Source organism: Prionailurus bengalensis, chromosome A3 (assembly GCF_016509475.1).
Source record: "Prionailurus bengalensis isolate Pbe53 chromosome A3, Fcat_Pben_1.1_paternal_pri, whole genome shotgun sequence".
In the NCBI taxonomy this organism is placed as follows: Eukaryota; Metazoa; Chordata; class Mammalia; order Carnivora; family Felidae; genus Prionailurus; species Prionailurus bengalensis.
Window position 1 is genome coordinate 23,948,308 of NC_057354.1, and position 108,312 is coordinate 24,056,619.

The 108,312-nt window shown below is 46.2% G+C and overlaps 5 protein-coding genes and 1 long non-coding RNA gene across 6 annotated transcripts; 4 read left to right on the forward strand and 2 right to left on the reverse strand.

Moving 5' to 3' along the window:
* Positions 1-1,239: 1,239 nt before the first annotated feature.
* On the forward strand, positions 1,240-7,986 carry FAM83C (family with sequence similarity 83 member C). The gene is made up of 4 exons (XM_043604672.1): positions 1,240-1,985; positions 4,202-4,369; positions 4,582-4,706; positions 5,213-7,986. The coding sequence occupies exons 1-4, from the start codon at positions 1,473-1,475 to the stop codon at positions 6,651-6,653; spliced, it is 2,247 nt and encodes a 748-aa protein (XP_043460607.1). The 5' UTR covers positions 1,240-1,472; the 3' UTR covers positions 6,654-7,986.
* Positions 7,987-8,844: 858 nt separating this feature from the next.
* EIF6 (eukaryotic translation initiation factor 6) lies at positions 8,845-15,272 on the forward strand. The gene is made up of 7 exons (XM_043604674.1): positions 8,845-8,977; positions 9,207-9,325; positions 9,443-9,528; positions 11,084-11,259; positions 11,799-11,975; positions 12,174-12,355; positions 15,001-15,272. The coding sequence occupies exons 2-7, from the start codon at positions 9,219-9,221 to the stop codon at positions 15,008-15,010; spliced, it is 738 nt and encodes a 245-aa protein (XP_043460609.1). The 5' UTR covers positions 8,845-8,977; positions 9,207-9,218; the 3' UTR covers positions 15,011-15,272.
* Positions 15,273-15,537: 265 nt separating this feature from the next.
* Positions 15,538-17,047, forward strand: MMP24OS (MMP24 opposite strand). The gene is made up of 2 exons (XM_043604675.1): positions 15,538-15,984; positions 16,069-17,047. Exon 2 carries the CDS (start codon positions 16,072-16,074, stop codon positions 16,237-16,239), a length of 168 nt encoding a protein of 55 aa, XP_043460610.1. The 5' UTR covers positions 15,538-15,984; positions 16,069-16,071; the 3' UTR covers positions 16,240-17,047.
* MMP24 (matrix metallopeptidase 24) lies at positions 16,978-61,876 on the reverse strand. The gene is made up of 9 exons (XM_043604673.1): positions 61,676-61,876; positions 43,504-43,652; positions 39,359-39,475; positions 37,536-37,840; positions 28,194-28,355; positions 26,195-26,409; positions 23,583-23,721; positions 21,854-22,120; positions 16,978-19,637 (listed from the first exon to the last, which is right to left on the reverse strand). Exons 1-9 carry the CDS (start codon positions 61,874-61,876, stop codon positions 19,300-19,302), a joined length of 1,893 nt encoding a protein of 630 aa, XP_043460608.1. The 3' UTR covers positions 16,978-19,299.
* Positions 21,565-42,907, forward strand: LOC122497528. Its single transcript, XR_006301136.1, has 3 exons — positions 21,565-21,689; positions 31,804-31,916; positions 42,666-42,907. It is a non-coding gene; the product is annotated as an uncharacterized LOC122497528 (long non-coding RNA).
* Positions 61,877-90,952: 29,076 nt separating the features above from the next.
* On the reverse strand, positions 90,953-94,984 carry PROCR (protein C receptor). Its single transcript, XM_043604677.1, has 4 exons — positions 94,693-94,984; positions 92,296-92,547; positions 91,564-91,842; positions 90,953-91,315 (listed from the first exon to the last, which is right to left on the reverse strand). The coding sequence occupies exons 1-4, from the start codon at positions 94,769-94,771 to the stop codon at positions 91,200-91,202; spliced, it is 726 nt and encodes a 241-aa protein (XP_043460612.1). The 5' UTR covers positions 94,772-94,984; the 3' UTR covers positions 90,953-91,199.
* Between the last annotated feature and the right edge of the window lie 13,328 nt (positions 94,985-108,312).

Here is a 108,312-nt window from a genome sequence, read left to right on the forward strand (position 1 = left end):
TAGAAGGACCTGTGTCTGGTCTGAACATGATCACAGACCAGATAAAGCAAGTGAAATCAGTATTATACTGGGTTGTGAGACATGATGTTAGGTCTCCTGTTGTCCAGGCCATCCTCATTGGACCTCATCCCACCTTAGAAGGGTAGCACCGTGAGTTGGCACTGTGCACTGTTGTGACCACTTCTGCCTGGCCTGCCTCCCTAACTAACTGCCATCTACTGTCCCCTCTTCTCCAGAGCAAAGCCTCTTACTCATGCTACTGAGGACTCTGGGACTGTGGCCCTTGTTAGGGGCAGAGAACAGAAACTTGCCAGCTCTGTTTGCCTCCTGACCTTGCAGTGTGCCCCCATTCCTCTAAAACAACCTTTCTTATGAGCCATTTAATACGCAGCCCCTGAGGTGGGGAGGAAGAATGTGGTGTGGCCCATGCCAGGCCAAGCCATGTGGAACAGCATTTCTCAGGGGTGGGCCTGGGTCCACCGTCCCAGGTGCACCGGGGTACTTGTAAAAAAGCAGGCTTCAGAGGTTTACTCAGATTTTCTGGATTTGGATCTCAGATGGGTGAATCCTGGGGATCTGCATTTTAACACTCCCCAGCTGTTCCTGGGGACTAGGGTAAAAGCCACTGCTGGAAATCCTTGGAGGATGGACTCAGAGCCAGGGTGGGGGGTGGGCAGTGGACTGTGAGTGTCACACTTAGGGAGGTAGAGAGTGGCAGAGCCATCATGGGAGCAGATGGGCCCAGATGGGGGACAGATAGGTGCTGATGTCCTTGACAGCTCTGTGTGACGCCCTCTTCAGTTCTTATTTAGGGCCTGTATGCAAGGTGTGCCAAGGCTTGTGATATCCACCGTGGTATGTTTAGGGTTATGGCTTGTCTCTGAATTAACATTTGGGTCAGTTCACATGGGTTTGATCGAAACGTATGGTCTGCATATGACATGTTAGCCTATCTACTTGTGTGTTCACGTCTTTATCTTGGTATCTTGAGTCATTTATCCACCCTGGTGTGTGTGTGTGCGCACGAGTGTATGTGTGTGTGTTGTGCATGTGTGTGTCTGAACAGGACTGGGCCCCTCTGGACCATAATCCAACCTCTATGGGGGCTCTGGAAGGTCAGGGTTTGGAGGAAACTTGCTGGGAGCCTGGTGGGGCTGGGGCAGGTGAAGGTGGGGTGGTGCCAGGGTGGGGGTGGGCAGGAGTGCGTGCTAAGGGCCTGGCACTGCCATTTCCCTGAGCGGGCGAGTCTCAACAGCAGGCAGACAGGTGAGGCTGACCCGACAGGTTCCAGAGGCCAGGGGCAATGGGGCGGAGCATGGCTCTGATTTAGGGTGGCAACGTGTTGGGGGCCCTGGCACATACGGGGCAGGCAGGCAGGAGGTGGTTCTATTGGTATCTTCTTCCTGCTGCAGCCGGCCCAGAGTGCAGGCCATGGAGCCTACTGGAGGGTGAGGGCAGCCAGGTGGGCAGGAATGTTCGGAGGCCTAGGGCCTGGGGACTTGGGGGCCCAGGGCATGGCGGGACCCCTGCGGGGCCGGGTGGAGGAGCTGAAGCGGCCGTGGTGGCGGGAGGCTTCACCGCTGGTGCTCCAGCACAGTGAGGCTGCCCGGCTGGCGGCCGACGCCCTCCTGGAGCGGGGCGAGGCCGCCTACCTGCGGGTCATCTCCGAGGAGCGGGAGCTGCCCTTCCTGAGTGCTCTGGACGTGGACTACATGACCAGCCATGTGCATGGGGGCCCTGAGCTCAGCGAGGCCCAGGGACTGGAGGCCTCAGGGCCTGACCGCCTCAGCTTGCTCTCTGAAATCACCTCAGGCACTTACTTCCCCATGGCCTCTGACATAGACCCCCCGGACCTGGACTTGGGCTGGCCTGAGGTTCCGCAGGCCACAGGCTTCAGCCCCACCCAGGCTGTGGTCCACTTCCAGCGGGACAAGGCCAAGAACATCAAGGACCTTCTGCGTTTTCTCATCAGCCAGGCCCGCACGGTAAGGGCCTTATATCTTCAGACATTCATTCCACAGATGTGTAAACTGAGACCCAGGGAGGGAAAGGGACCAACCCAAGGCCATATAAAGCAGCTTAGGGGCAGTACTGGGACTAGAACCTCTGGCCTCTATCAGATCACCAGCTCCTAGAGGGTGGGCATGTGTTTTATTTACCTTGGTAATCCCTTGACACTCAAGAGCATTACTCACCAGACACCCTAAAAATGCAGGCAAAATTGGGCATATTGCTAGGAGGGATCCTCTCTGCATCTTTCTTGGGAGAGAGTCCATGGCCTTCATCAGATTCTTGGAGAGTTTATGCTCCCAAACTAAGAAGTCCAACCTTGATGAACATTTGAATCACCCCCTTGACTTATGGAGGAGGAAACTGAGGCCAGAGAGGGGCTGGCACTTGCTCAGGAAGGTCCAGTCAGTTGGTGAAATAGAGCTCAGGGGGAGAGAAAGGGGCCCTGACTCAGGCCCTGGACCCAGGCTTGGCCCTGCCTCCTGGTGCACATCCCCAGGTGCACCTCACCCCTCATATACTGCATCTCCAGCTGGGCCTGAAACGGGGAAGAAGGCACTGGTTCCTGGGCCTCAGCATGGCATTTGAGGGCCAGGATGATAGTTCTGCACCAAAAGGGAAGAGGGGTGGGGGCTTCTGGGCTCAGAGATGGGGAGCTGGGGCTCAGGAGAAAGAAGAGGGGGAGGAGAGCAAGTCCCATGGTCAGTATCTGGGAAGGCTCCAGCCACAGACTAACATAGCTTCATTCCTGAGCCCTGACCTCCGACTCAGGAGGCAGGGGAATGGATCAGATGACCCCACGAAGGATTTGAGGTGGGTTAGACTCAGTGTCTTTGTCTGGGGGAGCAGCCTGCTGCAGAGATCAGGAGCCAGCAAGCTGGAATCTCCCAGGTGCCTCCAGAGCCTCCTTGGCAAACCTGCCTGTGCCCGAGGCAGGGGAGGGCCGGGCCTGATTAGCACTGGGAATGGGGTTATTAGTGAGGTGGCTGCTGTTGTCACCCCTGCCCCTTTGATCTTTCTTACCTGACCTTGTTCCCCCCACCCTCAGCCAGGCCTGTGCCGTGGACTAGGGCACCCTCCAGCACTTGCCTCCTCATCCTCATCTAGACTCTCCACCTCTGGGCCAGGAGCCAGGCTTCCACTCTGGGCTGTCACTGACTCTCAGAGTGACCTTGGGAAGGGCTTCCTTTTCCTGTGAGCCAATGTCCTTGTTTGTTAAGCAGGCAGCAGGAAAGGAACATTTATTGAGCTTCTGTTGTGTGTTGAGTATTTTCACATTGAATTCCTCATAACTATGAGATGTAGCTATCATTATCTTCATTTAAGAGACGAGGAAATTGAGGCTCGCAGAGGTGAAGAAACTTGCCCAAGGCTGTATCACTAGGAAGCAGCAGAGCGCAGATTTGAACCCGGTTCTGTCCGGCTCCAGAGCTGCAGTGCTTTGCACCTCTTGCCTCAGCCTGGATGACAAAGGTGGTTCTCACAGCAGATATATGCAAAGGGAAGAAGGGGCTTGATGGTGTGAGGGGGTTTTCAGGGCTTCTGTGAGGCAGTCCATTAGATGAGGAGACCACAAGCCCCAGTCCCTCAACTGAGCAGAAAACTTGGTCTCACTTGGCGTGGGTGGAAGTGAGGGAGTCTGTGGGTATAAGATACCACACTAGACCTCTGTAGCTTTGTAGGGAAACTGAGGCAGGTCTGGCCAATGGCTCAAAGCCCCCAATAACTGGCCTGCAGCTCTAATTCTTTCTAAAAAATTTTTTTTTCAACGTTTATTTATTTTTGGGACAGAGAGAGACAGAGCATGAACAGGGGAGGGGCAGAGAGAGAGGGAGACACAGAATCGGAAACTGGGGTCTAGTATCTGCTCCTGACTCCTTCCCTACTCTTTGCCTAGGTCCCCTCACAGACATCTTTGAGAAGCCCATGACAGATAAACCCTCTGTCCCCAGAAATATGCACACCGAAGCTTTCAAACATATTTTGGGCATTCAAGACAGTGGAACGCCCGCTGAGTCTAAGTTAAGAACCTCTGAGCTAGGTTGTTGCTAAAAGCCCTTCCAGTCCAGATGTTCTCAAAGGCTCTGGCCTCCTGCTTTTAAGCCCAGTTCTCTTTTCCTGGGACCTCAGCCCCCACCCCTGGGCTGGGCAATATCCCAGGCAGGGCTGAAATTCTCCCTATGTCCTCCAGGTGGTAGCTGTCGTGATGGATATATTCACGGACATGGAGCTTCTGTGTGACCTCATGGAGGCCTCGAGCCGGCGTGGTGTCCCTGTCTACCTGCTTTTGGCTCAGGAGCACCTAAGGCACTTCCTGGAGATGTGCTACAAGATGGACCTCAACGGGGGGCACCTGCCGGTCAGTGAGGGACAGGGGCGGTAACCAGGGGGTGGGGTGGGGAGTCAGGGAGGGCAGAAGGGTCAGTAAGCATGTGGGGGGGGGAGGTCAATGGGAGTGAGCGATCTGACTTTCCTTAGCTGCTTAAGGTTAGAGACTGCAAGGGATTTAGACGTGGCTTGAGCCCCATTCTCTCAAGGTCACCACCCAACCTACCTCCCTCCTTGGCCCAGAACATGCGTGTGCGGAGCACATGTGGGGACACATACTGCAGCAAGGCCGGCCGCCGCTTCACAGGGCAGGCCCTGGAGAAGTTTGTTATCATCGACTGTGAGCAGGTGGTGGCAGGCAGCTACAGGTGAGCACAGGGAACAGGGGAGAGAGGGGCGGGGGGCTGTGCCACCGGCTGGTGAGGGCACCTGGGATCTGGCAGCTTGAATTTACCATCATCCACCCAACCTTGCAACATGGACTTGACGGCTACCAAGTGCCAGGCACTGTGCAGGCCTCAGGGCATAGTGGGGGGGAAAGACAACCCCCCACTGGGCCCTGGAGGAGCTCACTCTGTGGAAGGATTACTTTAATGCCTTTGGCATATTGCACCTCAGAACTGGAGGGACTCCAGGGACTCTCGTCCCCAGTCCATTTTACAGATGGGGAAGTTGAGACCCTGAGATGGGAAACCATGTGCCCAAGTCCTCTAAGCTGAGTTAGGACTAGCACAGACTCTGAAGTCAGAGCTCTGTCGCCTCACGTGGGTCCTAATGGTGGTGGAGTTGTCTTGGTATGTTCACCTGGTTATGACTCCCCCCCCAGCCCCAGGCTCCTGCACTTTGCCTTCTGACCTTGACCCTCTGTTCCCAGCTTCACCTGGCTTTGCAGCCAGGCCCACACTAGCATGGTGCTGCAGCTGAGGGGCCGCATCGTGGAAGACTTTGACCGGGAGTTCCGCTGTCTGTATGCCGAGTCTCGGCCTGTGGAGGGCTTTTGCGGTGGTGAGGGTCCCGTATCTCCCAGGGCACTGTGTCCTCCCACAGTGGCCCTGGGCTTCCGGCCCAGTGTGTTGAGCCCTGCATCCTCCTCACCCTCCAGCACCAGCCTTAGCAGCATCAAACGCTCACCTCTAATGGACCACTCCTCTTACCTCAGTCCACCAGGAGGCGGTGGCTGCGGTGACACGGGTATGGGGTCCTCATCCCTGGGCCCTGCCTGCCGCGGGGCCAGTGGCCAGCCCTCTCTGAAGCGCCAGCTGTCTGACCCTAACCATGGCTCCCTGCCAGGGCCCTACAGGTCCAATCTAGGCAAGTTGGGGGTGTCCCCATGGTCCCAGTCCTCCCCTGCCCTCAACCACAATGGTGCCAGCCCCTTGACCCTGGCAGTGGGGTCACCTATGCTTGCCCGCCAACGCCCCCTCCTCCCCTTCCCCCAGGGTGTTTCAGCCCTATCCCGGCTCCCAGAGAATGGGCTCCTGAGAAGCCAGGAGTCTAGTCCCCAACGAAGTCGCTGGGTACCTAGCACAGCCCTGGAGACAGTGGAGGAGAAGAAGCTGTCTCTGAATCAGAGCCATGGCCAGTTGGATCTCCTTGTCCCCTTCCCCAGAGCCAGAGAAGCTGGAGGCCCTGATTCTGGGGTTGACCCCAGCTTGGGCTCCTTCTGGCCTGGAGAGCAGGCTCCAGAGGACAGGCGGTTGTCCTCAAACCAGAGATATAACCAGCTGGATCTCCTGCCTCAGACCCAGGGTGCTGGGGGTACCCCTGAGTCAGGTTCCCCCAGACCTGGCAATCAAATTCCAGAGGACAAGAGGCTGTCCTCAAACCACAGCCACAGCCAATTGGACCTCCTGGTACAGTACCCCAAGGCTGGGGGCTCCAGAGTGCCCCCTGAAGCCAACTCCTCAGCCAGGGCTGACAAGCAAAGTCTTGATGAGCGACGACAGACCCTGGGCCACAGCCAGCTGGACCTCATCACAAAGTTTGGCCCATTCCGGGGTGAGGGGCCTGGGCCCAGTGGTCTCCCCAGACCAAGCCCTGCTCGAAAGGCTGGAGTGGGCTCTGGGGATGAGAATAGGCTGACCCTGGGCCACAGCAAGCTGGACCTCATTACCAAGTATCATCAATTGCAGGGCACCAGGCAAGGACCTGACCCTGGCCTCCCTGGGGGCCCCACAGGTGGCCATCACAATGGCAGTAGCAATGGCCTGTCAGGGGATGAGAAGCGGTTGACCTTGGGCCACAGCAAACTGGACCTCATCACTAAGTACAACAAGTCCAAGTTCAAACTTCTCCGAAGCCGCTTTGAGTCCTAGTCCTGCTCCCAGCAAGGACATGTCCTTCCTCCATCTACTTGGATTCTAGATTTACTCAGGTTCCAGACTCTGGGGTTCTCCAGCAGGGCTGCATGGGGAGCAGAGGGTGTCTAGAAGCTCAAGTTAGACACTCACTGAATTCAGAATTCTTGTTTACACACACACGCACACACACACACACACACACACACACACGAAAATAGAAACCACAGTACCTGCCATTTGCCACTGTGCTGGGTGCCTTACACAGGTTAATTCTCATCCTTCATCCTCACAACATTCTACAAGATAGACCTCTAGCAGGTATACATTTCTAGGATCATAGGTACTATCTTCCCTATTTTATAAATGTGGAAGCTGAGGCCCAGAGAGTTTGATGACTTGCTTGGAATCAGATCCAAGTGGAATCAGTGGCAGAGCTGGGGCCCAAACCCGTGTCCCTAATGCTTAAGATTGTGTTTTTGCACAGACATGACACACCATTATCAACAGTTCACATGTCCCCATGCACACAAAACACACACATCACAGAGATGCTCCAAATGCCTGTACAACACACACAACACCCTGACAGGGTTCATACCCACAAACTGAATACCCATAGACACTCAGTAAGTAAACGAAGGTCCATGTGATAAACCCAAACACTCAGAATTCTAGTTACAGGTACTCAATAAATGTAATATGGCTAAATGAGTAGCAAAACAAAATATATGCATTCAGTGCACACTGTAGACCCCTCAGGATCCACAGACAATAAATATGCACATAACCACATACACACACCATACACACACACATAGGTATGCACACAGCAACCAGTATCTTCTTTGACCCAAGCTGTGTACCTACCACAGGGCTGACAAGTGAATCAGACTCAGGCCCTGGGAGATAAGGATAAATACATAAACCAATGGCAGGCAAGACAGAGCTGTATCTAACTCAAGGAATCAGTGGCAGGGGGTGGTGACAGTGGAGTGGTGAGGAAAGTTTCAAAGGAGGCAGACTTTGAGTCAGCCCTTGAAGGATGGGGAGGATTGGACAGATGGAGGAGAAAAGGAATTCCTGGTAGAGGGAAGCAGGTGAAGAGAGGCCAAGGACAGGACAGGATGAGTGTGTCTGAGATGAACTGGGGAGGATATAGAGGGTGTGGATACTCAGACTCTCTCTCACACACACACACACACTCACACACACACACACACACACACACACACACACACACACACAGAAGCATAGGCTCTGATAGTTTTTTCATCTTTTCCTGAGCTCACCACCTGCCTGGGACAGTTTACACAATACAAATCAATAAAGGCAGACATGCTATGACCCAGCAGCAGCCTGGTGTGTCCTGAGAAAGGTGGAGTTGTGGAACTTCACGTTGAGGGCTGGGGAAGAGCCAATTGACCATTCAGGCCAATTGTGGAGGGCTCCCTGAGGGAGACGGATGTTTGCAGAAGGGCTGAGGGGAGGACAGGGCTCCAAGCCCCCTCTACCCTCATTGTGCCATTCTGAGAGGCTTTGGGGCTTGTGTAGACTCTACAAAATGTAGATCAAGTTCATCTCATCCATGAGAGCAGGTCCCTTGAGTGCTACCATCTATCTCGAGGACATAGTGGGTCCTGAGTGAGTGACCAAGGACATGCATAGTGGAAGCCAGTCAGCATCCACACCACTGCCCATCTGGACCCTCCCTAAGACCCGGTTTCATCCATCCTTCCCTCTCTCCAATACCTTCTTCAGACTGGTTTCTTCTACTTCTTGGCCACGTCTCCTTCTCCGACCTTTGTCCTGGTCTCATTTCTCCCTACTGGACGCCTCCGTGGGTGACTCATCCACCCCAGGCTTCAGCCCCAAATCTCAGCCCTTCACTCTTCCCTGGGCTCCAGATTTGGCCTGGACGTCTGTCCCAAATCTAACACTCGGCATGTCACTTTCCCCATACCTACTCTTTCTCCTTAGGCTTTACTTCAGTAAATACTTCCATCATCAACTCGTCTCCTTCGAGACATCGCTGGCTCCTCCTCTCTTATGCCTCGCATCCAACCAGCCACAGGTCTCGGTCAATGGTACCTCCTAAAAAGCGCCTGAATAAATGAATGAAGGAATGATTGGATGAGAGCATGCGTGGGGCGGGGCCACGTGGGGTCCAGACCGGAACACTTGCAACCATAGACTCCTCCCAGAGGGTGGAGCTACGGTGGCGGCCTGCGTAAGCGGGGGCACTCAGCTCTCCCGGAAGTCTCCCTGGGCTGAGGCGGAAACGGAAACCTACCTAGGGCCGAGTGGAAGCTGTTGAAGCGTGCGGGGGTTGCTGGCGTTTGGTGAGCGGGTGTGGAGGGACGCCGGAAGGGACAGTTCTGGGCTCCCCGCGTCTTGAGTGGTAGTCGGAGGATTCCGGGCTAGACAGGCTAGAGGGGTCCAGTGGGCGGGACCTGAGATTTGAGGGGCCAAGAGGGGCGCGGTCGCGGCGGGCCCTGAAGGGCTGAGGCCGGGAGACCCGGACCCACGGCCGGGAGAGGATTCGTTGGCCCTGAACTCCCGGTCCCGCAGCCCTTAGGCCTCATGGCGGTCCGAGCGTCTTTCGAGAACAACTGTGAGATCGGCTGCTTTGCCAAACTCACCAACACCTACTGCCTGGTGGCCATCGGAGGGTCGGAGAACTTCTACAGGTGCGGCAGGAGCTCCGGTGTCTGCTGGCAGTGGGGTGGCTGGATGGCTGAGAGGGTGCTGGGAGTCGGGGACTCAGACCCCTCAGCTCCTTAACCACTGAATCCACATCCCTACAGTGTGTTCGAGGGCGAGCTCGCCGATACCATCCCCGTGGTGCACGCGTCCATCGCTGGCTGCCGCATCATCGGGCGCATGTGTGTGGGTAAGCCAGACGCTGAGCGAGGGAGTGGATCCTCCCAGAGCCTTTAATTGTAGCCTTGGAGGGGACTTCTAGTGACCCTTGGATTTTCCGGCTTTCATCCATTATCTCCAGAAACTAGAGAATCTCTCTGGCCTGTGCCGGACCCTGTTTTTAAGTGCTTTCAGATCAGGGACTATCACTGGCAAAAGCTTCTGGATCATAGGAAAACAAATAACTTTAAGTGCTTTCACTCTTAAACTTGATTTCAATCCTTCTTCACGAAGACCCTGGCAGGCAGGCCTTATTGGCCTAATCTGACTAATGATGAAGCCAAGATTCAAGGAACCCAAGTGACTCACCAAGTACCACACCTTCCCTCCACACCTGGGAGGGAAGATGGAAATGTCCTCTCTCCCTTGCCACTGGCTCTGGGCAAGTTGCTTCCTCTTTCTGAGGATCCAGTTCTGCCTCTACAAAATGACAAGCTAAGATTCTGGGTCATCTTGTTCATTATCCATTTAAGTCTTAAATTGGCTTTACCATTGGCATCCCTATCCCACTCCCCTACTTCTCAGCACTGTTGAGTCTGGCCATTGGTCCTTTATTTGAGCTGGATCTGTCTCCCTTTACTGTCACCCCTTATTTCTAGTTCTGTTCATTGGGGTCATATGGGAGTTTTTTTGTTTGTTTGTTTGTTTGTTTTTTAAATCATAAGCCTGATGACCTTAGCCTCTGAGTATTTTCTTATTCAGGCCAAACACTCTTTGGCCCTAACTATGACCTTTGGACTTGTCGCTTGGTGTTTTTTTTTTTTTTTTTTTTTTAAATATATAATGGGTGTAACTCAGAGTTTAGAAGTTCAAGAGTTGTGTTCTTGTGGAGGCAGGCAGAGGTTTAGTTATTGTTGTCACAATATAATTGTAGTTTGTTCATTCGTATTGTGTTTTGTGTAAATATACCACATTATATTCATCCATTTTGTTGACAGTGGGCATTAGGGTAGTTTTCAGTTCTAATATGAATAGGGTTGCTATGTCTTTTAGTGAACACATGTACATGTTTCTGTTGGATGTGTAATACCTAGGAGAGGACTGGTTGGGCACAGGGTATGCGGATATTCTATATAGTAGGTGATGCCAGATAATAATCTGAAGTGGTTGACCAATTTACACTCCTATTGGTTGTTCCATGTATCTTTGCCAGCATTTGGTATTGGCATTCTTTTAAACATTTTAGCTATTCTGATAGGTGTGTAGTGTTACCTCAGTTTTCAAGTAGCAAAATATATAGCTAACGCCAAGAGCTCCTCTTGTTAGTCCTGGTCTCCCCTGGTTGATGATGGCAAAATGGGCAGGGTGTGTTGGAACAAATTCCTGGGCTATCTCTGGCCTGCCCAATGGGACTCCTGGTCCCCTGGGTGTTGTATGGATCAATGGGTGAGCGGGCTGGGGTCTGGGCCTAAAGCTTTCCTGGGGAAACTGACTGGGCTGGATTGTATCTAAAACCCCCAAAGCTTAGCAGGCTACTTGTGTATTTGTGGTCCATTCTTGCCCCACCCCCTAATTTGGATCTCTAGGGAACAGACATGGTCTCCTGGTGCCCAACAACACCACTGACCAGGAGCTACAGCACATTCGCAACTGCCTCCCAGACTCAGTGCAGATCCGGCGGGTGGAGGAGCGGCTCTCAGCCCTGGGCAATGTCACCACTTGCAACGACTACGTGGCCTTGGTCCACCCAGACCTGGACAGGGTAAGGTAGCCCAATTTCGCCCAAGAGTCACAGGACCCGCCTAGTCAGTGGTTAGTCATTGTTCTTGCCTGTCAGGCAGGACTTAGGGGTTTCTCTTTATACTTGGGCTCTCAGATTTCAGGCACTCATTGGAATAGTGATAATAGTGATACTAGAGGTGTGACCAGTGCCAGAAAGAAGCTGAGGAGGGTATTAATTCTCCAAAATCAGGGTGACTGCTCCGTCCCATCCTGCAACCAGGACCAGGAGAGATGATTGACAATTGAACTCTTGAGTGTGGGTTAGAGGGAAGAGGGTGATGTGGAGACCAGCCCCTGCCTCCTCAGGGCATGCACAGTTATTAGGGACTCCATAGCTGGTCTAGACTCTGCTCCAACCTGTATTTCCTGCTTTTTCTGCATGAAGCTTCCATATGCAGCTAGGTAGCAGAGGGATGAGGGGCTTAGGGAGCCAAGCCCTGGGTGGTTCTGGGTGTGGAGGGCCCCTGGTTCCTTGACCTGGAAGTTCTGGGCCCTGAGTACAGTGCCTTTGGCTAACAGGAAACAGAAGAAATCTTGGCTGATGTGCTCAAGGTGGAAGTCTTCAGACAGACAGTGGCTGACCAGGTGCTAGTAGGAAGCTACTGTGTCTTCAGCAATCAGGGAGGACTGGTACATCCCAAGACTTCAATTGAAGACCAAGATGAGCTGTCTTCTCTTCTTCAGGTCCCCCTTGTGGTAAGCATTCCTTTCTCTGATCTCTGTCTCCTCCTGAGGCAAATCCTTTGCCTAGCATTAAGGATCTGAGTTATTATCTGTCACAGTTTGCGATTGGGGATGCAGGTCAAGGAGCGGGGTTTGGGGATAGTCCTCGCCAGGGAGTAGCAGGACTGTGGCTTTTGGTGCCATGATCCACACTGAGCTCTCCCTTGGCAGGCAGGCACTGTGAACCGAGGCAGCGAGGTAATTGCCGCTGGGATGGTGGTGAATGACTGGTGTGCCTTCTGTGGCCTGGACACAACCAGCACAGAGCTGTCAGTGGTGGAGAGTGTCTTCAAGCTGAACGAAGCCCAGCCTAGCACCATTGCGACCAGCATGCGGGATTCCCTCATTGACAGGTATCTGGGTCTCTCTTCTGCCTTTGGAGGGTAGAGGAGGGAGATGCCACCTAGGATGGGTCCACACTGCATTCATACTGGTAGGTCCTTGTGTGTGAGGGCACACCTGTGCATTGCTGAGCAGTCACAAGGTACAGCCAGTGAGCATTGCCCGAGTATCTGCTCATCCCCATCTTTGAAGACTCAGCTCAGTGTCCCCTCTCTGGGCAAAGCTTCCCTCTGGTCTGTCTTATTTTCTCACTGACCACATTGTTTTGTAGTTTGTGTGTGCTTGTGTGTCGGTGTCCCCAGCCAGCAGCCCAGAGCCTGAGACCAAAAAGAGCTGTTTGCAGAGGGAAGGAGGGGAAGTTGCTCTTAGAAACTAAGGAGACCCTAAAGGACTTGTTGGGGGTGGGGATTGCATCAAAATCACAATCGTCTGGATTTTTGTGGGTTTAAGAAAAAAGTGGGATCTTGGGCCTAACCCTGGAGGTTCTGGGGTATGAGGCTCTGGAATCTCTTTTTCCTTTGGAGGAGCAGCAGGTGCTGATATTCACCTTTTCCCATTGAGGATTCTTCTCAAGGCATGCCACACCCAAGTATCCCAGCAATCTTTATGAGGATAGAAACCCCATATGCCCATAGTAGAGCAAGTACCCAGTGACAGACCCCCTACTGTACAACAGGCAAAATTACCCTTCATTCTCCCTTCTTCATTCATTTGTTCATCTGATGTTCACTGAGCCCTGTCGATAGGGCTCCATGTAGGATAGGCAGGCAACTTAGCCCTGTGTCCTGCCTCTAGGAGCTCACAGTGTAGCCGAGAAGTTGTAGAGGCCACACATAACTCTTCACTGCCTTCAAAGAAGAGATAAAAGGTGCCTTAGGTGGCTCAGGAAGCTCCAGTGAAACACTCTGGTATCCCGGAAGGTTTTGTGGGGGGCAAATCATTTAGTCTGGGCCCAGGGGAATGAGTAGACATTTGAATATGCAGAGATGGAGTAGGAAAGCACTTCAGACAGACCCAGAGGTGGGAAAGTATGGAGAGTGTGAAAGGGCAAGGTAATATTGTCAGAGTGTCAAAGACCCTCAATTCCCATGTCAAGAAGTTTTGACTGTAGGCCTGTAATTTTGACCTTTAGTCTATGTTGGGATGCTTGTTAATATAGATTCCTGGCATCACGCCCCAGTTACCAATTCACTCTGGAGTGAGACCCAACCATGTTTGGTTTATTTTAATAAGTTTCTCTGGGTAATTCTGATGGGGAATCAGAATTGAGAGAGTAGTTGAAAGGGTCTGAATAGGAAAGTGGTACAGTAGTTCTGTCATTTGTTCAGTAACTTTTTTTTGAACGTGCCAGAAAATCGTGATTTGGTGAATAAGATATACCCACCCTGCCCTTGTGGAACATAGAATCTTACAAAGAAGGCAGTACATACACAATCATTTAATTAAAGGACAAAACAACAACAACAACACCTTTTAGCCTAAGAACAGAAAGAAATTTTTGCAATCTGGTAATTGGTACCTACCAAGAAAACTATAGCAAATGTTGTATTTAATGGTAAAACTTCAGAAATTGCTCTTAAAGTCAGGCAGAATTGCCCACAGTGACCAGTACTGGTCAGTATTTTGGTGGTTCTTGCTTATGCAGTTAGGCAAGGAACAGAAATGGATACTGGAAAGGAAGAGCCAAAACTCATTATCCTTCTTTGGTTTTGAACCTGTTGAGTTTGAGGTGCCCATGAGAGCTGATAATGAAGGTGTCAGGTAGTTGATTAGAAGTATGTACTTTAGGGGCGCCTGGGTGGCTCAGTTGGTTAAGTGTCCGACTTCAACTCAGGTCACGATCTCGCGGTCTGTGAGTTCGAGCCCCACGTCGGGCTCTGGGCTGATGGCTCAGAGCCTGGAGCCTGCTTCCGATTCTATGTCTCCCTCTCTGTCTGTCCCTCCCCCATTCATGCTCTGTCTCAAAAATAAATAAATGTTACAAAAAAATTTTTTTTTTAAAAGTATGCACTTTAGTTTTATAATTGTACATGTATTTTATATCTCCTGTAATTTTTCTTTTGTTAAATGTTTATTTTTGAGAGAGAGTGAGAGACAGAACATGAGCAGGGGAGGGGCAGAGAGAGGGGGACACACAGATTCCGAAGCAGTCTCCAGGCTCTGAGCTGTCAGCCCAGAGCCCTATGCGGGGCACGAACTCACAAACCATGAGATCATGACCTGAGCTGAAGTCAGACACTTAACTGACTGAGCCACCGAGGCGCCCCTGTATACGTACTTATTACCTCCAGGAAGAATGTTCTGGCCTCATCCCTGCCACTGAGGGATTTGTGGTCTGGGCACATCCCTTCTCTTGTGAATCCCCTTACTCCCTTCTCTGATGTTTGCTGGACTTGAGTTCTGAGGCTCTGGTTTGTGATTGATAACAGTGAACAAATTGAGTTGAGTGGGGAAGGAGTTACTATTAGTTTTTAAGCATTGAGAGTTCTGACTGGATTGTGACTCAAGGAAGCAGTATAATCTGGAAAGGGCTGTGAATGTGGCTCTTCAGGGCTGAGCTGGAACAAAGGGGTGAGGGTGGAGGCAAGCATCTTAAGAATAAAGGGTGGGGTATGCTCTGAGAAGCACCTACTGACAGTGTTCCTTCTCTCTCTAGCCTCACCTGAGTTACCTTCCATTGCTGTTCTGCGGGTTCCTGCCTCTGGACTTTGGCTCCCTCTGCCCCACCCAGCCAGGCAGCCAGTTGGCAGAGAACTGACTGGGAGTGAGTGGCTGAATGCCCAGCTCTTCACCTGTGCCCATCTCCTGAATCTACAGTTACTTCAAACATCTGCCATGTTGTGCTGTCTGTCAGGCCTTAACGGCTCCTGACTGACCACTCTCTTTCCTGTACCACCCCCATTAAAAGGCAGCCTGGCTATTCTTGAATGTGTTGTTTGGGGGCCTCCACCTGCAACCCTCCTTCCCTAGCATTGTTCTGGGGGAAAGTGGGTAGGACACACACACACACACACAGACCCTCCCCCCCCCCCCCCCCCCCCCCCCCCAGTCTCACAATTTCCCACCCTCTTCCCAGGATCATCAGGATGGGGGTTGATGATTGTCCCAGGGCAAGGGGAGGAAGCACTCTCTACTGTAGTTCTAGCCTTTTCCATGCGACTTCAGCCTCCTACTTCTGGGGTTTAAGAGATGAGAATGTTCCAGCTCTCCTCTAGGCCCGAATGAGGACCCGTAAGGGGTCTGGAGCACCTGGCTTCAGGGCAGTCTTGTCTTCTTTGACCAAGGTGGATGGAGATTGCTGGCCTGGCTGCCAGGTGCCATGGAGATTCTCAGAAAACTGGCAGGCGCCCTCCCTTAGCTACAGTGCCTGTGGAGCCAGGAAGCGTCTGGATGAGTCCTTTGTGGCTTGCTGGGGCAGCTCCTTCAGTCTCCTGCTGTGTGCGGGGCGGGGCCCCGCGATGTTGGAGCAGCATTGGCCAGTTACTGGTGGGTGGGGTCGGTTCCGCAACCCCGCAGCAGCGGCTAGGGGGCGGGGTCTGCGTGCGGTGAGGTCACGACGCCGGCTCCTCCCAGCGCAAGTACGCAGGTCAGCGGAGTGCAGTCGCCGGCTCTGGGACCTTGGAGACCCGTGGCTCTCGCGGTGAGAGAGGAGGGTCGGGCCGGGGCGTGGCGGGACGACCGGGTCGCGTGCAGCTGACCCGCATCTAACGGCTTCTCTTTGCAGACGATGGGTGCTCGGCTGAGCGGCGGCCAGGGCGCCCCAGAGCCCGTGCAGGCCCAGCCCCAGCCCCAACCCGGGGCGCCTGAGGCCCCTGAGCGGCCCCAGCCTGAACCCAGTCCCTGGGGGCCACTGGACGATGTGCGCTTCCTCATCACCTGCACCTCCTGGTACTGACTCGACACCCTCCGCAGTTACTGCCAGCTGCCAACTGTTGTTGTGCTGTTATGTTCCTCTCTTGTCGTCCTTTTCCAACCCCGGCGCCCAGGACAGGCTCGGAGAGTCGAGGAGATAGATCACGGAGGACTGGAAGGAGGTCTCGGCAGGGCCTCTTCGGCAGCCTCGCCATGGGGCACCGGCTCGCCTCTAGTTCCTTCCGAATTTGTTCGCTTCTTAGCCTGCACCCAAACCAGCTTAAACCTTCGTGCTCACCCCCACCCTACAGCTTCTCCAGCCGTCTGGGTTCTGGGGCAGCCCTTCCTGGCCCTGGCTTCCAGAACCAGGCCAGGACTCCTGGTAAGCCCCCAAGACTGCTGACCTCACCTCCTCTCGTCTGTTCCTTATTGCTAAGAACCGGGCCGTTGCTTTTGTCCCTGGTTATGGCACCATGTGCCTTGGCTTCGGAGAAGACCTTGCCACAGTGACCCTCCCTGTACTTCTCCTAGGGGGGGCTTGCTTTGCCATCCTGGATCCCAGTGAGGCATTATCAGGTTGTGTGCCAGGAACCCCAGTAACACTGGGCCTCTGGGGCTAGCCTTTTTGACAGAGGGGACATTTGATTGCTGGGCTGGTAGATGAGATGCATGGGACAGTTCCCAGACACCCCAAAGCACCCTGTTCCCCCTCTCCCAGAAGTTTCTTAAGGCCACTCCCAGAACCTGATCCTTGTTCCTATATCCCAAGAAAACAACACACTCTGTATTTTTGTTTTATTTAGAAATGATTTAAAAAACATTATACAAAGGCTGATCAGTTTAAAATGTGACCGACACTGAAATGCTGTGATATTCCCCGGGCCGAGGGGAAGCTGGGCTCTGGGGTCCCCAGTGCAGTGCCCCGTTGTCTGTCTGCCCTGTCCTGGGGTGATGGGCAAACAGATGACCACAAGACAGGAGAATCCGAGATTGGAAGCCTCCAGGCTGAGCCCTCTCTGGGCCTGGCCCTGCATCCCTCACATCTGCAGCCTGAGCTGCCTGCCTCCATCTCCTGCTCTTTCTCAGCTGGCCTTGGTAGTACCAGGAGCCAATGGGGAGCCTGGGGAGCCTAGAGCTTTCAAAAAGAGAGAGCACCAACCTGAGGAGTGGAGAGGGACCGGGAAGGGGAGAAGGGAGGCCAGGAAAAGATGGATAAAAGAGACACTTCTGATCTCATCTTGGACCCTAGAGGGGTCCATAGGTGGGGACCCAAGGCCCAGCCAGCCCACCCGATGGCCTGGGCAAGAAACAATCTCTCTGTGCTTCATTTGAGGGCACGGTGAGAGTTACCCTAGGCTTCCCAGGGCCTACACGAGTTTCATGTGAGTGGACAGGTATGAGCTAATAAAGTGCTTTGCAAAGTATAAAACACTATACAAACCTATGAATCACTAATATCTCTGCAGTTTTTCCCCACCCACCCCAGGGAGCCCGCCCTTGGTCAAAATGAGAAAAGACAGAAGGATGATGCCCGGGAACATAGTGGACCCACATAGGTGCCTCTGGGACAAGAGAGATTTTGCTCAAGACAGCTCCCAGGGCAATAGTAGTCCCTGTCTGCTACAGGTTAAGCCAACCCAAAGCCCAGAGGCCACAGGGTAGGGGCGAGGCCCATGCAGGCCCAGAGGGCCAGAGTGGCATCGGAGACTCTGCCAGCACCCTGAAGATGTACCACCTTTTGGCTTTGGCAGAGAGCCAGTGGGCATCACTGAACCCATTAGTCTTGCCTAGGGCTCTTCAGTGACAAACAGGGCTGCCTCCACTGGGTTGGAGTGAGGCAAGCTGAGCCCTAGGAATTCCAGAGACTGTGAAGGATGGGCCCCTAGGATTGGGACTGCAATGCAGGCAGATGGGCCCAGTGAGCAGGGTTAGCAAGGGCCAAGCTTGTATAAACACTGCTTCCAAGCTGAGAGATTGAGTTGGCCTCAGGGTAACTGGGGGTGTGGGCTCTGAACACTTGAGAAGGCTGCCCTGGGCCCATTACCCCCAAAGCCATGAGAATGTTGGCCTGGAGCCATTTCTGCCTCACCTAGCTAGTCAGGCTGAGCCCCAGGCCATAAGCAACAGGGCTGGGGACTGGGGGAATGGGGAGAGGGACAGAGAAGTGGAGGATAGTCAGAACTCAGATCAGCCTCCAGAGATGGGATCAGCTCCTGCCCCAGACCTTTAGCCTCATGAGCAGGTCCAGCTCCTGGGGTGTCTAGGCGCTAGAGTGGCCTTAGCAGCACCTTGGTCCTTGTCTCCTGGGGAAGGGCCGGCCACGCTGGCCTCATCACCAAGATAGTCACCTCTAATTCACCTAACGCCTCAAACAGCCTTTGCAGAATGGGACTTTTAAAACAGTAGTAACAGGACATTTAAATATTCACGACGTGACAGCTGGGTCCTTGTCAGACCCCGCTGGGCCACAGCACTGCCTGCAACATGTGACCCTAAATCCTAGATCTCAAAGGAGACCCTGATGTGGAGCAGGTTTCCTGAGGGATCTGCTGTATGCCAGCAGCGGAAACCCGGGCTTGTTGCCCACCATGTTGGCAGCAGGGGTCTTGTAGCCTTGGAGGACAGTGGGGTGGGGGCAGGGGGACATCTGACCAGCAGGTGTTGGCAAAGGGGGACCAGGATTGGTGGCATCTCCCAGAGGGGGCTGAGAGTGCTAGTGCTGGCTTCCACAGAAGGTGCTGGGTCCAGCCAGGAACAGAGCTGTGGTGCCTCATTGATAACCACAGGATGCAGTGACCACAGGGCCTCCTCCTGGCCTGGTCCCTGCCTCCTGATGGGGCCTGGCCTATACCCTTGCGTAGGGAGCAGTTCACCCAGGACAGAAGGCTGGCAACTGGCTGCCAGACACCCACCCTGGGGCACAGCCACCATCACTCCCTGCCTCATGCTCAGCCTAGGCCAATGTACCTACCACTTCAGCTGCACGACCCCTGGCCTAGGGCCCTTCTGGCCCCGGTGGGCAGTGGCCAGAGCTGCCCCTGAGACCCTGATGAGGAAGGGCCTGGCTGGCCAGACCGAGTGGACAGAGAGGGCTCTGGGCTGCTCACACCCACTCCTGGACTGGCCGCTTATAGTAGGTGACAGGCTGAGGGCCTGCCTTGTTCTTGAACTGGAAGATGGTGTAGACCAGCACCAGGATGCAGAGGGACAAGATGCAGGGGATGACCACAGCCACGGCATTCACAGAGCCTGGTACGTCATTGATGGTCACCATGATGTCCACATCGTCCTGGGGCAGCCGCCGCTCCTTCCGCCGTTCCACCTCCTTCTGGTTGCAGCCCATCCAGTCACGTAGGATGTTGCGTGGATAACCTGGCTCCACACTCAGTTTCTGGTTGTCAAACTTCCAGTAGTCCCGGCCCTTGTAGAAGTAGGTGTAATCTGCAGAAACATGGTCCAGCATCACTACTCCCAGGTACTGCCCTGCACCTGCTCTGGGCCAGAGTGAGAGGGCATAGGGTGCTGTGGCAGTGTGGAAGAAGGACGCCTCTCCCACCCTGGCGTCCCAGAGGAGCTTTGAAGGAGGGGTGGGCATATGAAGTGGTGGGAGCAGCGTGTTGGGTCGCTTGCAGGTGGGGGGAGGGCAGTGTGTAGCACACTCTGCCAACAGTGTGACAGGGTCTCGGAGTGTGACCTGCATGGTTGCAAAGAGGTGCGCCCGGGACCTGGAGCAGCCTGGCCTGTCATCTCACAGGTGCCAGGAAGCCACTGAGGGGCTTTAGGTAGAATTGATAAGTTCAATTTGTGCCTCCCTACCCTATAACCCTCCCCTCCACCCCGCCCGTGTTGGTGAGATCAAGTTCCCAACTATGGCTTGGACAGCACTGCCTTCATAGCTCTAGAGCCTCAGTCTAGCTTCTGCTTGAGGCAAGGGAGGCAGGGAGCCAGGTTTCTCCTTTGGTTGACAGCAGACACCACCTTTTCACAGTTGTGGCTTTTCTTTGGCTTGCATCACAACACAGATGCAGGATCTCTGGGACACTGCTGGGGAAGAGGCTAGAAAGAAAGGAGGTGGAGACTGGGGCACCTGGGTGGCTCAGTCAGTGAAACATCTGACTCTTGGTTTCGGCTCAGGTCATCATCTCACAATTCATGAGTTTGAGCCCCTCATCGGGCTCTGTGCTGATAGCCTGGATCTTGCTTGGGATTCTCTCTCTCTCCCTCTCTCTTTGCCCCTCCCCTACTCACACTGTCTCTATATCTCTCAAAATAAATAAACTTGAAGAAGAAGAAGGAGGAGGAAGAGGAGGAGGGGGAGGAGAAGGAGAAGGAGAAAGGAGGTGGAGGGGCTGGGCAGCCACACCAGGCTCCCAGCAACAGCCTTCATGGCTCAGACAGTGTACAGACAGCAAAGCAACTCAGACTCTCCTATTGGTTGGCTCCCCACTCTGGGACTTTCATTGGCCAAAGTCCTTGATGTCACTTGTCTCTGAGGCTCCCAGAAAGCAAGACCATGTGTGTAAAGCATCAGGTACACAGGAGAGCCATCAGTAGCAGCTCTTCCCCCGGGACTTTTGGCTTTCTTACCAGTGACATCTCCTTAGAGAGCCCTTCCTGACGAACCCTCTCTAACGGGCCCTCCCCAGCACCCCCCACCCCCACCCCCACCATAGCTCTTCGGCTGCATTTCTTTCCCTTAGAACATTTGCTGCCACCTTAGTTGTTTTCTGCCTCTAGAATGGGAGCCAGGGATGCAATGCAAGTCTTATTCTCTGCTCCTTCCCCAGCTCTCCCACAAAACTTGGCTCTCAGTAATCATTGTGGAGGGAATGGATGACACCTGTCATTCTACAAAAACTAAAACACACCAACAAGATGATGATGATGATGATAGCAGCTAAGTCTCACATGGCATGGATCATGTGCTAGGCATTGGTCTAAGTGCTCTACTTAATTTACCTTATTCTTACAAATCCCAATGAGGTAGGTACCATTATTATCCCCATCTGATAGATGAAGACATAGAAAACTTAAATGGTTTGCTCAAACTCATAGTAAGTGGTGGAGGCGGGATGTGAAGTCAGCCAGCCTCCAGAGTCTGTATTTTTGACCAGATCACGGGAAATGTATTTAACACACATTCATGGATTCCTGCACCTGGCAACACCCAGCCCCTCTTCTTGAGAAGCTTCTAGTCTGCTGGGAAGCTCCCAGCCTGGCCTCCAGGAGGAGCTTAGAAAATGTCTCATAAATAAAAAAGGCTTCTCTTTCCATCTTCCTGCCCTCAAGCCTTGTTTAAAAAAAAAAAAAAAAAACACCTTTGAAAGCACCTGTATCCATCATTGCTTTTCAGATTTGATAACTCGAGGAAGCCCTAGAGTACATCTGAGGTCCACTATTTGAGAAATGCTGTCTGAAAGAGTGAAGTCAGTCTATGAAAACATCTCTCAAATGTGAGTCATCTCTGCAGTTGAGAGCCTGGCTTGGTAGCTGGTAAGAGAATTAATTTACTGTGTGAACATGGGTAGATGTGAGGCAGTTGTCCTTACCATTAGACACCGTTTCTCAAACTTGGATACCCTGAGAGTATGCCCATGGGCCCTGTTGGGACCTACATAAAATCGGGCTACTCCCCACCCAGCCAGGCCCTTACGTACATCCTTCCTTGCTGATGAAGGCCCCCTGGGGAGCCTGTGGGATGCCCTTCCACACAGTGATGGGCTTGGGGTAGCCAGGGTCCGTGGCCCGCCGCTCCTCGCTGTAGCGCCAGTACCGTTCGCCTTTGAAAAAGTAGGTCTTGCCCACGGGTTCCCAGCGCAGAGCTGTGTCAATGCCTTCTCGGGGCAGACAGCTCCCCAGCTCCCCCAGGCTGTGGGGGTACCCAGGCTCCACCGTCACCTCCTTAAATACCCAGTACTTGTCACCTGTAGCCAAGAGAAACCCAGGATCAGCCTTTCCCAGTCACTCAATGCCAGAGGTTGTGGCTGGTGCCACTTGTCCATCTTTTGCTAGGACTGAAGTCATTCACAGAGCCACAGTGTCGGGGGAAACAGTGCAAGGCCTGATTGACAGCCTTTCTGGGAGACTGAGGCTCCTTGGCCCTGGCAGAGCATGGGGGCAAGAAGCCAGAAGCCAGTCACTGCAGATCTTGGGCAACCAGCCCCATGCTTCCCAGCCTCCGTGCCGCACCCTCTGTTCGTTCATGTGAATTGCTCCTTAACTCTCTCTCAGGCTTCCTCAGCCACTCCTGTGGCTTTGCATGCCTTAGTACTCCCCACCTTCCACCAGTGACACCCAACTCTGAGGGCTCACAGCCACTCCCACTGGACCTGAGCCCCAGACCTAGGAGCCCTGACCCAGTGTACACCAGCCTCTGGGCATTTCCAGGTCTGCTTTCTGGAATTCGTCACTACCTCCACAGTGTGCTCCCTCCCTCCTCACCTTTCTGCCCCCCGGTTCCCCAGCAAGAAACCTGGCATCACTTTTGACCCTCTCTTTCCTTCTCCCCTCCATGTTCAGCCTCTTAGGAAGCCTTCTGCATCTTTTAGCTGTCCATCTCTGGCCTCACTGGTCCTCCCTGGTGTGGGCCTTGTTGACTCGCTCCCTCCCCTCCAGCAACCGACTCCGAAATAGCCTCCCTACCTCTGCTCTATTGGATTGCTGCCTGCCCTCTGGCTCTCTGCTGCTCACAAACACCCAGTGGACACCAGTGTTTCTCTAATGGGTCAAGACTGCATTCTGGCCTGGCAACCAAGGCTCCTTAGGACTCTCCCTCACTCTCCCTTCTAGGCCACTGTTCACCGCTCTCCAAGGTGGGCCTCCATGGCTGTCCAGTGGGTCTTCTAAGCTTTTCCAACGTACATGCATATCCCCACACTACTTTATTACCCATGCTGTCCCTTCCTCTTGGACTGCCTTCCTCACTTCTCACTAATTATCTGTATCTTACCCTTCTGAGGCTGGGCCCATCTCAAGATAATTGAAGCGAAGCAACCCAGCCCTGGGTGGGCATGCCATACATGCTAGCTCCCCTGGCTCCTTCCCTGACCTCTCCAGCCAGTGTGACCTCCTCCCAACCAACTCTTACAGAACTGATGGGATGGCCTTCCATGGAGCACTGTACCTGGACGTGGGTGAGCCTTGTCGTCCCACAAACCTGGGAACATACAGACCCTCAACAATTACTTCATGACTTGATTCCCCTGGACTGTGCTTGGCCTGCCTGCAGGGATTAGTCCTGTCAGAAGTCAGTGTCTCTGTTAGGGCTAGAGGGGCTCTTGGAGGGCATCTGCTTCTCACCCCGCCGCTTCCAGTGTACAGATGGGGAAAGGGGGTCCCAGAAAGGGCAGGGAACTGTCACAGTTCTCTTAGCACAGGCTATATTACCTTTGAAGAAGACAAATCTTCCATCAGCTCTTTCATAGGCTGCATCTATGCGGGCAGGCAGGCCCTTCCAGAACTGCTCAATCTGCATGGGGTAGCCCTCTTGTACCCGGTTATTGCGCAGGCGCCAGAACCAGCGATCCTGGGGGGTAAGGGGAGGAGAAAGAAGCATAGCAGGCCCTGCCTTAACTTAGGATCTCAGCCTTGGGGCTCAAGCCCAAATAACCCCAAAGCTTCCCCTGGGCCCAGCCTTGCAACCCTCCGTGATGTCTGTCTATCACATCTAGCTTCCAATGCCCTGAGGAAGACAGGATGCCCACTAACTCTCTTCATATAAGCCTCCTGAAGGTTCTTGCTGTCCAAGGGGCTATGAGACAGACAGCAGACTGGCCTGGTGCAGGGATGAGGTGGGGAGGAGCTGGAAGGGATGGTGCCAGGGGCCTGTAGTGGCCACATGAGGGCAGCAGAGAGTCACTGACATCAGTGGGCCACTCACAAGGCTGGCCACTGAACCTGAGCAGAATGCCCTCCTCACCCTCTGGCTCCATCCAGCAGGGCGAGAACCCTGGGAAGCAAGCTGTGGGAATCCCTCGAGACCTGGGCGTGAATTTACTTCACTTAGCACTGCATGACCGTGGGCACAGTACTGCAAGCACCTCACCTACAAATGGGGGTAATGTTGGGGATCAGAGGAGAGGTAATAGGTAAAGTACCTAGAACAGCACAGGGCACATGGTTGATGTTAAATAAATGGCAGCTCAGTAGGTCAAGAATCTGATGAAAGCCCTCTTCTTCAAACTAGTGTCTTGTGCCAGTACAGCCCTTGGCTGGTAGGCAATCTGTGCAAGGCCTGTAACCTACCAGGACCCTCAGTGTAAATGGGGATGATAAAAGGGGCACCTGGATGGCTCAGTCATTTGAGCATCCGACTCTTGATTTGACTTAGGTCATGATCCCAGGGTCATGGAACCGAGTCCCACATGGGGCTCCATGCTGAGCACAGAGCCTGCTTGGGATTCTCACTCTCCCTCTGCCCCTTTCCCCTGCTCATGTGCTCTCTCTCTCAAATTAAAAAACTAAAATAAAATAAATGGAGATGATAAAACCCAGACTTGCCTAGGAACCGTTGAGTGGGGGGATCAGAATGAATGTGATTTGTAAAAGATGGTACAAAAACTAGAAACGTTTTTTTCAAGGTGTTTTACAAAGCACTTTCATGTTGTTTTTAAAACTTTAGTTTGACTTGCGCAAGTCTATGAAGTAGATTTGATATATACAGAGTCTTTTTTTTTTTTTTTTGAAAGTGAGAGACAGAGACAGACCACGAACAGGGGAGGGACAGAGAGAGAGGGATACACAGAATCCGAAGCAGGCTCCAGGCTCTGTGCTATAAGCCTGATGCTGGGCTCGAACCCACGAGCCACAAGACCACGACCTGAGCCAAAGTTGGATGCTTAACCAACTGAGCCACCCAGGCGTCCCAAGATATACAGAATCTTAAGTAAGGCCAGTGACTTTCCTAGAGCCACTCTGTGAGAGGCAGGATCAGTGCTGACCCGTGTCACCTGATTCTTGCTCAGTCCTCAAACTTGCTGGGAGAGCTCCCTGAGGGGAATGGAGCAGCCCCGCACAGCCACCCAGTGTGATGGAGACACCCTGACCAGACCCCTTTCCGTGGAGGGCTTGTTGCCCTGGCGGCCCGCAATGTGGTCAGCAGGCTGTTTTCAACTGCTGGCCTCTCTGGGGATGGCCTTGGCTTCAGCAAGCTCCCCCAAGGTCATGCCCCTTCTCATCCAATGACTGAATGAAGCAGGAGGTACAAAGTGCCAGCTATTTGGGGCCCTGTGTGGGATGACTCTGATGGGCCATGCTAGCTATAGAACTCCCTGTAGGGGTAGGTGACTCTGCAATGGTCCTAGTTGCTGCTTATATTCTCCTTCTGCCCAGTCTTACTTCCTTCCCTCCTACCCACAGATGTTGATCCCAAAGGTACTTTTTAATCAAAATCCTGCATTCTCAACACTGTCTCAGAGTCCACTTCCCTGGTAACCCAACCTGTAGCATACCAACCAAACGTGCTGCCACCCAGTCAGCCCGTGGCCAATGTGATAGGACCAGGACAAGTGACAAGATGTAGCCTGGCCAGCTTTCTATCAGGCATCCCTCAGTCCCAGCTTCTCAGTCCTGGCAGGATCTGGAGACAGACTCTGCCATTGCCATGTCAGCCCCTACTCCAAGCTGCTATCTTCATGGCCATGCACTCATTTAGTCTTCATACACCCTTCATTAAGGGAATGACCCCACTTTCAGATGGAGACACTGAGGTCCAGAGAAGGGAGACGACTTGCTCAAAGTCGCTGACCAGCAGGTCTCCAGAACTTTCCCCCAGCATTAACCCCTGGGAAGGTATAAGATCACCAGTCTACCCACCTCCTCTTAGAAACAAGTCAATTCGCCCGGCAGCACCAGAAAGGGACCCCAAGTCCTGGCCACTGGGCCAACTCCTGTCCAGGCCCAAAGCGGGCCTAATCCCAGAGCAGTAGCCTTCTCCTGCTCCACAGAGGGGGAGCAAGTGGGAGAGGACCATCTGGGTGTCACCAGTTGACTGGCCCTACCTTAAACACAAACATCTCGCCTCGGAAGAGTGCCACTGTGTTGAAGTTGCCATCACAGATGTTGGGTTTGGCGCCCGGTGTGGACGGCCGGTCCCCGAGGGGCGGCCGAGGTGGCCTGGGCTGGCGCTCATGTTTCCTCTCACTTGGTGAGTGGATCCTGCGGACGGGGAGCGTGGGGAGGGGTCTGGTGGGCTCCAGGGGCTCAGCTGGGGGTCCTGCAGAGAGGGGCTGTATCTTAGACAGGGTCAGCCATTCCCTGCCTCCCGCTGTCATTGCTTCATCATCATCCTGGCAGCTGAGGTCTGTCACCCTCCAGCCTCCTGTTCCCTCTCCCACTTTTTACTTCCCAATCTTTGAGAAAACAGATGAAAATAGTCATTAAATGGGAACTCTCATCTTTCCACCCCCGAATCTGATATCTTCTCTTCTTCTCTCCTGTTATAAGAGAGAACATGTCCTTTCTTGGGCTCAGTGTCCCATACCATCATTCTCTGCTCCCTCTACACATGCCAGCCTCACTTTCTCCCCTTCGTTCCTTATCCCACTCCAGGACAGCCTCTGCCCTGTCACCTACTGAAGCTGCTCTGTCAAGATCTCCAATGACCTTCATGTTGCCAAACCCCAGGGTTACCGACTCAAACTTTGATGTGCATATCAAGATCCAGGGATCTTAATAAAATGGGGATTATGACTCAGAGGGTCTGGGCGGGGGGTCGGGGGGGCGGCTTGCAATTCTGCATTTCTTCAGGCTATTAGGTGATGCCAGTGTTCCTGGTCTGAGGCCCACACTTTGAGTAGGAAGATCATAGGAGCACTTTTCCAGGCCCCTGTTCTGTCTTGGTTTTCCTTCTACTTTATGGGCTGTTCCTTCTCCACTTCCTTTGCTGGCAGCCTTTCCTCACCCACCCTACCCTAAAGGTTGGAGTGCTCCTGGGTGTTCTCTCTACTTTTGTCCCTATGTCAATTTTCTCCCTTGGGTTGCATATTAGGGTCACTGGGAGAGCTTTTAAAACTCATGATGCTCAGAAGACACCCCAGACCAAAGAGAAGCCAATCTCTGACAATGAGAGCATTTTTAAAATGGAAATTCCAAGGTAATTCCAATGAGCCCCCTAGTCACAGATCACTACCTTAAGTGATCTTGATTCCCTGTAGAGAGGGGAGTGGGGAGGTGCCCAGGTTCATGGCTTTAAAGACCCTCTATGTTGGAGCTGTCCAATAGGATGTTCTGTGATGACAGAAATGTTCTATATTAGCACTGTCCAATACAGTAGCCTCCAGCCATTTGTGGCTACTGAGCACTTGAAATGCGTGACTAGTTGTTAGTGTGACAGAGGAACTGAAATTTTAATTTTATTTAATTCTAATTAATATAAATTCAAATTTCAATAGTCACATGTGGCCAGTGGCTATAGATTGGACACCTAAGATTCCAAATCAATATCCCAGCCCAGCTCTCTGAGCAACAGACTGGTAAATCCTATTGCCCCACAATTAGAAAATCCAGAAATCTTGGTGTTGTCCTTGACCCTCACCCCCATGTTGGATCTATCAGCAAATCCTGTCCATTCTACTTTCAAAACACCTTGGTCCCTACCTCCCCTGTCCAGTCCTCCACTGCCTCACTTATGGAGATCCCGCCCATCCTCCAGGGTTCTGGTTGGGGCCATCTGCTCTCTGAGGTCATCAAGGCCTCCAGAAGGGGCCCTCCTCCTGTGCTTCATAGCCCAGGGGCTGAGGCGGCCTGGGCTATGCTGACATACATTTGCTCAAGCAAACTGGTCTTCCCATCTCAACTGACTTGACCAAAACAAGACCTTTGCATTACCAGTGTGAACAGAGAACTGGGAGGGAGGCATGGTAGCAGGCCTTTTATATCTTATCAAAATATCAGCATAGCCTCTCCTTTTTTCTTGCTTAAGAAAACAACCCACTCAGGCAGCTAGTCACAGCCCAGCCCTTAAGAAGGAGCAGCAGCCCCCTCTCCCCTGCCACACACCGTAGATCTTCTGGATGCCCTGGAGATCATCCTGAGGCAGTTTGAAGTTGTGTGTCTCCATGTACTGGTAGAAGGGCGCCATGATGGCGCTGGGGTCGTTGGAGTGCTCCAGTCCTAGCGCATGGCCCAGCTCGTGCACAGCCACCAGGAAGAGGTCATTCCCTGTGGAGAGGGGAGTGGGGAGGTGCCCAGGGCACCCACTTAGGTATCAGTCAACCCATTGCTTCAGCCAACACTGAGCATAGGCTTTGTGCCAGACCCTGTGCTGGAGAAATCATACACAGTCCTGCCTTTCAGAACTCTCGGTATAGTGGGGGATTTGGAGAGAGAAACAAAATAAGTGAGATTAATGTTCCAGGTGCTTTAATAGAAGTCTGTAAGGGTGGAGTGAGGATTCTGAGAAGGGAGGAGTGATTTAAACTTGAAGGAAGATGTGCAGGGAAAGCTTCATAATGGTGAAGTTTACCTCAAGTCTTGAAAGATAAGAAGTTAGGAGAATGGATTCAGAGGGTAGGAGAGGGAGGGGTGGGGGTGGCATTCCTGACAGAGGGAACGCTAAAAACAAGATCCAGGGACAAGCAGGCTCATTCCACTTGGCTCTGGAACAAAGCAGGAGGGGAGGGCAGAGAGAGATGAGGTCAGCCAGGCTGGCAAGTGGGGTTCTGTGATGCCACGCAAAGGAATTTGGATTGGCTTCTTGGCCAGTGGGGGGTTTAGGGCAGGAGTGGGGGTGGTGACATGATGAGTCACTCTGGCTGCTCCGCGCTGAGGAGGGCTGAGAGGGGAAGGAGACCAGAAGCAGGGCTTCCGTGCGCTTTTGGGAAGAAGGTAGAAGGGTCTGGGTGAGAGATGAAAAGGGCAAAGCCAGGGCAGGGAGTACGATGAGCAGAGGGGAGGTCTGGGGGTGGCAGGCTGGCAGTCAGTGTCAGGAGGTCCAGGGGCAGGCAGGGCCCTGATCGTGAGGCGGCTCTCAGTCCAGCAAGACCTTAGTTCTGAAAGAACTGAACCTCGGCCAAGATCAAGGCAGGGGCTCAAATGCGAGCGAAAACAACAAAGTCCAGGTGCCGAAAGTGGGACACGGGATCCCGAGCGCGAAGCTGAGGCAGCAACATGGCACAGTGGTCATGAGCGTGGGCCCCTGAGCCAGATAGACCTCCTTCGTTTCCAGCTTTGTGAACTTGGCCAGAAGGTCTACCTTCTAATCTTCAATATCTTCATTTGTAAAACGGGGAGATCGTACCCCCTTCATAGGGTTATGTGAGGATTGGATGAGGTAATATGTGTGAAGGGTGTGGCACTGCACAGGAGCTGTTGTTACCAGACATCAGATGGAAGCTTGGTGCCTGGAACAAGCCCATCGACCAGAAAGGAAGCATAAGGCCAGTGGGGTTCCAGCTACCAGATTTTCTTAAGCCAACTCCTCTGAGCCTCTGGATTGGGCCTGGGACAGAGCAAGGCCTGACTTTGGGGGGATTAAGTAACCCCAGCTTTGGGAAAGAAACACAAGAGACAGGGAGTTGGGCAGGCTGTCATACTGATAGTCCTGACCTGTCTGTCCATTTGAAAACTCTTGCTTGCCTTGACCTTTGGCATTTGAGCTCTGCCTCTCATTGCCCTGCCCTAAGGCATGCTACAGCTCATTCCTGTCGGTTCCGAGTGCAGGGGAGGCTACCAGGGACCCAGGAGGTGGTCAGGAGTCCTAGTGCCTACTTTGGCTCTGGTGTCACTGGCAAAGTTGCCCAGCCCAGCCCAACTGAGGGACCCATGAGAATCAGATGGGACTGAGGATTGTCTCTGGCCATTTTGGCTACGGTCTCGGAAGAGAGAAGAGCCTTATGGGGCAGACCCCGACGCAAGCATGCCTGCCGCTCTGCTGACACCACCCGTGTCTTCAGCAAAATGGGGATGGGCAAGATCAGTGCAAGGTTGGCCAAGAGCCTGGGGCTGGCCTTCTGCTGGGGAAGGGCAAGCTGGCAGGAGGAGGCCAGGCCGCCCCCAGTTCCTTCCTCGGGTCCTGGTTCCTCTGGCACCGGGGAAGGGTGAGCTCATCTCTCAGCTCTATCCCAAACAAAGGCGGCTGCTAGAGCCAGCGGAAGGCAGCTCCGCTTCCTGGGGGCTGGTCCTGCCTAGCTCTGCCTCCTGGCCTATTCTTCCACCTTCACAAGCTGTTCGGGCCTCTCGTCTGCTGACCAGGCTCTTCCTCAGGGGGCATCCACAGGGATCTCCACTGGGAACCAGGCAGCAGCGCTCTGAGTACTTGGCAAGACTCTAAACCTTTGTCCTCAGCCTGTGTCTGTTACTCTGTAGCCTCTGTGCCTGGATCCCTGCAGAGAATAGTAGTAAGCCCTTGAAGGAAAAGGGACTGTGGGTTTATTCCAGGGACCAAAAAGCCGAAAAGAACTGGGGGAACTGGCATCCTGTTGCACAGAAGCCCAAGAGACCTGCTAAGTGGGGGCTGCTCTGGGGAGATGGAAGGACAGGGAAGGGCAGAAGAACTCCCTGGAGCTAGAGAGGGCAGAATGCTAGGAAGGCAGAAGGATGGAGGATATCCCAGTGCTTAATAGGCAGGTGGCTGTTAGGGTCTTCACTCTCCAAGAGGGTGAGAAACAAGGAAGCGGAGTAGTCAGAAGTGCGGTCTGAGGGAGCCAGAAGGACATGAATCCCAGCTCTGCCATGTTGCAGCAGTGTGACATTTTAAATCTCTTCTTCTGTAAAATGCAGGGAATAACGGTACCTGCATTCTAAGAATGAGGGTGAAATTAATGGGGCAAGGTAGGCAAAGTGCTCACATCTGCCTCCTGGCACAGAACTACAGATCACTATTAATTAGCAGGGTCACATTGAGGTATGTGAGGGGACCAGCATCCCCAATAGGGAGTGTTCCTGTGGGCTGGGAGCTCAAGTCCCAGCAGGGGTCTCCTAGCAGGTACCCAAAACTCTTACTCAACTATCTCTGCTTCGTTTCCTTCCCGTGGAACCTCCATACTTGATCAGTCCCATCTCATCAAGCCCTCCAGCCCCCCAAAGGCTATAACATTTCCTTTTGCCTCCATTCTTTTGCCAGTGCTGTCCCCTCTACCCAGAATAGCCTTACTCCTTCAAAGTTCAGCTCAGTGCCACATTTTCCAGAAAGACTTCCTTGATTTCCCCCACTGGCAGTGAGTGATTCCTCCTCTACCCTCCCAGCAGTTTATCTGAACCATCTTTATGGCACTGATCACTTTCCACCATACGTTACAGCCACCAGCACACTCTCTCTTCCGCTCCAGGGGTGTGAGCTCCTCGAGGGCAAGCTTTGTGCAGCCAGGATGGAACAGTGCCAAACATTCAGTATTTTTCCAGGTGTGGTTCTTGGACCACCTGCAGCATAACCACCTGGGGCGATTACTAAAAATTCAGAGTCCTGGGTACATACCTGTCTCTGCCACTTACTATGTGAGTTTTTATAACCACACGGAACTTTACATTCCTCATCTGTTAAAGGGATATTATGATCCCTGCCTGGTCTAGCTCCCAGGGTCAGGAGAGAGTCACAGACGTGATTGCAGAAGAACTCTACTCTGTGAAGGGCTGGTCTCAATGACGCTTCCTGTCTTGTCACCTTTCTCAGGGCTGGGCTTCCTTCTCATCAGAGCTTAGTGAACTCAGACATCACTGTTGGACTCCTTGAAAAGAGATGAGGACAGAAGGTGCCTGGAAGCAGCCCCTGAAGCCAGCTGGAAGGTATGGTGGGCCAGACTGCCTTTCACACAGACTCCAATGACGTGGAGAATCAGGATCACCCTTACACCCTTATAATGCAGTGGTTCTCTAGGAGAGCCTTTTAAACACATAGGTGGAGGAGCTTCTGATTCAGGAGTTTTGGGTTAGGACTTAGGCAACATTTTTTGTTTTTTAAATTAAGTTCCCTCAAGTGAATTTTATAGTGATTGGCTCAGGCTGACACACCTGAACCAAGCACTCACCCTCAGCATCACTAACAGTGGGGCAGCCTATATCATACGTGCTTTCTAACATGATGCAGAAGGGAGGACCCAACCACTCCAGAAGCTCTTGCCAAAATGTGAATTTAGTCAGGTCTATAGGACTAATTACCAATATTCAGGATATATGAGGAAGGGAGACGTGTTAAAAGTGAATCTGAATTTCATCAAGCCAAATGAGTGTACTGTGGACAAGTGACAGTTTTTTCAACAAATATTGGCGGGGTTGGGGGTGGGGAAGCGAGCTGACTATTGTAAGTGAAAACAGCGTAAGAAACATGTCACCCATGCAGGATGTGTGGATATTGTCTGGATCTTGATGCAAGCAAACAGCTGGAAGGGACATTTTTGAGGCGATTTTGGGAAATGAATACAAACAGGAATTGGATTTTAAGAAATTATTGTTAATTTTGTTGGGTTTGATAATGGTTTTGTGGTTGTGTTAAAAATAATCTATTTGGGGTGCCTGGGTGACTCAGTTGGCTGAGTGTCTAACTCTTGATTTTGGCTTAGGTCATGATCCCAGGGTTGTGGGATCAATCCCTGTGTCAGGCTCCTCGCTGAACATGGAGCCTGCTTAAGATTCTCTCTCTCTCTCTCTCTCTCTCTCTCTCTCTTTCTGCCCCTCTCCCCTGCTTGTGCTCTCTGTCTCTCTAAAATATATAAAAAGAATTTTTTGAAAGAAAATAATCTATGAGAAGATTTGAAGGAGTACATGCACCCTGATGTTTATAGCAGCACTATCAATAATAGCCAAACTATGGAAAGAGCCTAAGTATCCACCCACTGAAGAATGGATAAAGAAGATGTAGTGTGTATATATGTGTGTGTGTGTACATATATGTATGTATATATGTATATATGTATATATGTATATATATGTACGTATATACATATATGTGTGTATGTATGTGTATATATGTGTGTGTATATGTATGTATATATGTGTGTATGTGTATGTGTGTGTGTATACACACACACACACACACACACACACATGCAGTGGAATATTACTCAGCCATCAAAGAGAATGAAAGCTTGCCATTTGCAACAATGTGGATGGAGCTAGAGTATATTATGCTAAGCGAAATAAGTCAGTAAGAGAAAGACAAATACCATGTTTTCACTCATAGGTATAATTTAGGAAACAAAACAGATGAACATATGGGAAGGGGAAGAGAGAGAGAGAGAAGCAAACCATAAGAGACTCTTAATGATAGAGAACAGACTAAGGGTTGATGGAGGGAGATGGGCTAGATAGGTGATGGGCATTATGGAGGGCACTTGTGATGAGCACTGGGTGTTGTGTGTAAGTGATGAATCACTAAATTCTACTTCTGAAACCAATATTACACTGTATGTTAACTAACTAGAATTTAGATAAAAATTTGGAAGAAAAAAAATAATCTGTTAGGGCTATGTCCTAAAGTATTTACAGATGAAATGATATTGTGCCAAGGATTTTCTTTAAAATACATCAGCCAAGGGGCGCCTGGGTGGCGCAGTCGGTTAAGCGTCCGGCTTCAGCCAGGTCACGATCTCGCCGTCCGTGAGTTCGAGCCCCGCGTCAGGCTCTGGGCTGATGGCTCAGAGCCTGGAGCCTGTTTCCGATTCTGTGACTCCCTCTCTCTCTGCCCCTCCCCCGTTCATGCTCTGTCTCTCTCTGTCCCAAAAATAAATAAACGTTGAAAAAAAAAAAATTTAAAAAAATACATCAGCCAAAAAATACAAGTGGCAGGGGGAGAGTAGATGAAATAGCAGTGACATCATGTTGGTAATTGCTGAAGCAAGGGGATGGGTGCCTGGGGGTTCATATTATCATTTTCTCTTCTTTTGTGAGTTTGAAGTTTTCCATAATGGAAATTTAGAAGAGAGAAGAGAGCCAGTAAACACAAAGTTCCCAGGAGGTTCCATCCACTCCCTCAGTGAATTTATGTGAAAATTAAACGAGATGATATACAGGTGCTCCATAAATCTTGGTTCCTTTCATCTCCTTCCAGAAACCGTCCTAGGGCAACCTGCTGCATCAGGGGTCTATTGCCATAGTTAGGAACTACATCTGAACAGTTCATGCTCAGTTTTCCAGAGCATAGAAAAGTCCCAACTCTTGTCCAAAGAAGACATTGGCCGTCTTGGACTCTCTATCAGAATTGGCAGATGTTCATTGGGATGGGATAGGACTGGGAGGATGCTGGGATTGTGCCTATCCACAGGTCCCAGCTTCTTCCCACGTGCACTCCCAGAAGTTCTTGGGACTTTGAGACTGGGCCCAAGGTCTCCAACAGCAAGGAGTGCTTTCGGGCAGAACAAACCTCAGAGCTGGGAAGAGGAGGGCCGGGTTGTTAAGAGTATCTTCTCAGTGCCTCCTCTGGCCAAGATTCCTTTAAGAATTCATTTGTCTCTATCAGGGCTATAACTAAAATCTTGCCAGCTAACAGTGCCTGCCTGGCACGTAACAGGGCTCAAAAATGTTAGTTTCTTTTCCTCGCACTTTATCAGTTAGCACAGCCAGCCATTCGTTGACACTGATTCAAGAATAAGCATGGGAGAAAGAAGAGGTGTTCAGAAAGCCAGGAAACACATTCAGGACATAAGGAAAGGGATACCAGGGCAGAGGAAATGGAGCTGGATAGGAAAGAGGACCAACATTTGAAGAGGGCAAGGGACAAAGAGAAATGCGACAGTTTCATATCTCTGCAGAGGCTGAGCCTTGGCCAAAACACTTCCTGAACCATCCTTTCACAGATGAGCCAAGGGCTGCCGATCCTTGATTCATGCATGCAATGATATGAAATGTTCTCAAGGAGGCTGTCCTCATCCAAAGACACCAGACTCAGCCTCTGAGGAGACAGGCCTGTACAAGTGTGCTCTCAGCCTGAAGCATAGCCTAAGTAAAAGAATGCCCTGTGTTTCCCAAACTTGCCTATGCTTAAGAATCAGAGTGTCCAGGGGTAGGCCTTGGGTATCTATATATATGACAAGAAACCCGGGTGATTCTTATGATCAGGCAAGTTAAGGAAACTCTGAGGATAAAGACAGTGTTTCTCAAGGGGGATGGAACACGTATATCAGAAGTGCCTGGAGAATTTATTACACCAAGTGCAGATTCCCAAGCCTGACCCCAGAATCAGAGAATCAGAATAGCAAGAGGTTAAGGGCCTAGAACCTGGCCCCTAACCTGGAATGTGCTTTTTTAAACATATATTTTTTTTAATTTTTAAAAATGTTTATTCATTTTTGAGAGAGAGAGAGAGAGCAAGCAGGGGAGGAGCAGAGAGAGAGAGGGACACAGAATCTGAAGCAGGCTCCAGGCTCTGAGCTCTCAGCACAGAGCCTGATGTGGAGCTTGAACTCACAAACCGTGAGATCATGACCTGAGCAGAAGTCGGACACTTAACCAACTGAGCCACCCAGGAGCCCCTAAAAAGATTTCTGGGTGATTCTGGTGTGCCCTGCAATTTGAGAACCATGAAAGTTTAGCTTGGTAGCTGAGAGTATGTGCTTCAGGGGTGTCTGGCTAGTTCAGTCAGTAGAGCATGCAACTCTTGATCTCAGGATTGGGAGTCTGAGCCCCACGTTGGGTGCATAGGTTACTCAAAAAAAAAAAAAAAAAAAAAAAAAAGAGTGTGTGTTCCGGAGTCATAATACCCAGGTTCAACGCCTTACTTTCACCAACTATGGGACTGTAGATAGACTACTTAATGTTTCTACATACCTCAGTTTACCTATCTATAAAATGGAGGTCATAATAATAAATACATACTACATAGTATGTGGAAAGCACTTGACATGGATCTTAGAATATCAACATGCTAATCATTATCTGTTCTCCCTAAAAGCCAGAATCCTCTATCCCTTTCTCCTCCGCACTCATCTCCGCATTTTCTTGGTATTTTTGCTACAAGCTTCAGTACAGTCTGCTTTGTGACAGGGTTACTTATATACACACTGTCTCCCCCCCCCCCCCCCCCCCCCCCCCACTTAGCTGTGGACTACTAGAAGGCAGAGAGCATGTCTTTTTTAAAATGTTTGGAGCCACCCCACCCCCCACCCCCCAGGCCACCAGGCTGTGTATCATGTTACACTAGGGTTGGAAGGGAGCTTAGAGATCACCTAGTCCAGTCCCTCATTTTTAGCTAGCTAGCTAGCTAGCTAGCTATTTTTAAAGAGAGATGTTATTTTTTTTTAATGTTTATTAATTCTTAGGGGGAGAGAAATAGAGAGCCAGTGGAGGAAAGGGCAGAGAGAGAGGGAGACAGAGAATCCCAAGCAGGTTCGGCTCAGTGAGTGCAGAGCCTGGTGTGGGGCTTGAACCCACGAACCGCGAGATCATGACCTGAGCCAAAATCAAGAGTTGGATGCTTAACCGACTGAGCCACCCAGGCACCCTCAGTCCCTCATTTTTTATATGAGGAGATTGAGGGTGAATCATTTGCCCGGAGTCACACAGCCAGGTTGTTGAGCAGTGGTTTGAGCCCTAACTACCCACTTCCAGCTTTGCCATTCCAGCCCGAAGCCTTTCATCTTAAAAATGGACATAATGAGGGGCATATGGGTGGCTCAGTTGGTTGAGCGTCTGACTTTGGCTCAAGTCATGATCTCACGGTTTGTGGGTTCAAGCCCTGCATTGGGCTCTCTGCTGTCATTACTGACCCTGCTTCAGATTCTCTGTCCCCCTCTTCCTGTCCCTCCCCCACTTGTACTCTCTCTCTCAAAAATAAATAAACATTAAAAAAAATTTTTTTAACGTAAAAATGGGCATAATGATGTATACTTGCCTGCTTACTAAGCAAGTGCTTTAGGAGTAAACACTGATGGAGAATGCTTTTGCAACCTGAAGAGTATTGTTACTATTACTGTACAATACTGACTCTGGTTCCATATAATATTCATTGAGTCACCGTGGTGAGGAGCAAGTTAACCAAGGATGTTAGAGTAACTATGGGGCCTGTTATTCACCCATGAGGTTGATATAAGGGAAAGAGAGTAATGGTATCTCTTAAGATGGCCTTTGAAGCCACTATCAGGCCAGAGCCTACCACTTTCACACCCCACTTTCAGCTTTAATGGCTTTTTTACCTTTTTCTCAAGCCTCTGATCCATTACTTTATCTTCTTATTCATGGCCTAACCCCTCCCTCTTGACTCAGCCCCCTTAGACCATTTACTAAGTGATCTGACTCAACTCCGGGGCCCTGGTCCTGAAGGACCAGAGACCTCAGTTCCCACCCTCCTAGGTTCTTAGTTCTTGGACATGAAGTTACAGGGCAGGAAGCTTATCTATGGCATCCCAAGTTCTTCCTCAGGACTTCTTTCCCTGAAAATCCAGGACTGACCCCCTGTCCCCCTCATGGCCTTACCATCATGGTTGGCATTTCCTAGTGTCCACGGCTCATCTGAATCAAAGTGAGTGTCTCCTCCAATCCCTGGGCCAGGAAAGTAGGCATGGGCCAGGAATCCCCCTTCTCCATCAAATGGGGAGCTGTCGCCATGGAAACCAGAAGCAAAGAAGATCATGATGTCTGCCTCCTTCCGGTCACTTTTGATCTCATGATATGGCACCTCTTCAAAGGTCAGCGGGGTCACCTTCTGCCACACATCAAAAGCCTGGCGAATTGCTTTCCGTGTGTCTAGCTCCCCCACCTTTGGGGTGTAGTTGTGAATGCTGGTAAGAGAAGAAAGGATCATTAGGGAGAAACTGTCAGAGTCAGAGGCTTGCAGAGCTAGAAGGGACAGCAGAGACCACAGGGACCAGTAATCTTCACATTTTGAACCCTAGAATTCTGCTGAGGTATCCCAAGGGTTGAAGAAGAGGCTAGGTGGGCAAGGCTCTGGGTCCCCACCCCTGCCTCAGTCAGAGCAGCTTTGCTGTGATCAATGTTTTGTATCTGCACTCTCACAAAGTTTGTGTTGAAAACAGAATTCCACTTGAGCTTGCAGAAAAAAAAAATTAAGTTCGTGGATAGCATTTTCTAAGTTTTAAGTTTTTCTCCCAATACACAAAGCATATGTATAGAACATTTAAAAAGGTATAGAAATACTGAAGCAGTGGAGGGTTTAAGTAAAACATCCCTTTTAAAAATGTTTGGCACCAACTACTTGTCTACTGCTTGTCTACCTAGGAAATTGGTATAGAGTGGTATCTGATTTCGTCAGTTATAGATTTAGCTATTGAAGGTTACAGCAGCCATATTGAATGGTTCTCCATAGCAGAACGTCATTACTCCTGGGTGCTCTGCCTCCTGAACACCTGGGCAAGGATTATTCACCCATTCTATAGGTAAGAAAACTGAGGCCAGAGAGGTTGAGTAATAGAAGTTAAGGTTAGAAGCCAGTTCTTTCTCTTGATTCATTTTACCACTTCAGGAGATCTTAAGATCTATCCAGTTTCTAACCCAGATTCTTCTTGGGTTTCCTTCTTTTGTCAGAATTCTAGAAAAAGCCTGTTCTGGTTTCTATAGCTCATCAGCAGGAGAGCCCTTCATTCTTCAGCTTTTAGGATCTCTGTCTTAGATCCTACCCCTGAACCCAAGGCATCCACTGAGATGGAATCAGAGCCTTGAGAGGTGCCAGCCAGAGCCCAGCTGAGCCTGCCCTATGCCTGGCCTTTCCTGCAGCCCTACTCTGAATTCTGCTGTCTGAGTCTGCTGTGATGGGCTCCGCCATCCCTGTCCTTGGTCACTGGTCTGACTTGGAGGCTGATCCTCTTCAGCCCTTGGTTTCCCCAGACACTTCAGGAGTGAGTCTGCTAACAACTGGAGCTCTGCTGGGAAGTTTGGGTGAAGTCTGTCAGGCTAAGTGGAGAAGGGATCCAGATAAAAGGAAGTGGGTGGGGTTTGGCAAGTAGTGATAGGGAGAGTGAGTTCAGCCATGGCTCTTTATCACAGCTGAGAGTTGCTGAACAATCCCTATCCCACTTTCTCAAACTGTAGGACTCTAAACAGGACACAGCTAATGAGCCCCCAAAGGACCAAATAAACCTGAAGTTCGAGATACGGCATCCTCTGGAAGCCACAAGGGGGACAAAGTGATAGCCTTTCAGCACCTGGTCCTGATGCCCGCATACTTGGCTCTCACCCTGATCACAGACCCACCTACACCGTGAGCCTCTGAAACTCAGGCCAGGACAAAACTGAGTGTGGGTGGAGCCAAAGCCATGGAAGAGGAGAGGTAGTGAAAGCACCTGTAGGTGATGTGTTTTTGTCTCCACTTCTGTCCAGTCAGGGCATAGCGCTTGTTCCTCCGCCTACGGCTTAAGTGGGGGTGATCAGGGACACCACAGCGGGGTTTCTTCATCCACCTGGGCAGAGAGAGGACACACACACACACACACACACACACACACACACACGTGTTGTGGTCACTGGACACTCTAGGAAGGCATTGCAGTCTAAATAGCAGTGTGCATCCTGATGCTAGACTCTGGGGCCCTGGCTCTGAGGGGTTCCCCCACAGGAACACAATAGACTGATTACTTAATTCATTCATTTACAATTGATTATGCCAACACAGGGCTGAATTAGAGCCTGGGAGTCAGAGACACAGGCTTGATGGTTCTAGCTCCACCACTAATTGTAGGAGCCCAAGCAAACGATCATTGTGAACTTCAGTTTCCTCCTCTGCCACACGAGAATCACAGCTCTCACTGTCCTTAGGTTATAGAAAGCCTCAAAGGAGGGGGTATATGTGGAAATACTCTGTAAATGGAATTAGATCACATCACTCCCTGGTTTAAAACCCTTCAATGATTTCCCCCAAACACCTAGAATAAGATCCAAACTCCTCACATTGGTCCACAGGGACGCACACAATCAAGCTCCTGTCTACGCGTCAGACGACATCTTCACCCTCCTTCCCCCTCATAGACTCTGCTCCAGCCACAATGGCCTTCTTGCTGTGTCTTGCACATGCTAAGATTATTCCCACTTCAGGGCCTTTGTTCCCTCTGCTTTGCGATGCTCTTCTTCTTCACATGGTTTGCTTTTCATTAAGGTCTCTGCTCAAACGTTCCCCTTTAGAGAGGACTTCCCTGCCCACCCTATCTGAAATAGCTTCCTCCTCCCATCCTGCCGCTATCTGCTTATCCTGCTTCATTTTTCTTCATAGCATTAGTCATTGCCTGAAATGATATAATATATTCACTTTTTTGTTTAGTCTTTGTCTCTCTTAGCAGATTCTAAGTTCCATGAGGATAGGAACCTTGCCTGTACAGTGGCTGACACAGAAGATGTTCAATAATGATTTGTTGAATGAATGAATGAATGAATGAATGAATGAATCAGAACTACCCAAAAGTAGAATGGCATAGCTTGTAAGACAGCAAATTCCTTTTTGCTATAGATGTTCAAAATGTGTAGGATTGTAGGACTGTAAGACTTAGAATTCTGTGCAGCATTTAGTGTGCTGTATTGTGATTTTAAATCTATTAGTCCATTACCTTTAATAAATGGCAAATTCTCTGAGGACTGGAATGTTATTATATTCATCATTGCGTCCCCAGAAGCTAGTCCAGTGCCTGGAACTAAGTAAATCCTGATAACTGTTTGTTGTCAGGTTAAGTTACATTTCGGGATTAGTGAGTCTGGGACATCGTTAAAAAAAAAAAAAAAAAAAAAAAGGCCAGGGTAGGATATTTTAAAAGATCATGGCTGATTGGAGCCCAGGTCATCCTTGCATTTTATTTCCCTGTGCTGGCCCAATGACCAACTCTAGCTTGAGATTGCTGGAGGGGAAAACAGTCTACCTCAGGTACGGTTGTTGAAAGCAGTTGTCATTGGCAATATAGAGACTATTTTAACCAAATAGTTTTTTAAAAGCCCCCTGAGGGACTTAACCAGGTCTTACTCATCTTTGCATGCTTCATATTGCCTAGACTGCCTGTACTCAGAAATGAATAATAAAAGACATAATAATAATAATATCATGTATTTGTATAAACATTTCTAATTGTTACAGTGTCTGTGTTCTTTTAAAGAAATGTTTTGATTCTTGAAACAACTCTGTGAGGTAGCCAGAAACTATTTATCCTCAATTTTGCAGATGAGGGAAAAGACACACAGATAAATCAAGTAACTTGCAAAATATAGCTTTGAGGCAGGACTGGAACTTAGTTGAATGAATAAGTGAACTAGTAATGAATGCAATTTAACAAACAAAAGCAAACAAACAAAAGCCTGTGCTTAGCACAGGTTTGGGTTACAGGATATGTTGAATGAAGGAATGAATGAGTGGTGAACAATGTGTAACATTTCCCAAGGTAGGCACTCAAAAATTAGTACTTTAAAACGCTAATCTCGCTTTCTTTCACTGACAGTCCTTGGGAAGAATGGGGAGCTACCTCTGCTACAGCAAGGCTGAGCTAGACCTGGAAGGGCCCCCAGGGAGGAAAGGGGCCCAGAGAAAGGCAGTGACTGCCCAAGGTCACAGAGCTGGAAGGGAAACTAAGGTCTCTAAACTCTACCCCCAAACAGCCTCCCCACTCAGGTCTGGGATTAAGCATGAGCGCATTCTCCCTTCTCGTGCCTCCCAAACAGCGTTCCCCCCGTCTTCCTACAAAAAAGTGGGGGCAGAAATGCAAGTGGGAAATGCCATCCTCCTCCCTCAGATCATTCCGTCCACCTGCCACTCTCTGAACCCTGTCCAACAGGCCTGGGGCTTTCTGGAACAGAGTAAAACCCAAGGCCAGGTGGTGCCTCAGCAGAGACATCAGTGCTCCTGCCCCAGGACGCACTGCCATGAAGCCTGCACAAAGCCCTCAAAATAACCTCCACTTTGAAAGGCGGCCGGGCTGTCTTCAACCAAGTCACTCACGAGGCCACACGAGGCCACAGGGCCAAGGCTTCCACTGTCCTCACGATACCATAGCAGCGGTCAAACATATTGTCTCAGAAGTTCACAATCTTGCAGTCAGAGAATCCGAGGAATAGAAAATGTTCCTACAGAATTATAGGATCATAAAACCCCAGACTCACCAAATGTTAACAGCTTAGAATAATGGGATCTAGAATCTGAGAGTCGTAATCCAACACCCCCCTTTGTAACTGAACAAGCTGGGACCCAGAGAGATGAATCTCTCAAGGAGTGAGTGACTCACCCTCCGGGGGCGGGGGGAGGATTGATCCTGGATCCACAATCAGCTGGATTCTCTGTTCCCCACCCACCACCTCCCCACACCCCCTCATGGGGCCCTGCTCCCTGCATCCACCTCTGCTCAGGACCCCACTGCTCACCGCCTCCTTGGGAAACTCCCCCGGGCTCTCTGCCATGCCCTCACTGCAGCAATGGGCAATGGCTTTCCTTCAGCTGCTTTAATGACTTTTATGGCTATTTCCTAAACAAATGTGAGGATACATAACTCTCTCTGATCTTCAAACAAACAAAAATTCACCCACCTCCAGCTACCTTCTATTTGTCCTTCACTGATAGGCTTCTAGAAAGTCTTGCCTACACTTGCCATCTCTACTCATCATCTCCCCTTCCACCCCCTGCAGTCTGACCCTGCAAGGGCTTCCTGGCTGCTAAACTCGGCTGACACTTTTGGATCTCCTAAGTGATCACTCTGCAGCAGCCGGCCCGCTCACCATCCCCGCTTCTCTACCGTGACACATAGCCCCTGGCTTCCTCCACTGCTCTGGCCGCTCCTCTTCAGCTTGCATCATGAGGATTCCATTCTCGGCACCCGTCCCTTCCTCTTCTTCGTGCTCCCCCTGAGTAAATGTGACCGTCCCCATGGTCTGGCTCATTTTGTTATTACTTCCTAAGTATCTCCCTGAAAACAAGTGTTTCCTCCTGAGTTCCAGACTGGTGCAGCTAGATGATTGTACTTTTCACGATGCGGTGAGCCTCTGGAGGGGAGAGATCGTAGGATCCTGTCCAGTGCCTGGCACACGTAGGCATTTAGCAAATATTTGATAAATGGAAAAAGTGGAACAAGAGCTACCAGCTCCTGATCATTCAAGAGCTCTTTGTATCAGCTGAGATGTGTACATCTCAGGGAATGCCAGAGGGGTGATTCATAAAGCCAAAAGTTACTAGAGTCAGAGGAGGTTTAAGACCATCTCCAACCAAACCTCTTATTGTGCTCAAAAGGAAACTGAGGTCCAGCAGGGATAAGACACTTGTTCAAGATCACACAGCAAATTTCGGGCAGAGTACCTCCCCAGCTCACATAGGAAGGGGCACCTTGGGGTATTCCCTCCCAGGATGATCCTGCAGGAGTGAAAGATAGGAAGGTAGGATGGGCATGGTACATACGTGGGGCCATGACAAATGTGAACTCAAATGTATGTCTGGAAAGTTCGAAGGCATAATGCCCTACGCGAATCTTACTCGATTGTTGTCTGATCCAACACACCGGTGACTGGGATCCCATAAAACTGCTGCATAGTGGAGACTGCTGACTGTAAGACCTTCCCTGAGTGCAGCGCGGGTGCCCGTGAGTCATAGGGAAGCAGATAGCCATATGACTTTAACCAGTTCTGAAAGACACATGAAAGAGAAGGATGCATTATGCTGGAGAAGGCTCTGTTCCACCTAGGTGGAGATTTGCCCTTGAAACTAGGGATCATTTTACCGAAGGGACCTATGGACTCATGCTCCGAATGCTTCCCCCTTCATTCCTTCCTGCACACACTGGCAAATAATCTCCAGAAAACCCAGCTCTTGTTGGCTTTCTCCCTTGCTGTAAAGCTTTCATTGGATCTCTACTGGCTACAGAATAAAGATCAAATTTGCATTCAAGGCTTTCCAGGACCCTGCCTCTTTACTCATTTATACAGTGGCTTCCACTGATATGTGACTAGACATGCAAGAACACAAGAATGGTTCCTTCTCTGAAGCAGAGTGACCTGGTAAAATGGGCCACCCAGAAACCATCGTGTCTAAAGTCAGAGTCTGCTGAGGAATCATGCTGTAGAATATTTACTGGCATGAGATTATATACAGTCTATTGCTAACTCCTCCAAAAGAGCAAGCCATTATAAGTATATATAAACAATGCATTACTTAATTTAAATATAAGTACATAAATGTATGCATAGAAAAAAGCATAGAAGGGCACACATGGAAATAAAAAAAATAATAGTATGGTCATGTAAAAGAATTTCTTGTTTTTAGAAAATATACACTGAGGTGTTTTGGCTTATATAATGGTGCACAATGCCTGCAACTTTTTCTTAAACATATTCAGAAAAGAGAGAGAGATGGAGAGGGAGAGGAGAGAGGTGAGAGAGAAGAAACAAATGTAGTAAAATGTTAGGAACTGGGGAATACAGGTGAGGAGTGTTCAGGAATTCTTTGTCCCATTCTTGAAAACTTTTCTGAAAGTCTGAACTGATGTCAAAATATTTTTTTAATAAAAAAATAATTAACCATGAATAGCCTTTGTTATAGTATCATGGGGGAGAATTTCTGTTTTCTAAGTTTTACGCATGGAGTCATTTAAAAAAGGGAGGAAAATTTTCAAAGGGCAAGATCATCTGAAAGTAGTTTGGATGAAAAAGCTCACACAGACAATGGCTCTGAAGGACAGCAAAGTAGAGATGATTATTCCCACTGACAAGCATGAGGGAAGCCTGAAGAAACCAGAGCATGAGGAAATATATGTGGCATCAATTGGAAAATGAAGAAAACCTCCATGGGTCTACTGAACCCACAAGCATTTACAGAAACACTCCTACATGCTGGTCTCTGAGCCAGATAGAAGCTGTGGCCCATCCTCAGAGGATTATCCCGAACACCAAGTGATTTAATGAAGGAGAAAGAACTTAGTAAGCGATATTATTCCCTTTGTAATTTTTGCTTGTTTCTATATGAACAAGTCTTATTGTGGATGTGTCTGTTATTACAAGTCAAAGGAAACCATTTTGGGAAGCAAGTAGACCAGAAACTATAAATAAGTTATTATTTATTTCATCTAAGGTGACTAACATCTTTACTGCCTTGTGATAAAATGCATTTGACTGATTAAAAATAAAACACAACACTAAAGCCTTAACATCTACAACAGCGCGACAACTTAATGTCTTTCATATTGAAATCTAGAACATGTTTTTTGCTCCAAATTATGGCAAAGGATATCAGTACTTCTTGCACTTTTCCAAACACTGAATCTCTTTTATGCTTTTGTGCGTTTTCCCCCTGTCCCTGGGATACTCCTCAGGCAAAAATCTTTTCATTGCTTTAAGGTTCAGCTCATAAGTGACCACTTCTAGAAGACTTCCATCACTCTCCAAACTAAGCTATTTTCTTCCTCTTTTGTGCTCCCTAAGTCCCCTATTATAGATAGTATAGATCTTACAATGTTGGGCTCTAATCATGACTTCACATGCCAGACTCTGAGTGCCTCAAGGGAAGGGTCTGTGTTCTACCCATCTCTCTATATCCAGTGCCCAGAAGTGTGTGACACACAGTAGCTGCTCATTATGTCTGTTCAATAAACACTGCTGGGCACTTCCTACACCTTAGGCACCTTGCAAGGCTCTGGGGATATAAAGATGCATTAGTTGCTCACAGACCAGCCAGTAAATCCACCATGAAAACGTAGCTCTAAAAGTCAGGTATGTACAGGTCTTTATGGGAGAACAAAGGGGAGGTGCCTTCTCCACATGGGGTGGGCATAGGGAGAGAGGGGAACTCAGGGAAGGCTTCCGGGTGGAGAGGGATCTGAGAAGTGTTGAGGGATAAAAAGCATGTGCAATGGCAGGAGGTGTCAGGAGCACGGCACATCCTGATTTGTGTTTCAAATGACGGGAATTGGGGGGAGGGGAGCGTGGTGATGAGAGGGCTGGAAAGTAGAGACATGGAGGGAAGCGGTATGCAATGATCTGTTTATAAAGTGGGCAAATTACAGAGAATCACTTGTGAGTTGACTGTGGCCTAGGATCAGCCAAAAAGCTCAAATACATCATCTAGAAATGGACATGACAGGGCAGCTAAGTTACCCATTGATCATCCAGGTCTCAGCTTCTACTCCCAGATTAAATTATGTCATCAAAGCATTACATTCCTGCACCACATCCTCCCGGCCAGAATGTCATGTTATGTTCCTTGTCTTTATGAAAACCCCAATTAAGTATTATTGGGCTAAGCATCCAACTCTCTTGGCTCGGGTCATGATCTCGTGGTTGGTTCCTGAGATCGAGCCCCAAGTCAGGTTCTGCCATGGCTGCACAGAGCCTGCTTGGGATTCTCTCTCTCTCTCTCTCTCTCTCTCTCAAAATAAATAAACTTAAAAAGACATGAATTATTGGGTTGAATAAATAGGGCATATAGTGGGAAAGAGGCACCTAGTTCTGAGATTGAACAGGTAAATTGAACATCAATTTCCTTGTTTGTAAAATGTAAACAATAATTCCTCCTCCACAGGATTGTTATTAAGGTAAAATGAATAAATGCACTTGACACATAATCATGCAAAGGTGTTTGCTATTGCTGGGGATGGTGTCTCTATTATCTTTTGTAAAATTGAAGTAGAAAACTTGGTCTTTGACTCCTTTGCCTTTTGAAATCTAGTCACTACACCCTCCCACATTCTCCCTGGGCCGAGAGCCAGTCCTGATGGTCCTATGGAGGGCAGTGTGTCTGTCATGGTCCAGTCTGCTTGCTGTTAGGTGGCCTATGGATATGACCATCTCTCACACAGCACCAGGAGCACCACGAGTACCACAGGCGGAGGACTGACAGCTGACATGAACTGTGTACTCTTCACCCTCACTTGGCTTTCTTAGGCGCAAACACAGCTCTTCCTGTCAAGCTTTAGCTTTAGGAAAATGTTTTCCCTATGGAGATTCTTTTTTTTTTTTTAATTTTTAATGTTTATTTTGAGAGAGACAGAGTATGAGTAGGGGAGGGACAGAGAGAGAGGGAGACACAGAATCTGAAACAGGCTCCAGGCTCTCAGCTGTCAAACAGAGCCCATCGCAGGGCTTGAACTCAGGAATGGCGAGATCATGACCTAGGCTGAAGTCAGACCCTTAACCGACTGAGCCACCCAGGAGCCCCTTCCCTATGGAGATTCTGTATGCTTTCTGGTTTCAGAAAGTGGACACTGTGTCACCCAGTGGTTTTCCCTCTTGGCCTTTTCCCCAAAGAATCTTTCAACCAAAAGTATGGCTTAAATATGGAACATGGCTATGCTTGGAAGTAACTTACTTTCTTAATCTTTTTCACCACAAGTTTTATTTCGTCCTTAAAAGTCTTACTTAAAAACCTTGTTTCAACCTGTATGCTGTCTCAAACCCTTTCAGAAAGAGGTGTGGTACAAATCTAAAATAAATCAAATTCCTTCTTATCTGTGGAGTCTATTCTCTAGAAATCCAACTAAAATGAATTATGGCATTTGGGAAATGCGTGGGAATTTTTGGACAGATACTGCTGAGAAACCAAGCAGCCAACTGAGGATTTTTTTGAGCACCCACCTCTGAACTAGCACAGGAATTAAGAATCTTCTTCCCTCCTGCTCTCATTACTGTTTATGGCCAGAGATAAGGAACAGGAAACTTTTGGCATAAACCTACTCTTAAGCCTTTGAACACTTTGGGGAATTGAAAGTAGTTCCTCTTCGGTAAAGGGCAACCTGGTTTACCCAGCTCCTTTTCTGGGATACACAAGCAAGGAGTGGCTCAGAGCCAAACAGGATGCGCTATGAAGGTCACAGAGTTTAGCTCTGCAGCATCAGGAGATGGGATCTAAGGACTCTGGTCCCAGGCAAATGTCCGGGTCAGGACCAAACACTAGAATGGACCAGCCTTCTCTAAGTTCTGCTTCCCTCCCAGGTTCACTGGGAACAATCCTCAGAGCTCAGGGGCAGACCACTAAGAAGGGAAATGGGAGAGGGAGGGGCTGGTCATTGACAGCTCTAAGCCAGGGAACAGAGCATTGAGACTGGACCTGCATGTACATGGGAAAGAGGCTAAGAGGCCAGGGACCAGACAATTCAAACTTCTGCCACTGAACCCAGTCTTTGCAATGAACTCACTTGCTCTGTGACCCAGGAAGTCCTCTGGCTTCTCTGGGCAGAAGCCCCTGAGGTTGATGCAAGTCTTCTATACTCCAGTCATACCAGTTCCAAAACATTCTCTGCCCTTGCATACTCGCAAGCTGTTCCTGCTGCCTACAAAACCCATTCTCTTTATGCACGTTAGCAAACCCATCCTTCAAAGTCTAGCTGAAATGTTACTTCCATTGGTAAACCTTCCTTAGCTCTTTGCAGAACTAGTGGGTACTATCCTTACTCCTGCACTGTTTCACTTCTCTGCCACTCTAAATGCAGCTACCACAGTGCACCCTACCTGTTGGTTGATATGTTTTCCCCACTAGATTGAGTTCCTGAGGAGCAGAGACTGTCATGTTTATTCCTGTATTTGCTACAGTACTTAGAACAGTGCCTGGCACAACAGATCATCACTGGATGAATGAATGAACCAACAAACGAACAAACAGTGGGTCCAGGAGGCATTGCCTGGGTACCAAGGAAGGGATTTCATTCTGGGAAGGCTTAATGAGTAATACACATGAAAACACCAAGCACAATTCTTGGTGTCTGTTAGAGGCTGAGAAAAACATTTGCTGAAATTCAGTCTATTGTGGTTTGACTTCTTTGCTTGATGAGGCAATAGGGCTCCATTGTCCTATCTGAAAAAAAAAAAAGATAAAATCCACAAAAGGAAAAAAGCCCCATTCTGTTTTAAATACAATGACCTACCTTCCTTCTTTTGACACCTAGATCCATTAGCCAATCACCAGCTGTGTCAGAAGTCTGACCTTTATAGCTCAGTTAACCAACTCTAAGATGTCTATCACCCTTTAAGTGCTGAAAGAGGTGTAAACCCAGAGGAAAGTGAGAAAAATCTCAGAGTGCGAGCAGGGACCAAAATAGCTGGGCTGAACCAAAGATGTAGAGATGGCAGACAATATGTGTGATTGGTTTGCCGGCCAGAAGGCGGGATTTTGGTTCCTGAGAAGCCAAAGTTGAGATATTCAGTAGTGGCAGGCAAAGGAGAGAGCAGAAAATAACAAGGAGAAAAAATGTGGCCCGAAGAGGGAAGAGAGCGGCAGACAGCAGAGGCGGTGGTGACATTAGAAGAGGCATTGGAGGCAGCAAGCAGCAGATCAGCTGGCAGTGCTGCTGTTCAGTCTTGGAAAACAGATAGCAGTGGGGGAGGAGAGAGAGATGGATCTGTTAAGCAGCATGGCCTTCTGGGGGTATTCAGGAGCATCGCACCTGTTCGGGTGTGAGGCCAACCCAGACCAGTCTCCAGGTCTGGAGAAGGAATGGGAGAATGATTAGAATCAGATGTCGGATCAGGACTGCAGTGGGCTAGAAGGTATTATGAGAAAGGCCAGAGGGGGAAGTCCACAAAGAAGGACCAGGAAAGGTGTCAGCTTTGGAAGCATGGGCTAGAATGAGGAAGAAAGAATAAAAGACTCTGATCAAAGAGTTTGGGCGGCTGAGGTCATAATTTAGGGTGATGATGTAACAGGAACAAGGCATGACCTCCACACTTACAGAAGGTCCAAGTCCAGTTCTGGACATTGTATATGCAGAGGGACAGTGACAAAGGAACACGACTAAGGGAGAGGGCTGGGAGAATGAAGGAAGCACTCATATGAACCATGTCCTGTTTGGGAAGATGAGGATATTTAGGTTGGAGAATGGGGAGCTGCAGGGGACATGCCAGTCTTCCTAAAGCCAACAGCTATGGAAGGAGAATTATTCTGGCTAACACAGAGGGCAAAACTAAGACTAGCACAGGAGATTATAGGACGTAGAACTTGACTCATTTTAGGAAAGAACTTTTAAACAGAGATGTTCTGATTATAGCAACAACAATAATGCTGTTATAAGAACACCAACTATGTACCTGGCATTGCGCTAGGCATTCTAGAATGCAATGGCCCCATGAGATAGGAAGCCCCCCTCTCCCCACCCCTACCTCCAATCTGCAGAGGAGGAAACAGGTTCAGAGAAGTTAAGTAATCATTCAGAATCACGGAGCTAATAAGTGGCGGGATTCAGACGCAGATATGTTTGAAACTGAGCATTCCGTATTGTCAGACAACCAGAGAGGCATTCCTTTCCCCTCCCAGGATGGCCTACACCACACTCCTAAAAAGTGATGCCCTATCTCACATCATAGTGAACTCCATACCCTTCTGCCGTGACCCCTATGCCGTGGGGTACACCACCGTGTACCCAGTTATCCAACAGAAGCCTCATATGACCCATGACTCCACCCTCTCCTTCACAGCCCATGTCCATCTTCTACCAAAGAACTACTGGTTCTACTTCCTAAACATCAGATGTATTTGTTTGTTTCTTTGTTCATTCGTTCATTCATTCATTCATTCATTCACTCAGTATTTGAGGACCTATTTTACTATGTACCAGGCACTGTGTACTAGGCTCTGGGATGTGACAGCAAACAAAAACACCCTTGTTCCTTTCTAGTTACAGTCTAGTGGAAGAACCATCTGGCAATAAGTGCTATGAAAAATAAAGCAGGTGGAGGAGCTAAGAGGGATGGGACAACTGTTTTATAAAGGATGAAGGGAAGGTGGCCCTGTAGAAGTGACATTTAGGCGGGAGACCTGAAGGAGGTGAGGGAGTTCCAGGAAGAGGGCATGGAAAGTGCCATTCCCCGCAAGGCTTCAAGGACTTTCCATCAAGAGCTTTCAAGGGCAGGGAAACCAGAGATCTTTGTCAAAGGGGACAAAGTTTCAGATACGCAAGATTAATAAATCCTAGAGATCTGTACAGCATAGTGCCTATAGTTAACAATACTGTACTGTATACTTTAAACATTTGCTAAGAGGGCAGATCTTGTGTTCTTAGCACAAAATAATAATAATAAATAATGAGGGCAGGAGGAAATCTCTGGAGGGGATGGGTTTGTTTATGGCATAGATTGTGGTGATGGTTTCACAGGTATGTATTTATCTCCAAACTCATAAGCTGCGTATATTAAATATGTACGGCTTTGGGGTGTCGATTATACCTCAGTAAAGCAGTTTTAAAAAACAAAGAGCTTTTATGACTTGGCGCCTGACTACCTCTGCAACCTCTTTTACCATTCCCCACCTAGCACTCTGTGTTCCAGTGTGTTCCGATCCTTCTCTGGAAGGATCATTCTCTGGAAATGTTGTTTCTTCTATCTGGATCATGCTCCTCTCTCTGGGGAGGCCTTCCATGACCTCTGAACTTATCACATTTCTTATCACACAGTGTTGTAACCACATGTTGTGACTTGTCTCCTTTTCTTGATTATGTAGTGCCTGAGGGCAGGGCCCATAGTCGGTCTTCTCCACTGCTGTTCCCTGACACCTAGCTCAAGGCCTGGTTTGGAGACATCTTTATTGAATGAAAATGAGTGGAAGTGTTCAGGGAGAGGGAAAGTCATCTGGTCAGAACTTGCTGTAGAACAGGGTTCCACAAACTCGGCACTGTTGATAATTTGGGCCAGACAATTCTTTGTTGGGGGGGGGGGGGGCATCCTGTGCTCTGTAGGATGATTAGCAGAATCCCCAGTTCCTTCAAATAGAATACTAGTAGCACCACCTCCTCGGCTGTGACAAACAAAAGATGTCTCCAGACATTTCTGAAAGTCTCCCTGAGGGGGGCAAAATTGCCCCAGATTGAGAACCACTATTATAAAGATTCCCATAGGGGCACCTGGGTGGCTCAGTCGGTTAAGTGGCCAACTTCAGCTCAAGTCATGATCTCACTGCTTTGTGAGTTCGAGCCCTGCATCGGGCTCTGTGCTGACCGCTCAGAGCCTGGAGCCTGCTTCAGATTCTGTGTCTCCCTCTCTATGCCCCTCCCCCACTCATTCTTTCTCTCTCTCTCTCAAAAACAAATAAAAACATTTTTAAAAAGTGCATATTCCCAAACCTGAACCTAGACCCTACTAAATCAGACTATGTGTGGCTGGAAGCTGGGAATCTGAATTTTTGAAAAATGAGCACTTAGGGTGGTTCGGTTGCCTGCTAAAGTTTAGAACCACTGCAGTAACGACCTATCACTGTCAGGAGTGATGACCCTGTGCCATGAAAGAATGGGTATGCCGTGTGCACTATCACCTCTAGTGTAATAAGGCAGGAAGTATGTCACCCATTTAGAAAAGCCTTCTATTAAAATTAGCTCAATAGCCAGCTGCTGCTCTCTGTGCCTCAGTGCTGCCATCATCTCTGGGTCCTTCACCTGCCAATCTCGTTGGCTAACCTTAACTTCAGGGTTCATCAGCACCCCAGCATTGAGATTCCATTGTGTTGTTGTAGATTGGCATCAAGAGTGGTCTAAGATCAGGTGTCTGGGTGGCTCAGTCAGTTAAGCGTCTGACTTTGGCTCAGGTCATGATCAATTTCATGGTTTGTGGATTTGGGCCCTGCATTGGGCTCTCTTCTCTCAGCACAGAACCGGCTTAGGATCCTCTGTCTCCCTCTCTCTCTGCCCCTCCCGCACATATTCTCTCTCTCTCTCTGTCCTTGGGCAAATGACCTAACTTCCTTAAGGTTGATTTTCTTCATTTGTTAAACAGAGGATAATGAAAGAAGGGTTGTGAGGAGGATTCAGTGAGATGATACACTGGCAGATAAAATAATGGCCCTGCAAAGATGGCTACATCCTAATCCCTGGACCTCATGACTATGTGACCTCACATGGCATGGCAAAGAAGTCTTTACAGATGTAATGAAGTTAAGGATCTTCAGGTGGGGAGATTATCCTAGGTTATTTAAGTGGGCTCAATGTAATCACAGGGTTCCTTGTAAGAGGGAGGCAGGAGGGTCAGAGTCAGAGAAGGAGAGGTGACAACAGAAGCAGGTGTCAGAGTGGTGCCATGCTGGAAGTGGCTGCAAGCCAAGGAACGTGAGCAGTCTCTAGAGGCTGGAAAAGGCCAGGTAGGAATTCTCCCTAGAGCCTCCAGAAGGAAGCCAGCCCTACAGAAACCTTGCTTTTAGTCCTGGTAAGTCCTGTTTCAGACTTGTGACCTCCAGAACTCTAAGATGAGAAGTCTTTGTTGTCAACCACTAAGTTTGGTGGTAATTTGTTCCCGCCGCAATAGGAAACTAATACATGCCTGCGAAGCATTTAGCAGATTCTGGCAGATAGTAAGCATCCTCACAATGGTGTTGTCTGTGTTCTTGTTCCCACACTCTCTTGCAAGAGATTGGCTACCATCTTTGGTCACTACTGACAGCCCAAATCATGGGGTGGTGATGCCTCAGAGATGAGCCCTACCATCGCGTCAGTTCCCCCCAGCTCCTGTCTCACCAGAGCCCTGCTTCCTCCTTCACCCACACTGCTGAGCTCCCAGCCCTGCTGCGGAGCCCACCTCAGTTGTAACTGATTTTTCAAATTTTCAAAATTGAAGGTTTAACCATTCAGGTATCTAGAAAATGCACTGGTCAACATACTCTGAAACCATCTGATTTAATATGCTTGTTTTGCAGAAGAGAAAAATAAAATCTGAAGGGAGAAATGACTTCAAAATCACAGAGCAAGTTGATAGAGGAAATGGAGCCTAGAGTCCCTGCCTCCTAGGGAGGGTTCTCTCTGTCATGCTACACCCTCCACGCTAACTCTGGTTTGCCTCCAAGCACTCTTTTTTTTTTTCACTTACAGCCAGTCTAAAAAGGGCCATCAGGATCGCCCACAATGCCCAGCTTAGCTTCTTGACAAACACCTTAATGGCGTGCGTTGCCTCTTGGCTGCCACCAGCTCTTGAGTGGGTGGTAAGTGCAGTAGCGGGAACTCCCTGGCGCTCCGCTCCGTGTCCTTGGCCCATTCCCAGGAGGCCACCACAAGCCAGACAATCACCATACCCAGGGAGATGACACATTTGGGGTTTTGGGTCAGCACTGGGATATCCAAGTTTTCCAGTTCTGGAGAGGCCTCCTCCCCAGGCCAGGACAGGGACCATACTCTTATTCACTCTCTGAGAAGGGAGGAGGCTTCATCATCCTCACCCTTTCCAGAGCCTTCCTGCCACCCTGCCACAGTTTTCTGTCCCCTGGGGCTTGATGTACTGATGAGTTAAGAAAATGGAAGAGGGAAGATAAAGAGCGTGGTCAGGCCTCAGTTTTTCAGCTGTAACAGGTAGATGACTGAAGTAGATTGCCGCTAAGTCATTATATAAAGTATGAAATACATAATAATTTTAGCTTGACTGGATTGAGTGGGGAGCCTGTCTTCTGGCTCCTTGCTGCCAGTTTTAAATCCAAGCTCCTTAGCATGGCGCCCAATATGCTTCACAATCTGACCCAATGCACCTTTCTACCCTTTTCTTCTGTCAGGCATGTCCTACCCTTTTACTCCCCACCCCAAGGATACCTACTGTAATTACTGACCTACTTGTGTTGACTGCATACATCCTGCAGTTTCCTCTCTCTGTGCCTTCCCTCTGCCCTCTGTAGAATGCCTTTCCCACACAGCCTGTCCATGATGAGCTATTAAATATCCACCAAACTGCAACTTGAATGCCACTTCACCGGGGAGGGCTATCCAAGGGTGAGTGGACTTCTTCTGGCTCTCCCAATGGCATTCTATGTACCACTCACTCACAGCATCTTTCACATTACATTATAAATACTGTTTTATGTTCCTGTCACCACCACCCCCCCCATTCACCCCAGAATTCTGCAGCTTACACCCTGGTGGGGGAGTCAGACAAGGAAGACTAGATGTTTCACTGACTGGAATGAAGGAAAGGGAGAAGGCGCTGTGAATGTGTTTGACAGGAGATACAGACTGTGATGTCAGGGATGGCTCTTCCCCGAGTATCTGGCATCTCTGTGGAGATCTGTGTTTGGGTAGAAGAAGACTGGGTGAAGGTGGAAGAATGAGCATCCCCAGAGAAAGAATATTTTACTGAATTCCTGAGATGGGAAGGAGCCTGCACATTAGAGAAAGAGAAAGAAGGCCAGGGTGGCCAGAGTTTGGTAAGAAGATGGTCTAGATAGAAGGAAGCTAGAGAGGTGGGAAGGACTCAGTCGTGCAGGTCCTCAGAGGCCTTATTAAGCAGCCTGGTGGGTGCTGGATACAAGGGGGTTCATAATACTGTTCATTCTACTTTCATATGTATTTGAGATTTTCCATAATAAGAATCAAAAGGAAAAAGGGATAGTAGAGTACTAATAGTACTTTAAAACCCTTCACCCTAAAAGCCATTTGAAGCAAGGTGAGTGTGGGAGGAGCATGCTCAAATTTTTTGTTTAAAATTTTTTTTATTATTGAATATTTCCAGCACTCAGAGAGGGATAAAAATAATAAAAACAACCATGGATAATCGCCACCCAGCTTTGTTAAATCTTAGCTTTGGCCATATTTGCTTCGGATAGAACTGACCCCTGTGTAGATTTATTTTTAAAAGGTCGTTCTGGCTGCCATTTGAAGAAGGATTAGAGGCAGGCAAGAGAGGCTGAGCAGGTGGGAAATTTCTGAAGTCCAGACGAGGTATAACAGAAGTTCAGACATGAAGGAGGCAGTGGAGGTGGGGAGCAGTGGACACACGGAGGATCTACTTGGGAGGAAGAATCACTGGGACTTGGGAATTGATTCTGTTGAGGCAGATGAGGCAAGAAAGAGTTGACAGATGACCCCCATCTTTGTGGCCCAGCACTTTTGGGGCACAGAGAACAGTGTGCCCATGAGTGTGTGTGGTATAGAATTGAGTTTTAAAATTATTATGGCTAACAAAAGTTGTTAATCGACCTTGTTTTTCTCTACCTACTTGGTTATAACAACATGTATGATCTTTGAGAGAAAATGTTGCCTTTTATATATATGGCTTTGCCATTCTCCTATATGTCATTAAAGCCTAGTTCAAAGTTGCCTTTCAAAACAAATGCATGAGATAATGATGAAAGAAAACTAGCAAAGGATGTGAATGGAATCAATCTCAAGGTCCAGAGAAACCAAAGCTTTTGTTCCAAAATCCCTTAGCCAGGGAGGGCTGGAGCTGGGATTCGCAACTTTTATCCACACACGATTCCCTAAAACGGGTACACAGATCTGAGTTATGTTAGGAAAAAGCTAAAGGCATCTGGGCTAGAGCCAGCTCCCAGCTGGCTCAGGAACAGGCCCCAGTCCCTCCACCTCTCAACCCGGCTCTGAGCAGGTCTCTTCTCTGCTCACAGACCTTTAATGACTCCCCTCAGCCTTTGGACAAAAGCCAGTTTCACAATCTGCTTTCAGCCTCCCTCTGTCCAGCCTCTTCTCATACACTCTTACTGGAAATAGTGAGTAACTCGATGCCTCAGGCACATCTAGTTATCTGCTGTTTCCCAAACATGCCAAGTGCTTTTGTGGAGCCTTAGTTCCTGGTTTTCCTTCTGTCTGGACTGCCCCCTCACTGTTGTCTGTCCTCCTCCTCCCTCAAAGGTTCATCTTTAATACCAACCTCTTTCTAAAACATTCTCTCTGCGAGCCTCATCTCCTTCCCACTTTGTGGTCCCCAGCCCTTATTTATTCCTCTGACATGTATTCATTTATTCTTCAAAAAAAGGTACTGACTTTTGTGTACCAAGCATTATTGAGAAGCTGGTGGGGGGTGGGGCACAGACAATAATATCAATTTAAAAATACTTAGAATGTGCCAAGAATTATTCTAGACACTGGCTGCAATCTATTAAGAACAGGTTCCTCTCATTTTGAGTCAAACTATACCATATTATAAGGCTAGGCATGTCCTAAGATCAATCAACTTACTTTCCTTTGCTCCAAAACGTCTTTCAAGGATTGGAGTGGGACAAGCCTGAAAGTGGAAAAGATTGGCTTAAAGGCTATTGTGGTAATCTAGAACAAGAACTCAGACCAAGGACAGAAAATCAGGCTTCTAGTCCTAGCCTTACTGTTTATTAGCTACATGTGGGTCCCTCGACAAGATGTGTACAGGTCACACCATTTCTCTTAGTTTCCCTCTGCTCATCTGTAAACTGAGGACAAGATTTTCCCTAACTTCCATGGTGTTGTTGCCAGGATCAAGTGGGACCACACACATGACAGCATCTGGAAAGTGCAAAGCACCTTTCAGATAAGAGACTGTTAAAGTAATAGGAAAAGCCACAGTAATAATAAGAAAATGAATAAAAAATTCGGCAGACTAGATTCAGATTAGGTAAAAGGAAGAACTTCCTAACAGTGAGATTTTTTTTTTTTACAGATAAAAATGAAGATAAACTGGGAGGCTGTGATCATATTGGAAGAAATTTTTGGTTTGGGAATGTGTTAGTGCTTCTTAATAGGCCTGCCCCACCACTAGCCTCATCCAGGGCTCTGACATTCATTGACTATATGTGTAAACCAAAGAATGCTTTCCATCCACCTAGAGTGGATCCCTCAAAACTGGTCTAGAGGGCAGAAGTCCACTATGCCTTAGATCCAGGCATCACACTTTGTTACCTGTGTGGACCATGCTGATCAGCTTGTCTCTTTCTGTCTGCACTGACCTTCCTCAGAATCAAACTGGAAAGTAGGAGGGCCCAAACATTATTTGTAGGGTATTCTACTCAGCTAATAATAAGAGAAAGAGATGCTTTAAACAAACCAAACACAGGAAGGCAATTAGAGAATCAGAGGGATCCCCTGATGTGCAAAATACAAAAGAAAAACTCAAGAATGCAAAGGAGGAAACAGACTGAATGAGGTGGGGTTTTTTTTTTTTCATTTTGTCTTTTGGTAATGAAAGATCAGAGATATGAAATCAAAAGTCAAAGGTAGTGAAAATGCTTTCAACTAAGAAGTCAGGAGACCAGGTCAATTTCTGAGTTCTGAATCATCTACTATCAGAGTCTGTGTCCTTGGGCAACTCAGAGCAATTCGATAAGTGTCCATGAAGTACTAGTATGTGCTTATTTGGTGATGTCTAAGGTCACAGCCACCTTTCCATGCCTCTCTATTGTATGTCACTACCATTAGATGACAGCCTACTGAGCAGGTTATGAAAGAACCCAAGGGTGAAATTGTGGGACCACCTGCCAAAACGAATAACCTCTATTTCCAATGAAGGAAGGACAGGTGGGCAAGGAGTCCTGTCCCTAAGAAGCATTTTAGAAGGGACCTTGAGACCTACCTGTCCATAAGCATCTATTTCAGATCCATGTAGCTCTTTTGGCACAAGGGATAGAGTAGAATCACTGACTGAGTAATTGAGTAATTAATGATGACCATTGGGCGGTGTATTCAATCTAAAAACATAAAGCATTTTTAGGCCCTGCCTAAGAACTGCAACTTTTCCTCCCAAGTAACGTTTAAATATTTTAAAAAATTTTAAATGGGTGTTGCCCTGAAAAGAGAGAACTAAATAACTAGAGAAGTCAGAGAGTTTCCTGAAGAGGCAGGGCTTGCTGAAACTTTATTTATTTATTTATTTATTTATTTATTTATTTATTTATTTTTGAGAGAGTGCGTGCAAGTAGGGGAGGGGCAGAGAGACGGAGACAGAATCTGAAGCGGGCTCCAGGCTCTTAGCTGTCAGCACAGAGCCTGATGCGGGGCTTGAACTCATGAGCCACGAGATCATGACCTGAGCCAAAGTTGGATACTTAACCAACTGAGCCACTCAGGCATTTTGTTTTGTTTTGTTTTGTTTTTCTGGGGGGGGGGGGCTGAAACTTTAAGGAGAGGTCACGGATGAGTGGAGATACAGATGCAAACAGCATGTGCAGATGTGCAGAGAAACACAGGTAGTCTGTCTTAGGATAAAATAGAGACAAGCTTGTCTGGAGTAAGAATGTATACTGATGAGCAGTGGGAAAGGCAGCTTTCTAGTGAGGAGGTAGTGTGGGGTCAGACTCCAGAGGCTTTAAAAAAACAGAAAGAGGAGTTAAACATTATATGCTGGGTGAAAAGCAACTGTATTTCTGTAAGGTTTCAATCATGTGACCTACTAGTGTTCAACGAAGGAATAATTAGGTACAAATTGTTGCGAGAAGCAGTGGATGTAATTCCTCTATCTTTTAGAAACTTCTGGACAATATATTAGACATTGAAAATGGAATCATCATGGAATTAAGGGTAGTGGGTGTTTGTTTGTTTTTAATCAGGGCCTGAGAAGTCACTTAAAGATAGGAAACAATAGATAGAAATAAAGGGTCACTTCTTGGAATGAAAGGAAATTAAGAGTTCAGGGGGCCCCAGGAGACCATGCTGGGACTTGTCTGTTTTAAATTTTTTATAAGTGATCCAGAAGTAGAGCAAAGTGAAAATTTTAAGACTGCGGATCATCTTAAACCCTTTCAGGCAGGGAAATGCTCTGCCAAAGGAGAGAGAGCTGAAGGAAGGTACCGAGTGGGATGCAAAATGGCAGATAAACGTCAATGTGAGGAAATGTAAGGTAATGCACTCTGATAAAAATAATCCACGTACAGGGTGTTGGGTTCCAGGCTATCACTTCTGACCCAGGAAAGGGATCAGGGAACTACTGCAGATTGTTTCCTAAAGGCATTGTCCTAACGTGTCCAGGTCAGGAAGGCTGGCAAACGGATAGGCAGAAGCAGGAATGGACCTGAAAACCAAAGAAGAAATCATCCTTCCTTTGTGCAAGACTAAAGAGTCCCACATTTGGGACAGTGGTCAGGTTCACATCTATTGAAAACTAGGGCCCAAGGATATCTAAAAAAAGGCAACTACAATGACCCAGAGGATGAATGTGGCTGTTCTATGGATGGCTGGTCATAAGGGGGAAGCTTAAGCATGAAAAGACAAAGGCTAAGAGAGGTGGAATAATAAAAGCCTATAAAGCTGATAAGGATAAGGTGTGAGTACACATAACCTTTCCTCCAAATCCTGACATATTTAAGAAAATAGTCTCCTCTTAATGCTTGAAATATCACAGGAATAAAAGAGTTTCAGAGTTGAGATCATCTAGCCCTATCTCTTTATATTAGAGATGGCAAAATTCAAGCCTAGAGAGGGCAAGGAAACAGCCCAAGGTAAGAAGCCACCAGGGGCCAAGGTTAGATTAAAGCCCAGGCCTCCTAAATCCCAGGCCAGGGTCTTCCCACCTCAACCTTTGCATTCAGGAAGACGAAGGGAATCCTACTTTTTTAGAGGGCATAAACAAATTTACGAAATGCATTACTTTGAGATGTAATAAAGCTGAAAACACAAACAGGCTAGGGAAAGTTTCCACTAAAAGTCAACCAGCAATGACAAGATCTTTGAAACACAACTACCAACTGTGGCAAAAGAGACTTTTTACACACCCTAATTTTGGAATCATGTACCCCTTTGACAGTATGAAGAAATCTAGGGATTCTCTCCCAGAACAATACATTTGCATGCAGAAACACAATATTGCACAAAATTTCAGGCCCCCTGAGTCCTATGCCTAATTAAGAATCCCTGTTCCAGCACATTCTTCTGAACAGACTTCTTGCTTCAACAAACACACTCCATATCTCAGGCTAAATGAGGCAATCACTCTAATTTTCCTCAGCAAAGAACTACTGTCTTAAATTATTACTTATCACTTATTAGAACTGCAGACCTCCAGGTTGGAAGATACCAGAGAATTTACCTAATCCAACTGCTCCCCACCTCCTCTGTGATATAGAATAGTGTCATGGTTAAATATGTAGGGACTAGAGTCAGCCTGCCTAGGTTAGAATTCCAACACCATCACTAGATAGCTGTGTGACCTTGGGCAAGTTACTGAAGCTCCCTGAGTTAGTATCCTCATCTGTAAAACGGCGGGGGGTGGGGTGGGGGGTGTAATAATTACAACTATCTTATAGAGTAGTTATGAGGATATAAATCATAGCTCCAGGCCTGGCCCCTAGTGAGTGCTCAGTAAATGCTAGTTGGCATTATTATTATTATGCATGTATCCATCCAATCTCCTCATGGAGCTTTTGCTTGCACATGTCAGTGACGAGCGGCTCGCCGCCTCCTAAGCTGGTTGAGCAGCTCTGATTGTTACAAACTTCTTCTAATATTGAGCTGAAATTTATCTTCTTGCAGCCCCTACCCCCACCCCTGTTGACCCTAATTCTGCCCTGTGGGGCCACGCAGAGCAAGTCTATCCTTCCTCCACGTGACAGCCCTTCAGATACGAAGACAGTGATCGAGTCTTTCCCCCGCCCTCCCGTCCCCCCCCCCCCATCCTCTCTTCTCCAGCTTGAACATCCTTGGTTTCTTCTCCCAGCCCACAACATACTGGCTGCGCTTACTATTTACTCCGAGGCGTTGTACGGTTTCCCTCACACATAGTCATGCAGGCCACACACCCCACCGCCACCACAACAATCCCGACCCTCCCGCTCCGCCCCCGCCCGCTGCCCCTGTCCGCGGTGCTGAAGCTCCTCCCGGCCCCGCGGCCCTTCCCGGCCCCTGCCCTGGGTCCCCCCTACCCCACTCCCGGCCCAGCCCCGGGCGCGGACCCCCGCGCGCCACCTCCGCGCCCCCAGCGACAAGAGTCGCCCAACCCTGGCCCGGCCCCGGCGCCGCCCCCCGCCCTGCCCGGAGGCCCCGAGCCCGCGCCCCGGCCCGGCGCGCCAGCCCCACCTGCCCGGCGAAGGGCGCCTCCGCCTCGGCCGCCCGCGCCGCCGCCGCCGCCGCCGCCGCCCGCGCGGCGCCGGGGAGGCAGCAGAGCGCGGGCAGCAGCAGCAGCAGCCGCCCGGGGACCCGCCAGCGGCTCCAGCGCGGGGCCCGGCCCGGCGGCGGCGGCGGCCCCGGCACGGCGCGGCCGCCCCGGCTCCTCGGCATCCCCGCGGCGGGGCCCGGCCGCCCGGCTGCGATGGCGGCGGCGGCGGCGGCGGCGGCGGCTCCGGCCGGGTCCTCCCGCTGCAGCCGCTGCGGAGCCGCCGAGTCACGGCGCCGCGGACACGCGCCCGGCCCGCCTGTCTTCGCCGCCGCCGCCGCCGCCGCCGCCTCGGCCGCCAGCGCGCCCCCGCCTCCGCGCGCCCCGCCCCGGCGGGGGGCGGCCAGGGGCACCAGGGCAGCACCCGGGCTGGACCGCGGGGGCGGCGGCTCCGGGCCACCCCTGGGGCACTGGCCGGGGAGCGGCGCCAGGGAGGGGTCTCAGCGGCCAGAAGAACAGCTCTGGAGGGAGGGTCCAAAGGGATGGAACTGAAGGCGGGGGTCTAGGGGCAGCTCTGAGGGAGCGGGGAGAGGCTAAATAAACAGTCCCAGAGATACAACCACGCGACAGCGATGGCTCTGGGGAAGATATACTGGGTTGGGGGTCCGAAGCCAAAAGACTAACCCTGAGGGACAGAGTTTGAGGGGGTGGCACTGGAGAAGGGGAGTCTGGGAGACAGCCATGGGGGAGGGGACTGAGGAGATGGCCTGGGGTGATGGCGGGGGTGGCCCTGGAGGAGAAGGTCTGAGAGGGTGGCCCGGGAGAAGGGAGGGGTGGGAGGGTGAGAAACCGAGGAATAGATTTGAGGAGTGTTTTGGGGAGCAGCCCTGGGAGACATTAGATGAAATTAAGGTGAAGTTCATTTCCTCACTGCCAACGTTTCCCCCTCCCACCCGCCCTAGCCCCAAGTTGGAGGAGATCAACCAGTTGAGAAGATCATCTTTCATCCAAAATAACCTATATGTATTGAACACCATATATATATATATATATACACACACACACATATATGTATATGTATATATACACATATATATGTGTGTGTGTATATATGTGTATATATATGTATGTGTATATATATGTACGTATGTACATATGTACGTATGTTATGTACGTATGTACATATGTACGTATGTACATGTGTACGTATGTATGTGTATGTGTATATATGTATATGTATATATATGTATATGTATATATATGTGTATATATATACACACACATAAATGTGTGTATATGTGTGTGTATATATATATGTGTGTGTGTGTATATATATATGTATATATATATATGTGTGTGTGTGTGTATATATATGGCTTTGGACTACTTGGGACTTAAAGAGAGAGAGAGAGGAGAGGTGGGGTCCCTGAAGTGTAGAGGCTTACAGTCTGGTGAGAAAACCTAAGTGCAAAGAAAAGGCAGCAAACACCAAGTGTTAAAAAGGATACAGGCAGGTGCTCCAAGGGTCAGGAGAGACTTGATGGGGGACAGAAGTCAGGAAAGGTGTTATGGAAGGGTGGGACTCCAGGCCTTGAAGGAAAGGCTGGATTTAAATAAAGGGAGGGGAATGGAGAGGAGGGCATGTCAGGTAGGAAGATCAAAGTGTTTAGGATGTGGTTGGGGTGGTAGAGGTAGATGCTTTCTCTGGAGCACAGGGTTCCTATAGGAAAGTGCTGGGGAGGTGAGGGAAGTAGAAGACTGACTCCCAGGACAATGAATTTGGGAAGTGAATTGGGGGGGGGGGCGGTGATTGAAGGCTTTTTTTAAACAGGATGGTGTGTGGAAAATGGCGTTTTATGGTTACGTGGTAATTTGGAGGTGTGGAAAGGGAACAAGCTTTAGAATCAGACCTATGTTCAAATATCAGCCCTTCCATTTTTATAAAATAATGTTGATATTACTGCACAAGATTGCTCTGAAGATGATGTGCTTGGTACTTAATAAATGGTCCATATTAGTTCCCCTTCCAGTGTACAGAATAATGACCAGAGGAAGCAGAGAAATTAGTTGGGGACAACTGCACTAGTCTAGGCATAAAGAAATAATGATGAAAATAATAATTAACATTTATTAAATGCCTACTATGTATTAAACATTGGGCTAAGCCCTTTACTAGATTATATCTCATTTAATCCTCATAAATAAATTCTATGAAATAGACACTATTCATTATTTTTATTATTCACTATTATTATTACCCCCAACTTAGAATGAGGAAGTGGAAGCTCTGAATAAGTTTGCCAATTTTATTTTATTTTCTTGAGTTTGCCAATTTTGTATGATCATAAGTGGCAGAGGGGAAGCAGTCTGACCTCAGAACACTTTTTTTTTCCCCCCAGGATAGGGTTGGGGGAAGAGTTAAGAGACATTGGGCCAAAAACGAAGGAAAGAGGTTTGGAGTAATGACAAGTCCAGGGAGATGAATGGTAGTGTCTTCACAGAAATAGAGGTGTCAGAAGGAGAAAGATGCCAAAGGGTTTTAGGCATGCAGAGACTGAGGCAGCCACCAGATCCCTGAGAGGGTATAGGAATGAGTTTGGACGACAGTGGGGAATGGATATTTTAGAAACCCCAAGGTCAATATGATAGTAGAAACTGAAAGATTGGAGTAGAAAAACCAAAAAGCTGTGGACCCTGTGTTGAGACATACATATTCAGTCTAAAGAGTGCTCAAAAGATTAAGCACTCACGGTTGTGGAGTATATGGGAAAAGGGAGGAACATTTCAAGGAGAGGAGGAGGAGTTGGCAGAATCAGGGAGATCACAGAGATTGAAGACTGCATGCACACCATTGAATTTCCTGCTCACAGTCTTGCAGGGAGATAGAGACATAACAAGTCATGTGGTTTCATGCTAAATTATGACAGAGATAGGGAACAGAGTGTTATGGAAACATTGAGGAAAGAGCAACAAATTACTCAACGTTGGAAGCTTTGGGAGAAGGTGCATTCCAGAAGGAAGAAATAGTACATTCAAGCCAGACACCAGGAATGGTAGACATAGGTGACAGTAGGTAGTTTATGATAAAAAGGGAAGAGATTGGTATAAACGAATGGATGCTTATAAAATATAACCCTAAGGTAGGTCCCTAGTAGAGAAGGTCTGGAGACCATTCTGAAGCCAGCCCAAGAAGAGGTTTGGAGGTTTCAGAGTAATACCATCAGATGGAATCACCAGGGCACCGACTTCTCTTTTCCCTTTTTTCATGGAAAAGACACAGGACTTAGAGTTAAATACGACGGTTCAATATTGGCTGTCCCTAATTTGTAGTGCACCTTTGGGCAAGTCATTTCATCTCTTTGAGCCTCCATTTCCTTATTTGTAAAGTAAAACTAATGACCCTGCCCTCTCTGCTTCATGAAGAGAGACCACATGAAGGGTTCGGATTCACTTTGTAAACTATATAGTCAACTGAGCAGATATTAGGAGAAACTTAGATATTGCTAATCTTATCAGGAAGTATCTGTACCAGAGCTCACCATAGGGAAACTAGATTCCTTTCTCCCTTCACCTCCTCTCTTATTTCTTTATTCGACAAATACTTATTAATTATCTTTTGGGTGCTAGCTGGTCTGAGGATACAAAGAAGATTAGCTTCCAGTTGCCTCCTTTAGAAAGATAGTCATCTGGGAGATAGACATAAACATAGCAACAAGTTAGCATAATATGTGCTATAAGAGAAAAGAAAAATATTATGAAAGTAGAGAGAGGGGCGCCTGGGCGACGCAGTCGTTTAAGCGTCCGACTTCAGCTAGGTCACGATCTCGCGGTCCGTGAGTTCGAGCCCCGTGTCAGGCTCTGGGCTGATGGCTCAGAGCCTGGAGCCTGTTTCCGATTCTGTGTCTCCCTCTCTCTCTGCCCCTCCCCCGTTCATGCTCTGTCTCTCTCTGTCCCAAAAATAAATAAACGTTGAAAAAAAAATATTTAAAAAAATAAAAAAAAGAAAAAAGTAGGGAGAAAGGAATAGCTAACTGTCAGAGATGGCAGGAGGTGAGAGGGGCCTTGAATGACCAGCAGGAATTTGCTGTATAGAGTGCGAAAGGAACTGTATATCCAAAGGCACAGATGTATACGAATGCCACGGTAAGGAGTTTGGACTTTATGCTCTAGGCCAGCAATTCTCAGAGTGTGATTGAGACCCTTTCAGGGGGTCTGTGATATCAAAACTATTTTCATAACAATACTAAGCATTGTTTGTCTTTTTTAACTCTCGTTCCTCATGAGTGGACTGTGTGATCTTTCAGAGGCTTTCATAACAGATTGCAGAAGTAGATGTGAGAATACAACTATCTTCCATTAAGTCACACATTAAACAGGTTTTCAAAAATGTAAAGCAATCCCACTCTTCTCACTAACTTTTTTTTGTTTTGGAAATCATAGCTATTTTTCATAAAAGCATCACTTAAGTTGACAGGTTTGTTATTATAAGTGAATTAATATGTAAATCTTTTAAAATTTCTCAGCTTTGATTTCTAGTGTGGTGATGATCAATAGATATAATCCACATAAACAAAAGCTCTTTGGAGTCCTCAATAGTTTTTAAGAGTATAAAGGGGATCCTGAGATTAAAAGCTTTGAGAACCCTCTTATAGACAGCAGATCCTCACTGAAGGGTTTTGAATAAAGGAGAGACATGATAACATTTCAACAAATTGTTCAACAATTAACTTATTAAACATCTCGATGTGCCTGGCATGATTCGAGGTGCTGGGATAGAGCAGTAAACAAACCAAATCAAACTCCTGTTTTCACAGAACTTACATTATACTGGTGTGACAGGCAATAAACACAAATAATTAATATATATAGTATTTTAGATAGGAATAGCTGTTGAGAAAAGCAGGGAACTAGGATATGAAAGCTGAAAGGTATGTGTGTGCATGTGCATGTGTGTGTAATTGTGTAATTTTGGATAGGGTGGACAGGGAAGATCTCAGTAAGAAAGTGGGTTTTCAGTAAAGACCTGAAGGAACAAGGGAGTGGACCATGCAGGTTTCTGGGAGAAATGAATTCAGGCAGAGGGAACAGCAAGGGGAAAAGTTCTGAAGCAAGAGCCTGCCTGGCAAGTTGGAGGAACAAAATGGAGACCAGTGTGGTTGGAGTGGAAGAAAAGTGAGAGTATTAGGAGATGAAGGTTATGGAAGGGGAGCACAATACCTGACATAAAAAGGCCAATGGAAGATTTTGAGAATAGAAGAGACATCTTCTGGCTTAACTTTAACAGAACCGCGTTGGTTGCTGCACTGAGAGCAGGTTGAAAGGCTAAAAGCAGAAAGGTTAGCCCGGCGGCCATTGCAATAATCCCGATGCAGGACGATGGTGGCTTGGACCAGAGTCCAAGTGGGGATGGGAGATACAGTTGGATTCTTGATAGATTTTGAAAGTAGAGTTGACAGAATGTGACAATGGATGAATATGAGGTATGAGAGAAAAAAAGAAGAATCAGGTGACACCAAACATTTGAGTAACTAGAAGAATGGGATTGTTACTATCTGACACAAAGAAGCCTGCAGGAAGGACAGGTTTGAAGAGAACCATTGAGAGCTTGGTTTTGGACATATTAAGTGGAAGATGTCTATTAAACACCTAAGCGGATGTGGCAAGTAGATGGTTTCATATGAGGGTCTGACTTCAGAAAGGAGGTCTAGACTGGAATTATGAATTTGGGGTTTCTCAGAATAAAGATAATATTTAAAAGCTGAGGGATCAGAAGCAATTACTCAGGAAATGAGTGTAGGTAGAGAAGAGTTGTGATGACTCAATCCTGGGGGAAATCTAATATTTAAAGGTTGGGGAAATGAAGAAGAATCAAAAAGACACTGAGAAGGAATAGGCAGAAGAAGAAAACCAGGATTGTGAGAAATCCTGGAGACCAAATGAAGAAAGTTTTTTTTTTTTAATTTTTTAACGTTTATTTATTTTTGAGACAGAGAGAGACAGAGCATGAACGAAGGAGGGTCAGAGAGAGAGGGAGACACAGAATCCAAAACAGGCTCCAGACTCTGAGCGGTTGGCACAGAGTCCGACGCGGGGCTCGAACTCACAGACCGCGAGATCGTGACCTGAGCCGAAGTCGGACGCCTAACCGACTGAGCCACCCAGGCGCCCCATGAAGAAAGTGTTTTAAAGAAAAGGGAGTAATCAACTGTGCTAAATGCTGCTTACAGATCAAATCATATGAAGATTAAGAAGTGGTAATTGGATTGACCAATGTGGAGCTGTTGGTGATCTTGAGAAGAGCAGTTTTGGTGGCTTGTAGGGGTCAAAAATCTGATTGGGAGTAAATTCAAGAGGGTGGTGCAGTAGAGGAATTGAAAATGTTGAGTACATATACCCTTTCCAAGGAATTTTGCTACAAAGGGAAGAATATGTGGCAGCTGGAGGAGAAAGTAGAGTCGAAAGAGGGTTGTTTTTGTTTGTTTTCATCATGGGAGAAATCATGTTGAAACACTGACCGAGAATGATCCCCTGAGAGGGGGAAATTGATGCTGCAGGGGAGAGGAGAAGCATGGCAGAAGCGATGTCCATGAGTACGCAGGCGCACAAGTGGAGAGGTTGACTATGTGTTAGGAGAATTCATCCACAGTAAGAGGGAAGAAGCGAGCCTTTAACAGTGTAAAGTTGGTACCAGTGCAGAGAAGAGATTAGAGGGGAATTTGCAATTATTGGTTATTTACTTTTTGTCCAGCTTGTGGAGGATGCTTTCCTCACAACAGTCCTCATGTACGAGGGAGGTGAATGATAAGGCTGTTGCAACAAGGCAACATAAGTCAAGAACGGAACCCAAACTCCTGAAGCTCCAAGACACTGTGGAACTTTGTCTGTTTCTAGATCACATTGGCTTCTTGTTACCAATATCAGAATGCCTTCCATTCAATGACAAAGATTCTTTGCTTGACCAGACTTTAGTCAGGGTTCTAAACCTTCTCCTGGGCCCATCTATGCACTTCCTTGTAAAAATCTAGTTTTAGCAAGAACCCTGCTAAGTCAATTTAACCAGAACCACTCCCCCTTTGATATCTGATCACCTTGATATGTGATCAGGTCTTTCATCCTCCACCGTCTCCCAGATAATGTCTGGTCACCCTGGCCTGTCTTCAGCAAAAGTCCTGTTAGGTCTGTTTAACCAGAATCTCCCTTACCCCTGATGTTTCTTCTTAGTAATTTTCCATCATTTGACCCTCATCCTGCTCCTTGACTGTATATCCCCCTTTTGCCCATGCTGTATTCAGAGTAGAGTCTAATTTCTCTCCTCCACTGCAAAATTCCATTGCAGTGGAACCTATACCTATGGTGATACCCCCCCCTTTCCACAAATAAAGTCTTCCCTACCATGATTGAACAAGTATCATTGAATATTTTCTTTCTTAATGTAGGTTAGGAGGAAACTGACCTGCTAGCTCAACTCTCTATCTCTAGAGTAGAGACACTTGCTTCTCCTAGAGGCAGGTAACAGTTGAGTGGTCACAAGTCTGCAGCACTGGACAGCCCTTGGTGCTGGAGTGCCCTACGCCTGAGGCCAGACAAATTTACTCAAAAGATAAAGCCAAAAAGAAAATATAGGAATAGAGAAAAGTGATGTCCTCATTTGGGATCTGAAAGGAAATAGAGACAGGAGGCTGGAGAGCACCATCCAGATCAGGAAATCGCCTTGACCCCTCTCCTTCCTCTGAATTCCCACTGTGGCATCTGACACATAATGAGGGCTTATATGTGCAACACAATTTATCTACATTACCTCACTTAATCTTCACAACATCCTACGAAGTAGATTCTAAGGAAAGAGTGAGACGAAGAGTGATTTACCCAATAACACACTAGAAAAGAGCAAAACCAAAAAAAAAAAAAAAAAAACCCAAGTGTCTGACACTAACGTTTATGTCCTTAACTCCTTATACCTTTGCCCATTCATTAATTACCTCAAGAATTCTATAAACATTACTAAGCAGCCATTCTGGAAGGTACTGTTGTGAATGAGATAATGTTCAGGTAAAAGAGCTGGGACCTGAGCACATATAACCACAAAGATGGTGACAAATAACCATGACACTTTACAACATCCTATAGGATTTCAGAAGGGGGCGAGGTCACTCTGGCTGGGGAAAATTGCAGAGCTCAAGGAAGGCTTCAAAAAGTGGCATTTGAGATGAACTTATGCAAACAGATCGTGTCTTTTAAACTAATTGTTTTATCTGCAATATATGCTGCACATTACCACGCATAAGCAATAAAGACTGTGAAGTTTTAACTGGCAGAGATGGGAAGGTGAAAGCATGGAGGAAGGAAAAGTTCTGATTGTTCAGGATGTAGGGGAGGCCCAGTTCAACTCCCTGCCTCTGTCTCACGTCCAGCCTCAAAACAAATGACTTAGGGGTATTTTCCACTTATGAATGTATTCAGAGTGATGACAGCCAATGAAACCCTATGAGGCTATTTAAAAAGTGAATTATTATTTTTTTAGTTTTTAAAAAATGTTTTATTTATTTTTGAGAAAGAAAGAATTAGCGGGAGATGGGCAGAGAGAGGGAGAATCTGAAGCAGGTTCCAGGCTCTGAGCTGGAACTCTGAGCTGGGTTCTAGCACAGAGCCCGACATGGGGCTTGAACCCATGAACTGTGAGATCATGATCTGAGCCAAAGTTGGACACTTAACCGACTGAGCCAACCAGGCACCCCCAAAAATGAATTACTTTATGAACTAATAGGAAATTATTTCCAAAATGCAATGTTAAATAAAAAAAAAAGCAAGGTTCAGAATACAGGCTAGAGTATGCTACTATTTGTGTGAGAGTGGGGAACAAATGTGTGTGTGTGTGTGTGTGTTTGTGTGTGTGTGCACTTGCTTGTTTACACATAAAATATGGAAGGATACCCAGGGCGCTGATAACAGTAATTGTCTTCCAGGAAGGGAACTATGTGGCTGGGGAACAGGATGACAGGGAAATTTTCCACTGCCTACATTTTTGTGTCCTTTAACTTTTTAACTATGTGGATGTGTTATCTATTCAAAAAATAAGCAAATACAAGTTGAACTTTTAAAAAGTAAGTGTAATAGTCTCCAAAGGCCTTTCCCTGAAAAGAGGGCATATATTGTAATATAGTAGAAAGGAAAAGCAGTTCATTTAGGTGGGCAGTTTCAAAACTTCAGGCCTTGGGGCGCCTGAGTGGCGCAGTCGGTTAAGCGTCCGACTTCAGCCAGGTCACGATCTCGCGGTCCGTGAGTTCGAGCCCCACGTCGGGCTCTGGGCTGATGGCTCGGAGCCTGGAGCCTGTTTCCGATTCTGTGTCTCCCTCTCTCTCTGCCCCTCCCTCGTTCATGCTCTGTCTCTCTCTGTCCCAAAAATAAATAAACGTTGAAAAAAAAAAATTTAAAAAAAACTTCAGGCCTTAATCTGTATGGCAAAAAATTTATATATATATATATATATATATATATATATACACATACACACATATATATAAAGTTACTATATGGTAATTACTATAATGTATTACTATATATAAAAATATAACTATATATATAATTACTATACATAGTAATAAAGTATATAAATAATAAACTAGGTAATATATTTACTACTAATTTTCTTAACATAAGATATCTTTTAGAAACCAATAAGAAGGGGTGCCTGGGTGGCTCAGTTGGTTGAACATCTGACTCTTAATTTCAGCTCAGGTCATCATTTCAAGGTTTGGTTCATGAGTTTGAGCCCCACGTTAGGCTCTGTGCTGAGAGCACAGAATCTGCTTGGGATTCTCTCTCTCGCTCTCGCTCTCGCTCTCGCTCTCGCTCTCTCTCATGTGCACACACTCTCTCTCAAAATAAATAAACATTAAAAAAAAAAAAAGGAAACCAATAAGAAAAGGACCTATAACCCAGTTCAAAATTGGCAAAGGACAAAATGTGCTTCATGTTAACAGAAATGTAAATGGAGTTATAATCTACTGTATAAAAAATAACCAACCTCATTTTTTCTTTGAGAGAGAGAGAGAGAGGGCACAAGTGAGCAAGGGGCAGAGAGAGAGTGAGAGAAGTGGGTCTCACCCAGGGCTCATGTTTTACTGGAAGCAGGGTTCACATTCACCCATTCACCAGAAACAGGGCTTGAGCTCCCCCGAAAGGTGGCTCAAACTCACCCGATGTGGACTGGAGCTCAGGAACTGTGAGATCATGACCTGAGCCAAAGTCAGATGCTTAATGACTGAGCCACCCAGGCACCCATAATCAACCCAACCTCATTTGTAATTAAAGAAAGGCAAATTAGAACAATGAGCTCTTGCTTTCTCACTGACAAGACTGCAAATATCAAAAAGTTGGATGTTACAGAGTGTTAATGAAGGTATAATAAAAGTACTGTTGGAAGGGATATAAACTGGTATCCTTTCTTTGGAGCGCAAATTAGCAATGCCTGTCAAGCTTGAAAATGAGCATACCTTTGGCTCATCAATTCTAATTTTGAGAATTTATCCTAGATAGATAATCTTTATACATGAACAAAGACAAATGTACAAAATTATTCATTCCAGCAGTCTTTGTAATTACAAAAGATCAAAATCAACCTAAATATTTTCTAATCAGAGATACTGCTACATCTAAACAGAGGAACACGAGGTAGGTGTTGAAAAGAACAACGTGGATCTGTATTGCTGTTGTGACAAGATCTTAATTTAGCCCCTCATTATCTCTTACTTGGACGACAGGAATAGCTTCTCAACAGGTCTCCCCGCTTTCGTCTTGTCCCCTTGCAGGACCTACTACATAATTGGTGGGACCCAGTGCAAAATGAAAATGCAGGGCCTTTGGTTAAAAAAATATTAAGAATCCCAAGATAGTGACAGCAGAGCATTGGAACATGGGTGGGAGCCTTTCTAAGAGCGAGTCCCTGGGTGACTGCTGAGGTCGAGTGCTTCCTTCACACTGGCTCTGAGAATGGCATGTTGCTCCTTCCGCATGAACCACCTTTCCACCATCATCTCTTTTTCTTTCCTTTTAAAAAATTTTTTTATTACATTTATTTATTTTTGAGAGACAGAGTGAGACATAGTGAGAGTGGGGGAGGGGCAGAGAGAGAGGGAGACACAGAACCCGAAGCAGGCTCCAGGCTCTGAGCTGTCAGCACAGAGCCTGATGCGGGGCTCGAACTCACAAACCGTGAGATCATGACCTGAGCCGAAGTCAAATGCTCAACCGATGGAGCCACCCAGGCGCCCCTCTTTTTCTATCTTGATGCACTACGTGCCTATCAAGAAATAACTCAAATGTGATCTGCATTGGGAAATTTTCCTTGAACGCTCTCACTCAAGACATTCTTTCTTCAGTGCTCCCCCAGCTCTTGCACAGAACCTTATTCACTCTTCCTTACAGTGTATTACAACTATTTGTTTACAAGTCTCTCTCCCTGAGGGGAGCCTGGCTGGCTCAGTAGACGGAGCGAGTGACTCTTGATCGTGAGGTTGTGGGTTGGAGCACCACATAGGGTGTAGAGATTATTTAAAAATTAAATCTCTTTTTGGGGGGCAGCTAGGTGGCTCAGATGGTTAAGCATTTGACTCTTGGTTTTAGCTCAGGTCATGGTCTCGTGGTTTGTGAGTTAGAGCCCCACATCGGGCTCTGTACTGACAGCTTGGGATTCTCTCTCTCTCTCTCTCTCTGCCTCTCCCCTGGTTGTGCTCTCTCTCTCTCTCTCTCTCAAAATAAACAAATAAACTAAAAAAAAATCTTGTTAAAAAAATGTTGATTTATTTTCAGGGAGGAGGGACAGAGAGAGAGGGAGAGAGAGGACCCCAAGCAGACTCCATGCCCAGAACAGAGTGTGAGATCATGACCTGAGCCAAAACCAAGAGTTACACACCTAACCAACTGAGAACCAACTGAGCCACCCAGGTGCTCCTAAAAACTAAAATCTTAAAATAACAATAATAATAATAATAATAATGCGTCTCTCCCTGAGCTTCTCCAGGGTTTGACCTGTGGCTTATGATTTTTTTTGGTAACACTAGCGCCTCACTCATTGCCTAGCACATGTGATTTGAGAGAATGAATGAGTTGGAGTGGATAAGTTTGGGTGGGTGTGCCAATTAGTCATATTGCTTCACAGTTACACCTTATCTTTGTGTTGCTAAATCTGGCTGGACTCAATGCATAGAGGCCAGCAGGTCCTGATGGCTGGCTCTTGCTTCTGGGAGCCATGATATAGCTTCAGATGATCCCTTGGAGTGGTGGAATACGCCTGAGCCTGAAAGCACTTGAAGGATTCCCCCCAAACTGCCCACATGTATCTCTGAAGCATAAATGCCTTATAAACTTTAGGCATTTAAAATGGAGGTCTGTAGGGGCACGTGGGTGGCTCAGTAGGTTGTGTCCGACTTTGGCTCAGGTCATGATCTCACCATTTGTGGGTTTGAGCCCCACCTCGAGCTCTGTGCTGACAGCTCAGAGCCTGGAGCCTGTTTCAGATTCTGTGTCTCTCTCTTTCTCTCTGCCACTCCCCTGCCCGTACTCTGTGTGTGTCTCTCTCAAAAATAAGTAAACATTAGGGGCGCCTGGGTGGCGCAGTCGGTTAAGCGTCCGACTTCAGCCAGGTCACGATCTCGCGGTCCGTGAGTTCGAGCCCTGCATCAGGCTCTGGGCTGATGGCTCGGAGCCTGGGGCCTGTTTCCGATTCTGTGTCTCCCTCTCTTTCTGCCCCTCCCCCATTCATGCTCTGTCTCTCTCTGTCCCAAAAATAAATAAAAACGTTGAAAAAAAATTAAAAAATAAATAAATAAATAAATAAACATTAAAAAAAATTAAAAATAAAATAGGGGTCTGTAAACGAAAATATAAGCAAAATAAAAAATGAAATGAAATGAAATAAAATGAAATAAAATAAAATAAAATAAAAGTCTTCTGATTTCATCAGGGCCAGCCGGCTCCAACAGTCAGTTCCAGATTCCAAGTATCTGATAGTAGTTTTAGATTGTCCCTAATCCTTTGCAAATCTGGCTTTCAAATGGAGGTATGCAATACCCCTATGATACACAAAGATTTCCCAAGAGATAGTCATGCAGTCTTGTCAGTGAGAAAGCAAGAGCTCATTGTTCTAATTTGCCTTTCTTTAATTACAAATGAGGTTGGGTTGATAGTTTTAAGGGAATTAATTTCTATACCCTCAACTTCCTTGTGTACTCTACCTGAGAAAGTTCCTGAGGATGAGGCTCTGAGCCAGCTTTTCCTCCTTAATTGTAGTTCTGCTAGTTTTCATAAGAAAGCTGTATCTCTGGCCCACCCTGAATCTTACTAATGTATGTTGCCTGGGGTAATAAAAAGAATCTTGGAGGCGACAAAGGGACAATTAAAAATATCAGTTTCAGGGAAAACATCTTTTAATTACAGGGTGACACCATTTATCAAAATTATTTTGGGTGGTATGTGCAAAAAAGAGTTTGAGGACCACCGCTCTAAAGCAACACACTACGGTGGCCTCTGGAGGATTTTCTAGGAGAACCTGGCCTGGTTCTCTCAGACCCCAGGCCTCTGAAACCGGGCCTCAATTTCACCAGGCCAGACAGGTAAATAACTTCTGCTTGATTTTTTCATAACCTCTACCACAGTGGACAGTCTCCCTCTTGAAACACACGCTCCCCTTGCTTTGGCACTATCACGCTCTCCTGATTTTCTTTTCCTTCCTGCCTCTCTGGCTCTTTATCCCAAGTTTCCTGGTCTTGTTCCATCTCCTCCAACTGGACTTAAAAACTTTTTTTTTTTTTAATTTGAGAGAGAGAGAGAGAGAGAGAGAGAGAGAGAATGTATGTGAATGGGGGAGATGGGGCAGAGGGAGAGGGAATCCCAAGCAGGTTCCACACTCAGCGTGCAGCCTGATGCAGGGCTCGATCCCACAAGCCTAAGCCAAAATCAATAGTCAGATGCTCAACCAACTGAGCCACCCAGGTGCCCCAATATATTTATTGTAGTTTTTTTTATTTTTTATTTTTTTAAGTAGGCCTCACGCCCAGCATGGAGCCCCATAGGTGCTTGAACTCAAGACCCTGAGATCAAGATCTGAGCTGAGGTCAAGAGTCCGATGCTTAACTGACTGAGCCACCCAGGTTCCCCTAGCAACAGGACTTTTAAATCTACGAGTCTGTCACAGTAGTCATAAGCCCTTTTATCTTTCTGTTCTTTTCTTACCAAGAGTTTTCATCCATTACCACAATTTCAAATACCATTTGCTTATTCCACATCTATACCTGAATGTCTCACAGGGTTTCCAAACTGCAAAAGGCCAAAGCCAAGTTCACGTTCTTTCCATGCAAAATCCCACCTTTCTCTAGGCTTCCCCAACTTAGTAACTGCCCATCTCGTGCCATCTGCCCAGCTCGTGCCAGAGACCTGAGAGGCACCTGCAATACCTCCTCCATAGCCAATGAATAATCTACTCCTACGGATTACACTTCATGCAAGATTTCCCTGATCCTCCCACTAGGCTACACACTGCTATACGCTGCTATGGCACCTTGTACTTCATAGTACTCATCCAAATTGTAATTACGTAATTATTTGTGTAATTCCATCTCCCTGTCTATATCATAAGCTCCACATGCACAGGAACCATGTCTGTCTTTTTTTCTGGCACATGGTAAGATCTCAATAAATATCTGTTAAGTTAACAAATGTAAACTCTCAGATTGTGACAACTGTGTGTTGTGTGTCCTTGCAATTTAAGCATCTAATGCTGTGTGCACGGTAGGGGGCAGCAGAGTATAGATAATGGAGAGAGTCCAGGCCTCTGTAGGAAAAAACTAACTGGGTAAAAATCACTTAACCTTTCTGAGGCTTTATTTCCTTCTCGGAAATCAGAGCTAATTCTCCTTTTCTTGGATCAAAAGAGATAAGTGGTTATAAAAGGGCTTTAGTGCCAAATAGGAGGGAGTGTTGTCAGACTCAGTTATGATAATTGTCTGTTGAATAAGAGGCAAAGGAAGAGGATCTTGTTTACACTATGGGACAGATGTGAGCAGAGACTTGACAGGATCAGAAGAGAAAAAATGAAAGCTCAGGGAAGACACTGGATTAAGTCCAGAGCCAGCCGGAGGCAAAACTGTGAAGTCAGCACAGTGTGTCCCTGGCATGCTCTCATCTCTTCTCCCTGATCGCTACCCTCCCACCCCCAGCTGCAGCCTTTAGTGCCCTGTGGCTGTGCTATGCTGCAGACCTTTCTTTCCCTTTCCTCCTATGAGAACACATCTGTCCTGTGTCCTGGCCCCTCGGAGGCCTGCTCACTGCCAGCCACAATGACAGCTAGTTAGCCCAATGAATGGATCCCTGCTAACGTGCCAATGACAGGCAGTGTGTTATTTTTCCACTCCCAATAATAGGAGCTGGACCTTCTTGAGACAGAAACCTAGTCAAAAAGAATAAATTGACAATGATGAAATTTCAGGTTCTATGGAATAAGAGGAAATGAAAAGTTAACATGGATTATGGCAGTCCTAATCTTGGGCTCCAAGAAAAATAATTGTACAAATACAGAATCCGTTAGATGTGACTTGATACTAATTTGAGGAGAAAAATGAAAAACTTTTTTTTAAATTCATATATAGATAGATAGATATTTATGTAACTTGATTGCAATTTACATTAGTAAAATTCACTTTCTGGTGTAGAGTTCGATGAGTTTTGGGAAGTACACAGTCATATAAACACCACAATCAAAATACGGAATAGTTTGTCCTTCCCTAAAAATGTCCATGTGGTGGTACCCCTTTCTGGTCAAAATGTTCTCCCCAACTTAGGTAAGTCCTGTAACACTGATGTGTTCTCTGTCCCTACAATCAAATTTATCAAGTATTCCTTTTATGAATTTCACTTTAATGTTGCATTTAAGAATTCTCTCTAACCTAAGGTGACAATGATTTTTCTCCTTTGCTTTCTTCTAAAAGTTCCATAGGTTTCCATTTAGGTCTATGATCCATTTCAACTGAATTTTTAAAATAAAAAGTGTAAGGTATAGGCCGAGGTTTACATTTTTGCAACTGTACAATTACTCTAGTTGAAAAGATCTTTCCCCATTGCACTTTGGTAAAAAAATTCAGTTGGGCATATTTGTGTCAATCTCTTTCTGGACTTTCTATTCTGTTCCATCCATCCATGTCTCTATCCTTTTGCCAACACCACACTGCTTTTATTAGTATATAATGGTAGTAAGTCTTGAAATCAAATAGTGTGAGTTCTCCAACATTGTTCTACTTTTCCAAAATTGTTTTAGCTCTCCAGTCCTTTTGGCTTTCCATATAAATATTAGAATCAACTTATTGATATCTATAAAAATCCGGGCTGGGGCACCTGGGTGGCTCAGTCAGTTAAGCGTCGGACTTCGGCTCAGGTCATGATCTCACGGTTCATGAGTTCAAGCCCTGCATCAGGCTCTGTGCTGACAGCTTGGAGCCTGGAGCCAGGCTGTTCCAGATTCTGTGTCTCCCTCTATCTCTGCCCCCCTGCCTCGCTTGCACTCTGTCTGTCTGTTGGTCTCTCTCTCTCAAAAATAAACGTTAAAAAAAAAAAATCCCTGCTGGGATTTTGATTGGGATTATATTGAATCTGTGTTTCCGTTTGGGGAAAATTGACACTCTAACAGAACTGAGCCTTCTAATCAGTGAACATGATCTGTTGCTCCATTTATTTAGGTCTTCTTTGATTTCCTTCATTGGTATTTTATAGTTTGCAGCATAAAGATCTGTCATATATTTTGTTCTAGTTATCCCTACATATTTCATTACTTTGGTGCAATCATAAATTATATTGTTTGTTTATTTTATGTGCTTTTTTCAAATGTTTACTTATTTATTTTTGAGAGAGAAAGATAGAGAGTGGGAGCATGAGCAGGGGAGAGGCAGAGAGAAAGAATTCCAAGCAGGCTCCTCACTGCCAGCATGGAGCCTGATGTGGGGCTCGAATTCAAGAACCATGAGATGGTGACCCCAGCAGAAATCAAGAGTGGGATGTTTAACCAACTGAACCCAGGCACCCCTATATTGTTTATTTAATTTTGTTTTACCATTGCTTGTTGCCGAGATACAGAAACACAATTGAGTTTTATATTATGACTTTGTATCCTGTGACTTTGCCAAACTCATTAACTAGTTCTAGGAGGGTTTGTTTTTTTTTGTTTTTTTTTGTTTTTGTTTTTGTTTTTTAGTTTATTTATTTATTTTGAGAGAGAGAGAGGGACAGAAAGAATCCCAAGCTGTCAGCGCAGAGCTCAACTCAGGGCTTAAACCCACAAACCGTGAGATCATGACCTGAACCAAATCAAGAGCTGGGCACTCAACTGACAGCCACCCAAGCACCTCTCTAGGAGTTTTTTTGTTTTTGTTTTTGTTTTTGTTTTTGTTTTTGTTTTTGTTTCAGATTAAATAGAATTTTCTACATAGACAATCATTTTTGGTTACTAATAGAAACAATTTTATTTTTTCCTTTGGCTACTAACGGAGATAATTTTGTTTCTTCCTTTCCAATTCATGTGTCTTTTTCATTCCCTGCCTGGCCTTGTTGCATTAGTCAGAACTTTCTGATAATATTGAATAGGAGTGGCAAGAGTGAACATCCTTTTGTGTTCCCAATTTTGGGAGAAAACATTCAGGCTTTTACCATTAGGTATGATGCCTTTTTTGTAAATGCTCTTTTCCCCCCTGAGGTGAGAGAAGTTTCCTTCTGTTCCTAATTGTGGAGAGATTTTATCATGAATAGACGTTGAATTCTGTTAATGCATTTTCTTCATCAATTGAAATTATCAAGTTTTTTTTCTTCTTTTCGTCTGTCAATATGGTGAATTACATTCATCGATTTTGAATGTTGCAGATTTGGGGCCAGCAAACTAGGGTAAAACCACAGGCAAGTCAGGAGAACAAAGGAGGGAATGTTACTTTATACAGAAAAAGGATGAAGTTGTGAGAGATTGCTTTGAAGTAAAGTCCATTTGAGGAAAATGAGAGTTCAGGGTGGTGATGGTTTCTCATTGGCTGAGTTGCGGCAGTTTCTCACTGGCTGAACTATTGCTGGGCCAGGAGAAAATCTTCCTTCCTCTTGCTGGTGTAGTAAAGCAGGCTTCCTCCTGCTGGGAATGCAGGGTAAGTCTCTTCAGGTTGAGGTCTGCAATTGACAATGAGTTGGTAAGGGGTGAGAGCTCCCCCTGCTGGTCTCCTGGCTCCTTATTTATTTATTTTTAAATTTTATTTCATTATTTTTTTAAATATAATTTATTGTCAAATTGGTTTCCATACAACACCCAGTGCTCATCCAAACAGCTGCCCTCCTCAATGCCCATCACCCACTTTCCCTTCTCTCCCACACCCCATCAACCATCAGTTTGTTCTCAGTATTTAAGAGTCTCTTATGGTTTGCCTCCCTCCTTCTCTGTAACTGTTTTTCCCCCTTCTCCCCATAGTCTTCTGTTAAGTTTCTCAGGATCCACATATGAGTGAAAACATATGGTATCTGTCTTTCTCTGCCTGACTTATTTCACTTAGCATAATACTCTCCAGTTCCATCCACGTTGCTACAAATGGCCAGATTTCATTCTTTCTCATTGCCAAGTAGTATTCCATTGTATATATATATATACATGTATATATATATATATGTATATATATATAAAGAAGATGTATATATATATATATATATATATATGTATATATATATATAAACCACATCTTCTTTATCCATTCATCAGTTGATGGACATTTAGGCTCTTTCCATAATTTGGCTATTGTTGAAAGTGGTGCTATAAACATTGGGGTACAAGTGCCCCTATGCATTAGCACTCCTGTATCCCTTGGGTAAATTCCTAGCAGTGTATATCCCTTGGGTCATATGGTAGATCTATTTTTAATTTTTTGAGGAACCTCCACACTGTTTTCCATAGCGGCTGTACCAGTTTGCATTCCCACCAACAGTGCAAGAGGGTTCCCGTTTCTCCACATCCTCTCCAGCATCTATAGTCTCCTGATTTGTTCATTTGAGCCACTCTGACTGGTGTGAGGTGGAATCTCAGTGTGGTTTTGATTTGTATTTCCCTGATGAGGAGCGACGTTGAGCATCTTTTCACGTGTCTGTTGGCCATCTGGATGTCTTCTTTAGAAAAGTGTCTATTCATGTCTTCTGCCCATTTCTTCACTGGATTATTTGTTTTTCAGGTGTGGAGTTTGGTGAGTTCTTTATAGATTTTGGATACTAGCCCTTTATCTGATGTGCCATGTGCAAATATCTTTTCCCATTCCATCAGTTGCCTTTTAGTTTTGTTGATTGTTTCCTTTGCAGTGCAGAAGCTTTTTATTTTGATGAGGTCCCAATAGTTCATTTTCACTTTTAATTCCCTTGCCTTTGGAGATGTGTCGAGTAAGAAATTTCTGCGGCTGAGATCAGAGAGGTTTTTTTTCTGCTTTCTCCTCTAGGGTTTTGGTGGTTTCCTGTCTCACATTCAGGTCCTTTATCCATTTTGAGTTTATTTTTGTCAATGGTGTAAGAAAGTGGTCTAGTTTCGTTCTTCTGCATGTTGCTGTCCAGTTGTCCCATCACCATTTGTTAAAGAGACTGTCTTTTTTCCATTGGATATTCTTTCCTGCTTTGTCAAAGATTAGTTGGCCATACATTTGTGGGTCCAATTCTGGAGTCTCTATTCTATCCCATTGGTCTATGTGTCTGTTTTTGTGCCGATACCATACTGCCTTGATGATTACAGCTTTCCTGGCTCCATTTTAAATGAGGTTTCATTCAGTTTCACAAGATGGACCAGGAAATGAGAATAATATCTGCCTTCTTTCCTAATAAACGTGTTGGGTGGATCAATACATTTTTTAATGAGATAATAGAATAAACGTGTGTCTGTAACTATAAAATTGTATATAAAGTGAAGGATTAGTAATAGTAGTAGTAAACTGAGATTGGATGAAATAGCATCCTTTCTCAAAAATCTTGAGTTCAGTCATTCTTCCAGCCATTTATTGTCTATCTTCTAAGTCCCTGTCACCGTTCTAGATATTAAGGATAGGAAGATAAACGAGGGCAGTGTTTCCCTACAGGAAATAGTTAACCTATATAGTTAGCCTATAGAATTAAGTATAACTTCTTAGCATGCCATTCTTAATCTGGTACCCAAATGTCTCATTTCATCTCCCACATTTCCTTATATAAACTTAACTTAGAGCAGCCATATCAGACCATTTATCATCCCCAAACATATGGTGCACTTTCACCCCTTTGCCTTTGTGCTGTTATATCAGTCCAGAATCCACTCATTATTCACTTATTGAACAAATATGTACTGGGCTCTTTCCTTATGTTAGGTATTATGCTCAATGTCAGGAACATGTTGATATATATTATTCTTCCCTCAAAGATCTTAGCCTAAGAGGGGAGAAACATCTTTCCCCTTTTTACCTAGTAAAATTTTCTTTCTTCAAGGCTCAGATGAAATATATGGCCTCTGTATAGCTTTCCCTGATCCCTTTTCCTCAGTACATAGCTTATAGCTACTTTGTACTTTTCTCATTCCTTCTGTGTTAAAATGACATGGTTTGTATGCCTCTTCCTCTGGACTATGAGCTCCTGGGCGGGGATCATGTTTTACCCCTTTCTGCATCCCTGAGAGCAGTTAGCACAATGTCTTGCATCCATCACATAGGCCTCAGCAACAGTTGGCCGAATTGGGTACAAAAACCTAAACCTCAGGACACCTGGCAAGAAGTACAAAATCAAGAGATACACACTGAACTAAATTCAAAGGTGGCGGAGTACAGTAAGCCAAGCCACCCAGAAGGAGATTTTTAGATTACACTGGGGAGCCACTTGTTTAGATTTATTCCAGATTTGTTTATTTCTTGTGTAAACTCCAACATGACCTCCAGTAGCCTGTCTGTCAGGGGACAGGCTTAAGCCAAATATTCTGAGGTCATTCCAGGAAGAAGAAGGGCACTTCTAGGACACTTACAGTTGCCCAAATGCCAGCTGTCTGGACTTAGGAACTTAGAATCCTAGTTATCAGAGCTGGAAGGTATTGTAGAAATTACAAATTCCTGGGGCACCTGGGCGGTTCAGTTGGTTAAGCTTCCAAGTCTTGATTTTGACTCAGGTCCTGATCTCTCAGTTCCATGAGATTGAGCCCCACATTGGGCTCCGTGCTGACAGTATGGAGCCTGCTCGGGATTCTCTCTCTCCTCTCTCTCTCTGCCCCCTCCCCCCAAATAAATAAATGAATCTAAAAAAAATTACAAATTCCCTTTCAGAGAGGGGCACTGACTTATCATCCAAGGTCACACAGCTATGAACCAATATTTATATGTATAAGCACGGGCAGATGAACTTTTCATTCTCTATTTGGTTGTACAATGTCCTGGAAATGAGGATCACACCTCTTGCCCTAAAAGGTCAAGAGTTACTCATCCCACTGTTTTCCTGACTCTTTACCTCTCCTGCTTTTGGACGTGGACATGAACTTTTCAGAGAATCCTGGCAAGTAATCCTGTTACCCCTACAACCTATGACTCTCACCCCCTCCCAGAGCGTGGTGTTGCAGCAATAGCTCAGGAACAAAAGTCAGAAGACTCGAGCTCTAGTTCCAGTTATTATTTTTTTTAATGTTTATTTATTTTTCAGAGAGAGAGAGACAGAGTGCGAGTGCGGGAGGGGCAGAGAGAGAGGGAAACACAGAATCTGGGGCAGGCTCCAGGCTCTGAGCTGTCAGCACAGAGCTCAATGCGGGGCTCAAACTCAAGAACTGTGAGATCATGACCTGAGCCGAAGTTGGACACTTAACCGACTGAGCCACCCAGGTGCCCCTCTAGTTCCAGTTCTTTTTTTTTTTTTTTTTTCAACCTTTATTTACTTTTGGGACAGAGAGAGACAGAGCATGAACGGGGGAGGGGCAGAGAGAGAGGGAGACACAGAATTGGAAACAGGCTCCAGGCTCTGAGCCATCAGCCCAGAGCCCGACGCGGGGCTCGAACTCCCGGACCGCGAGATCGTGACCTGGCTGAAGCCGGACGCTCAACCGACTGCGCCACCCAGGCGCCCCTCTAGTTCCAGTTCTTATACCAGCTAACTGTGGAACCTTGGACAAGCTGCTTAGTCTTTCCCAGCTTCAGTTTCACCATCAGTATAAGAGTGTTCAGGTCTACTATCTTATAAGTTTACCTCCTTATTCTCCCTGTGGACACAGTGGAAGATTAATTGGACTGTGGACTGAGAAAGCACAAAGAGGGAATTAACCGACCCCAACCTAACTCCAGAGACTGTTTTTTTTTTTTAATAATTAATAACATTTTTTGATGGTTACTGATTTCAGCAGCTTTGCTTACTTTCTTCATATTCAAGATGGTTTTACTGTTATCACCTTGTAACATCTTTGAGATATAATTCACATACTGTAAAATTTATCCATTTAAAATATGCAATTCAGCGTTTTAAAAACTATGTTCAGAACCATGTATGCATCATAATATGTTTAGAATATTTTCATCACCCCAAAAGGAAACCCTGTGCCCTTTAGCAGACACTGTCTGTCATCACTCCATACCTCCAGCATGAGGCATCGCTAATCTGCTTTCTATATCTATGGATTGCCTATTCTGGACATTTCATGTAAGTGGAATCTTACAAGATGTGGTTTGTTGTGACTGGCTTCTTCTTTCACTTACAATGTTTTCAAGGCTCGTCCATGTTGTAGCATATATCAGTACTTCATTCATTGGGGCTACATAATATTCCATTGTATGAATGTACCACATTTTGTTTATCTATTCATCAACTGATAGACATTTGCAGTGTTTCCATATTTTGGCTGTTATGAATAATGCTGCTATGAACGTTCACGTACAAGTATTTGTGTAGACATATGTTTTCCATTCTCTTGAGTATGTAACAAGAGTGGAATTGCTGAGTCTTATACTAGCTCTATGTTGAATTGTTTAGGAACTGTCAAATGTATTCCAAAATGGCTATGCCATTTTACATTCCCACCAGCAATGTATGAGGGTCACTTTCTGCACATTTTTGCCAACACTTATTATTGTCTATCTTTTTTATTATAGACATTCTTGATGGTGTGAATTAGTACCTCATTATAGTTTTGATTTGCATGTAATGATGTTGAGCATCTTTTCATGTGCTTATTGGTCACTGGTATATCTTGAGAAGTGCCAATTCAAATCCTTTGCCTATTTTTAAATTGGGTTATTTGTCTTTTTATTGTCGTGTTGTAAGAGTTCTTTATATATTCTGGGTATTAGATCTTTATCAGATATATGATTTACAAATATTTTCTTCTATTCTGTGGGATATCTTTTCTGTATATTCTGTGAACCACAAAAGTACTTTTATTTTGGTGAAGTCCAATTTATCTATTTTTTTCTTTTGTTGTTTGTGCTATTTGTATCAGAGCTAAGAAACCATTGCTTAATCTAAGACAAATGTTTACAACTATGTTTTTCTTTAAGAGTTTATGCCTTCTTCTTCAAAAAGATTTTATTTTTTAAATTTCTTTTAAAAAATGTTTAAAATTTTTTTTTATTTTTGAGAGACACGCACAGAGAGAGAGAGAGAGAGAGAGAGGAAGGCAGGACAGAGACAGAGTGCGAGTGGGGGAGGAACAGAGAGGGAGACACAGAATCCGAAGCAGGGCTCGAATTCACCAAGCACAAGTTCATGACCTGATCTGAAGTCGGATGCTTAACCGACTGAGCCACCCAGGTGCCCCCCAAAATATTTTATTTTTAAGTAATCTCTACACTCAGCATGGAGCTCAAACTCACAACCCCGAGATCAAGAGTTGCATGCTCCACTGGCTAAGCTAGCCAGGTGTCCCAAGAGTTTTATGGCTTTAGATCATATATTTAGGTCTTTGATCCATTTTGAATTGGGATTCTAACTTCCATCTTTTGCATGGTGATAACTAGTTGTTCCAGCAACACCTAGATGATTCCTTCTCCATCAAATTGTCTTAGCATCTTGTAGAAAAATCAGTTGACCACAGATGTAAGGGTTTATTTCTGGAGTCTTAGTCCTATTCCATTGATCTATATGTTTGTCTTTATGCCAGTAGAACACTGTGTTGATCACTGTAACTATGTAGTAAATTTTAGAATCAATAAGTATGAGGCCTCAGATTTTTTGTTTGTTTGTTTGTTTGTTTGTTTGTTTGTTTTCTTCAAGACTTCTTTGGGATCTATTCTGGATCCCTTGCACTTCCATATGAACTTCAGGATCAGCTTATTGATTTCTGCAAAAAAAGGCAGCTGGGATTTTAATAGAAATTGCAATGAATCTGTAGATTAGTTTGGGAAGAATTGCTGTCTTAACATATTAAGCCTATGGTCAATAAATACAGGATATTTTTCCATTTATTTATCTTTAATTTCTTTCAATAAGTATTTGTATTCAGTGTACACATCTTACACTTCTTTTGTTAAATTTATTCTCAAGTTTATAATATTTTCATGTTATTATAAATGGAATTCTTTTACATTTCATTATTGGATTGTTCAGTGCTAATGAATAGAAATACAATTGATTTTTATGTATTGATATTGTATCCTGCAACCTTACTAAACTTTTTTATTAGATCTAACGGGTTTGTTTTTGTTTTTGTTTTTGTAGATTCTTTAGGATTTTCTATATACAAAATCATGTCATTTCTGAATGGGTATACCTTTACTATTTTTCTTTCCAATTCAGATGGCTTTTATTTCTTTTTCTTGCCTGAGTGCTCAGGCTACAATCTCTAATATAGTACATGTCGAAATCAAGTAGAAAGAGCAGAAATCCTTGTCTTGTTTCTGATTCTAGGGGGAATGTTTCAATATGATGTTAGTTGTGGGGTTTTAGATAACCTTTATCAGGTTGAACAAGTTCCTCTGTATCCCTAGTTTGTTGAGTATTATCATCATGATAGGGTATTGAATTTTATCAAATGTTTTTTTCTGCATCTATTAAGATGATCATATGGGTTTTGTCCTTTATTTTATTGATATGGTGTGTTCTATTCATTGACTTTCATATGTTGAACCAACTTGGCCTCCCTGGGATAAATCTCACATGATTACAGTGTTTAATACCTTTCATTTATTGCTGGATTCAACTTGCTAGCATTTTGTTAAGGATTTTTGTGTCTATGTTCATGAGATATTTGTGGCTGTCTTCTGATGTCTCTATAGGGTTTGGTGTCAAGGTAATACTGGCCTCATAGAATGTCCTGGAAAGTGTTCCCTCCTTTTTTTATTTTTTGAAAGATTTTATCAAAGATTGATGTTAATTCTTCTTGAAATGTGATGGAATTCACCAGTGAGGTAATTTGGGCCTGGGTTTTTCTTTGCAGAAGTTCTAAAATTACTAATTCAGTATCTTTATTTGTTGCACATCTACTTAGATTTTCTATTTCTTCTGCATCTGTGTCTTTCTAGGAACTTGTCCATTTCATCTAAGTTATCTAATTTGTTGCCATATAATTTTTTGTAGTATTCCTTATAATCATTTTTATTCTCTAATGTAATTTCTGTAATATTTTTGTAATTTGATCTTCTCACTTTTTTATTGGTAAGTCTAGCTAAAGTTTTGCCAATTTTATTGATCTTTCAACAAAAGAGGTTTTGTTGATTTTCTTTATTGTTTTTCTGGACTCTAGTTTATTTATTTGCTCTAATACTTATTATTTCCCTCCTTGATTTGGTTTAGATCATTCCTCTTTTTCTACCTTCTTTAGGTGGAAGGATAGGTTATTGATTTGAGATATTTCTTCTTTTTAATATAGGCACTTACAGCTATTCCCCCTAATGTTGCTACATCTCACAAAGTTTCCCTTTTCCCCTCTTGCAGCTAAGGCAAAGTCTTGATCATTTGGACATTCCCACCAGGACGTTGAGTCTTGAACAAATAGTGTAAAAACAAAACAAAACAAAAACAAACAGGGGACAGAGTAGAATTCACTTAAGATGGCAGCATGCAATGGTGATGTAGTGGTTCCAGCTGTGGTATACTTAACTAGACCATTCCTCTGTTGTGACTTTGGTTGAGATTCCTGGTTCTATTTTCTGAGCTTAATTAGCTGGCCTTCCTATCAAACTGAGGATTACTTGATGACCTTCCAATATATTTATTTCCTCCTTAAGTTGGTAGAGTTGGTTTCTGTTGCTTGAAACTAAGAATCTTGGCATACCATTTAGGTAAGGGTTGGGGAGAAGGAGAAAACAGAGGTCTTTCATTTTTCTCTTTGTCAAACTTTCTTTGTAAATCTCTGTGTTGCTAGTATTGTTGTATTACTTCTGTCATTTAAGGGGAGCCTGGGTGGCTCAGTCGGTTAAGCATCTGACTCTTGGTTTCCTCTCAGGTCATGATCTTATGGTTGTGAGATCCAGCCACATGTTGCACTCTATACTGACAATGTGGAGCTTGCTTGGGATTCTCTCTCAACCTTTCTTTCTGCCCCTCCCCTGCTTGTTCTCTCTCTTTCTCTCTCAAAATACATAAATAAACATTTTTTAAAATATATGCTTTTAGGGGTGCCTGGGTGGCTCAGTTGGTTGAGCATCCAACTTCGGCTTGGGTCTTGATCTCATGGTTCTTGAGTTCGAGCCCCACGTGGGGCTCTCTGTTTTCAGTACATAGCCCACTTTCGATCCTCTGTCTCTGTCTCTCTGTCTGTCTCTCTGCCGCCCACCCCCCCCCCTCAAAAATAAATAAAAACATTTAAAATATATATGTTTTTAAAATTGATAATCTAAAGCACAGTTGGATGAAGAGAAGTGGTGGGATATACAATTTGAAAATTAGGATAAGACCAGATTATACAAGGCCTTGGATGCCATTTTGAGGATTCTGAAGTTAGCTCAGTAAGTATTGGGAATTTACAAAGTGGAACAATGATGACATGATCAGATCTATGTTTGCTTTTTTAAATTATTATTATTTTTTAATTTCCATGTAGATGAATTAGAACTCAGAGAAATTAGAAACCAGGAGAATAGTTAGGAGGAGGCTACTGCTATGGTCCAGATATAAGATTGAGAAAATTTCTCAATCTGGAGAGAGAAAAAAAAAGAAAGAAGAAGAAAAGAAAGGAAGATTGTCAGTCACAGTTTGGATTTTCTGGAAGCAGATGCTGAGATAGTTTGAGGTGGAAGATATTAACTAGGGAAAGGAAGGGGGATTGAATAGAAGGAGAAGTCAAACTTCAGTGTAGATCTGACAGATACCCAGCCAACCTGGCAAGGAGCTCTGGAGTGAATACTGTTTATCAGAATTGCCCTGCAGTAGGTGGGACTGGCTGAGCCTTTATACCCCTGCTTTGCTCAGTCACCAGATGAGGATAGCCCCAAGAGGAACATGACCTCATGCAGGACTGTTCTCTACAGGTAAGGCAGACACTGAAGGAACTGAAGCAACTCGTGGCTATCTGCTGCCTAAGCGCCCTGTAGCTAAACACCCAGTAGAACTGGGCGGCACACCTCATACCTACCGCAGAGAAAGAGCTGAATTACCATATCTTACAAAAAAAGCAAGAGAGTGGAAAAAAAGGATTTGATTCTACACATACTATATTTTGTAGGTGGGGGATGAAGAAGGAGTAAATAAAGGTCAGCACTTAGGTTTCTACACTGATGTGGTTTGATAGTAATTCTGTTTAACTGATAGCAAACAACGAAGGAGAGAGAACAGGTTTGGGGAGAAAGATAAGGAATTTGACTTAGAACATGTTGACTCAGAAATGTCTGCAAAATATTAAGGTGGAGATGATTTTCAAAAATCAATGCAAATGTGGGGTCTGGAGGTCAGCAGCAAGTGCTATATTTATTGGGTGTACATATATTTTTTTATATAATACTCATAATGCCTCTATGAGGTAGGTGTTATTTTTATTATACCCTTTTTGTACATTTTATTAAACCTTTATTTATGAAGAAACGGAGACTTCAAGGAGTTAAATGCCCGGCTTAAAGAAGTAAAACTCAAATCTGTTTGATGGCAAAACACCTGCTTCCAAAGACAAGATTATATTGTTTCCCCATGGAAAAGACCACAGATAGATGACATATGAATACATCCACAAAGGGTACAGTTTAAATGGGACCAGAAAACCAAAACATGGAAGTCTAAAAAAGCCATGATTTCAAGGTGAGTTGAGTAAGATGACAAAGGCAATGGGATTGACTGAGTGGCCAGAACAGTTTCTAAAAATTAGAAGTATGGAATCTCAGGGGTTAGGGTAAAAAGAGAATTCTAGTCCACAAAGGAAAATGTTGCAGATATCATGTGGAATGGAGATTTCACAATTAGAGGTCATTGATGATCTTAGAGCAGTTTATAGGGAAGTCAGACTGCAGTGATTTAGGAGTGGGAAAGGAGGGAGTAGAAGCAAAAGGTATAGTCTACGGGATCCCTGGGTGGCTCAGTCGGTTAAGCGTCCGACTTCAGTTCAGGTCATGATCTCACAGTCTGTGGGTTCAAGCCCCACATCGGGATCTGTGCTGACAGCTCAGAGCCTGGAGCCTGCTTCAGATTCTGTGTCTCCCTCTCTCTCTGTCCCCTCCCCTGCTCACACTCTGTCTCTGTCTCTCAACATAAAATAAAGACAAAAGATATAGTCTACTTTTCCAGAAGTTTTGTAGAGGAAAAAATAATGCCATCTACATAAGTAAGGAATTTTTTTTTTTTAATTTTTTTTTTTTCAACGTTTATTTATTTTTGGGACAGAGAGAGACAGAGCATGAACGGGGGAGGGGCAGAGAGAGAGGGAGACACAGAATCGGAAACAGGCTCCAGGCTCCGAGCCATCAGCCCAGAGCCCGACGCGGGGCTCGAACTCACGGACCGCGAGATCGTGACCTGGCTGAAGTCGGACGCTTAACCGACTGCGCCACCCAGGCGCCCCGGAATTTTTTAAGAATATTATTAATTAACTAATGGCTCTTTGCTCCCATATTTTAGTTTATACTCCCACCATTTCTCTGATTATTTCTTTCTACCTCTACTATATCAGCATCCTTTCCCAAATCTGATGTGCCTGGGAGCATCGAGTGGTGTTTATTCTGGTTGATGGACTTCTTGTATTTGTTAGGTGTTTTGAATGCCTTGGGTGATTCTGTCTTTGGAGGACATGCCATAGACACCCTCTACCCCCACCCAACTCCATCATCTGTTTCCCACAAAGATAGATAAGCATTCACTTCTCAGACCAATTCAGGAAAGCATGCAAGTTCTTAGGTGCTTAGCAAACCAAGAACTCTGTCTACTTAGCTTCCTCCTTCCCTTTCCCTCCCCCAAACTCTTGGTGGGCAGATCAGGGAGAAGAAAGGAGCTGCCACTCCAAACCTTCTGGGATATAATGTCCCAGATGGGGAATCTGTGTGGTTTTGCAGTGAGCTGAGATCTTCCCTCATCAGCCCCCATCAGTCCAGCCCTTTTTCAGAGGGGTCTGGAGAGCAATCAACACCGCCGTCCACCTGTGTACAGGAAGATGCCTACAGCCACACCAGCAATGATGAAACTGCCCACCAGGACACCCAGGACCAGCGAGGTGTAGGAGCGGCCTGTTTGGCTCCCTGCAGAACATGCACAGAATTAGCCTGAAGAACATACCTCCAAGAAGTCCAGGGTTTAAATCAAACACTAAGGGATTTCTACCCCGAAGGAAGGGGGCTACTTCACCAAGTGACATAAGCTGTGTATACTCTGTCCCAACCCCCAAGCCCTGAGCCTTCCGTTGCTCAAGGTATGCATCCTTCAGGTCTACCCATTTGCCTGGAACCCACCCAACAGCACACAGGCCCATTCCCCGATCCCATCATACCTTTCGAGTTGTTCACAGTGATGTGTTCTTGCACATACTGCACACAGGTGTCCTGCAGGAATGCTCGCAGTTCGTACCGAGTACGATTGTAGGCGTTGAGCTGCTGCAGGGTGTAGGTGACCACCCTGGAGGGTGCCTGGGGCCCTGCCACCCATAAAGCTGTCTCTGGCTGGAAATGCACAAAGGAGCTCCCATTCACAGACACTTCGAAGAAGACACGTGCTGTAGAGCCCTCAGGAGGCAGCTCACAGCCCAGGAAGCAGCGAATGATCAGAGGAACTGTGGATGAGGGAGGGTGAGAGGGCTGTATGGAGAGGATGCCAGCTGTGGGAGAATGTCCACCGGGGGAACATGAACTTTCGGGGTTTCGGGTGGATCAAGGACAGGGCATCCCAACAGGGTCAGCCCCGAGGTCATGCCAGCAAAAAGAGGGCCTGACGGAGGGCCCGCAACTAGGACACCCAGTCCTCTTCGGGCTCAAGCTCCCAACCAGCAATCAGCAAAGGCAGGTACCCTGGTACCACTGGGCTGCTCAGAGCAGCCGGCTCACCCAAGACCAAGCCATCCACAAGACCCCTCCAAGAACGCAGTCCCTCCATGAGGCTCCGCCCCGTTCCCCCACAGGCCCACCCCATCAAATCCCGCCCACAGGCCGCGCCTCCCGCCTGGACGCGCCACCGCCGCCCCGCCGCCGCCGCCGCCACCGCGCTTAGGGGCGCGCGCACCACGCACAGGTCAAGCGCCGCTCATGGTGTACCAGCAGTACCAAGCTGTTGAACTGGTGCAGATAGGTCTTCAGGCTGTCTTCTGTGTGCATCCAGCTCTCAGGCTCCTGCAAGGGCTGCAACTGGCGGATCGTGACGTTGCTGCCTAGGCCTTCCAGCACGTGCGTCGTTAGCCCCCCCAGCGACGCGTTGCCCCGGTGCCACACTTGATAGGGGTCGCGAAAGTAGGAGATCTGGAGCATGTGGAGGTTCCGAAGGCCTGCCGGGCAGTGTCAGCGCGTCAGGCCTTGGCCGGCGTGGCAGGGCTTGGCGTGTAGCTGGAGGTAATAACCCCCTACCTAAAGGCCGGCCGCCCACCTTCTCGGCCGTTCATAAACTACAAAGTGTTCTCCCACTCTTCCTCCCATAGCCCTGTCAGGAGGGCAGGAAAGGGATTATTAACTTCGTTTTACAGATAAGGAAACTGAGGCTGGAAAGAGCAGAAGCCACTTGCCTCAGGGTAATCCAGTCAGTGGAAGAGCCACTCCCATCTTTCTGCCTCTCACCCTGTAACTACCCCCACTTCCAGTTGGTCAACAAATCCTGGCTTCCAGTAAAATCCTATTGCATCTCCTGTTCCCTGCCACTGCCCTACTTTAGGCCTCATCGGTTCTCATCTGGACTCGGGTGGTAATGTCCTTCCTCTTCCCCGTCCCCTCATTTTTCAGTTTCACTCCTTCTAATCTGACCTCTCTCTGACCCAGAAAGAAGATTATTCTCTCCTGCTTAAAATCCTCCAGTGACACACTCCCCTATCAAAATCATTAATAATAATAATAATAACAATAATAATGGCTATTATTGTTACTCTGACCCAAGCACTGTACCTTACACATATTATTATCTTATTTGCGCCTTCCTCCCATTAGCTAAATGCAGTAGCTACTGTGATTAATCTCAGTCCATAAGAGACACAGCCTAAAATGGTGTAGCAGAACTAAGATTTGAGTGCAGGCGGTGTGATTCCAGCACTTTTAACCATCCAGCCATACTGCCTCCCCATAGGATATCTGTCCACAGAATGAAGTCCAAAGTCTTTAGCTTGGCATTCAAGGCTGCCAGAGACCAGGCCCCAACTGCCTTATTTAACCTCTTCTAGTACTTATATATAGTAAACTACTTGGAGTTTCTCATGCTGCCTTTTGGCTGACATGAATAGCATGTTGGGGTGTCTCTGCCTCTAGGCAAACTTCTATTCATGCTTCAAGACTCAGCTCTGTTGCTCTCTTGGAGAAGTTTTCCTGATGCCTCTCCTCTTTACCCTCCCGGACACAGCAGGTCTGTTTCAATGATCCCAGATTCCACGTAACTGTCTCCAAACACACAGACTCTACTGGGCTCCCTTAGGCTATAGAATCATGTCTGGTTATCTCTGTCTCCTACACCTATTAAGGCCCTGGCACAGGGTTGATGCCCAGAGAATGTGTGAGGGGGGAATGAGTCTGGGGTTATAAATTTCTGTGCGTGGATGTGTCTTGTCCACCTTTGCATTTGAAAAGTTGTGCCCTGTGTCTGTAGGTGTGAATAGGTATATCTATGTGGATAGCCCTAGATAAGGTTCCTAACTGCCCTGTGCCCAGTTTCCTCCCCTGTAAAAGAGAGATAATCATATTGCCTGCCTTGTAGAGATATTACGGGAGTCAGATGTGTCAGTGCACGTATTAACCATAGTGAGCGTTCCTTGAATACTGGTGATTTGCTCCCTCAGAGAGAGACCGAGGCTACAGAGACTGTGGGAAAGGGGAGGAGAGGCACCTGTGTGGTCACCATGCAGGGCAATAACACCTTTCTCTGCTTAAACAGCCACTTCAGGCAGCCTGACCCCCTGAGTTTTCCCAATGACCACAGCTTCTTCTTCCCCCCACTTTCCCCCAAGCTTCCATCCATCTTACACCTTCTCCAGTCTCCTCTTCTGCCTCACTTATCTCAGTCCCGGTCTCTCCAGTGGCTTCCCATTCCTTCCATCTCTCACGTCTTCCTGTCTTCCTTGGTCTTACCCCGAACCACGATCACCCTCAGCTCTCCCCCTCCAGATTCACCCCCTCTCCCGGGGGCTAATTCCCTTACCCTTTCTACCCATCCCTTTCCATTTTTCCAGTTCTGTTTCACACCCCCTCCCCCCTCCCATCCCCCACTCTCCACCCTCTGCCTCCTCCATCTCCCCCTTCCCTGGGGACAGACTGTACTTCCTCACCTTGGCTTTGGGACACAAATCAGTCCCCAGCACCCTGCCTACCCTACAGAGAGATCTGGCTCGCTGCAGGCACAGACGCTGTGGGATAAGGTCTCCTCTGGTTTCTCCCATGTACCCAGACAGGCTGAGAGTCTCCAGAACCATCCCGGGGCAGATGTGCCCCTGACTCACCATCTGAGGCTTCATGGCTACAAAAGGCCCAGCCGGGCAGGAGCAGTAGACACAGCAGTGGCAGCAATGTTGTCAACATCCTGGGGCTGAGGTTCTTACCCCACCTGGGCTCCTTCCTGGCTCTGGCAGGCAGAGGGCTCAAGCTGGCTGCAGCCTAGGGGGAAAAGAAGTAAAGACTGTCTGGAAGGAGAGGAGACTGCACAGAGGAGGCTGGAAGATGGCCAGGGGATAGGAGGAGGATGAGAGCGTCAGGCTTATTAAGTGTTATTCCTACCCTGTCTCATTTCCTACTAGGGGGCTGGCCTCCCTCTTGCCCTTCCCCTGCCCCGCCCTGCATTGGGCCCTCTGGCCCAGACCTGCCTTTTCCCTTTTCCCTGGGCCTCTTCCAAACAGGGAGCGGAAAAAGGGGGAGTTGGGATCAGAGAGAAGTTCTGCCCTCGCTGAGTCAGGGGGTGGGGCTCTGCTTTCAATTTAGAGCAGACTCTGGGGTGTAGACATCAACAGGTTACTGGTGGGGAAATTGAGGCCCACAGAGGTACAGGGACTTGCCCAACAGAAGTTTGTATATCACGGTAACAGATTGGGGGTTAGAATTTGATTTTCCAATGCGCTGGCTACATTTTATCAGAATTTTAAGTAAATAGTAATTACACAATCAGGAATCTTGCTCTCAGAAACACATGGTTACAAAATGAGTATAAAACAGCTCACTGCAGCTGTTCCTAACCAGAGAGATTTATGAACAATCTAATCTCATTAAAGGATTGGTCATTTAAAGCAATATTTTTCAAACTGAGGTCACAATTTACTAGTGGATAATGAAAACAATTTAGCAGTCATGATTAGCAGAGTTTTTTTTTCCTTGTTGTTTTTGTTATTTTTATGAAATAGAACAAAATTAAAATTTTCAGTGCATCCTCCTGGGTCAGGGTAGACATTATTTTATGAAATATTTGTTTAGTTGTATATGTGTATCTTTCAGTTTTGTGTAGTATGTTTCTGTGATGGGTTTTGAATAGCAGTTTAAAATGTATTTCTTGGGGCACCTGTGTGGCTCAGCCAGGTAAGTGTCCGATTTTAGCTCACGTCATGATCTTGCAGTCTGTGAGTTCGAGCCCCGACTTGGGCTCTGTGCTGACAGCTCAGAGCCTGGAGCCTGCTTCAGATTCTGTGTCTCCAGCTCTCTCTGCCCCTCCCCTGTCATATTCTCTCTCTCTCTCTCTCTCAAAAATAAATTTAAAAAACATTAACAATTTTTTAATAAAAAAATAAATAAAATGTATTTCTTACTGTAAGAAGCAAGTAGAAAAATTTGGAAGTCACTCCCCCAAACTATGGTAATCCAAACTGTGGAATACTTTGTAGTAGTTAAAAAAAAAAACCTCCCCTGCCTAATCCCCTGTTTTCATATTACTTAGCACTACCTGAAATTATATTACTTATTCATTTACATGTTTATTGTCTGAATGTCCCCCAAGAGGCTATCCATCTTGTTTGCTACTGTGCCTGGAATGGTGCACATAATAAATAATATAATAAATAATAAATGTTAGCTAACAGATAACTGAATAAGATAGTTACGATATGCACAAATCTCCAAGAGTAAGTTGCAGAATATTAGGGACAGTTTAGAACCATTTCTGTGTCAGCCACACAGATGACATCTAAGCAGCCTATTTTTTTTTTTTATGGGAATAAATGAATCCAGAAGGATGTATATCAAATATAGCAGTGACTTATCTCCATTGTTTAATTATCAGGGAGGAGCCTAAGGTTAAAAGCATATGTGTGTTTTTGTGTAGGGGTGTGTTTGTGTATGTGTGTGTGTATGCACGTGTGTGTGTATGTATGAATGTGTATGTGTGTATGCATGTGTATATGTGCTGTGTGTGTATACATTGTGTGTATGCATGTGTATGTGGTGTGTGTTTGTGTGTGTGTGTTATGGGTGGCAATCTTGTGAAAGGCCTTTTCAGTCTATTTTGTGATGGGTTTTATCAATCTGTAATGTTTGAAAATTTTGCACCTAAAATGTGATCATATATCTTCTGTTGAATTAAAAATAAAAGTTTAAAGGGCACGTGGGTGGCTCAGTTGGTTGAGTGTCTGACTCTTGATTTCTGCTCAGGTCATGGTCTCAGGGTTGTGGAATCCAGCCCCACATTGGGCTCTGCGTTGAGCATGGAGCCTGCTTGAGATTCTCTCTCTCTCTTTTTCTCTCTCCCTCTGCCCCTCTCCCCTGCTCATGCCCTCTCTCTCTCTCTAAAATAAAACAAAAAAAAATTTTTTTTAAAGTTTAAGTAATAGATTATGGTAGAAGAGGGTGGCAGATCATATGAGTGGATGTACTGACATGAGATATTAATAAGTGAGAAAGGGAAATGTGGAACAATACATACAGTATAATTCCATTGAATTTTAGTTAAAATTTTTATTTCTATCCAAGTAATACATATAATTCCATTTTCATATTTAAAAAAATTATGTGTGTATATGTATACTTGTATATACATAGGAAGAATGCCAGAAGGCGGCTGTCAATAGAGATTACCTCTGGGAAATGGGATCAGATAAAGGGCTAAAGTGGCAGTGTTAGCTTCTTTATTTTATATACTATTCCTTGGAGGGAAAGTTGATGTCCTAGTGGAATCGGGGGAAACCCCAGACATCTACCAGGCTCTCGTCCTCTGAACTGAATATATGCTCACCTCTCAATTGTTGTTGATTAGCTTAGAAATAACCCAGCAGTTTTCCAGCTCGTCAAGATGGTCTAGTCAGAAGGAGAATGGGAGCCTTGTTTTCCTGGACTGGGACTTAGGAAGAGTGGAAGGTCTTAAATCACTGCCAGTTGTACTGTCTTGGCTTTATAAAAACTTATTATGAAGTATTCCACATTTGAAGAATTTTTTCATGCCTGAAGAATTTCATTACAAACATACTTGTCCTCACTACCCAAAGTAAGAAATAAAATATTACCGATATAATTGAAGACCCTGCTTGTGCCTTTCCCCTTCCTGATTGTGTCTTTCTCCCCCTGCCCCATCACCAAAGTAACCACTAATCAGAATTTGCTATTTTCATTTCCTCATTTCTGAAGATATAACTACATATGCACTTATCCCTAAGGGATATGTATTGGCGGTTTGCATATTTTGAGCTTTGTATAGGTAGTATTTTTTTGAGAGGCGGGGAGGGGCAGAGGGAGAGGGAGAGAGAGAATCTTAAGCAGGCTCTACGCCCAGCATGGAATCCCACTCAAGGCTCAACTGTGAGATCGTGACCTGAGCTGAAATCAAGAGTTGGAAACTCAACCTGCTGAGCCACCCAGGTGCTCCAAGCTTTCTATAAAGAGTATGGAAGTGCATCTATTCCTCTGCAACTTACTTTTTTCCCCTAACACACTGATAAGATTCATTCACCTTGTTATGTGTAGGTCCATTAATTTCCCCTGCTTTGTAATATGCCATCTTATGAATATACCACAATTTATTTATCCATTCTCCTGTTCAAGCTTTTTTTTTTTCTTTTCCAGTTTTCTGCTGTTACAAAGTGCTGGTATGACTTTCTTGTACATGTTTTCTTGTGCAGGCTTGGGAGAGTTTTCGTAGGTGCAAACATGGGAATGGAATGGCTGAGTCATAGGTATAGGCATCTTCAATTTTACTAAAAATTGCCAAACTGTTTTTACAAAATGTTTGGGCCAATTTACATTCCCAACAGCGCCTCAGAGTTCCCTCGCTCCATATCCTTGCCAACCCTTGGCACGGTCAGATGGTTGGGTGTAAAATGGCACTTCATTTTGGCTTTACTTTGCTTTATCTGATTCCTAGTACATTTGTGCATATTTTTGCTTTGCCTTTTTTTACTCCCTTGAGGGCTTGCAGGGTGCCTTGGGCTGGAGGGTAGTAAAGTATATGATTGAACCAATTTGGAATTGAGAGCTGTCAGTCTTTGATCTCCGCAGATAGGGCCTGCCTCACAGGGGTTAAAGTGGTCCACACCATCTTCCACAGGGCTAATCACAGAGAGGTCTTTCTCACCAAGCTAAGATCTGTCAGAGAGAGAGAGAGCTGACACAGCAACAGCTGCTTCCCAAGCATCCTCCTCACACACCAGTGGGCTGAAAATCAATAGCAGAGACAACAATTATTATTATAGCTAACATTTATAGTGAGCCAGGGGCAGTGTTAAGCTCTTTACATAAATAATCTCACTTTATCCATATGCCAGCCCTTCTAGGGGGGGTTTCATTAACATCACCATTTTACTAATAAACTGAGGCTCTGAGAAGATAAGTGACTTACCTAAGGGCCCACAGCAAAAACTGTAAGTTGAACCCATGCCTCCCTGACGCCAAAGTTTGTGAATTTAATCACCACATAGTAACTCAAAAGCTTTGGGGGATCACTCTCCATCAATACATTTTTGAACACATAGTTCTAACACTCTTGAGTATTTATGTTACATATAATACAAGACATGCCCCAAATTCATGCTGTGTGCTAGGCCTTTACCATTTTCTCTGGGGAAGACAGTGTCCATGTTGCAGATGAGATAACTCAAGCCCAGAAAGGCTAAGTAATGTGCCCAAGATTACATACCATGGAAGTGCTGAGCAGGGATTTGAACTAAAAAATGAGGGGTATGGGTTTGGGTATAGGGAGCATGAAGAGAGTATTGGGAATAGGGAAGCTGGTGAGTGGGGGCAGCTTGAGGGGCATCCCCTTTTCCCCTTCTAAACTCAGGGTTGGGATGGGGAAGACAAGGCATGTGGTGGCTGGAACCAGAGCTTACACTGCATCTGGCCTAGGTGGGCAAGGGGCAGAAAATCACAGAGTGGGCATCGGGCCAGCAGAGACCTAAAGAATGACGGTCCTGGGGCACCTGGGTGGCGTAGTCTGACTTCAGCTCAGGTCATGATCTTGTAGTCTGTGAGTTTGAGCCCCAAGTCAGGCTCTGAGCCGCTTCAGATTCTGTGTCTCCCTCTCTCTCTGCCCCTCCCCTGCTTGCACTCTGTCTCTCTCTCTCTCTCTCAAAAATAAATCAACATTAAAGAAATTTTTAAAGAATGAAGGTCCTGTTGAGCAGAGGGATGTGAAGGAAGCTGGTGGTAGCATTTCCCACTCCAGAGAGCACATGCCAGGGGAAGATAAGGGAGACAGGAAGCTGAGTGGGGGCCAGTGCTGGCGCAGCCCCAGTGGGTGAGGAGAGGCTGGGCTGAGCCAGGACTGGCGGTGTGCCCAGCTGGACTTCAGAAACCCGGGCCTCTCCCTCCCCTGTTAGCTATTGAAGGCAGGCACAGTTTAGCCAACCAAACCAACTCAGATAACGAGTGTGGTCCCTTCAGAGATCACCTCCTGCTTAGGATGTGGAGTAGTCACATGTGCTGGGCACTGTATTAAGTTAGCAGAGTGCACGCGTTTTATTCTCACTGGTGCCCTATGAAAAGTATAAAGAAACAGCCATTATTCTTATTTTATAGAAGAGGACACAGAGGCAGAGCACAGTGAACAGACTGGCCCAGAACATGCTTTCTTAACGATTAGACTGTCCTATGAGGATAAATGAGATAACTCGTATAAAGTGCCAGAACACAGCGTGTATCCAGTAGGTGGGAGAGATAAGAAAGAGGCTTGGCTTCAGGGGGCCAGCAAACAGAAGTGACCCTGCAGCAGGAAAAATGGAGGGTTGACATTAAGTATAATCCTGAAGGGGAGGCAAGGAACAGATATGAATCTTACTCACAGTTTTCCCGTTTAGACACCAACACACCCCAACGTAGGGAAGATAAAGAGAAGCCCCATAAAGTCAGACTGATTCCAGCCCTTGCCTGCCCGGCAAGTGGTAGGAGCTTGGTAGTCCTGGCTCAGCTCCTGCCTATCTTTCCAGCCTTATCTTTCCATGTATTCCAGTCTCCGCCAAGTCTGCTCTTCCTGGTTTCCTGAACACAGAGCACACAAATATTATCTTTGCTCTTTCTTTATCATGTTTTTAGATAAACAGAAGTTCCTAATTTTAAGATACTTAACTTTATAAATCTTTTCCATTAGTTCATGCTTCTTGTGCCTTGTTTAAGAAATCCATCCCTGCCCTGGGATCATAAAAACGTTCTCCAGTTTATCTTCAAAAGCTTTATAGTTTTGTCTTTTACCTTTAGGTGTATGGTGTGAAGTACAAGTCAAACTTAGTTTCTTTTATGTGGATGTCCAATTTTCCCAGCACCACTTATTAGAACTCTGCCCTTCCTCACTGATCTGCAGTGTTATCTCTGACTTACAGTAAATGTGTTTATTCTGTTTCAATAGCCATTTTTTACTCCCTGTCCCAATGCCTTGTTATCTTAATTAGTATGGTTTTATAATAATACCTTTTCATATCTTGCAAATCAAGTCTTCCCGCTTTGTTCCTCAAGAATGCCTTGGCTATATTTGAACTTCTATACATAAATTTTAGAATCACTTTATCAGGTTGGTAGGATTTTGGTTGGTATCACATTCAATGTGTTAATGATTTGGGGGAGAATAGACATCTTCCCACTACTGAATCATCCAATGCAAGATAGAGTGTATCTCTTCATTTATTTATATCTCCTTTGGTGCCCCCCTCAGAGTTTTATAAGTTTATCTCTAACATCCCACTCACCCTTTGATAGAGTTTTTCCCCTGGGCCTCTCATATTTTAAACTGTTATTGAAATGGCATTTAAGGGGCGCCTGGGTGGCTCAGTCGGTTGAGTGTCCGACTTCAGCTCAGGTCATGATCTCACAGTCCCTGAGTTCAAGCCCAGCGTCGGGCTCTGTGCTGACAGCTCAGAGCCTGGAGCCTGCTTCGGATTCTGTCTCCCTCTCTCTCTGCCCCTCCCCACCTCATGCTCTGTCTCTCTCTGTCTCAGAAATAAACATTAAAAAAAAAAAATTAAAAAAAAAAAAGAAATGGCATTTAAAAGAAATGTCGTGTTCTCACAGCTTTTTGCTGGTATAGAAATATAGTTTTGTTGCACTGATTTTATATCTAGAAACCTTAAAAAACTCTTTTATTTATTCCAATAATTAAATTTAAATTCTTCTGAATTTTATATATCCATATTCATTTCAGTTGATAGTGACTTTTATTTCTTCCTTTCTAATTTTTATAGTTTATTTTTCTTAAGAAAACATACTGGCTGAAACCTCTAGTACAGTGTGAATAGAAATGGTTTTTAAAAAGTATTCTTGTAGTTTTCCTGATTTAAAAAGGAAAGTCTTTGGGGCACCTGGGTGGCTCAGTCAGTTAAGTATCCAACCCTTGATTTCAGCTCAGGTCCGTGTCTGGCTCTGCACTGACAGCACGGAGCTTGCTTGGGATACTCTGTGTGTGTGTGTGTGTGTCCCTCCTTCATTTGTGGGCATGCTCTCTCTCCTTCTCTCTCTCTCTCTCTCTCTCTCTCTCTCTCAAAATAAATAAATAAATAAACATTCTTTAGGGGTGCCTGGGTGGCTCAGTTGGTCCGACTCTTGATCTCAGTTCAGGTCATGTCTCACTATTCATAGGTTCAAGACCTGCGTCAGGCTCTGGGATTCTATCTCTGCCTCTCTCTCTCTCTCTCGCAAAATAAATAAACTTAAAACAAATTTTAAATAAACATTAAAAAAATAAAAATAAAAAAAAGCTTTCACCTTTGTATCAATAAATATGATGTTTGCTGTATTTTTTAATAGATACCCTTTATTGGATTAAAATTCCTTTTATTTCTAGCTTACTGAGTTTTTAAATTTTTTTTTTCAACGTTTATTTATTTTTGGGACAGAGAGAGACAGAGCATGAACGGGGGAGGGGCAGAGAGAGAGGGAGACACAGAATCAGAAACAGGCTCCAGGCTCTGAGCCATCAGCCCAGAGCCTGACGCGGGGCTCGAACTCACGGACCGCAAGATCATGACCTGGCTGAAGTCGGACGCTTAACCGACTGCGCCACCCAGGCGCCCCTAGCTTACTGAGTTTTTAATTTCTTTAATGTTTTTATTTATTTTTGACAGAGAGCAACAGAGTGTGAGCAGGGCAAGGGCAAAGAGAGGGAGACACAGAACATGAAGCAGGCTCCAGGCTCCCAGTTGTCAGCACAGAGCCCGACACGGGGCTTGAACTCACAAACAGTGGGATCATGACCTGAGCTGAAGTTGGACACTTAACTGACTGAGCCACCCAGGTGCCCCTAGTTTACTGAGTTTTCAGCATAAATGTTTTGAGTTTTTCATAATCTAATGAAATGATCACACAAGTTTCCATCTTTAACTTGTTAATGTGGCAAGTGCATTAATTAAGTTTCTAGTGTTAAACTAACCTTGCGTTACTGAGATGAAACAACTTCTTATAAAGTATTATCCAGTCTACGTATATTTTACTCTTGGGCTATTTGTCTCTGGACTTCTCCAAATCCTCCCCACTCCTTCAAAGCCCTGACACCGCCTCCTTCTGAAAGCCTTCTCAGATGCTAGAAATGACCTCTTTCTTACTCTTCTTACAAAACCGAAAGAACTTTACCTCCCATTGTAGTTACATTGTCACATTCTATCCCTTGTCTTCTCTCCTGGACTCTAAACTCCTGGAGAGCATCTTTGTGCTCTTTTCTCAGCCCACTCCCTCCTTCTAGGACCCAGAGCAGACATATAGAGTGTGACATAGGATGAGAACATGGGCTCAGGTAAAGTTGCCTGAGTTCACATCTCAGTTCTGCCACTTGCTAGCTGTTAGATTGAAGACACGCCATTTGGCCTCTCTGAGACCATCATTAAGATAGGAAGAATAATAGTTGTCGTGAGAAGGAAATGAACTAGTATAAGTGAATTACTTAATACAGCTCTAGGCACATATTATTTCTGTTAGCTCAGTCCGTAGCTGTTGCTACTTCTCTCTGTGCTCCGGGTACTCTGAGCTGCTCACAAGTTATTTCTTCTTCTTTTTTTAATGTTTATTTTTTTAATATTTATTTTGAGAAAGAGAGAGAGAGAGAATATGAGCAGGGGATGGGGCAGAGAGAGAGAGAGAGAGAGAGAGAAGGAGAGAGACAGAATCCCAAGCAGGCTCCATGCTGTCAGCACAGAGCCTGACATAGGGCTCGATCTCACAACTGCAAGATCATGACCTGAGCTGATGTCAAGAGTCACATGTTTAACCAACTGAGCCACCCAGCAGCCCCTGACAAGTTATTTCTAAAAGTTTCTGTGAGCCATCTTCTCTTCTTCCTTTATTTCCTCTAACGTGGTTCACATGCTGCTTCATTCTTTTATTCAGTGGGCATTTATTGAGCACTTACAGTGTGCTAGGACCTGAAATAGACAAGATCTCCAAGACAATCGGATAGGGGAGAGAGACATATAAATAAATAATGATAATACAATAGGATAAGTACTAAGAGGGCCAGGGAGGTGGAGAGTGGGGCTGAGAAGTATGGGGGTCATCTAAGTTATGAGAGTAGAGTCGTCTGATTTAGTCTGGGGTCAGAGAAGACTTTTCTTAGAGGAAGTGATACCCAAGCTGGTCCTGCAGAACAAGTGAGCGGTGGGAGTGGGGATAGGGCAGAAGGTGTGGGGAAAAGGTGTTTCATATAGAGGGAGAAGAAAGTGCAAAATAATATTATATGAAAGGAGAAGTAATACAACATGCTCTACACATTAGCAGTACTTAAGGATGGCCAAAACAGAACAGTGGTAGGGAGGGAGATGTGACATGAAGAGGTAGGCAGGAGTCTGATGAAGAGTTTGTCCTCTAATCTAAGGAATTGAGACTTTATCTTGAGGTGATTCTCACCTCTTTCTTTGGCCTCCCTACCACCTATCAGAGTAGGTGCCACCTACTCCAGGAAGCTTTCCCTGACTTCATACCCACAGTTTGAGTTGAATATTCTTTCTGTTCTACTATAGCCCTTTCTTTGCCCTTGTCATAGCCCTTAATTCTTTCCATGATAATTGTCTGCTTGAGCATCTGCCCCACACACCAAAAGCTATAAGGTGGCAGGGAATGTATTTTAGCATTTTTGTATCACCAGGCTAGCAGAGTACTTGGCACACAGTAAGTGCTCAATAGATATTTATTGGATGAATGAACAAATAAATAGGACATCCAGGGAAGGAGAGAAAACTGTGACTCACAAAATAATCGGCCCTTAAAAATTATCTAATCTTTTTTGTACCTCAGATTTCTCATCTGGAAAATGGGGATAGAATAGAAATTTCTCTCAAAGGGGTTTCATGGGTCTGTGAATTGCTTAACTCCAGATCTTATATTTAGTGTCAAGGATAATTCTCAACATGCAAAAAACATCATTCTCGTACAAATAGACCAGGAGCATGGGTCAAAGTTTCATTTAGCTCGTTAATAAAGGGACTAGCAGGATGACAAAGCCAGTTTAAAATAGAATATAAAAACTGAAGCCTTTATAGTCAATGAAAAAGAAAAAAATGTTGAAAAAATGAGACTGATAAATTATGTACAAAATGGATTAATGTCTTACAGGGTAATAAAACCATAATCTTTGGGATTGTCTTTTCTACAGACAAAAAGGAAATCATCATGCTTTATTGCTTTACAGAACTATAAACTGTCTGTGCCCTAACCGACTGTGTAAATAATGTAGCATTGAAGATGACTCTTAAATAGACTTGACATTCAAGACTTTATTATGACATTAAAAGGTCACATAATCATCTTTTTATTTTAGTAACACGTTTCAGATGGTTTTTCTTAACACTGGTAAGTTTAATTTAATAGTTGCTGTTATTATTATAACGTCAGTAAATGTTTGCTGGGAGCACTTGGGTGGCTGAGTTGGTTAAGCATCCGACTCTTGGTTGGTTTCAGCTCAGGTCATGATCTCGTGGTTTCGTGAGTTTGAGCCCCTAGTTGGGCTCTGTGCTGGCAATACGGAGCCTGTCTCTGTCTCTCTCAAAACAAACAAACAAACAAACAAACAAATAAATACATGTCAATAAATGTTTGCTGAAAGGATTTTCATTGGATTAGACTTTTTGTTTTTCTCCAGCAGCAGAGTTTGGGGCCTACAGGGCAGATTGACCGAAGGGTGATCCCTGCAGGATATTTATATTCTTCCCTCCCTCAAGGTGGGGTGGTATCTGGCTAATTCTGTATCACCAAATAGGCAGAGAGAAGTATCTGGTTTGGACATCAGCAGAGGAGGTACCCCCACCCCCATACGGACATATTTTCTTTGAAAGAAATGGATATTTCCAAAGAGCAGTGAAGTAGACCATGGAAAAGCCAGAAACGTATTAGACCATATCCATTTATTTTTTTCCATTGTTTTAATTAAAAAAATTGTGGTAAAATACATATAACATAAAATCTACTATTTAACCATTTTAAGTGCACAGTTCAGTGGCATCAAGTATAGTCACGTTGTGCAACCATTACCACCATCCATCTCCAGAACTCTTCATCTTGCAGAACTAAAATTCTATACCTATTGAACAATAATCCATTTCCCTCATCCCAAGTCCCTGGAAACTACCCTTCTACTTTCTGTCTCTGTGAATTTGATTACTCTAGATGCCTCATATAGGTGGTATCTTGCAATATTTGTTCTTTTGTGGTTGGCTTATTTAACTTAGCATAATGCCCTCAAGGTTCATCCATGTTGTTGCACATAGAACTTCCTTCCTTTTAAACGGTGAATAATATTCCATTGTATTTATATCACATGTTGTTTATCCATTTGTGCATCGGTGGACACTTGCACCACTCCCACTTTTTGCCTATTGCTTCCATTTATTTTATAGTATAGAATTATTATTGTTTTGAATTGCACATCAAGGATGGACACCATTTTCAAGGCTTGAGATCTCAAAGATTGTAATCTGGCCCAGGGCCTGGGACTGGCCGAACTATGACACCACCTGTGGTCACTTCTTGACTCTGTACTTTTGCCTAAATACACCCAGGATGGTTAGGTTTCTCTAGGCAAATTTAGCCATGGGTCTGAGTTCACTCGGAACACGAGCATTGTAAAACATGTTCCTAGGGCTCTGACTGAGGAATCAGTGTTCTAAATGCATGGACATGCTGGAGACAGTGGAAATCCAAACATTTCTACAAAGCAACAGATGGAAAGTTTCCCAGGAATAAAACTAGTTATTTCTTGGCAGACCCAAAGTACGTAGTGCACAAGCTTTTTGCTGGGAGTTGGGAGAATCTGCTTGAACCACATGGCCCCAGATGCTAGAAAAGGAATTCTCAGTGCTTGCTTTGGCAGCACATATACTAAAATAGAAAAGGAATTCCCAGAGACTTTCTTGCTAAAAGTAGTCAAGAGAACCGGGTCAAAAGAGAACTAAAGTGTCTTGACTTCCAGCTTCAGGGAGTTGAACTCTCTTACTCTCACTTTCCAACAAAAAGGAAAGGAATGTTGAATGTAGAATCATATGAAGCTAAGGCAGAAGGGCATTGTAGAAGTCAATCAAATCTCTACTTTTCTATTCTGTATTGGCCTTTTATCTATGCCTTTGTGATTAATTTCATCAATGTAGGATAGACTGGGTCCAAATCTTGCCTCTACCACTTATTCAGTGTGAGGTGGTTGTTACTAAATCTCTCTCCAGTTTTTAAAATCTGTGCTTTTATTTTTTAAAATCTGTAAATGGTGATAATAATACTGTCTCAGAGGGTTGTGGTGATGATTAGTGGTGTTGATACATGTAAAGTACTAAGAACAGTGCCTGAAACATAGTAAATTGCTCTATAAGTGATTTCTATTATCAATATATTTTTAAATATAATTTATTTTCAAATTGGTTTCCATACAACACCCAGTGCTCATCCCAACAAGTGCACTCCTCAATGCCCATCACCTACTTTCCTCTCCCTCCCACCCCCCCCCCATCAACCCTCAGTTTATTCTCAGCTTTTAAGAGTCTCTTATGGTTTGCCTCCCTCTCTCTCTGTAACTCTTTTTTCCCCTCCCCCTCCCCCATGGTCTTCTGTTAAGTTTCTCAAGATCCACATATGAGTGAAAACATATGGTATCTGTATTTCTCTGATTGACTTATTTCACTTAGCATAATACCCTCCGGTTCCATCCACGTTGCTGCAAATGGCAGGATTTCATTCTTTCTCATTGCCAAGTAGTATTCCATTGTATATATAAACCACATCTTCTTTACCAATTCATCAGTTGATGGACATTTAGGCTCTTTTCATAATTTGGCTATTGTTGAAAGTGCTGCTATAAATGTTGGGGTACATGTGCTCCTAGGCATCAGCACTCTTGTATCCCTTGGACAAATTCCTAGCAGTGCTATTGCTTGCTCTGGAAAACAGTGTGGAGGTTCCTCAAAAAATTAAAAATAGAACTCCCCTCCCTATTATCAATATATTTTGGGCATTTTCTTATTAGCATTATTCTGGTTATTATTCAGTTGGAAAATAGTCAAATGCCATTTGGAGTGTTGTCCTACAGTTTTACTCTGCTTTATGATTGTTTCTGGAAGAAAATTCTGCAGTTGACGCATGTGGAATTCTGTTTTCCAACTTTTTTTTTTTTACAGTAACTCTGCATGAATCTGTTAATATTTTCCTTACGCTGAGACGCAGCCTCATTCTCTAATTTTTCAGATATGAAAACCGAATCCCCA

Excerpts from the sequence above, each read along its gene's own strand:
- FAM83C (XM_043604672.1), top strand. The coding sequence starts at position 1,473 with ATGTTCGGAGGCCTAGGGCCTGGGGACTTGGGGGCCCAGGGCATGGCG. Across the intron at positions 4,370-4,581 it reads TCAACGGGGGGCACCTGCCG|AACATGCGTGTGCGGAGCAC; the intron begins GTCAGTGAGGGA and ends TCCTTGGCCCAG. Across the intron at positions 4,707-5,212 it reads GTGGTGGCAGGCAGCTACAG|CTTCACCTGGCTTTGCAGCC; the intron begins GTGAGCACAGGG and ends CTCTGTTCCCAG.
- EIF6 (XM_043604674.1), top strand. The coding sequence starts at position 9,219 with ATGGCGGTCCGAGCGTCTTTCGAGAACAACTGTGAGATCGGCTGCTTT. Across the intron at positions 9,326-9,442 it reads GGGTCGGAGAACTTCTACAG|TGTGTTCGAGGGCGAGCTCG; the intron begins GTGCGGCAGGAG and ends ACATCCCTACAG. Across the intron at positions 9,529-11,083 it reads CATCGGGCGCATGTGTGTGG|GGAACAGACATGGTCTCCTG; the intron begins GTAAGCCAGACG and ends TTGGATCTCTAG.
- MMP24OS (XM_043604675.1), top strand. The coding sequence starts at position 16,072 with ATGGGTGCTCGGCTGAGCGGCGGCCAGGGCGCCCCAGAGCCCGTGCAG.
- MMP24 (XM_043604673.1), bottom strand. The coding sequence starts at position 61,876 with ATGCCGAGGAGCCGGGGCGGCCGCGCCGTGCCGGGGCCGCCGCCGCCG. Across the intron at positions 43,653-61,675 it reads AGGCGCCCTTCGCCGGGCAG|AACTGGTTAAAGTCATATGG; the intron begins GTGGGGCTGGCG and ends TGTGTCTTTCAG. Across the intron at positions 28,356-37,535 it reads AGGAAATGCCAACCATGATG|GGAATGACCTCTTCCTGGTG; the intron begins GTAAGGCCATGA and ends CCCTCTCCACAG.
- PROCR (XM_043604677.1), bottom strand. The coding sequence starts at position 94,771 with ATGTTGACAACATTGCTGCCACTGCTGTGTCTACTGCTCCTGCCCGGC. Across the intron at positions 92,548-94,692 it reads TAGCCATGAAGCCTCAGATG|GCCTTCGGAACCTCCACATG; the intron begins GTGAGTCAGGGG and ends ACTGCCCGGCAG. Across the intron at positions 91,843-92,295 it reads CCATGAGCGGCGCTTGACCT|TTCCTCTGATCATTCGCTGC; the intron begins GTGCGTGGTGCG and ends CCTCATCCACAG.